Below are 144,179 nucleotides of genomic sequence, written 5' to 3' on the forward strand. Positions count from 1 at the left end.
TATTTTGTTGAATGCCCATACTTTCCCCTGGAAGTATATAGTTGTTTTGATGGATAGGTGATCCTTGGTTGAAGACCCAGTTCTCTTGCCTTTCTGAATATCATGTCCAGGCCTTGCGGTCCTTTAGTGTGGAAGCTGCCAGGTCTTGTGTGATCCTGATTGATGCTCCTTGGTATCTGAATTGTCTCTTTTTGGCTTCTTGTAGAATTTTCTCCTTAGCTTGAAAGCTCTGGAATTTGGCAATTACATTCCTGGGAGTTGTCTTTTGAGGATTTAGTGTAGAGAGTATTTTATGAATTCTTTCAATGTCTATTTTTCCCCCTTGTTCAAAGACATCAGGGCAGTTTTCTTGAATGATATCTTGTAGTATGATGTGTGAGATTTAAAATGGTTGAGGTCTTAAACTGCAGTGATTAAAATAGTGGAAGATATAAATTGTGATAGATATAAGAGAGGGTGAGTAAATTTGACCGCAGAAATATGTTTCACTACAGTGTCTTGGGTTTAAGTACTTTTCATTGTTCAGAAAAGAGTTTACAACTTTATCTTCCCCTAGGGCAGACCCAAGTAGGTAAAGTAGAATTCTCACATTCCTGCTTTAAGTAGAGTTCACTGCCCAAATGGGGAATGGACTTAATCAAATCTTATAAAGTAGGGTCTGGGAAATTTTAAGGTTTACAGATGTCAAGATTTGTTTATTTCTGGCTTTTCAGGTAGACCAATGATTCTCAAATTGTCTCTCCTTGCTCTGATTTCCTGATCTGTCATTTTGTCAGTGAGATATTTTATGTTTTCTTCTATTGTTCCAGACTTTTGACTTTGACTTTTGACCAGTCTTCCACTTGCATAATGCTGGTCTTTAAAGACTGGTTTTCCTTTACAGTTTGGCCTATCCTGCTTTTTGTGGCTTCCAGCTGTTTCTCCAATTGGGAGTTCTTGTCCTTTAAAATGTTATTTTCTCTTTGAACTATTTCCCACTTTTCTTGCCAGAAGGCTTCCATTTTTTTTTTTGATAAGCTCCAATTTAAATTCTTCAAGATCTTGTGGACAATTTCCATTTTTTTGGGAAGGTTTTGGGTTTATTTGAATTTCCTCCTCTATTTCCCTCTGAGGCCTTGTTTTTCCTCTGTAAAAAAGTTCAAGGGTCAATACCTTTCTGTTTTTCTTGGAGGGAGGTTGTTGCTCCTGGGCACAATTTGCCATAACTGTGGAGGCTTTTCCTTCCCTTTTTAGTCAGAAATCTGCATGAGATGGTTAGGCTCACTGTGTATGGAGTTAAGGAGCAAGGATTTTGCCTGAGACAAGCTCTCGAATCTCTGCAGCTTCTGCTCTTTGCTGCCCTTCTCTGTGTTATCTTCCTGTGATGACCCATGGTCTGCGGTCTCCAGCCTGCTGGGGTTTCAGGTGTAGCTGCCCTCAGGGGTAGGTTTTTGGTGGTATTAGTCAGCTCCCAAGGATCTAGCGGTGCCCCTCACTCACTGGCTGATTCTGGCACATGCCAGCTCTGACTCTGGCTCCTTACGTGGAGTGGGGGAGGGTAGATCAGCTCGTGTTTTGATGGGAGCTTGTTCACCCCTTTACAGTGTGGAAATGCACAAATCCCACATACCTTCAATGCTGAGCCCTACTGTAGAGTCCCTTAGTTCTTATTAATTTGGTTTTTTGGTCTTTTGAGGTCGTCTATATCAGTGGGTGCTGAGGAGAGGAAGAGTCTTGCATCTAGACTGCCACCATGCTTACCCAGAAGTGCCCCTACTCACTATCCTATAGTTCAGTCCTCTTCTTTGTGATCCCATTGGGAATTTTCTTCATAGAGATACATGATTGCAAAAACTACTGAACAAAAAATTCTTCTCCAATAAACAAAATTACCTGTATTTCTGCATGATCTGTTTTCATTATTAACAATTATCAATTAATATAAAAATGGCATTTTACTCAAGGGCATCAGAGCAAGTACTATTAAGAAAACCCCAACCAAAACCAAACTAGTTCCAAGGCAGAAGAAGAGAGGGCTTAGCCAGGCAATGGAGATTAAGTAACTTGAACAGTATCATATAGCTAGAAACTGAGGTCAAATTTGAACCCAGGAACACTCATCTCCAGGCCTGGCTCTCTATCCATTGAGCCACCCAGCTGCCCTGACAAAACTTAAATTATAGTATGCTGATAAGTCATCATTCCCATTTTACATATGGAAACAATTTTCTCAGATGTTAAGTAATTCATTCAAGGCCACTCAGTAAATCAAGAGTAGATTCAATAGATCCCTATTGTCCTAGGTTCCAGGGAAAACATTCATATAATTAACGAAACACAAATGCCAAGAATGATCCCTTCCTGATTCTAGTTTTTGGCTGACTGCCATTACAAGTTTAAAGAATCTTTTATTTTAGGCTCCCACATCCAAGGGGTACAAGAGCAATAAAGTTATTTTATTTTTTTAGCTCAAAGATGACTGTTTCAATAACCTACTTGTGCACCAGGCAAGTACCAATCTACTATAACTAATCAGTTCGATTCTTTAAGCAGTAAGTAGGTGAACTATTTTTGGAGACTTCATTTTAATTGGAGAAACTATAAAACAGGACATATGGTTAAGGCACATAAGAACAAAAAATTACATACTGGTTATATAAAAGTGCCCAATACTCATGCAATGTTTCATTTTTATGTATTATTGTATCACGTTATTTCATTCTACTTCTTAACATTGTAAAAAGTATAGTAGTTTAGAAAATGGATGTACCAGGACCCAAGATAATATTAAAAGTTATGGTGGAGCCTAGGACAAATTAGGCCCACTGAGGAAAAGCAGCCAAAGACATGCTTGTGAGTTTCCCTGAGACTCTTGACAAGGCCAGTTCTTGGCTTATAGCACAGTTGTTCCCTAGGATGTAACTTAGATAAGAAAGGAGTTCTCCCCCTGTACAGTCATCATCAAACCTCAAATCCTTCCTTATTCTGAAGAGCAAAGAAGTCATTGTAATATCATGACTGTAAGAACCAGACCTTCCTTTCCCCAAGTTACACAGAATAGATTCACTGCCACTCTTTCTCAATTTGCTTGCATCTATAGAGGTACCCTAGAAACATTGTTGGATAAAATAATTTCATAAACAATATTCTGTTGGAAAGCAACATCTCCTAATAATAATGTAATGCTAATATTCTACTCTCTATAAAAAGCCTTTCTCTGTCATGATAAAGGGAGATCATGGAGCACATGCATCTTTTCGCCTGACCCTTGCTTTGTTATCTCTAAATCTGTCTCTCCCTTTTCTCTCAATGTTGGAACTCTGGTACTCTACATATAGTGTCCACAACAAAGTGAAAAAAAATTCAAAGCATTTCAAGACTATTAATTATGAGTGATAAGTAACTCAAGTTCTTAAATTACCTTTCATAATTCTATAACCAGTTATCTATTTATCTATATAGAATCTATAACCTCATAGTAGGTACTATGAGCAAAACACAACAAAACTGTGCCTTGAATACAACTAGTAGTTTTTTTCCTATTTCAGATTTTTCAAGATTTTTTTAAGATATTCAGATATTTCAAGTAAAAAAATTATTTTTAGACAGAAGAATGGAGTTTTTTCTAACTCTTAGAAAAAAGGATTTAGGATTGTCCTCTTCTTTTTGAGTTTTTTTAATGTGGTGTTCCAATAATTTTTCTAGTTTATCTTTCCATTGAATTTGGAATATTCTACATGTTAAGGATTTCTTAATATAATTTCCTAATATTAACACATAAATTTATTTTTAAGTAAACATATAGGCCATATAGCCTTTTGGTGTTTCTAATACTATAACTATTATTAATAAACTACTATGTGCTAGGTAGTTTACAATTGTTATTTCACTTGCTTCTCATAACAACCCTGGGAAATAGATGCTCATTCACTTTACAGATAAGGAAACTGAGACAAAAAGGGATTAATTGACCCTCCTAGGATCAAACAGTTATTATGAATCTGAAGTCACATTTGAAGTCAGGTCTTCATGACTCCAACCCCTGATAATCTATTCATTATACTTCTTCCCTTTTATAGGCTTACTAAAGAATTGAATGGTTGGGAAGTAACTTAAGATATGAATTAACTATTTTATTTAAGTTAAAAGAGAAGCAGTATGTAGTAGTAGTCAGCCTTGGATTCAAGCCTTGCCTCTGACAAATTTGAGTGAATGTGGGCAAATCACTTAATTTTTTGGGTTATCCAGTCTACTCTGTATGACATGAATTATATTAATAGTTGCTGACCCATACTGGTGGAGGAAATTTCACATTGGGATTTCCCAATATAGTGAAGTCACTGATTCAGAAAAATGAAAAAAAGTTGTAAGGGGGAAATGGGGTTAATTTTTAAAGGGTTGGACTTGATTATTAAAAGTGTGGTCATCAAGAATTTAATTAATTCCAAAGAGATTTTATTTATAATTTATTTACAAAATAGAGTGAAGCAAGAAATCAGAGAGAGGATAAAGTAAGATATCTAGCCTGAGGACTAAGTAATTTACTCCTGGCCCCTCCGGGTAGGGAGAATTAGTTTCAACCAGCCTCAGCAAGCTGAGGACCTGGGAAGTGTCTCTCAAGATTAGGTCTCTCCTGAGGATAGCTTTTTTCAGAAAACCCAGCAGTTAAGAGTCAGTCTTTTACCCACCACGTGTCAGTTCAGTCAGAGATTCTTTATTCGCCTCACCAGGAAAACAGGGTCTCAGGTCCAGTCACCAGATCCTTCTGCTCTTCTTCACCAGCCTCAACTCGAAAGCATGAAGAATTAAATTCTCACAGAAAACAGCTCCTTTTAAAGACATTTTCTTTTGTGTCACTCCGTGTCTTCCCTTAATTCTACATCTACAGTTGAAGTCCTGCTATAGTACTGCCCAGAAGGCAGTTAGTTGATTCTGATTTGTTACCCAGTATTGCACATGTGGGTCACAAACCTCCCATTTCATGGTTAAGTGGGATATATTTGCACTTTTGTTGATTAGATCTAAATGGGCATAGATCATCATACTTAACTTTTAAGTACTGTGTTTACACTTATGGGGATTAAATCTAAAAATAGACAAGGGTTACAATTTAATCTTCATAATCAGGGGAGAGTTAAGTATTTTCATTGTTATAATCAGGGGCGTGTTAAATTTAATCTTCACAAAGTAAAACTACTTGGAAAGTTTATTAGATCAAAGAAGGAACAGTAAACAGAAACCTGAAAGACAGATTGATAGTTTCAGCAAGATACACAGAGCTCTTAATCTGAAATGTATTGTATCTAATTTTTAAGCAGGGATATTTTAGTTTGCATCTTGAAAACATATATGTTTTGGCAAATGATGATATGGCTAAGTGATGACTATAGGAAATTCCAGGTGAAGAGAATTCATCAGATAAATCTAGGGAAGTGATGGCAAATTGTTCTCTGCCCCCCCCCCCCCCTTACTCCAAACTGGGGAGGAAGTGCTCTCATTGGGCTGCTGGTTAGAGGGGGTGGTGAAGTGAAAACATCCTTTGTGGGAGGTGTCAGAGGGAGAATAAAAGAAGAGAGAAACTTGGGTTTTGGCCCCATTTTTTCCCCTAACCTAGGTAAAGAGCTTTGGTTCCTGCCTAGCTGCCAGAGATCTAACTTTCCCTTCCTAACCCTAAATATAACCTACTTAACCTTCCTTGAAGTCTAGCCTGATTTAATCTGATTCCTAGTCTACCTACAAAGAACCCTGGTCAATTTTCCCTACCATGAAGGGGGGAACCCCCAACTACCTTCCTTCATTTCCTTTTCCTACCTTTCCCTCCTTTTTCCTTACCTTCATTTCTGTATCATGGAATTTTCACTATATCATAGGATTTTTTGGTTGAATACCATACTGTAGGGGTGTATGGGGTGCTCAAGGAGGGGGTAGTATTTCTGGTATGGAGGGCTTGTCATGCCCTCTTAGGGCAGCTCTCCAGCCTCTGAACCTCACTTGACACCCAGCTCTCACTTGTGGCTCCCAGTAGCTGCTAGCATGCAGCAGCGGCCACACCCCGGGCAACGGCTTTGACAGGCTGGTTAAACCTTGTGAGGGTAGCAATCAGTCATAGGTCGTAGACCCCTGGTGAACCAGGGCTTTGCTCACCCAGCATGTGAAGACTGCTTCAGCTGAACAGGCAGAAGAAACCAATAAGAAGGTTCAACGGCTGAGAGGGCGATGCAGCAAAGCACTGTGTAGTGCTTAGGGCGTGTTGGAGCACAAAGGACAACACGGCCATCCAATGCAGCTGAGGAAGTCTCCAGGTGTAACGACTTTTCGTGCCACTGGACCCAGGCTTCTAACGCTGAGAGAGTGGGACTGTCTCTGTGCAACGACTTTTCCACTTAAATCTCCATGCACAAGTGTCTTTGTGCACACTCATCTATACACCATAGATGAAAACGCACAAAGACAATCGTCATCTGCGGTTACCGAGAGACTACTACTATTACTACTACTACTACCATACTGTACATAATGGAAATGCAGTATGCTATTACCACTTTCACAAGTTTGCCAAGGTGAGATTGTACACATCACACTATTGGCTACTGGAATGAAAGGCGACAAACCACAGCTCTGTGTGCTGTATCTTAGGAGGCAATGACTGGCTCAGTGACTATAGCATTAGTCTTTTTGCAATCCCACTACTTCATGGATTTTCACCTATTGCTAGGGCTCTGGAATATAACTCCCAGGATAGGTGAGGGATCACTGTACTACCATCACCTGATTATATAAAATGTTCAAGTTATATAACATTTTAGGGCCTTAGTTTTGCCATCTCTAAAAAAGGGACATGATGACTACCACTGCCTCCTTTGCAGGATTGAAGTAATGCATATAGGTACTATTTAATTGTAAGGGATTTTTGTTTGTTCCCTTTTTACTATTGCAAAATCTATTTAATGTAAAAAGTAACGAAATTCTGAAGGTTAGGAAGGTTGAGTGATCATCTATCCATTCCAGTAACCCTGACCTGGCAAGATCAGATTCTATTTTAATTTTAACATTTTTTCCTATGGTTACATGATTTTTGTTGTCTGTTGACAATATCAATGGGTTATACATATATTATCACTCAAATCCTATTTCCATATTATTCATTTTTGCAATAATCAGTTAAAACCAATACCCCAGATCATATATACATACACCCATATATATGTGTGTATATATATATATACACATATATATGTATATACATATATACCCCATATATACATGATAAATCATGTGTTTTCTTCTGGATTTCTAATCCCAGTTTTTTTCTCTAGATGTAGATAGCATTTTTTCTCATAAGTCCCTGAGAATTGTCCTGGATCATTGCATTGCTTTTAGTAGCAAAGCCAATCACATTTGATGGTTGGCAAGGTCATATTCTAAACGATTAGAAAAGAGGATTTTCTATTATGATTAAATCTTTACTGAGAAGCCTTAATCAGTTCCAACATCTCCAACCCTTACAGTTAATCCCTCAATGTGCTTTCAGCCATATTAATAACATAAAAAGAAAATCTAACTTTATGCTTTATAATTATGTTGGGAAATGAACCATTTCATTCAAGTAAACATTAAAATACATGTGCCATTCCCCGGTATAGAAAACGCTTGCAAACTATTTTTTCTTTTTGGTAGCTTCCCCTTTTCACAAGTTCAAGACATGCTGAGAGATTTTTTTTTTTCCGGGCATTGGCAGATTCATTAAAAAAAGGTTAATAGAACTAATGACCAACACTTCCTTTTAGTTACAGGAGCTCAGGAGTAACTCTCCGTGGCACGTTGGTAATGGTGCAAAAAGACATTTTCCAATGTTTTAAAATAATTTATGGGATTTTAAAATAAAAATTTTTTAAATCCCCTTTCATCTGCCTATTTCCACGCACACGCAGCAGGGACAATGTGTGGGGTTCGTCCCCAGACCCGCCACTTCCCGCCAGCTCGCGGGGGTCAGGGCGGGGTCCCTTCTGTGACCCCCAACCCACCCACTTCTAGGGCAGTCAAGAAACAAAGAGACCTGCAGCTCGGTAGAGGAGGGTGCGGAGCTCTTTTGCCTACAATCTCGCCACCCGCTGGCCTCCCTCGGAAGCGATATATAAAAGTCTTTCCAAGAACCGCTGCCTTCATTTTGGGGCTATGTCCCGGGCGCTGATTGGTCCTGGCGCGGCGCTGCCTTGTGACGCCACTACCCCTTCTCCGCCCCCCCCCCCCGCCCTTTGGGAGGTTTCGGCTGTTTGTTCAGAAGCAGCTGAAACCGGTTTCAGACTAGCCGTTTCCTCCTTCTCCGGGCTGCCCGGGGGCACCCTCGAGCAGCGCTCTCGTGGCAGCAGCTGTGACTGGACCGAATAAGGGCTGAAGTTAACTGCGCCAAGCGGATTCTGTCTTCCTTGGTTCTTTGGTTACGTAGGGGGCTTGGAACCTGACGTTCTACTGCGGCATAGGGAGCGGAGGCAACAGAGGCTGTGCCGGGCGACGCTTGGAATCCGTTGTTGCGAGGTCCCCTCCCTTCTATTCTCGCTCTCATTTCTTCCTGGCTGGCGCCCCTTCCTCTTTCCCCCTTCCCCCTCCCTGACAGGTGAGCTCGCGGAGGCTGGGGATGATGATGGGCAGGGGGAGGGGGTACCCGCGCGGCTAGCCGCAGGTGGGCAGGTGAAGCGTTGGGGAAAGGTGTCGGTTGAGGATTGTCTTGGATGGGGCTTCCGGGGGTCGCGTCCTCGCCTCATTTCCTTGGTCATGGGAGGGGGGAGGAGGACGCGTGATATCGAGCCTTCTGAGGACCTGGGACCCTTTTCCCCCCTACTGTTCTAAGGTAGGGGTACTGCGGAGGAGGGGTGGGTTCCTCACGCAGTCTGGGTAAAAGGGGAGAAGGTTCTCTTTGGGCGAGGTAGTGGTGCCCAGGCTTGAGGTGGGTGGGGGTCGTATGGGACTCTCTGCGGGTTGCCGGCCTGTAAGACATGACTGCTGGTTCCTCGAGGAATTCGAAGTCTGGGAAATCTGGGAGGCTGGGGTTTGGCACCCGATCTGAGGAGAATTAATAGATTCGACTTTTGTTTTGACTTTTCCTAAACGGATAACTGGTTGATGAATCTGCCTAATCACTGTCTCCCACGGGTACTGCTCCATAGCACTGCTTCATCCTGGGCTTTCTAAATAATGCCTGAGTTGCCGGATAATCTGTCAACAAGCAATTTTAAGCGCTCACTAAGTGCTAGGCTTTGGGGAGTATATGCACAAAGAATGAAATAGTTCCTATCAAAAAGCTTTTTTATTCATGAGCTTCTAAAGTTGTTTCCCTTATTCGTAAATGAGCAATCCTCCTCGCCTTTACTATTTATGGTAATGTTTGTCCTTTTAAACAAAAATATAATTTATCTGTAAAGCCCTGTATCTCAAGTTTTAGTTTGAGTCAGTTCAGCGGACATCAAGTTCCTACAATGTGTACACAGAATCTAGGGCCGGGATTCAGACAAACTCAAATATTCTCATCCCCCAAGGAATTTACATTCTCTTGGAAGGTTAAATGTTCACATTAACCCCCCCCCCCCAACTTTTAAAATCATTTTAATCTTGAAAATTTCTTTTAAAAATTAAGTTTACCTCAGCGAAAGGAACTGGTATAGTACAATTTCCCGTGGTATGATTCTTCAATGTAGATATTAGAAAATATATTCTGGGCTCAGTCATTTGGATACTTTGAGGTAGAATTATTTCCAGATGAGAGGTTTTGCTTCTATGTGTGTTATAAAATATGTTAAACACTCTTCAGTTGGAGTATTTGTTACCTTTCTGTTGATGTTTTCTAATGTATGTTAAATAAAGTGACTTGCCCAGATTATACGCCCAGAGTAAAGCGGAGTTTGAATAGAAGTCTTTCTGACATTTCTCTTCATTCTGAAGCCTTCTTTCATGTTTTGTATAGGCATTTTAGGAAAATTTATCGTGGGATTACGATTTCTCCATTTGTAGAGGATTGTTTATAGAAATATTTGAAAGATTGTGAAGCCAGAAAAATTTACCTGGTAAAAACTTAAAAGAATAAACAATTACACAAGGTAATGACAATTGTCATATTTTGCTGCCAATTTATATGAATTAAAAAAAAATCATGTGGCAAGCTCAAGTGAGTTAAAGAAGGCGTTTCCCTTTCATTTATTTTTTTTCTATTTTAAAAAATACTAATTGGTGGGATACATGTGTAGCCTAAGGTCAACTTTTAATGTAGATCTTAGGAAATTCGGTTAATATAAAAGTTAAAGTAAAAATGAGAACACCAAACATGTCTAATCTTTTAAGGTCTTTTTTTTTGAAAAATTTTCTTGCAGTATATGTAGTTAGCTGACTTTCTAGCATCCCACCTCCCCTACAATTGTGATATTTTCTTGAAAGGAAAACCAGGGAGGCTTTATAAAATAATGCCAGAAATTTTTTTTGTACTAGCAGTACAGGTCATTTTGGGTGAGAAAACTATGCAGTTAAATCCTGCACCAGAATTTTGGCTTATATCCATGGTTATGAGTATAGTGCAGTACTGGGGAGTGGCTTATGTTTAGAAATATAGGTAGAGAGTTTGGGGATGAGATATAAACTAAAACTTTGTTCTTGGAATCTACAATGGAAAGCCAAATAGAATTTATAATTTATATTTGTTTATTTTTAAAACTCTTACCCTGTCTTGAAGTATTGTTTCCAAGCAGAAGAGCAACATTTAGGGTTGAGTGATTTGCCCAGGGCCATGTAGGCAGATTTGAACCCAGGTTCTCTGAAGTCCAGTTTTGGCATTCTACTCACTGAACCACCTTGCTGCTCCTAGAATTACTATTTAGAGAAGCAGTAAAATATACTGGAAAGACTATTTTTGAGACAGAGTACTTGGATTTAAGTCATAGCTCTAATATTCACTGGCACTAATAGAAAAAAATCATTTCACTTTTGTGAACCATAATTTCTTAATTTGTAAAATATATCAATTATCTCAAAGGGTAGCTATGTAGAAAGCACTAGTTCTTTGCACAACATTATAGAAATGTAAGCTCAGGAGGCTATTCCAATTATCCAAATATTATTTTAAATGAATTTCTCAAATCATTTTTGTTTAAGGAATTATGTCTCCATTCAACAATCTTCTGTTGTTTTTTTTTTGTTTTGTTTTGTTTAATTTTTCTAGTAGGCTTTTTACTGGGATGAGTTTGCACTGTTGTAGGCAGTTCTGACATAAACTTTCCCATTCATATTGTATATAAATACTTCAAAAGATCCATGGTTTTATTCCTGTGAGAGAAGGAAAAAGTTAATCTATCTATAGCCCCTTCATACTTTAAAAACAGTTTCATAAGTTTGTTGTGGCTACCTTTTTGGAAAATAGATCTCTCTGAACTTTAACTGTGGACGTACATAAGTAACTGGGTGCACATTCTAAGCTTTTCCTTTGGTACTGTGTCTTAGAATAGCCTTTGAAAGCCTAGGATTATCTCCATGCCATAATGAGGTATTAAAGGTCTTGAATAAAGGTACTTATTATAAATTAATTAATTTATATTTTTGGTTTTTATTAGTATGACTCATTTCCATAGAGTTAGTTGTCTCTAGGAGGACTGATAATTTGAGATCTTTTACTAAAGAGGGCGGGCCTATAAGTCTTTCTTTAGTCCTTTAGACTTGACACTGACACTTAAGGTGACTCTGCTAGAAGTGCTGCCACTAAAAATATAACTTTTGTAGCTATTATTTTAGCTGATACTAGCTAGTGTTAGATATATCAACACCTACTACGAAATGTAGATCTAGCTTATGAGACTGTTTCATGCAGAGGATCTCAGGAATATAGATCTAGAGTGGAAACGGAACTCAAAAAGTCATCTTATTATTTGTCTATTGAAGAAACTTGTTATGTGCATTCAGTACATAGTGTTTACTCTTAGAAATAAGACATTAATAGCACCGTTTAATTCATTTTGGAATGAACTTTATTATCTAATTTTTCCTCCAAATAATTCATTCTTTTTTCTAATTAAGACTGGAATCGAAATGAAATTCTGAAAGTAGGGTAATAATAGCCCATGGGCCTATAAAACTTTTAAGTTTTGCAAAGCACTTTGTTTATAACAGTCCAGTGTATTAGTGCCAAGTGTTATTTAGACTTTTAGAGATGTTAAGGAATTTTCTACATTCACATGGTATTATGAGGTTGCCAAGCTAACTTGAGAGTCTTCTTGTTCATTGTATATTTATGTTTTTTTATAGATATTCATAGCTTATATAGACAAATTTTGTCTAGTTTTATTGGTATACAGTTGGATATAGTTACTATTTAATGAGAATTTGTTACAACAGTGCATCTAGTAGGGATAGCTGGGTGACTGAGTGGATAGAAAGCCAGGCCTGGAGAAGGGAGGTCCTAGGTTAATGTGGCCAAAGATAATTCTTAGCTGTTAACTGGGCAAGTCACTTAATCCTCATTGCCTGACCCTTACTGTTTTGCTTTGGAACCGATACTTATCGATTCCAAGATGGAAGGTAAGGATTTTAAAACAAAAACCAAAAAGTGCATGTGTTGTGTGTAGGAAAGCATATAACAGCATCTATACTTGGGAAATTGAAAATAATTGTCTAAAAAGAAAATAAATCAGGGCATTAGAATGCAGTCTGGATATATTGATGGAGAAGATAGAGAAGAGCAATCACACTTTTGGAATACTAGTCAAAGTGGTTTTTCTAGTGGAATTAATACAAAACATTCTATTAAAATTTATAACTAGTAAAGAGGAGTAGGTGGGATATCTTAGGTGGAGGAATATGAGATATACTCATTATGTTGTTTTAAGTATTCTTAGTTTGAAATTTCTCTTTTATTTGAAATTATTGGCAGATTGAAATAGCATAATTCATTTTTTATCTTAAAATTTTTTTTCTCTAAAAGTTCCTAGAGCATGATTGTAATACTAAACTTTAGAGCAGGGGTCCCCAAACTTTTTACACAGGGGCCCAGTTCACTGTCCCTCAGACTGTTGGAGGGCCGGACTATAAAAAAACTTATGAACAAATCTGTATACCTCTGAAAGTGGAGGCTGCAGCGCTGGCTGTGATGGGCCTGTCACACCTTGCACAGGCCCATCACTGCCACCACTATACCAGGCAGCAGTATTCACAGTGTGGAATCCCCTCCCCCAGATTGCTACTCACCATGCTGACCTCTTCCATTGTGCAGCCACATCATCCTTTGTGCAGTGCCTTGTCCTCTTTTAAGTTACTCTCAGAACAAGGCACCACACAAAGGATTATGTCACTAGAAGTACTGTTACATGAGCGGTGCTTCTCTCACTGACCACCAATGAAAGAGGTACCCCTTCTGGAAGTGGGTGGGGGCTGGATAAATGGCCTCAGGGGGCTGCAGTTTGGGGACGCCTGCTTTAGAGCAATGAGAGACCTTACTTAGATTTAGATCATCTAGTATATTCTAAACTTGAGGCATATGAACTTTTAAAAAATGTATCTTATGGATAACTATTTCACTTTATTTGTTTTCTTTTCTAAGAGTATTTTGAAAAGGGGGTCCATAGGCTTCGTAGTCAAAAGGAATCCAAGTCAGAAAAGGACTGGTCTAGTACAACTAAAAACCCTTAAGCATTTTAATATAGTTGGAGTAGAGTTGCATTAAGAAAAGTTAGTAAATTAGTAAATTACCTGCAAAGCTATAGTTAAAATTTTTTAAGAATTGGTAGATCAGATAAATAGTGGGTTGCCAACTACTTACTCCCTAAAGTGACATACTGTAATCCTGGGAAGTTGTAGTGACCTCTATATTGTCCTGCCCTTAGTTTTCTTGTCACTTTCAAGAAATAGTATGCCAAAGTTCTGAAGTTTAGGGGAATGTCAAGGTATCAGTGAAGATATGTTAATAGATTCTGAATCTCCAGGTGTTAGAACATATCCCCACCAAAAGACTCATGATGGAGAGACCCCTTATGTAGTGGCTAGAGGATAAGAGCAGGAACCAACGTGTTATGTCAGAATTTGTTTTTCATATTCTATATTAATTCCTTACATGAGGACTCTGGATTAGAGAGGTCCCAAGCCCTATGTATTAAGAAAGAATTATTACACCAGGGTTTTGAATCACAGGCACTGTCCAATCTACTGCCTTTTATATTTTCTTTGTCCTTAGGAATCCCAAATTCCTCTTTAACAGAATTTAATTAGTAGAAAAGGATTCTTTTCTTGCCTACTGGACCCCCATCACATGGGGGATTGAGGAGGGAAAGATAATGTGATGGATACATTCTAATTAGCAATATATTTTCCACTTCAAGATGTCTTGGGATATGGGGGACTGAACAATGAACTCCTAAAACTCTATAGATTTGCCTAAGGGGCATTTGGAGTCTTTAGTCATTTGAATGACCTATCACTTTATTGGTTATAATGCCAGCCTAATCAGTAAAATTAAATTCTTATCCCAAATCAGTCTTTTAAATAATTTTAATTGCAAGTTGAGAATATTTGAAGTCAGAAATAGGGATTAATTTTTAGAATTCTCCATAATTACTTAGTGATACAATTAGATTGAATTTATCTAGAGAGTATCTCAGAACCAGACTGTCAGCATTTGGACATTCATTTGGCAATTGTATGGTTTAGAGGGAAAGAGGGGTGTGTGTGGTGTATGGTGTGTGTGGTGTGTGTGGTGTGTGTGGTGTATGGTGTATGTGGTGTGTGTGGTGTATGTGTGTGGAGAGAGAGAGAGAGAGAGAGAGAGAGAGAGAGAGAGAGAGAGAGAGAGAGAGAGAGAGAGAGAGAGAGAGAGAGAGACTAGTTTTGGAATCTCAATAGTAAGTAGAAAAAAACAGTAAAATACCTCAGAGGATACTTTTTCCAGTGCAAAGGCTATATTAAAAACTGAGTTTTATTAATATTTTTGTTAGTTGTGCATAAAATGGTAGAAAGGACATTGGGGACAGAGAGGTTAGATCATAGTGCTCTAGACAAAGTTCTAAGAGATGGATATGGGAATGATTACTATATAAAAATAAAAGGGAAGATGTGGATAATAGAAAAATTGCATAGAAGTATTGTGTAATAGATGTAGATAGCTAGGAAAGAAAGAATAGAAAAATGATTCTCTCTTTATAGCCCAGTGGGAATTGAATAATATTGATAGCACAATTTGCAAAGAGGAAATTGGAAAAAGTGACCTGGGATAGAAGTGTTGAGTACTGACTGTATTATGTCTTAAAAACTGAATGTCACTTTGCCAAGTTTGATTTGTTAAACTTAGAGCATTATGAAAATAATTTTTTTTATCTCTTGCCCTTTTGCTAGATCAGAAACATCTTTTTTTCCCTTTAGTTCTTTATAGTAAGATTCAAAGTTGTTTCAGAAAGATAAAGTAGTGTTGTCAGAACAATTATCTAACAAAGGAGAACATATGTGACAGAATCATTACACTTTCATTATTATTTATAAACATATCCGTAAAGGAAAGCTAGGAATTTTAATAGTGTAAAACTTGAGATTTCCATTCAGTATTTTAAAAAATTCCTCCTCCTGAATAGTTCAGGACATTATAGGCCTTGAAATTAACTACTTGAGCAAAAAATTGGTGTTCAATAATAGTTCATCTCTCTAATGAATTTTAAAAGCTGATTATAAATATCTAATATGATATCTATAGCTAACTTAACTATACTTAGCATTTTCTTGTATTTTATAATTTTTTCTAGTTCAACATCATAAATAAATCTGCCAAGATGACGCTTTCTCAAGTTACCTTTGAATTAAGAGGAGGAACTCTATTTCCAGGTATTGAGAAATTTTACTTGTTCAATTTTTACAAGCATTAACATCTTCATTCTGAAGTATTTTAAACTATAGAATTACTAAATAAAAGAATGAAATTGAGGGTGATATGTATTTCAAATATTCTGCAGATTTTTTCTACTTTATTCTTTGAAAATGTTTTCAATTACTGAAAGAGGGAAGGGAGAATAAGTATTTATGTAGAACCTATGTTTTAGGCACTATCAACTGCTTTTTGCAGTTAGTTATCATTACTAGTAGTAGAAATAGTGATAATAACATTGATACAGTACTTGCTATGTGGCAGGCATTGTATTAAATGCTTTTTAATTATTAGCTCATTTTGTCCTCATAATAATTTTGGGATGTAGGTGCTATTATTATCCCCATTTTGCAGATGAGAGTACTGAGACACATAGAGTTAAGTGACTTGTCCAGGATCATAGAGCTGATAAATGTCGGTGGGTGGTTTTGAACTCAATTCTTACTGACTTGACTCCAGGCCCATTTCTCTATCCACTGGGGTTGTGGGTCTGTGTATACATATTCCTGAGGATAAGGATTATAGATTGATTAGCCCTTATGCCTAATTTATCTTGAACACTTAAAAAAATTCATAGGCACTGGCCATAACTAGTGCCAGTAAGATCATAAAGACTGGAATTGATTTAATAGGAAAATACACATCTCTGAGTTACCTGTCTTTGCATAGTTATATCTTCAACTCAGTGAATTTCTGCATTGGTAATAAACAAGAAAGAATAGTTATAAGAAAAAGAAGGTAAAAGAAGGCACAAAACTATGATTTAACCCATACTTATTTAAGAAAGCTATTTAAGCAGCTGGAAGGCTCAGTGGATTGAGAGCCAGGCTAGAGACAGGAAGTCCTGAGTTCAAATGTGGCTTCAGGTATTTCCTAGCTGTGTGATCCTGAGCAAGTCACTTAATCCCCTATTGCCTACCCCATACCACTCTTCTGCCTTAGAACCAATACACAGTATTGATTCTAAGACAAAAGGTAAGGGTTTGGAAAAAAAAAGGTAATGAAAATTTTAAAAGGGAAATGAAAAGTAAAAATTACATTAACACTAATTTTAATTTCATTAATAAGTTAAATCAATCTAAATTAATTGCTACATCCAGGAAACCAAGAGGCCAGAAAATACCTTAGGTAGCATACATTTGATTTTCTTGCCGAAGAGAGATGACTGTCAAAGGCAACAGTGAGTTAATGGAATCTTTGGACAATCTTCTGAAAAATATCATGGATGATTATGAAACAGCACTATCCCAAAACAAAGAAGTAATGAGGGGAATAAAATCAGTCTTAAGAATACTTGGCAAGATACCCAACTAAGCAAAACCATTTTAACAGACTGGTTTTTTTTTCATTCAAGGTTCCTAATCCTTGAGTTGATTATGCAAGGTATAGAAATTTTTTCTGAAGAGAACAAAAATTAGAAAAGCAGCCAGATTGGATCAAATATATTCAGAGAAGATTTGTACCTTTGTAATGGTATTGAGAGACCAGCATTTAAGTTTAGCTGAGAGGGAAGGTCAAGTATTACATGCTTACTATATGCCAGGAGCTCTGTAGATGAAGAAAAAACACTTGTCAGAACAAAGTGACAACTTCAGGTATTTTGTTATAAAAGTGTTTCCCATCAGTTGTATCATTCAGGATTTCTTAGAAAATATAGCAACAGCAATAATCATGTTTAGAAACCACCTGATAAATAATAGTATAAAACAGGAATGTATGTTTGCCAAAAGTATGGCAATTGTGATTGTAGGTAATCACCTACAATGCAGAGTCCAGGTCGAGGAGAGAAATCCCTGTGGATGAAGAAGTTTTTCAGGTTTCTATTTATGATGATTTGTGTTGATTGCATTAAACTCCAGAATATTTCAGGGCTTTCTGGAAGATATTTGTAACTATGCAAAGGGATTCAGCCTGTATATCCACATAATAAAGATCAAACTGATGAAGAATATTCTTTGCCCAGATTTTAACATGCATTTGAATGGCTTATCTATTTAGAATTTATTCAGTAGTTTGTGTCTGGATTGAACAAAATAAACAAAAATAAAAATTGAAAAAGATGAGAATGGGCCAGATTGCTTTTAGCAAATTGCAGAGCACTTTTCCTGACCCCAAATTATTTATAAAAACAAGGACCATGTTTTCAAAACAAATTCCATAAATATGGTTGTATGACAGCAAGACCTAAAAAGATACCTGCTCTGAAGAACCAAAGATGAGTCTCACATGGAAGGTAATGAAATGATGCATATTGGGTTTGAGCACTTGGCCAAGCATAACCTATGAGGAACTCCAAAGAAGAAGAGAAAAGGGTGTCATTAAGGAACTTTTTGCCAGGCCGGGGAAGATGAGTGGTTATATGGCAAGGATCAAAGGACAACAGGTGGACAGCAAGAATATACATCATTGTTTCTTTCATTCTCTTGAGAGGTTAGGAAAGGCTTTAGCACTTTGGGTATAGAATCTCTTCCCTGACCATTCAGGAAGAGTGACATGTGAATGGATTATGATCTTCATTTTCAAATTGATGAGATCACAGATCCAGAACCTAGCACAGTGCCAGCCACATAGTATGTAAATGTTGAATGATCTCACATCTCACATCAATCTGTTTTTTCTTTTATAAAGAGAAAAGAGAGAATTGGACTAAGTAATCTCAAAGGTCTTTTTAAACTCCAATTGTTACTACTCCAATTGTTATTTCATAACTATCTCTTTCCTTCAGTTATGTTGTTGACTATTGTCAAGACACCTAAGATCATTTATGAGTATTAGAGGCTTATTGTATAGCATAGGGGGAAATGGCCACTTTCCCTGTTTTTCTTTGCTTCTTATTGATGATCTTTTTTAAAGAAAATTCTGTGATGATAATATGGGGGAAAAAAGACCCCAGTCTTAATAATTGTAGTATAGGAAGTCTTCACTTTTATAGCAATTTATATTACTGGAAATGGTATTTTAAGTTGAAATAAAATTAAGTCAAATCTGATTTTCCTAGGAATAGGGCTTGCTTTCAAATTTGAGGACCTGGTGACTCTTTAATTTTTAGAAATAATCACATGTTTATTGTACTGCCCTTTCTCATTAGATTTTACTATTAAATGCCTAGAAGAATAGATATTTAAGATCAGATTGTTGATTATCTTTCTAACTTCAAAGTCAGAATAAACGGCTTGGGAAAAGAGGATTTTGTTAACCTAACTGAAATTGACTACTCTTTAACTTTCATAAACTAAAAATTGAGGTCACACCTGTAATTTAAATTAAGTAGTTATTTATAATACTCTCTTCTAGGGGAAATTTTTGCAATATGTGGAGATTGTGACACTTTGGGAAACTGGAATCCTCAATTTGGTATGGCTCTTCATCCTGAAGAGAAGCCAAATAATAGGTAAGTATGAGAGAATATTTAATATACTACAGTAACTTTTTATTCATATTTTTAAACTGTTGAAAATATATTTTGTTCTGAATTGTTCTGAGCAATCACATGAACAATCAGCTCAGTTTTCATCTTAATTTTTATGACCTTTTTTCTTGGAGATTTCAAAGGGAGGTACATGCTTTCATGATATGCTTCTATGGATGGGCTGTATGCCTATTATCAACAAATCAGTCTTAAATAAAAGCTAATTGTTATGATAATAGTTTTTTGTTTTTTTTTTTAAACCCTTACCTTCCGTCTTGGAGTCAATACCATGTATTGGCTCCAAGGCAGAAGAGTGGTAAGGGTAGGCAATGGGGGTCAAGTGACTTGCCCAGGGTCACACAGCTGGGAAGTGTCTGAGGCCAGATTTGAACATAGAACCTCCCGTCTCTAGGACTGGCTCTCAATCCACTGAGCTACCCAGCTGCCCCCTATGATAATAGTTTTAAATAAAAGCTAATTGTTATGATAATACATAATAAAAATTGCTTATTCTCTCAGAGGGGGGAGAAGAGAGGGGAGGGAAGGAGACAATTTGAATCTTAAAATTTCAGAAAATGTATGTTGAAAATTGTTCTTACTTGTGATTGGGAAAATAAAATGTCTTTAAAAGAAAATGCTCATTTCTAGCTGCAGAGTGATGAATTGTTTTGGTCATAGAAATTCTGGAAGATTTTTTTTTTGCCACTTTATTAGAGTAGGTGACATTTACATCAATGAAAGGAATGATCATGCCAAATATGTCATTGAAGTATGGAAGTATTTCCTTTGGTCCTAGAATACAAGAACTAAAAGAAACTCAAGAGTTGGATTTTGAGATATGAATTTAGGATTATAAATACCATGTTTTAGTAGTTGTATGCTTATACTCCATAAATAAAGTTTCATTCTTTAAAATTTAAAGAGAGCTTGATTTGTTTGTAGCCTGATTTTTCAGAATTAGATTAAATGAAGACCCTGTTAGAATATTTTCTTTTTACATATGCTCTAATATTGCAATATCTTCTATCTAATATCCATTTTGCACATTTATCTTCCATTCATTTTTCAAAAAATCCTTATCTTCAGTCTTGTTATCAATACTATGTATTGGTTCCAAAACAGAAAAGTGGTAAGGGATAGGCAGTGGGGGTTGGTCAGGGCCACATAACTGGGAACTGCCTGAGGCCACTTTTGAACCCAGGATCTCCCATCTCTAGGCCTGGCTCTCAAACAACTGAGCCACCTAGTTGCCCCCCCTCTTATTCTTTAGCTGTATGTTATCAATGACAATTAAAAAGAGACATTAACATCATCTTTGCTGTTGTGCCTGAAGAACCATGGTATTTTTCCATTTGAATTTCAACTGAACTTTATGTCTTGTCTCCCTCATTAGAATGTAAGCTCCTTGAGAGCAGGGATTGCCTTCCTTAATTTGTATTCCTAGCACCAAAAGTAATGCTTTGCTTATAATACAGCAATAATTTAATAAGTACTTCATTCATTCATGCAGAAGGTGCACATTGTGATTCATGCCCCTCATTATTTTAAAGAACTAGAATTAGGTGGAAGGTAGACACCACAAAAAGTATTCAGCAAATTTTGAAGAGCCTACCTACCTACCATTAGCTAGGCATTGTGCTGAGCATTGGGGAATATAAAGTCAAAAGTACAATTTCATACACACAAGGAGCTTACGTTCTTTTGGAGAAAAACAACATGCACATAGTTAAGACAAAATATGTACAGAATAAAGTAAGCTAAAAAGTTTCAGAATTAAGAATAGGACATGAAATAAGAAGTGTAGAAGAGTAGTAATCCTTTATAATGGTAAGGAAGCATGATGATTCTGTTGTGTTTGAGTGGTTAGCATAAGCTCTTAAGGGGCTTATTATTTCTTTCTCTGAACAATGTCTTTTAAACTGTTTAATGCAGTCATACAAATTGGTGTTGCTTGTTAGAAAAATATAACCAGTATAGTGGTTTAAGTTTGGTCTTGAGGCTGGAAAGGCCAGATTCTCCAGGAAAATACCATACCAGTTTTTTGTAAATGTGTGTACATATTTTAAATAAAACATGAAAAAATTGATTTCTTATCAAATGTAAGTAAAACATATAGAATAATGTAAAATGAAGTCAAAGTAATGTCTCTTTGTATTTTGTCAACATTCTTAGTTTAGTGTCTTATTTTTTAATAAGCTGAATCCTAGTGATAATTCAATATTGATAATATTTTATTTCTCATTTTTATTAAGAACCGTAATATTTCAAGTCCATCTAATCTTGGCAGCTAGTACCTTTTGATTTCTTTTAAAAATATAAATAATTATCATAATTATTGATTGCTACTATTAATAATAGCTAATCATTTTAATATCAGATTTTCAGAGGATTGAAAAACATATTGTGTACCCTATCTCATCCTGTAGGACATTAAATTATTCTAGTTCTGGGGAAGAAGACAAGTTCCTTCTGGAATTCAGTCTAATAAGAAGATAATGGTATATATGTAAAAGTCTAGTAAGAGGATATAATACATATCCAAATAAGTTTAATGCAGATAAGCAATTTCTGGAATCATATAAAATAACCTACTAGTGAAGTAAAACCTTCTGGATTAAAAGTTACCCCTGTGTTCTCTCAAAGCTTTTTAAAATTGAGACATTCAGGAATCTGGAAGACAGATTTATTAAGTGGCAGGGGGAAGTAGGGGCAAAGGAATCCACATTTGTTTATCATCTACTGTGTGTCAGATCCTGTTCTCTGATCTTTTTAGAAAGTGTATCATTTGATCCTCACAACATTCCTAGAAGGAGGATCTATTATTACTCCCATTTTACAGTTGAACTGAGGCAAGCAAGCAAAGTGATTTACTTGATATCATAGAAGCTAGTAGGTTCTAAGGCTGGATTTCAGGTCTTCCTGATTCCAGTCCCAGTGTTCCACACCCAGAGCTCTCAGTTCACCTACTGTCATTAAGAAGCGTAGTAGTAGATCTAGGCTAGTTGAGTACTTGGGAATTAAACTTATCAAGAACTAGTTTAAAGTACGAATAAGGCACCTTCCACTTACCCACACAAAATAACTCCACACAAACTCTGATTTGAGGTATTTGCAGGAGGAGACCTCAAGGATAATCATAAACCATTTTCTTAGGATCTACTAGGAAAACAAGTGAATGGGTTGAGTTGACTATCAAGTTAAATTTGTAGGGATAAAATAAGGATATGTCCTGACTTATAATTATAAAAATAGAAAAATAATGCCAGAAAAGTTATGGAATAACCTATAATGTCCATTTTCATATAAATTGAAACATTATTGACCAAAATTTAAAAGCTTTTTAAAACCAATTCTTGTTTTCAAAGAAAGTTTTATTCAGTATTAAAACTTGACAAGAAACCTACAGTGTTTTTCTTTTACATTTTTTCCCAATACTCTTTTCCTCCCAAACTTCACAGTGTTGTATGGAAAACAACTCTTGCACTCAATAGAGGAGTACCAGTTCATTATCGTTACTTTTGTGGATACTTTTTAGAACCAAAGGTATGTATTTTTTAATCTAATTTTCAGTTCTATAGCAGTTTTCTTAATTTATTCCCAAAATTGCTAATGTAATTTAAATGAAAATGCCTTTAAACTAAACTAGAAACCATTTGTGAAATGCTTTTCTTATAATGACCAAAAGTAATTTTGCTTTTTGGTGCTAAAATGTTAAACAAATGGCTTTTGGTTCATGGACAATTTGTCTGCAATGGAATTGAGCTTAATTGTAAGTATATGCATTAAAATTATTCTTGATCATGAAGTTGTACCCATACTTAAAATAAAAACCCATTTTTACAAATGTGATTTTTTTTAATTGGAAAAGTTATTATGTATTTATAATCTTTAAAAGTATTCTTTTCCTCTTAGTTGCAATAATATGGGAGTATCTAGATAGGTTTTTTTTTTTCAAAGCAACTGTCATGTAATGACCACACTTGGATTGCATTACAAATATTCAAAGTAGCAGTTAATTAAACTGATTCCTCTTAATTTTCATAAAACAAGGGTAGCACTGATAATTAAGGCCAGATCTATTTAAAAGGCCATGAAAAGATGTTAAAGTTTATTGTACACATTGATTTGTAATGAGATAGGATTTAGTAATTTTCTCTTATTTGTAGTGGAAAGAATTAGAGAGTTGAGTTGTTTTCTTTTTCAAAAAAGAAGAGTTTCATTTCATTGAAATGGATGAATTTTCTTAAAAATGGGGGGATGCATGTGTAGTTTTAGGCAAGAGAAATGCTACATGGAAGTAAATAAGCTAAGCCCAGGGGAACTGACATTTCTTTTTAAAAAATAGATTATCTTTCTTTCAGAAAAATTTTTTTATTACTTTTGAAGTAAATCAAGCCATCTTTCTTGCTTCATTCTTTTAGCCACCAATATAAGAAAATTAAAATCTTCCTCAGCTGCATTCTGTACCTATTACATTCATTATTTCAAGAACATATTATAAATATTCAGTAATCACATAATATTGGTTGGTAGAATTGAATATTGCCTTGCCTTGACAGTAATCTTACTTTTATTTTAAAATGGCATTTGAATATTCCTTTTGTTATGAGGGCAAGGTCAGAAAAGTTATGGAGCTTGAGGAAAATGTTATTATATGTGTGTCATATTGAATATATTTGCTGTTGTGAGTTCACATTACTGATAGCCATTGTGCTGTTTTTAATTTATAAAATTGTAAGACTAGCCAATTTCTACTTGTGATAACAAATTTTTGACAAAGAAAAAATCTCTTTACTCTTTTTTAGCAAAGATCTTTCAAAAAGTAACACTATTATCAGCACAGTTCAAATTAAGCCAATCTATAGTATTTTCTTTTAAAATGTGAAGATTAGCCCAAAATTCCTTTTCAAACAATTAGCAATAAATTTTCTTGTAGTAAAAACAGCAACAAAAGCTTTCCCCCCTCCCCACCTTGTAATATCTGCAAAAGTTTATAGTATATGTTGGTGAGTGTGTTTCTTTAAGTAGGTACTCTGTATCGTTTACACATGTACCGTGTGATGCAGGGACTGCCGTGGTAAGTATATTTTTTGTGGAATAGAGTAAATAGCTACATAATATCCCAAATTTGGATAATGTTTAACCTCCCTACATACAAGTTCAAATTCTATTCCTTTTTTCTGACACTTGGTGGCATTTTTTAAATGGGATAGATTTTAATTTTTATTATTTTATTTTTTGTGGGGTAGATTTTTAGTTAGAAACATTCTGAAAATTTGCATTGTCTGTGGATGGATAGTGCTGTGCAAAGATATATATATTATATTTTTTTAAATGAAAGTAAGTGAAAGAAAATTAAAAGGGTATTAGAGGCAATTTTCTTTGATTACCGTTTTCAGGATACTCTCCCAAGAAATAAATGCAAAGGGGTTTAAATCTCATTTCATACTATTCATATTTTTGCCATGTTATGTTTGGCTTTATAGAATGTTTTTTTTTTTAGAATTTAAGGGACAAAGGAATGTGATTTCTCTTTTCTACTTTTAAGAGTGGAATATATTTCTTTATACTTCAAATAATTATGAAAAGGCTCTAGAAATGAGTTTGAACCGTAATTTAATAATAATAGTTTACAGTAATTGTAAAGTTAACAAGTAGGATCACATTTAATATATAAAGAGTAGAGTTTAGATATTAAAAAAAAACAAACCTCAGACCAGTAATAACTACTAAACTGAAATGTATGTTTAATTGTCTAATACCATACCATGTCCCTTTAAATTGTTTCTATTTGAGCACATGTATTCTTAATCCATTTCTTAATCATTCTTAATATTTAGACATTTAAAGTTTTCAAAATTAAGGTTTTTTTTTTTATGAGTTCCAAGCTTATCCTTTCCTATTAAAAAATAATTTTCCTAGTAACTGATTTGTAGTTGATTTGGTCTGAATCAGTTTGTGAGTTTTCCTTAGAACAACTGTGAAAAAAGTAGTTTAAAGAAGAAATTATCCAAATACCATGATATGTATTTCTGTAATATAAAAGAGTAGAAGACTCCAAAAAATAGCTTATATTCAGTTTTGATAGTTTAAAAAGGTATGAAGATCCAATAATGCCTATTGGAGAAATTTAGTTTCTATCCTTGAAAAACCCTATGTCAGAGATTATTAAGATCCTATCTCTGTTTTGAACCAACTTATTTTTTCCATGTTGACATTAATTTGCATGATTAGATAAGAATAAATTCAGCTTTTTCTACTTCCCTTCCAGTGGATTAGTTCTAAAGAAATGTTTTGTTTTGGACTGGTATTGGTGCTGTTTTCTTTTTGTTTTCCTCAATTTCTTTAAAAAAATTTCCTCTTATATTATTCAAGTCATTGTATTTAGCATATTAAAAGTATCTCAAAGTTCAGTACCATTGCTATTATATTGGTATTTCCCATGTTTATTTTTGTTAATTTTTGAAATATGAGTTACAAACTGAGATTTTGTAGCAAAAGCTTGTGCAAATGCCATATAGAGCTGCCAAATTTAGCATGTTTCAAAGTTGGCCCATATACTATTGCTAGAGTTTGATAGCATAGTTTTTTGTGGATGAGCCAAAATAGATTTGGAGATGGCAAAGATTGTAAGTTCTCTGGATTCATATGTAAATATGCTATTGTTGAATGTCTCATATTTATGTAGTAAAATTTCATTACAGCATAAATTTGATGTTAAAGTGTTTATACCCTATGAGAAATATTTATTCTTCATACCTATTCTTTTATTTCTTTATAATTTATATATATATATAATAAATATAAATATAAATATAATATATATTTCTTTATAAATAAGTTTGAATTTTTATTTTATAAATTTGAGTACTTACATTTTTTCCAAAATGAATTTCTTTACAAAGTTTTAGCAACTTCATTAAAATTTCCAAAAAAGTAGGCCCATATCCATATTCAAAGAGTGAAAGGATCAAATTGCTTTTTATTTCTGGAGTTATAAGTTCCTTTTAGACTCCTAATTAAATCCACCATCTTGTTTATGGCAAAGGGTTTCATTTCATTAGCTAAAATTTAAAATTTACTTCAGCAATGTGTACAATTCCAAAATTGAGGTCTAAACTCGTTAGGAATAATTTATTTTTGTATAATTTTCTACCTTTGAGGATCATTCTGATTTTTAAAGTTATTTTTAAAGAGAGAATAATTTTAGCAAAAAAGGGAAACACTAGCAAGATTGCTGAGACTGCGAATTTATAAAATTTTATGAGTTATATGAAATGAAATTTTTCTTATTTTGGTAAGGACAGTTTTTTCGTTGGAGACAAGTATTTGGCTATCATTTTACCCTTTTGTAGGCAGACAAATAGACAAATAACATAAACATTCCTTTCAGTCTTCTAGCACAATTTACTTCAAGTAGCATTATTGACTTGAGTGTTGGCTCTTCAAAAGCATTGGTAGGGCAGCACTGGATAGAGTGCCACAGTCAGGAAGACCTGGCTTCCGATGTGACCTCAAATACATCCTAACTTTGTGCCTCTGGGCAAGTCACTTAACCCCACTTACCTAGCCCTTCTCTTTTGCTTTGGAATCAATACTAGTAGGTTAGGGTTTTAATAACTAAAAACAAAATGAAAATTGGCATTGTTTTGGATGGGGGAAAAACTCTCACCATTAAAACCTTTATCCGCAAAATTTGGGCATTTCTTATTACTTTGTCAATTTAAATTATTTTCATACACTAGTCAGAATGCATATAATTGATTCATTATGTATTTTTATATCACTGCCATTTTGACATTTTGTTGATTATTTTAATAATAAAATATAAAAAGAGAACACTTAAAATTTAGATAGTGATATTTGTTTATTTTGACATAATTACATTGTTTAACACAACAGGAGTTTTGAAGTGGTATGAAAGCTTCATTAGCTGTTTAGCAACCAAACATTAAGTTTTCTACTGTGAGCAGCAACCTATCATGACAGGAGTTAAGACAGATAAAATGATAAATAAAACACAGTTCTTGTTCTCAATGAACTTAGCATATTAGCAGTAATATTGAAATGAAATCTAGATTTCACACCTTAGATTAAGTTGTAGATTTGAATTTGAAGGAACCATATAAGTCAACTAATCCAATTTCCTCATTTTACAAATGAAGAAACTGAGACCAGAGGGAATAAACATCTCATTTATGATAAGTAAGAGCCATCATAGAAAGTATTTTAAGTCCAAAGCAGTATTCTATCTATTGTACTATACTGTCTCTGCTTAATTAGATTTTGTTTCATTTAGCTGGATTTTGAAAATTGTAAAGTTGTATTCCTCCTCATCTTTGTTAGACAATTCAATGAGTAGGTACTATGATTCTTATTTTTAAAAAACCTGTCAAAGAGCAAGAGATACTTTAAGCCTGCAAGAATATTAACAACATTGAATAAGCAACAAAAAAAGTAATGGTTCTTGCTCTCAAGGAGATATTCTTAGAGGAAATATATACACCAAATAGTATATACTAAACGTTTTGCAAGTTTCCTATAACAATTTTACAATTGTATGAGTATATAGTGATTTGACTTTTTGAATCAATATTTTTTTTTATCTGTATGCAGTTCTGTGATGTAGATTGAGGAATTAGGTGTTTTTGGAAAAGAGAAGTAATTCATTTTTTGTTACTTAGAGCCTTTAAAAACATATAAATTGCTGCAAAAATTAATGAAGCACCCATAAAGTACATATATTTAATAAGAGGACAGTTCATTTTTTGGTAAAGCATATTTTCTATTGATTTTTTGGTTGGTTATTAATAATTTTCATAACATCCCATATACCCAATAACATTTTCTATACGAACAAAGTTTGTGTGTATGGTTTTTTTACTAGTACAGCTTAACTGATTTATTAAATTACTAAACTTCACCAGTTTGAATCTTTGCTTTAACCAAAATTACCATATGCACTAAAGAATATTCATTAGAAGACTTAAGAAATACTAATTCATATTTTTCCATCACAAATTCTGTTTCTCATTACCAAATATAAGCTATTCCTTAATGGTCAAAATCAGTCTATCTTCCTATTTTAAAAATAGGTATAAATGGTTTCTCTAGGTGAAGCAAATTTGGAAATTTTTTTTCCTCCAAATATCTTTCTAGTTAATGGAATAGAGTAGAGAATATAGATGTTAGAGAAAGCATTCTAGAGCTGGAATGCAAAAATTTCATGTTCATTTGACATTACATATGTATTTTTAATCAAAATTAGTTTTCTGGGAAAAATACTAATGTTTTACTCTGTTTAATGTAGTTCAGAGATAATATTCAAGACCCATATTTAAGAGCCAGATGTTAAAAAAGCAATTTAATATGTCAGCTAATTTCTTTCTTTTTACTGTTTCACCTCCATTTTCTTTTGTTAGTTTATAGCATTGATAGAGTAAGCAAAATGAAGCTCTTGGTTTCATATTTAATATAAAACTTTCCCCATAAACATCTAATGGTATCATCGGTAGAAAACAAGATATGAGAAATTATTGCAGACAAATTTAACTTTTAAATTGCAGACTATCGGTGGTCCTTGCCAAGTCATAGTAAACAAGTGGGAGACTCATCTACAACCACGATCAATAACCCCTTTAGGTATGGGCATTAACTGCATCTGTTTGAGGCATATACATAAAGTTACTAATATGTTGTAAAGTGGCTTAGTGAAATTTGACAAATTTTCTTAGCAAGTTGAGAACTTAATGCATTGCCAGTTTCGCAAATTTCACTTAGCACATCATGGGGCTTACTCTCAAAAATAAATGATTCTTAATTTGCCTCAACCTCTTAGTAAGTACTGTGGGAAAATGCTTTCTTTCTTGACTATATTCTCATATTTTTGGTGGATTTTTGTATCAAAGTATATTTAGATTATTCTCAATTGGAGCCACAAAAGATTTCTTCTGAACTAATTTCCTTGTTTTTGAGATTAAGCATCCATGGCTTTATTATATTACTTTAATTAGTTCAGGCTTTAAAAAATGAAACTTAAAGAAAAAACATGATCTAAGCCATAAGACTTACCTTGGTTAACTTTATTTTTTAGTTATATATTCCAAAGAATAATAAAAATTTAAGTTATGATTATTTTTTGACTGATAAATATTTGAATTCAGCTTGTATGGATAAACTGAAACCATACTTGTTAGATATATATTTTTCTAATTTATAATTCTTTTAAAAAGCAACCCTGCTTGAATGTGTTATGGTTTGAGATAGTTATCTTTTTGTCATTAAATTCTCTTGAAACAAGATATTTCTCATAAGCATTTACATTTTTTGTTCATATTGAATTACTGTATATGCCATATTGAAGTTCATTTTTACATACTTTAATTTATCTACCTCTCTTTACCTGTTAGTTGGCTGATTGCTAGGAAGAAATCTTAAATTTGTGGATGTTAGAATTTATAGGTAATAAATGACTCAGATTTGGAAGCAATAAATATTTCTTCTTGGTAGTAGAGATTACATTTTTCCTTTTTCTCCTATCACCTTCCATCCTCTATTGGATTTTTTTATTTTCTGAATGTTAAACATCTTGAGAAATACTTTAATATCTACATTTAGAACTCTAGTAATCCCATATTGAGGCTGGAAAAAATTAACACACATATTAAACATTTAAGCAAGAGTTCAAGTACTGACATGAATTATGTGTTTCAAAATAGTCTTATGGTAAATGAAAATTTGTTTTTAGTCATGTTTAAATAAATTTAACTTTTAAATTCTGGTAAACTTAGATATTTAAATTTGAAAGCCATGTGAAAATATTCTAGATAATCTTTTTGGAAAAGATATATTTGATTTTTAACTATGTTTTCTAAACTATAGCATACACATTTTTACAGAGAAAAAAAATCTGCAATAGTTAGCTCCTTCCTCCCCCCAGAAAACCCCACAATTGATTGATGGTGTCATCAAAATGTAATATGAAATTATTTTTTCCAGAAGTTGGACTTTTGCAATCTTTCTTATCTAATTACTATTTCTGGTAGGAAAAGGGCTATTGTAGGACAAAATTTGAGTTTCTTCTTAAATGCAGTTTTTTCTCACAGCTCTATTGAGTGTACAGGTAAGTTTGTACTATTTCTAAAAAAAATTTTTTGAAACTATAGTTAGATAGAGAGTAGCTAGAATTGCAGTGGAAAAGGGTTTTTTAGATAGGATTTTTGTCATAAATAAGAATAAGCATTTTAATTGTGCCAAATCTTTCTCTAGAAAAATCCTAAAAATTAAAAAATACTTTGTGTACACATTGGCCTTTAAAAGCCAATCACAAAGAGGCAGTGTAGTAAAAAGGCACTCTTTTTATTCAGGCTATTTTTGTTACCTATTAAAGAAGAAGTGTTGTATTCAATGAACCAGTTTATTTTTAGGTTTAACTCTGATTCTCTAATATTACAAGTATAGAATATTGTTATTCTAGGAAACATTGCCTCTTTTTTTTTTTCTTGGTAATTTTGTATGCCACCACAAGAATTTGGAATGACTAGAATCTTTAAGAGAAAAAGAATCTTCCCAAAGGCATAAATAAATATGCTTATTCAGTAGATAAACTCTTTAGAAATAAGATGGATAGTATCATAGTTGTTCATTCTCCATAATGACTTTTAATTATATTTTCTCTACTTATTTTTCCTTCACTTTAGAAAATGAAAGCATTATTGATGATGGACAGTTTGGAATCCACAGTAAGTGAGACTTATTTAGATTTATGAGGCTTATTTAGATTTAATGTGTTCTTAAGGGTTATGTAAAAGCTTAAATTTCATCATAAGTACAGGGTTTAAATGATACATTTTATAAAAGCATAACTATTTTTGGAAATAATGGTATAGAAATGTCTACTATTTTGCATTGTTAATTTTAGTTTTTTTAAAAGCTACCTAATCTTGGCATTTGTGCAACTCAGTTTCAAGAAGTTAACCAGTAGGTAATTTGTAATTTTGCATTTTGCTCTAAGTACATTGTATTTCATTGTAATTCTATAATATTTATTGCTCATGTTTACACATTTATATTATTATGCCTTGAAAATGCTAAAGTGAATTTTTACATGCACATATGTAAACATACTCAATAACATCTGTTAATGATAAAACCTATGCTATTGGGGAATAATGGATGTACTTTCCCCCTTAAATTGGCAGGTAAACAAAAGATGTCCTTTTGTCTTAGACATTGTTTGCATGTTTTGCTCAGATATCTTATTATTTTCTATCTTAATTTGTATTCTACTGTAATACTTGATTTTTAAAAAATATTTTGTAATGCCTTAGGTTCATTATGATGAATATCACTTATAATACTCTATTGTGAATGTAGAAGTTGTAGGACATTGCCTTGAATGAGTTTCATCTTTAGTCCATCCCCTAGAAATCCATCCCCTAGAAATAGTATATATTTTAAAAATATGTTTTAAAATAAAATACACAATATTTAATTTTAAAATTCTGATTAAATTTAAATTACTTTTGTTTTTAGCATCCAATATAATATCTGATTGAAGAATTCAGTTTAATTGAGATTTTACTTTACATGTGTATGTGTTTATATGCATATATAGGAGGAATATGTAGCATTTGAATTGAATAATTTGAAGTAATGAAAATTTAGTTTCTCATATTAAAAACGTCTTTTACACCAGAATTTTGGTCTTATTTAAAATGTTTGTGTTATAGTCTAACTTTGAATTATTTGCAAGTTAATCATTTTATATAAAATATAAAGATTTTTGGTGGAGATATTTAATTGATTATACAGCTTTTCTGTTTACTCCAAATGTAGTTCATATGACATTATTACATTTTTGTTGTAATATTACATTTTAATTTTAAGTGGATGACTTTGCCACTTTGTTTTCTATTGTCAAAGCTTTGAATTACCTCTTGGGAACTATTGGTTTATTTCCTCTTGTTCCATTTCTGAAACAAAGTTTAAAAGAATTAATTTTAATTTTAAATTAACAATCTAATTTATTTTAAATTTTGATTTGGAAATGCCTTAAACAGTCTTTAAAATCTTTAACAAGAAAACTTTTTTGAACTTCAGACTTTGGTGAAAAAATCTTCTAAAGCACTTGATTTTTTATTTCAAAAGAACTTGCTGAATTTGCTAAATTTTTAAAACTTTTGTCATTTCAGATTAAATTTATGTGAGAATTAAAAATCAAAACAATGCTTTCTTAATGTAGTCTTGCCACTTGAACATGCTAACTGTATGAAGTTGTGGAAAAATTATACAATTCACTAATGATTTACATATTTATATTTATAATACTTTATATTTGAAAGGAGTGTTTTGAAAAGTGTGAGGGGGTAGGTATTTTGTGGAAGAATTGCCAGACCTACTACTATCTTAGAACATAGAATCTTTCTTAAGTTTGGCAAGTTATAATCTATTTAAGTTGCTGGATCTCAGGTTGTGGTATAGAGCACTGAATTGGAAGTCAGGATATTTGGTAGTGTTGAATGTCATCAACTAGCCATATGATATAGCTTAGGGAAGTAATTTTCACTTGCCAGGGCCTTATTCCAACTGTAACTGTTCGGGTTGTATTCCAGTTTAAAGGATCTAAGGATTCAGTTAAATGAATATATTAACACATCTTCATACAATGTAAAAGTTGAATTAATGACGAATTCTAGACTATTCTTTCATGAACATATTAGAATCCAATTGCATTTAGTGTAAATTTAAAAATTTTTCCCATTTAAAATGATTAGAATCATTCAAATATAGAATGAGACAAATTGCTTTCCCTTTGGCTCTTATACTTTATAATGGACTCCATAATGTAAAATAGAAATAATTATAATTATGTAATTATTTGAGTGAAGTAATCATATAGTTGTTTATCTATTCAATCTCAGTTGTCTTTAGTTTTTAGTGTGTAGTTGGTTAACTAGTAACTTTACATGTTTATTAAATGTCCTTGGGTATCTTTTTTGGTGCAAAATGCCATACTTAGAGCATTATCCTCTATTTTAAATTGATAACTTATGTTATTACAACTGTCAATGCTTGTATTTTATTAGGTTTTTAAAAAAATATAACAATTACTACTCTTCATCATATTTACTTTGTCAGATGGTGTTGAAAATCTGGATTCTGGATGGCTGACGTGTCAGACTGAAATAAGATTACGCCTACATTTTTCTGAAAAACCACCTGTCGTGATAAACAAGAAAAAATTTAAAAAATCTAGGTTTAGGTATGACCATATATTTGTCTTAGGGTATGAGAATTTTAATCTCTAATTCTTGTTTAGACCCAAATGGTTTTTGTTGTTGTTGGTAGTTGGTAAATCAAAAGAGTAATACTCATAGGTAGTGTCATGTATTTCTGTTATCTGATAACATCCTAAGCTCTTTTAGCTCAGAGAAGTTACTTGTTTGATCTTCCTCTTACTCACACATTGCTGCCATCATATTCTACTTAAATACTTCTTTGAACTAGAAATTGTGGGAACTATAAATATTGTGTGTGCCTATTTGTGCACATACATGTTCAGTCTCTAATATTTATCTTAACCTCCTTTAGGAGAGCAATTTTGTGCTTTTTTATAATCTTGGCACACTTAAAAATATTGTAGTGAAGTAGTTTAAAAGTTGGTCCAAAGAGAGACAGCATAGTGTTATGAAAAGGTAATTGGTATGGAGTCAAATGATTTAGTTTCTAGTCCTGTTCAGGACTCTTAACTACATGACCTAAGGTTAAGCTTCTTGAATTCTATCAGCTTCCTTTTTCTAATCTGTAAAATGAGCTTTTGACCAGATAATCTTTAAAAATACTTTTTCAATTATTAAATACTTGAGGTGGTTGCATGAACAAATTTTATAAGATCATTTGCTATCTACATTTTATAACACAATGTAAATGAGTTATCTCCTTCTAAAGGATTTTTGATTTGAGAGGTTCCAAGTTAGGACAGAAAATAAGGTAAGACCTTGTTTGACCTATAAACTTAGAATATTTTCCTGTCCCGAAATATAGAAGGCATACACTTATTAGCATGTAATATCATGTGGGCTTAGAAGTAACTTCTGATTTTTTCTAGGCTATGCTAATGATGGCAAGTTCTTCCCAGTTCATGGCTGGGCATAGACACCATTGTCATTCAAGACTGAGGCTGGTTAAATTTGGAGAGGCTAAAAAAATTGGTTACTAGATTATTTCTTTTTCTGTAATAGCAATTTAGGAATATTGTCTATTAAAGGGAAGAAGGTTTATGATCTACTTTGGTAGAAACCAGGGTTTCTGAGGGGTATATACTTTACTATTAAAATCAGTAATATAGCTAGGCTTCAGATATACTGAGGTTATATATAAACTTGGGCTAAAATGGATTAGAAAATTTTCTGAAAGTTTTGGTTATTTGTCCATGCAGTAGTAAGAGAAACTATTTTATTTTCATCCTCTGAAAGAGATTAGATTACATAGGAGCATAGAGAACTTGGAAATATGATTTTGGCATGGCCATTTTCCATATTGGTCTGATTGTGGTATTATAGCTCTAGAACAAGATCTCTCTGGAAAGAAAAAGATTGATATATAGGATGTGCATTTAATGTAAAAACATTTGCTTGTATTTCAGGTCAGGTCAATAAATCAATAGTCATTAAACATTAATACCTCCATGCTATTCATTATGCTAAAATTCAGTGGATCAAGTAGTCTCCACTTCCAAGATCTATTAGTTTTTTTTTCCCCCCATAATTGTGGTCCGTTTTATTGTTTTCTTATTTTGAATATAGTTATAGACTGACCCCAGGTTTGACACAAGCCAGATTTGGGGATGAAACAGAGTGCCCAGACAGTATGATAAAAGTTTTAGAGAACAACTTAAGAATTTAAAATAAAATTCTAAACCCCGAAAGTCCTTATTTTGTCAGGATATTAGGGTATCAGAGTATTTGGTACAAATAAATAGAATCTGTATACTAAGGTACTTTTCTATAAATAGTATTTAAAAATATTCTTCTCAAATTTGTTTTCCTGGGGTTGGGTTTTTAAAGTTAACTTTATGAAGTGTAGACATTTATCTATTACTTTGTAGCCATTGCATCTTTGAATTATTGCCATTTTAAGTGGATTCTGTTATCATAGAAGAACTTCCATATATTCTAGCTACATTGCAAGTATCACCATTTTCTCAAAAATTTTTATGAGAATCCTTTTTCTGAGAAGTCGGTTTTCTTATACTAGGTGAGAATAAAAATGCTACTTAAGATTTCAGGCAGGAATTCATAATGTCATACTTCTAAAGTACCTCCAAACTTTGATAGCTATAGAGGAGTATGTTAACATTTATTGAAATTGAGTGAGTGTTATAATTCTATTGTTACTTTTCTCTGGGGTTTTTTAAATGCCATGAGTTCAGTTATATGAATCAGTTCATTGAAATTACTCAGTTTGTAAGCAGTTGGTGGTGGTTTAAAAAATTGAATTAATCAATACTAAGTATCTGTTCTAAGGTGGAAGAGCAGCAAGGGCTAGGCAATTGTGGGGGAAGGTTTAAGTGATTTACTCAGTCATCTAGCAAAGACTTGACTTTGGCCAGATTTGAATACAAGCCCTCCTGACTCTACAGGTGTTCTCTCCACTCTGCTACTTAGACTGTCCCCTATGCAACTGGTTCTTAAATGGTTTATTACTGCCATATACTTAGTAAATTATGCTTCAATGTCAAATATACATTGTATACTAATGAATTTTTTTTAAAAAAGCCAGGAATTGTAATTGAATACTTTTGTATTGTTCCAAATACTGTATGTAGAAAATTGGTGTAGAGAACAGTATAACTAATTGAAGTCAGATCTGATCATGTAATGCTTTTTTTGTTAGTTTTAATGAGCCCATAATTATATATTCTTGATATGCTATTTTTGATTTTTACAGATTTTTTAAATCACAATATCATTTTTGAGATGACTACATCCAGAAAGTACCAGTTGTAAAAATAAAACTTAATTTTAGTCCTTCAGACCCTTGCTATTTGTTTTAAATTATTGATACTCACTTTAGTCACCTAATCCTGTCTCATCTGTTGTTGAAATACTTGATATCCACAAATGGGTTTTAGGGTTGCATATATGTACATAGACAATCAAATGTATGAAATTCTAAAAAAGTGATTGTTTTTTTCCTAGATTGACTTCACTATCTAGACAACGAGCAGAACCAAAGTTAGCATCATTATACCTTAATTAATTTAGAAAAAAGGCAGAACAAAACCATTATTGTTTTAGATATTCTTTAATTGTATGTGTGAAAACAAGATGGTATGCTATAAAACTAGTGCCTCAGTCTCATTTGAGTTATTCTTCATATAAGAAAAGTAATATGTCACTTTTACTTTTCCTGAAGATATAATTAAACATATTTTGTTGCCATTTTCACATCAGATATTTTAGGGCTTTTGATTTTAAACTCCAGACTTAAAGAATTTTTGTATAGATTTTTTTCTTTTGTATTTAAAAATTTTTTTTTACTTTTTTTTTCATGGTTTATAGGGTAAAGGTGACATTAGAAGGCCCAGAAGATGATGAAGGTACCCCATCTCCAATTATCCAACACAAAATGGCAAATGTTTTAGAGATATCCTTAGTAAGTGATAATGAATTCCAAAGTCGGCATTCTCAACCAGATTGTGGTTATGCATTGCAACCTGATCGGTGGACAGAATATAGCATACAGACGATGGAACCAGATAATTTGGAATTACTCTTTGACTTTTTTGAAGTGAGTATGTTTAAGTATACCTGTCCAGTAGTGAGAACTTAGTATTATATGTTGGGATATGTGTTTTCAGAGTGGGTTTAAAAAAATACTTGACTTTATACAACTGTGAAAAGATCAAAATCATATAAATTCTCAGAAGCAAGGTGCTATATATTACATTTAACTACATCGTATTTTTTACATAGATATATGATTGCTTTCCTCATAGAATATAAGATCCTTAAGAGTAAGTATTGTTACATTTTTTATATTTCTACCTCTTTAGTTTACTATAGTGCCTGATAATATAGGAGACACTTAGTAAATGCTTATTGACGAGTAATTTTTATTTGAATTGAAGTGAATTACAATGATCCCAGCCCTTGCCAGATGGATATCTACCCATGTAGAAAATGTTTATATTAACTAAATCCAAGTGTGGTTTCCATACAGTATGTGTGTATAAATATAAATATAAATATAAATATATTTATATATATATGGAATACAGATTTTCAGATAATAATTAAACACATGAGATATAAATTATAATGAATATAATGTAATTGGAGAGGTCTGGCAAAGAAGATTCTCAAAGCAAATATTTATTAAAACAAGGAATTAAAAAGTTAGGAAAGTCATACAGATTTATTTAAAAGTGTTGAACAAGAAGAAATTAAATTCAGCTCAAATGAATGGTTTTACCTAGAGTCCACTTCTGAGTCTCTGAGTTGCAGTGAGCCAAGATACATACATGTTGGGGGTGCTGACTTTTCCCTGCAATTGTAGATCCCTCTTAGTTGGTCACCTTGTCTATTTTCTGTCTCTGCTTACTCTGCTTCTTTTTTTGACAATAAAGAGTTGTATCTCCCTTAGCATACACAATAACTAGTTTCACATGGCTGCCCTTCAAGAGATTACACATGATTCCTTGGGTAGAGAGGGTACTATAATTATAAAATTTTTCTTTAGTTTTGTATGTCATGAATTTTTTTAGTAGGATTTGATGGTTATCTACTGAATATAACTTACAGAATTAAGTGTTTGTAATTAGAAGTTAAAAGAACCTGAAATAAATTAAAAGTAACATGTAAATCACTTAAAAGTAAATAGCCTATTTAATTTTAATCTAAGCTATCTTTATAAATCCATCTAACTGGGGGCAGCTGGGTGGTTTAGTGGATTGAGAGTCAGGCCTAGATACGGGAGGTCCTAGGTTCAAATCTGGCCTCAGACACTTCCCAGTTGTGTGACCCTGGGCAAGTCACTTAACCCCCATTGCCTAGGCCTTTCCACTTTTCTGCCTTGGGACCAATACACAACATTGACTCCAAGAAGGAAGAAAAGGGCCTAAAAATAAATAAATAAACAAATCCATCTAAGTGATCAATTTATATAGGACTGCTTTTTTTGTCTTAAAATATTCAGGCACTCAGCAATTGATATTGAATACTGCCAAATTATAAAAAGTTTATATATAAACTAATTACTTTTTCTAATATTTAATTTTTTAGGAAGATCTAAGTGAAACAATCGTTCAGGGAGATGCACATCCAGGACATGTTGGTATTGCATGTCTGTTGTCATCTACCATTGCTGAAAGTGGAAAAAGTGCAGGAATTCTCACTCTTCCTATCATGAGCAGGAATTCAAGAAAAACACTTGGCAAAGTTAGAGGTATATCTGATGACAAATCAGAGGTTATATGAAGTTTTGTTATGTAAAAGTTATCTGTATTATATCTAAAGTTATTGTCCTAAATTATAATTTTAATTGTTTTTAAATAACAGCAATGGAAGGAAGGATGGAATGACATAATTGTGTAGTGTTAGCATTTATAGAGCATGTCTCCTAAGTTTTTTACATTTAATTATACATTTGATAGGGGCAATGTAGTATAGTGGAGAAAAGTATGGTGGGCTTGGAGTCAGGAAGACATGGTTTGAGATCCCTATTTTGGCTCTTCTTTGCTATGTGACCTTGGTGTGCCTTAATTTTCCTCATCTATAGAATGAAGCTAATGATAACATTCACCTCAACCAACATGCTAGAAAACTTCCTCATGATGGATAATGTGTACTATATAAATGTTAATGGTAATTGATCATTTACATCAACTAAGGCATAAAACAGAAATTTGCTCTTGCTAAAGATTTTTTTCACTAATCCAGGAGATTTAGAACAGATTCCAAGTTAATAATGGGCTCCTTATGGGTGGTGAGATTCTCTAGATGTTTTTGTTTGCTTGTCATATGAGTTCTGAGAACAGTGCAGAACCTTCTGGAAAAGATCCATAACCTTTCCAAGGAGTTTGGCCTTGTCATCCACACAGAAAAGACCCAAGTGGCTGAAAAATATTTATTGCATAATGATAGACTTTCAGAAAACCTGTAGGACTTGTCCATCAGTACTTATCTATGAGACACACAGTCCAAATGAACAAATTAGGCCAAGAATGAAATGAGAAATTACAAGATTCCTTTTGATAAGCTCAAACTTTGCTTAGAATCAAGGGTCCCAGTTTTATATATGTGGTCTTATATACTTATGTGACTAAGAAGACAACAATCTCTCAAGATTGAAGGCAATGGAGAGGTATGGTATTTATGAGTAGTGTGCAAATAAAAGCAATGAAGAATTTTTAAAAAAGAAAAAATAATGGGGAAAATGCATGGTAGAAAAACAGATGAGAGACAGCTAGTTTGCTTAGTGGAGAGTCAGTTCTGGAGTTAGGAGGACTTGGGTTCAAACCTTCACTCATACTTCCTAGCTGTGTGACTCTTGGAAAATCACTTACCCCAATTGCATAGCCCTTACTCCTCGTCTGCCTTGGAATTAGCATTGTTTCTCAGAAAGTACTGTTGTTTTTTTTTTTTTAAGAAGGGGAAAAAAAGAGGATATTGGTTTTATGCTGAGGTAAGTGATTATAGAATAGCATCCCTGTGCTCCATTGTTATCCTTTCAAAGTTAGGAGAAAGTAAGGAATTTTTTCAGCATAGTGAATGGTATTCCTTTGCTGAGCTTAAGAGGACAACATAGACAAAAGAACCACATTGAAGGAGCAAGTGTGAATGGTTTGCATTCTTAATTGTTGGATAGAACATCAAAATCAGTGAGATCATATTTCTATGAGTACCCTTTGAGTCACATAAAATTTTTTGTCATTATTAAATGAATTTAATAAATGTTATGTTATGTTTTGAAAAGAATAATTTCCTTTTCTCTCTTCCCCCCCTAAAAGTTGATTATATAGTTATTAAGCCATTACCAGAATACAACTGTAATATGAAGTGTTCATTTTCAAAGTACTGGAATCCAAGATCAACTCTAGATGTTGGACATCGCGGTGCAGGAAACTCTACAACCACCACCAAGTAAGTTTTGTGTGAATTTGTAGTTATGAAGCAAAAAAGTAGCTTAATATTTTATGAAAAATTGAATTTCTTTGGATATACACCAAATTTCGTTATTTAATATTTGTCTTTACATAATGGTCACAGACTTTGGAAGGGCAAGTAGATTTTTAAAAAGATTCATCTTAAAAATGTAAAGTATTTTAATTCTTATGAGTTTCATTCTAAAGCACTTTAAGTACCTTTTTCCTTTTATATGGTATGCTCCTAAGGATTTTAAATTTTGGTTACTTAAGCAAAAATTTTAGGAGCTGCTGTCTAGTTCTCTTAATATTCTGTCTGAGTCTGGATTGATAAAGAAAAGATAGAAAAAAAGACTGAGCAGTAGAGTAGTGAAATGGGTGTGAGGACATCAGTGGAATTTTTTTCACTTTTATCTATAGACATCTGGCATTTGGTTCTAAGCTGGCAACATGTTGACACTTGTCTTTGACTTGTGAATCAGGTTGATTCTGTTGTTTACAGCAGGTGCAAAATCTTTTCATAATTCTTTTCCTCTCCCAATAATATACTTTTTAGACTCCAGATTATAGTGAAAGAATATTTGAGTATATCTTAGTAAGCCTAGGTTTTTGTCCTTTATCTACAACAGAATTGTTTGATTCTAGAACAACTCTTTTAATTCTTTTTGGCTCTTTTATCTCTAAAATCAGAAAGTTAGACTAATGATCTTTCAGGACCTCTAACTTAAATCTTTTGCATATAGGAAATTGAAGGAGAAAGGTGATCTAATAGTTAGATCCTCTCTTCCTGAGTTCAGATCTGTCCTCACACACTTACTAGCTGTGTGAACCTGGGCAAGTCACTTAACTAAGTGTTTGTTATAGTTTCCTCATCTGTAAAATGAGTTGTAAAAGGAAATGGCGAACCACTTCAGCAAAAACCACAAATTGGGATCTTTAAGAGATAGACACTGTAGAACAATGGAGAATTATTGAACCAGATAGTTGGAAGCACATTTGGGGAGTCTCACTCAGACACAGAAACCAACACACATACATCTTGTTTTTGCTGAGATTTTTGCAAATTGTTCCCAGGCAGGATCTTGTTCTGCTTGCCCCAGTTCCCTTAAGTTTAGGGGAGAGAGAGAGAGAGAGAGTCATGATCACCAAGTATGATATCTGTAGATAGAAGGCAAAGAGAAGGCCTCAAATAGTCTTGTTGGAGGGGATACACTAACAACAGTGGCTTTGACCTGGATTAAGGACCACTAAAGGAGACTGAGGAATTGAAGTTACATAAGCAGTAAGAAAGTCAGAAAACCTTAGAGAGCAGAGAGTATCCAGGAAGAAAGGATAATCATTTAAAATCCAGGAGTAGAATTTGAAATAATTGTCATTAAAGATTAATGAGTTTAAAAAACACACCAACTATTAAGAATGCAGGAACCTGGAGCTACAAGAAAACCACTGGCTTTGGAATTAATAAGCCATTCAAGTAGAAATCAAATATTCCTTCTTTCCATTTCTAAATTCTCTTCCTACTCGGCCACTTCCATTTGCAGAAGTTTTTGAGGATTTTCAGCCACATGCAAGCCTCTGTGATTTTATACTTTAAAAAATTTTTTATTATGAACTAGAAAATCAAGACAAAGATTTCCACCTACAATGAAGGTCAAACAAGATTATATATTAAATCTATGAATCTTTACATATAGCTTGGTTTTTTTTTTAATGTATATTAAATTTAGTGTAGTAGTACCAACCTTGTCCTGTAGGACTGGACATCCGTTTACATGCTTTTTGTATCTTATTCAGGATATTTCTTTGATGCTTTTTTTGTGTGTCATCACTGTTCTCCAGTTTTCTCTGCAATAAAAGCCCTTGCTTGTAACAAGCAGTCAAACAAAAACAAACTTACATTTTATTGCTGATATGAACTTATTCCCCACCCAGAAAGTGTGAGAGACATGTTTCTTTATTGTTTTTCTGGAGTAGCAGTTGGTCAGAAGTCTTAAGCTTTCCAAAATGATTTTCCTTTGCAAGTGCTATGGGCATTATATAAATCTCCTGTTCATGTCACTGTATCATTTCATAAAAAGTCTTCCTTAGTTTTTCTGAACCCATCCCTTTTTTCCATTTTTTTAAGAGGTGCCTCCTTGGTTTCTAATGCTACTTTATTTTTTTTTGGAATAAATGGATCTTTTCCTTGTCTTCAATCTTTTTGATATATTGGTCTAGTAAAGACATTGTTTAGTGAAAAGATATATACATCTTAATGACTTTTGTAGGGGTATGGTTTCAAATTATTTTCAATAATGTCTGTTCTAATTAATAGATCCATCAATAATAGTTCATTAATATGTCTGTCCTTCCACAACTCCTATAACCATTGTGGAACTTACTTTTATAATTTCTTGCTATAACAAGGGATTAGAATCTTGACAAGGATATCTTCTCTTCATGATATCTTACATCTCCTGGCAAAAGAAAATGTTTTATTAAGGTGGTCACATTTCGATTTTAGGGTTGCTAAAGTTAACATCAATTTAAATAAATACATCATTGCTAAAAATACTATTAAACTGTTTACTTTTTAAAAATGGTCTGTTGATGATTTTTTCCCTCTATTTCAGGCTTGCTAAAGTACAAGAAAATACAATTGCTTCTTTAAGAAGTGCAGCTAATCATGTATGTAAATTTTTTTCCCGTTAAACAATTGTTAGTTTCGGATAGAAAAAAATTGTGCAAATTTTTCAATAATCTTAGGATTCAAGAAGAAATAGGCAGCAATTGATTTGTCAGCCAGCTTATTATCATCTTGATATATTTATTAAAATGTATATATTCTGAAAATTTTGGGCAAATTATCACTTAATTTGTTTCTTCTTCTGTAAAATTAGTGTAAGTGGCAGCTGGGTAGGTCAGTGCATTGAAAGCCAGACTAAAGACCTAGATTTAAATGTGACCTCAGACACTTACCAGCTGTGTGACCCTGGGCACATCACTTAGCCCCCATTGCCTAGCCCTTTTGCTCTTCTGCCTTGGAACCAATACACAGTATTTATTCCAAGATGGAAGGTTAAGGGTTTAAAAAAAATAATATAATAATAATAATTACATCATTAACCTGTAGGATTGTTTTGAAGAAAGCTCTTTACACACTTTTGATGTGCTTTGGCGATTGAGTAGTTTTTGTTACTCATCAAGTTAAGAACATTTAGAAATGAATTTCTTATTTCACCTTTAAGAATTTGCCACTTTGTTTTTGCTTATACTCAAATGAAGCATCTCGAGAATTCCATTGTTTTTGAACATTTTCATTTTGTTAAGCATGCCAGAAATAATTTGAAATTTTACAAATGCTGGGACTTTTTCTAGGTTTTACTGAGGCATTATGCTAAAATATATGATTTGCCACTTGAATTATTGATGTAACTCATTCCTTGTTTTAGAGTCCAGTAGTACATATAAATGATTCTGTATACCTCTCCATAATTTCCAAACTATATGTCCTTATTGATTTGTATACTATCAACATTTTCTAATTTTCAACTTTTTTCTAAATACAAATTATAGTCTTCATTTTACTTTTAAGTTAATGTTTTAGATATAAAAAGTTATCTTTGTATAGTATTCATTATATGATCAAATGAGTTAAAAGAACAATCAAATGAAAAATTTGTCTTACTAAATTTACTTTAGTGTCTATATTAGAAGTAGTTTTGTTTTTATAATTTTTATTAATTACCTCTTGATCAAGACATCTCTTGGAGCTCTTACGACATTAGTGATACAGCCATGATTTTTCCCCTCAAAAAATAAAACCAGTACTACTCATAATATTTCAGAAGTAAGTAGAATCTAGCCACTGTATTGTCCTGTTTCTGTAGAAATTCTTCTTTTACACATAATAGTCTTTGAAGGAACTAGTAATCTCTGGTTGAAGATTACTTAAAATCATATCTTCCATCTGGTTTTTTTTTTTTTTTTGTAATGCATTTTGAGGAACTTTAATGAAGAATATTGAAAAGCCCAAATTTTATTTGGCTATATTTATCTATCATTATTATTGGTTTTCCTTTATTGACAATCCTTCATAACTGAGTTAATAGAATATACTCATTAACTACCTAATAAAATGTTTAAACTAGTCTATTAAAAAATGAGAATTGGAGCTTTTTCAAATATGAGTTAGCTAGTATGGTTGAATAAAAGGAGAAGAAAAACTTTGAAGAAGATGAGTCTCTACCCTCACTTTTCACCTTCAGAGGTTAAAGTAAACTTTTACTTATAATGATTTTTCTCCCAAGTATAATATCTTTAGTTTTTTTGCCTATGGTTAGAATCAGTCTTGACCATTATAGGGAAGACAATAATTTTCATAAATTAAAATTTTTTCATTCCTTTTAATGTTTATCTGTCATCATTATAACATTACCTATAATGGTAAAAACCGTTTTGTTTCTCAATCATTGATTAGATGAAGTTATTATAATGTGTGAGGAGTGAGACAGTGGTGAGGGGAAAGACTTAGAATATTAGTAGTAACTTCTTAAAAATTTTTTAAAATTAATTAATTTAGAATATTTTCCCCATGGTTACATGATTCATATTCTTTCCTTCAACCTTCCTCCCTCATAGCTGGTGGCAACTTTTGCAGACAAGCACTCGAGCACTCTCTTTTTACTTTTTGAAATGTAGAATATAATTCTTGGTGCTAGTCTTGCTTAAACCAAGACATCACTTTTCATTTTGTGTCCTCTTGTACAATCTGTGCCACTTTCTAGGCACTGAAATGTGATTATCCTACACTAAATGTGTTGTCACCCTGTACCTGTCGAGGGCACATCCACACTTGAGATCTTGATTTTATCAGTGTCAAAATAGTATTGGATTGGGAATTACTTTAAGACATTCTTGAACCAAGAGAAATATTCTTGACTAGTGAATATGTTGACTTGATAAATTTTGTTGTATATTGGCATCTTCTAAATTTGTCACATGCTTTCCTAAATTAAGAAAGGTAATATCTACAGGAGAGTAAGTATGATGTTTGATAGATAAGATTGCATTTGAACAAAATTTAATATAAAATAGGTACTCTTTATAATTACAAAAAGTAAAACCAAGAAAAAAATTGATTTGACCAGAGAATAAAACTTTTAGGAGCTTTGCTCATTTTTAGGTTCATTACTTGCTCCTTTTATAAATATATGTTTGCTTTAGTAAGCATTATTATAAGATCCTAAAGGTTATATCTTTTGCTTGAATTCTTGACTGTTTACAGTTGAATTTCCTATAAACCAATACAAAGAAACAATAATTTGCAGGAATCCCATCAGTATATTCTGCACAATTTTTTAATTTGGTCATTATTTTTGTGTGTGGGTGATGGAGCCCTATGATTTCTTCAGTGTAGAGAAACTCATATAGAAATTCATTCCACTGATTTAAATTAGCAATCTGTCTAAAATTTATTTATAGACTTTGAGAGATTTATGAGTATTGAGTATTTATTTTGAAGACAGTATGTGAAACTTTTGTGGTCTTTACTCCTTCACATTATGCCTTGTCTATTACCTATTTAGGAAAACCATTTTTATTATATAACATGTTTTTTTTTAAAGATTATTATAGCTCTCAAGTTTTAGTAAGAAAATTTTAGGTTTGCTTAATAGAACTGTCAATAATAATAACAATTCTGGATGCTAGTATCTATTCAGGCCTTCTTCTAAAACTAGACAACAACTTCATAAATATTAACTAAATTATATCCTAATTTTTCTTCTATCTTTTGCATAATTTTTTTCAGGTTTCTTATTGCCATGTAAGATTTGCCTTAATTCTTAGTCACTTGTTTTCTTTAGGGTGCAGCTTTTGTAGAATTTGATGTTCAGCTTTCAAAGGATTTTGTACCTGTTGTATATCATGATCTCACTTGTTGCATGACTATGAAAAAGGTATGCTAAGAATGTTATAGTTTTATTAAAGTAATTAAGAACCAGTGAATTCTTTCCTGATAATTTACTTTTCAAAAAAATCTGGAGAATTTGCTCAAGAATTGTGACTATTTAAAAATCTCTTATTTTTATTTTATTCTTTGAATATTTTATGTTGAAAGGAAACGCTGATACTAATACCAATCAGTACAATGAAACAGAAAGAAGAACATGTAGGAGAAAAAAAAAAGATAGAATTATTTTGCCTTCCTTTTGTGCCATGTCTCCTTCCTTCCTTTCCCTTTAGGTTCAAATCCTGAGTCCAAGTTTCTTCCAACATATATTGGCTGTGTGAACCTGGACAAAAACAAGTAATCTCTCTTAGTGTTCTGGAAAAGTTTCAGTGAAGATGCTGACCTTTATTGATAAGAGTTTTCTCACTCAGAAATTTCCTGAAGCAATGAAATCATAGGACTAGTTCTTACCACTGTATTAAAGAAACAACTTGTCATAATAGAGGGCTGACCTCTAGAAGTGTAGAAGACCTAGGTATTCTTATATACACACTAAATACAAGGCTGTGAGCAAGCTATTTAACCAGTGCATTTTCTTTATTTGTAAAATGATGGCTTTGAACTAGATAATTTGTAAACTCCCTTCCATCTCTAAGTTGATAGGATTTGAGAGGAACAGAGAATATATATTTGGTATGATCAGGATTATTGAATTAGACTGACCAATTTGGAAAGATCACAAAAGAAATTAACTAGGGATTAGAACAAAAGTTTCTTGGATATTGGTTATATTGGTAGAGTCCAATACTGTTTTAGTGCCTTTCCTGCCAAGAAAACAGCAGACCCCAAAATAAGGCCCTCTCCCACAAAAAGATAAATAGGGACCCAAGAAAATAAATTTGTTTTTGGAGAGGAGTGGGTGTTCAATCAGCTAGAATTTATTAACCTCCACCTGATTATGCTAGGAGCACTGGTACAGTGGGATATAATCCTGGTTCCAGTTCATTGTTTATCTATTTTTCTTTGTTTGAGATTTTGCTGATGGATTGGATTTAAATAATACTTATTTAGCTACATAATAAGAATTATTCAACAACTTTGTTTTTCCTGTACATTTGATTAGACCAACCAAACTCTTTAGTAATTAGGAATCTGATATAAGGGCTGTTGTATTCTGTAATTTGACATATTCAATCCATTGTCATCTATAAAGGAACTGGAAGACAGTACTATTAATCTGGGGAATCTTCCTCTGCTCTGTCTTCCATGACAGTGGAAAATATCTTTGATAAGCACTTACAAGTCTGATTTGTTCATGATAATAATTATACATGTTAATTATATTTTAATCAAATCATTAAATAATTATTTCTACATGTTAATAAAATTAATAAGAGAGGATGTTTTGAGTAAAGTTCTCATTACAGGGAAGTTTGTTTGATTTTTGACTTGGGAGATACATATTTTAATTCAGTTCAGCAATGCTTAGCATTGTGCAAGGCACTGAGCATACAGGTAAAGGAAAAAGATAGTCTTCCTACCCAAGATGCTCACATTCTAATGAGGGAAATAATTCAAACCACCAAGTACAAAGAATAAATAGGGTGTGGTCTTTTAGGAATTCATTAATATTAAAGAGGGCTGGGAAAGATTTCTCTCAGAAGGTGGGATTTTAGCTAAGACTTGAGGAAAGCCAAAGAAGCTCCATAGAAGGTGAGAAAGGAGAAAATTGCAAGCTTTTAAGGAAAGCCAGTGAAAATGAAAGGAATTAAGAGATAGGAGTGTCTTCTGCCAGAAGCATCAACAAAGTCAGAGTCAAAGTATGTGCTAGGGAGTAAGGTAAAACTAATATTGGAATAATATAAAGGGCTTGGTTGCAAAGGGCTTTAAAAGTCAAACAGAAGATTTTATATGTAATTCTAGAAGCAACAGAGAGCTGCTGGAGTTTATTGAATTAGGACAGTGACATTATCAGACTTGCCCTTTAGGCAGAAAGAAAGGAATGAAGGAAGGAAAGATTTATTAAGAATGTTCTTCAAGGACTTATAGATATCTCATTTGATCCTCAACAACAACCCTGAGAAGTAAGTTGCTATTATCTTTATTTCAGTTGAGGACATTGAGATAGAGTTTATGTGACTTAAGGAGTCATATAGCTTTTGTCTTGAAACTAAATTTGAATTTAAGTCTTTCTGAATTGGGTTCTATAATTTGTAGACATTGTACCACCTCACTGCCTCCAAAATCACTTTGATTGCTGAGCAAAAGATGGACTAGATAGACTGGGAAGAAATGTGAGGTAGAGATCAACCAGCAGGTAAATAGCATGTAGTCCTACTCATGAGGTGATGAAGGGATAGTGGCAGTGTCAGAGGAAAGAAGTTCAAATATATAAGAAACTGGATTGGGGGCTACAGAGATGAGAATGAGGAGTGAAGGGTGACTCTTATGTTATAAGTCTAGGTAACTGAGAGGATGATGATACCCTTTACAGAAACAGGGAAGATAGGAAGAAGCAGAGGAATTGGAGAAAAGAAATAATATGATCAGTTTTTGACATGTTGAGTTTAAATATCATCTGATATATCCTGTTCAGATGAATAATCAGCATTTGGATACTGGAAGTCAGAAAAGTGCTTAGGGCTGTATAATAAGGACTGAGAATCTTATCTGCACAGACCTATGATAACTAAATCAATGGGAGCTTTTGAGATCACTAATAGAATTGGGTAAAGGGAGAAGAGAAAGCACCAGACAGAGTTGTGGAGAATATATAGATTTTCTGGACATTGACCTAGATGAAAATCCAACAAGAGACTGAAAAAATGAGTTGTCAGATAAATAGGAGAACCAGCAGAAAATAATATCACAGAAGTTTAGAAGAGTATCAAGGTGAAGAGGTGATCAACAATTTCAAATGGTCAGGAAGGATGAGGTCAAAAGGTCAAAAAGGGAAAAAAGACCAATTAGGTTTAGAAATTCAGAGAGCTCTGGTAAATTGAAGAAAACAGTTTTGATTGAATGATGAGCAGAGAGTTTTAAGAAAAGGAAGTTAACTGTAGATAACCTTCCCAAGAAGTTTGGCCATGAAAAGGAAATAAGATAATAGCTAACATGGGACAGATAGATCAAGTAAGGGTATTTTGATGGCAGGAGTGATACATGAGTATTTGTCAGTTGGAAAAGTAGCAAGTTACATATAAATTGGAGATTAGTGAGTGTGTGGGAATGTTAGAGGTGGGCAGCAAATGGCTAGAGAAGATAGGATGGAACAGGATCTCTTGTGTTGTCAGAAGTTTTTGCCTTAGCATAGAAGGCTCTCTCTTAATGTTAGATAGGGTTGAAGGAAGAAGGTATCTGATGTAAAATGAAAAGGCAGAAGAAGAAGCTCTTGGTGGATAACCTCAATTTTTTCAGTGAAATATTAGTCAGGGAATCTCAGGTGAGAGTATGAATTAGGGGACATCATGAGAAATTTGAAGGAGGATAAGAAGGTTTGGAAAAACCACTGTGGTGAGTGGTATAGTGAGTTAATGTGGGAAGTGTAAAAGAATAGCTTTGCTACTTTGAGGGCCCAGCTGAGAGTATGTAACACAAATTTTGTAGTAGACCTAGTTAGAATATTTTCATGTCCCCCCCCTCTCCCCCATTCAGCAACATGTAAATAGGAAAGAAAGTAAGAGGGTGGTGTGTGTGTAATCAAAGGCTGACCATGGCAGGTTATAATGGGCAATAAAATAAAGGGGCAAGGAACTGGATAGAAGGAATAGTATAGATTTGAGCTGATTCACTTAAGGATCTGAATAGGGAAGGGGTAGGGAATATAGCTAATGTAAGCATGGTGCCTGAGAAAGACCTGAGGGGTGAAAGGATTGGAGCTCTTAGTAAAAACAGAACAAGGTTAGAATTTGTAAGATATAGATGATAAGGGGGAATGACAAAAGATTATGTTTACAGATCTAGTAATGAATGATATGTGTTATAAAATTTAGAAAGCTTTGAAGATCATTATTGTAGTTATTAAGAAGTGATAAACAAGAAGAGCCCTCTACACCATTTTTTTCTATTTTCAATATAGCCTAATGACCTCAAAGTATTTTTTAGGGTTTTTTTTTAAGTGAAACACTGGGAACAATAGAAATTATTCACAACTTGGAATACATTTGGTACAGCTTGGTTATCTTTCTATTTTTTTTTAAGAAATTTGATGCCGAGCCATTAGAACTGTTTGAAATTCCAGTGAAAGAATTAACTTATGACCAGCTTCAACTGTTAAAGGTAATTAGAATTTTCATTGTTCGTTAACTTTAGAAGTTCTTTTATATTTCATTTCTACATTTGAGGAATCCAGTTAACCTATCAAACATTAGTAAATGTGTTTTCATGTTTTTGTTACTGGGGATAAATTTCATAGAATTCAGAATTTAAAATGAAAGGGCCCCAGGGGCCATTGAATCAAACTATAGGAAAATAATCCTTTTAAAGATATCCCTGACAAGTGATAAATTTTGTTTTAATTCTTCCAGGGAGGAAGAGTCCACTACTTTCCAAAGGGGCTCATTCAAATTCTAATAAATAAAAAATCTTTTCTTAAAATAAGTTTACTTTCCTCTGTACAACTTTCATTTATTGCTTCTAATTCTATTCTTTGTGTTAAATAGGGCAAGCCCAATTCTTTATTCTATGTGACATCTCTTTAAATACTTGAAAACAGTATTGGAGTCCTCATACAGCATTATCTTGAAAACCTTCTACCATTTTGGTTTGGTGGTCCACTGGATTCTCTATTTTATAATTTTTTCTCCTAACATTAGTTACATGGAAAAGGAATATAATTTTTTGTATATGGTCTAACTAGGCAGTGTGACTTTCAGTTTGCTAGTTCTGGAACACTGCCTCTCAATGCTCTTTTAAGATTTCATTAGCTCTTTTAAGATTTCATTAGCATTTTTGGCCGCTATATCTTTGTTGATTCTGTATGTATTTAGGAAAAGCCTATATATAGAGTTACCTATTCACATCTTGAGAATGTGAAGTAAGTTTCTTGAACCGAGGTAACAAAAATTACATTTAATACTTTTAAATGTCATTTCATCAGATTCAACCCATATTTAAAATCCTTCAGATTTTAACTTCCATTTTAATATCCTTTCTCAGTTTGATAACCATGTCATATGCCTTTATCCAAGTCATTGAAAAAAGATAACAGCATAATTTAGGGCTAAGAATAAATATCTGGGTAACTCTATTGGAGATCTTTTTATTGTCCAAAAACCATTTCTGAATCCATCTGACTGAGCTATTGTCAAAGGCCGTATCACTCCATCTTTCCCATAGGAAGAGCATCAAACTTTTTCAATTGCTTTGTTAAGTTAAAATCTACTTAGACTATATCTATTATATTTCCTTTATTGATCAATCTAGCATCCCTCTTAATTGGGTTATTTTTTAATTGACTTGCTATTGGCGAGGTCATTTGCTACTTTTTGATAACCTCTTATTTTTCCACATAAAATCTAACTATCTCTTTTAAGTAAAAAGGCAGCAGAGTGTTATGAGATAGGAGCCTGGATGAGTTGGCTCCTACTCTTCCTCACTCCTTCTAGATGATGCCTTTAGGGGTGCTTCACTGGAAATAGGGGATCCCTGTCATGTGAGGGTGATAAGAAGTTAAAAGAAGATCTCCCTTATCAGATGAAATAGTAGATATCCCCAAATGCCCAGATCAGGGAGGCAAACCTCCCCTGAGTCCCTTGACTCAACGAGGGAGGGGTCTGAATTAACTTACTCTGCTAAGACTTATCTATAGCTTCAGTGAATTTCTTTCCCTCAGCTCCAGATAATAAACCAAAGAAAGATCTGATTGCAATTAAGAAGGGTTTAATAGGCAATGGCTATAATTATGGTCATAGGGGAGTTGGAAAGAGGGAGATGGAATCCCTACAAGATCTTTTACTCAGACAGCTGTCAAGCCAAAATTTGACTTGCACCTTCCCAAACCCAGCTAAATTCCCTCACTCCTTATTTTTATACTATCTGGCTGAGGAATATTCAGAACAGGTGCAAAAGGGCAAAGGGAGAAAGCTGGGCTCTTGGGCAAAGAGTCCACAACCCTCTTGAGTCTGAAGAGTCTTAACACTACTGAGATGGTCCTCCAGGTATCAGATTGATGAAATGACTTGGCAGAAGTAATTTCTTAGCAATATACAGATGATTCCTTTTATGGCTCTTGGTGAGGTCCCCAGCAAGGAAATACTTCCTGCCAGTTTGAGGTCTCCGCTCAAAAGCCCAGAATTCTCCATCTTTGCCTAGTCTGTCTTCTCTCCCAGCATCCTCTGCTCCTTAATGGTCTTTGCTGTCACCCACTCTTCTTTTTTCCTTTTTGAATTCTCGTTTTTGTTTTTTGTGCAACTTTCCAAAAGTTGCACTGGGATTAATTTATGGGGGATTACTAAAGTCTAAACCTAACTAATGTGTCTACCCCCAAATAACAAGTCCTTAATTCTATCTAACCCTTCCTATGCTATGCTAAACTAAAGCTACCTCTAAGGAGGGTGTGTGGAAAGTTTTGGGAATGGAAAATTGTTTGGATTACATAAAATTTCAAAGTTGAAAACAGATTTGGTATATGTTTCACGTAACAGTATTTGTATGACTAATATAACCAATGTAATAATTTTTCTGCCTTAAAGGCAGTTGTTTAAACAGTATCAACTATTTAACTAGTAACACAATTTTATTTTATAGTTAATCCATTTTATTCTGACACTTATCTATCTAGCTAATACAGTTTTGTTGTATTACTTAATTATACTTATGCTGTTCCTATTTTTTATTGACAAACTTAAGTCCTTGATCTATTCTTTCCCTATTTCTACATCTATCCTAATTAATCTACATTATATAACCTTATCTCTAACCCCATAGTTATGTTTCAATTATTTTACATGGCTTATATACTCTGAACAACATTTACACATATACATTTTATACAGTTTATACATAGTCCTTACATTGGTGTTAAGAGATGAGATTAAGAATTAAGAATAAACTGGACAAATATACAAGTAAGATCATAACATCATTGATAACCACTATGGTGTGGTTACACCAAGTATTCTGGAGAATGAAGTCAAGTTATTCTACTTATTAAGTTGGGAAGCATTGCTAACAATGAAACTAGTGGAAATAATGGAATTCCAGTTCAACTGTTCAGAATCCTAAAAGATGCTGTTGTAGTGCTGCATATGATATGCTAGCAAATTTAGAAACCATAACAATGGCCACTGGATTGGAAAAGGCCAGATTATATCCCAGTCCTAAAGAAGGGCAATGACAAAGAATGTTCAAGCCAGAAGAGAATGATTGTAAAACATCTATAAACAAAGCTTCAAATTAAAACACAACTCTGGCATTAACTCCTGGAAGAGATGGAACAGTTAAAACTTTTTGTCAGTGAAATGAGAGTGTGTATTTATATGGATATATGGAAATTAATGTTATAAAAAGATATACAATTCATAATTATGTATATACATATGCATTTTCACATCTTAATGTTGACTGCTGAGTTCCTCTTTAAATTATTCTCAGTTTCTTATTCATCAGAATTATTCTGTTTCCTCAGAATTTTTTTAATAGCTTCCCATGTCCTTCAGATAATCCTCTACTGAATTTCAGCTTATGAAATCCTAATTGTTCTTTTTCTGAACCTTTTTGAAACCTGTACTCTTCAAATTTAGGGGTATGTAATAGATATCGGGGTGGTTTCTTATTTATCACAATCTCTAGGAGGGAGGAGCAACAATGTTCTTGCATCATTTCTACTTAGTTCTCTGATAGTCAGAATTGTATCTGGTTAAAATTCCTCTTATTTGTTTTACTCTTACTTTGTGATCAATGAAAAGGGCATTTTTAGACAAGTCATGTTATTAACTATACTGCTTTTGACATGACTTCAGTAAATGTCTGGGTAATTAAAATTTTCCCTTAAACGCTATGTGATGCTTTTGATATATTTCCTGAATTCATATTTTTCTCTGTCCAGATATAGCATATCCTGGTGCTATAACAAAATAGTTTCAAAATTTTCCCAATTTATCCCATTTAATTTTTTGCTCAATTCTCCTAGTATCTAATGTTTGTTTGTGAAAGGGAAAAATTGAATCATAAGCCTTGTAACAAAGTGAAGCTAACAGCACATAAAGAATTTGTCCACATAACTTTAAATTTATAAATATGGACCTCCAACTAAATAAGCTAAAATGTGACTGTTTCTATTTTATTATTTTTCCCTTCTTTGGGCTTAATTATCATATCTTTAACTTATTCAGAGAACTTTACTAACATACATTCATACCATGAAAATATGCTTTGTTAGTGCGTGGCATAATTTTGTAGTATATTCTTTCCAAATTACATTTCTGAAAGATCTAATGCTCTAAATCTTTTCACATATTAGACTGATGGTGATTCAATACTATCTTGCACTAACATTTGTAATTAAGGCACAGAATCTGTGTTTCTGGTTTTTGATCATATCATTTCTTAATATTATGGAATGTGATTTATTAGAACTATCTTTAAATTGGTTATGTTAAATGTTATACATTAGATTATGCTAAATTTTGTAAGATATCTATAACTTTTTTACTTCCTTTTCTTATTTCTGTATTTCATCTTCTAATCATATAGCATTATTGCATAGCTTGAGACTTTTAAAAATGACTAATTTTTCTTTTGTATTTTCCAGCTGTCTCATGTAACTGCACTAAAAAGAGATTCCTTAGACGGTATGTAGCAACATTGAAAAATGATTTATTTCAAATGAACATTTATATTTTATTTATTCAGTGTTTGAATTTGTATATTTTAAACTTCATTTTTCAACATGGAATTTTATGTTTTTTTTAAAATTTCAATTAACATGTTACTGGAAAGCACAGGCATACATTTAATGAAGGACAATTTAATTGTTTCACAGAATCATAGAATATTAGAGTTTTAGAACACGGTTCTCTCCTGGTTTTCCTGCTACACATCTAACTGTTCTTCTCAGTCTCCTTTGCTAGATCTTCATCCAAGATTCTGTCTACTAACCCTAGATATTCTGCAGGACTGTGTCCTGGACCCTCTTCTTTTCCTTCTCTGTACTATTTTGCTTGGTGATCTCATCAGCTCCCATGGATTCAGCTATTATCTTTGTGCTGGTGATTTTCAGATCTTCTCATCTAGTCCTAATTTTTTTGCTGGCTCCCATTTTTCCCATCTTCAAATTGAACTCATTGTCTTCTACCTCCCAGCCTTTCCCATTTCCTATTACTTTGTGAGTACTGCCATCTTCCTAGTTACCTAGGCTTTGAACCTGTGTATTACCCTTGACTCTTTTACCACCCTTTCTGATATCTAGTTAGTTGCTAAGACCTGCCAATTTTACTGTTGTAACATCTCTCAGAAAAACCTTCTCTGATATTGCTGTCATCCTGGAGTAGGCCTTATCCTTACAAGTACAGTATTGCCATAACCATTTGGTTGGTCTACCTGTTACAAGTCTCCTGACTTGATTTCATCCAGTCAACTGTCAAGATGATCTTCCTAAAGTGCCAGTTTGACCACATCTCCCCCTACTTAGTAAACTACAGTGAATGTACATAAATGCCTCTGGCTTTCATGATGAAATATAAAATACTTTATTTGACATTCAAAGCCCTTCATAATCTAATCCCTCCCAAGCTCCTAACCACCTTTGTGCCTTCCCCTTCCCCACCATAATATTCTCTGATCCAGAGGCACTGATTTTGCTGTTCCTTAAAAAAAAATCATTCTTTTCCCCAATTTCAGATATTTTCATTGGCCAGGCCTTGGGCTTGAAATACTCCCTTCTCCTTAACTCTACCTCCTGGTTTTCTTGGCTTCCTCTAAATCCCAGTGAAAATTACTCCTTCTACATAAAGTCTATGCCAGTCCTCATCTCCTTAATAGACTTCCCACTGTTGTTTCTAATTCATCCTGTAGCTTATTTGTACATAGCAATTTGCATGTCTTTCCCACTCGGTTCGGGGTTTATTTGAGAATAGGGACTCTTTTTCATATCCCATGTAGTTTGCACAATGCTTGTGACTTAGCATATACTTATAAATGTATATTGATTCCTCTTAAAAATATATTGAGAGAGAGTGAGTGAGTGAGTGTGTGTGTGTGTGTGTGTGTGTGTGTGTGTGTGTGTGTGTGTGTGTGTGTGTAGGTGGGGAGTGCAGCCAGATGACTTAGTGGATATAGAGAGCCAGGCCTGGAGGTGGGTGGTCCTGAGTTCAAATCTATCCTCATACACTTTCGAACTTTGTGCCTGGGAAAATTACTTTTATCTCCATTATCTAGCTCTTGTAGTTCTTCTGCCTTAGAACCAATACATAGTAATAATTCTAAGATGGAAGGGAAGAATTTAACTATATATATAACTATTGAATTTGTTTTAAAAAGAACTAAACAAGTTATGTCATAGAAAATACAAATTAGTCATTGAGTTACAATATTAGTCTCAGTGTAATAATTTTATCTAGATTTCCTCATTTGACAGGTGAGGAATCTAAAGTTCAAGTGTCTTGTCCTATACCTATTCTGAGGTGACTTGGTGAAGAGGTAGGGTAGTGATAGAGATGGGGCTAGAATCCAGGTTTCTTCGCTTTTAGGCCAATATTCATTTTTTATGACATTACACTGCCTTTTTATATACTGTTGGATATTTGTTAGATATTAGAATCTATTTTCCATAAATATTTTAGAAAATAAATATGGGGTGGGTGGCTTGTAGTTTTTAAAGAACCTTGAGGAAATATGTTTGTGAATGAAACTTAGTGTGTTATCTTAAGAGTACTTTGACCTTTTTTTTTTAATATAGAAAAAGGACTCAGATATGAAGTATAATTATTCACTGATGGATTTATAAATTCAATTTTCAGAACCAGTCATGGAGGAAAGTTTATCTGAACATCAGCCATTCCCTTCTCTCCAGATGGTAAGTACCTGTACTTTTCAAAGCCTATGTTTATAAAAAGAATAGCCTTAAAATTTTGTTGAATAATTCTTTGGTTGATATAAAGACAACTTTTATACTATTTTATTTTAAAATATATGCTTCTGACTCTTAATCATATTGAAGTAAATAAATTTAAGAAATAAGCAAGTTCTATTTTTTTTTAAAACCCTTACCTTCTGTCTTAGAATCAATACTGTGTATTGGTTCCAAGGCAGAAAAGATGTAAGGGCTAGGCAATGGGGGTCAAGTGACTTGCCCAGGGTCACACAGCTGGGAAGTGTCTGAGGCCAGGTTTGAGCCTAAGACCTTCCATCTCTAGGCCTGACTCTCAATTCACTAAGCCACCCAGCTTCCCCCAAGAAATAACTAAGTTCTTAAGGGAAGAGACCTTGTTTAATTTTATAATCTTCAATGTGAGGTACTCAGCCCACTCTAGCTAATTTAGAAATGTTTCTGAAATTATTGTTTAAAAGTTTGATTTTTTAAGTGTCATTTTATAGTTGAAAAGAAGCAGCTTTGACATTCAGCAGAAATCCATACTCTTTACACATGAATCATATATCTCTTTATCTAGCCTTAGTCTTTCTCCTCATTATGACCCAACTGCTGACTTTTGTTAAAGGGACAGGGTGTCCCTTTAAGGACATCTCAAACTCAACATGTCTGTAACAAAATTATCATTTTCCATTAGACCATGAGTTCCTTGACAGTAGGGCTTCTTTTTGCTTTTCCTTATATGCCTACTGCTTAAGCACAGTGCCTGCACATATAGTAAGTGACTAATGAACAGAAATAAATTTTCCTTTAAAACTCCTATCCTCCAAGTTTCCTTATTATCCAGGGCACCAATGTCCCAGGCATGAAACATTGGTACCATCCCCAATTCTTTACTCACTCAGTTCCCATAACCAGTCTGTTGCCAGATCTTATCTTTTCTACATTCACACACAATCCCTGCTCTACTTAGCTGTGCTTATTGGTTCCTTTGGTTCATGTTACCCTTCACTTTAGTCCATCCAAAACTTAGCTGTCAGTCTTTTTTCAGAAACATAGGTTGGGCTACTTGAAAATTTCCACCCTCCTTCCCATTAAACTTGAGAAGTTCCCTGTTTTTCCGTACCAACTATACAAATTTCTCTCTTTTAACATTTAAAGTTCTTCACAAACTAGGTCCTTAACCTTTCAGCATCCTTATTCTTTACTCCTGTCTGTGCCATCTACAGCTTCATTGGCTCAGTTACTCTCCCTTGCACATAATATAACATATAACATGTCTGCTATTGCTGTGCTTTTTATACTGTCCATCTCCCTTGTCTGGGATGGTCTCATTCTTCACTTCTGCTTTTTAGTTTCTTTAGCTTTTTTCAAGACTAAGCTCGGCTCCCAACTTTTCCCAGGAGGTGGGTGCTTAATTCCTAGTGCCTTGCACTTAAGATTGCTTCCATCTATTAGGTAGAGATATTGTTTGTATCTACTTATTTGCATGTTATCTCTCCCATTTGTATGTGAATTTATTGAAGGCAGAGACTTTTTTTGCATTTCTTTGTAAAGACCTGCACCTAGTATATGTGCAGCATATAGTGTTTAATAAATGCCTTTTGACTTAGATTTGTTTCAACCATGTACTATTCCTTAAGAATTATAATTCTTATATTTCTTGATAAAATTTTGAATTATATTTATACATATCCATATGTTTCCTTATGGATCAAGTGAAATAATATGCAGAATGTTTTGAACAACCCTAATTCCTCCTCATTATGACAACCTCTTTAATTATTGTTATTACATTAACATCTGCATTTTAGTCAGTCCCTATTCCCCCCAGTCCTCATTTAACTTCATATGGCATGTTTTTAAGGATCATTGACCATTATAGAAGATAAACATGAGAGCTAGTTTTCTATTTCGAAAGCTAAAAAATTCAGTCATCAAATTCTTTTTAATGCGTATTTTTACACACTTTTAATCAAATAGATTTGTATTAACAATAGTTAGGCAGAATTAAAAAATATTGCTATTGTAATAAAAATAAAGGGCAATTGATAGATAAATGAAATGAATTGACAATAAGACTCAGGTGTTGGTGGTATAGAGGGTCTAATTGGATTAGTGGGTACTAACATTCCTGAATTATTAGAGGAGGGAATACAAGGCAGTTATAAATAATTGTGGTTTCTAGTACCTGAGCTCTGTCTACTTAAATGATAACAAAATGTGTTTGTGAATATTTTTTGTAGAGGTTGTGGTTGATTGTAAGTTTCTTCAACTATAAAATGAGGATAATAGCAGCTATGCCTTCCAGTGTCGTAGTAAGGATCAGATGAGTTAATATTTGTAAATTATTTACAGTGCCTGGTACATAGAGTGTATTTGGTCAAGATTTATTCCTTTCTCTTCCCCACCCTCATCTCCTCACCTTCTTCCTTTTTCCTTAATATAACACGGGTAGTTATATACCAAATAATTTCAAGAGGGAGACAACTAACATAGGACAGTACAGAAAAATCACATTAAAGAGGTTGCACCTGAGCTATATTTTGAACTGAGATTGTAAGAGGTGGAGATGTGTGGGGAACATATTCTGCATAAAAGTACTTGGTTCTTTGATGAGACATAAGGGGAAAGACATGCCACAGAAAAATATGAGTAGAAATGAGAAGGGTTTGAATAGTTTCTGTGGAGAATATGTGGAAAAGTCTGTTAAGGAGAACTGCCAAATAGTACTAAGGGCACAAGTGATGTTAGAATCTGAATTTATAATTGATCTAAGCAGGGTTATGACTTTACTCACTAGCACTTAGTAGTAGGTTCTGAAAGTAAGATAGATATTGAGAATCACTCAGGATTTGAATTTGGCACAGTGTGAGTGGTGATTGGTTAAGAATGCAAGGGTTTATGAGTCTATGCTAGTAAGAATAATTTATTACCAGGCACAGTGGTAGTGTGTAGAACTTGGTAGTCAGGGAGATCTGAATTCAAAACCAGCCTTGGATAACTACAAACTATGTGTCAATGGGCAAATCACTTAGCATCTGCCTGCTTCTGTTTTGTCATCTGTAAAATAGAAATCATAGCATCTATATCTTAGGACTGTTCTGAGGATAGAATGAATTATTTATATTGTTCTTTGCAAACATTAAAGGCTTCCAGCTAAAATGATGCAAACCTATTAAAAATTATCCTTCCTGAAGCACAAAACTTAAAATAATGCTTTATATTTCTGGTTATTCTTTCTTATAAGATTGCTTTTGATGATAATCATTTTCTATTTTCTTTATCTTATACTCCTACTTTAAAAAAAATCCTTTTAGGTTTTGGAAGATTTGCCAGAGCATGTTGGGTTTAATATTGAAATAAAATGGATTTGTCAACAAAGGGTAAGTAATTTTTATGTCTAGCATGTTTTTCATACCTTGGGCAGTCATTTAGTTACTTAGTTTTAAATTGCTAATTGTACAAGTAGAGTTAAAGTTTCATTTATTTTAGCATGCATAAAACTTAATGAACCTTTTTATTAATGCACACATTCCTATGTTGGTATTTTAATGACTGTACTTAAAATATGACGAATATGGCATTATAGCATAATATGATAGTAATGTTTACATCAGAGATATATCTAAGCAAGATTTATGTTCATTACCCCTTCAGTTATTTCATCACTGTTTGACCAAAGCCAGATAATGCCTTATCTAAACCTTCCTACTTTAATTCTAATAGAAATTTACCTCTCCTGTTTTCTTTGAGCCTTCCTTTTATAAAAGGTTGTAGAGCTTGGCAATTAATCACTAACAAATAAAAATTCACTTCCATATTACAAAATACTTTCACCCATCTAACGTTTGTAGAACACCAGATATCATGATATCCCAAGGGAAAAATAAACAGGGAGATCTTTTGCTCAATTTAGCTTCTTGGGAAACTTCAAGCATCAATTGATTATATGATCACTATATGTATAGGCTGACAAATGTTTATCTTAATGGGTCCTCAATATGTCTGGAGTGATTGATTTTTTTTCAGGCCTTTTTATGTCATATTCTTGAAAGATGATGACATTTAGCAAAATTCAGTGTTTTCTAGATTTCTGAAAATGTGTTCAGTATTTCAGATTATTTTTTGATAATATTGTGTAAGAAGTTGATATGTATTAGAGTAAGGTGACTTAAATATTAAATATTTAAAGTGGGTATTTTGTATTAATGCATTACCAAAAATGATCAGAGCCATTCAGCTTTAAATTTTTTTAATTCTTTAATAACGTTACAAATATAGCTTGTCATTAATTAAAAAATCATTTAAAAAATTTTTTATTTCTTAAGTGAAAATGAATGTATTACTCCAAAATGTGAATTATTCTAATTTAATTGAATATACTTTTTTACATAGGATGGAATATGGGATGGCAACTTGTCAGCATTTTTTGACATGAACCAGTCCTTGGATGTCATTTTAAAGATTGCTTTAGAAAAGTCTGGAAATAGAAGAATTATATTTTCTTCATTTGATGCAGATGTCTGCACAATGTGAGTAACAATTCCTTTAATATAATTTTAACCACAATTTGTTTTGGGAGTGGGGGAGGCTAAATTTTTTTTTCACATTATCTTAAATCTTGCTTTGGGAAAGCAAAAGTAAATGGAAACGAATGGGAGGAGAAATGGAGAGAGGATGGAAAGTGTCTCTACAAGATTTTGAATTTACATAGAAATGGATAAGTGGAATTAAAACCACAAAAAGGACATTATAGTTTTTTATTTCTTAGCCTCTTTATCAGTATTGATCCAAATATAGGCTATGTTTGCCACCTGCCTCTCACCTTTCTTTCCTCTTGAGCAAAACCTGAGTGTTTCTTTCTTTTTTTTTTTTTTAAACACTTACCTTCCATCTTGGCGTCAATGGAGTCACTGAAGAGGCACATCATCTCTCTGATGTTTATTTTTAAATTATTATTATTTTTTAAATTTAAATCCTTACCTTCTGTCTTGGAGCCAATACTGTGTATTGGCTCCAAGGCAGAAGAGTGGTAAGGGCTACTAGGCAGTGGGGATCAAGTAACTTGCCCAAGGTCACACAGCTGGGAAGTGTCTGAGGCCATATTTGAACGTAGGACCTCCAGTCTCTTGGACTGGCTCTTAATCCACTGAGCTACCTAGCTGCCCCCAAAAACCTGAGTGTTTTCTACTAGTACTAGATATCTTAAATATGTCCCCTTTTAAAAGAGATTTCATTTTGGAATATGACTGTAGCAAGGATAGTAGATTAGAATGTCTGAAGGTCACACTGAAGAAAAGAGTAAGTTTAGGAGGAATGAGGCAAGGAGTAGGAGATACATAAGACAAAACATGATCAGAATAGGGAATTTCAACATTCAAGATCATGGAAATGGCATAGTTATTGTTGATAAAAAGATATGACCACTTTAGGGGGTGGCTGGTAAAAATATATTTCTGAGATCTGAGTGTTCAAGGGGACATTAGAATATATATTGAAATGTTCAGGAAAGGATAGGGATAGAAAGGAAAACTGAACCACTTCTTAAACTCCTTAAGAAAGGAAAGAGAGAAAGTGATTTTTAAGCCAGCATATTAACAGAGCAAAGAATTCAATAATTTTAAATGGATATTTAGAAATTAATTAAAAGTAGGAAGTTCATTTTTAAAATATTGAATGAAGTCATTCTCAAATTGACCTGTGAAAATAAAATCTTGGTTTATTTTTTTCCTGCAATGAAATTAACTTCCTTTTTCAGTTTTAAACTCAGATATATCCCCCTGTGATCATAACATGCTGCCTATAATGTACTGTCTTTCATTTTGCCTTTCTCTTCCTACCACTACTTCAATCTTCATTTTCTATATCCTTTCCTGTTTTTCTCAAACTAGGAGACTTCAACATACATATTTTTAAAAATTTCATTTAGAATATTTTTATATGAACATCTTTATTGCTACAACTAGTGATTGTTTTTTTTTTAAATTTAGATAATTAATTTAGAATATTTTTCCATGGTTACATGATTTGTATTCTTTCCCTTCCCTCCTTCCCTCTTCCCTGCTCAATCCTGTAGTCAGTGAGCAATTCCACTGGGTTTTACATGTATTAATGATTAAGACCTATTTCCATATTATTAATATTTGCAATAGAGTAAATCTTTGAGAGTCTACATCCCCAATCATATCTCCAGCAAACCATGAGTTCTTGTTCCACAGTTCTTTCTCTGGATGTGGATAGCGTTCATTCTCATAAGTCCCTCAGAATTGCCCTGGATCATTGCATTGCTGCTAGTATAGAAGTCCATTACATTTGATTATGCTACATTGTATCAGTCTCTGTGTACAATGTTCTTCTGGTTCTGCTCCTTTCACTCTGAATCACTTCCTGGACGTCATTCCAGTTCACATGGAATTCCTCCAGTTCATTATTCCTTTGAGCACAATAGTATTCTATCACCAACAAATACCACAATTTGTTTAGCCATTCCCCAATCTAAGGGCATCCCCATATTTTCTAATTTTTTTGCCACCACAAAGAGCACAGCTACAAATATTTTTTAAAGTACAAGTAATTTTTCCTATTATCTTTGGGGTACAAACCTAGCAGTGGTATGGCTGGATCAAAATGCACAGTCTTTTAGTGCCCTTTTTCGTGCCCTTTGGCATAGTTCCAAATTGTTTTCCAGAATGGTCGGATCAATTCACAACTCCACCAGCAATGCAGTAATGTCCCGACCTTGCCACATCCCTCCAAAATTTATAATTTTCTTTTGCTGTCATATTGGCCAATCTGCTAGTTGTGAGGTGGTAACTTTGCATTTCTCTAATCAGGAGGGATTTAGAACACTTTTTCATGTGGTTGATAGTTTTTATTTCTTCTGAAAACTGCTTATTCATATCCCTTGACCATTTGTCAATTGGGGAATGACTTGAAATCAACATACGTAATTAACACCATAACCTCTCTCTTCCTCAGATTACTCACTTTCCATGAAATATTCCTCCACTACACTTCAGTTCCAGATATGCAAAAAGATGGTCATACCTGTAAAGGATAATTTAGCGTTGTGACCTAAATTATGTTAATTATTTGGTCACCATGGATATCCCAAATATATAAAAAAATTTAACCAAGTCAGCTGGAAATTTATGGTGATTTAATCGCTATAGTGGAAAGAAATTAAGAAGAAGGAAGAAGGAAAAATGTGTAGGATTCCTCTCGCCTGGCTAGTACCAGTAGGAAGACCAGAGGCTCTAGGAAGATAATGTTTTTTTTTTTTTAACCCTTACTTTCTGTCTTGGAGTCAATACTGTGTATTGGCTCCAAGGCAGAAGAGTGGTAAGGGCTGGGCAGTGGGGGTCAAGTGACTTGCCCAGCGTCACACAGCTAGAAAGTGTCTGAGGTCATATTTGTACCTAGGACCTCCCGTCTCTAGGCCTGGCTCTCAATCCACTGAGCTACCCAGCTGCCCCTAAGGAAGATAAGGTTTTTGAAAAGTAAGGAGGAAGGAATCAGCCTGAACTCTAAAGGGCTCAGCCAAGATGCCTGAACCTGAATCAACTCAAGGGCAAACTCACCGCCAAACCCAAGACAATAGCTGCCACCACACCAAAATGTCGGAACACTTAGCATGCTGCCAGCCAGAGTTGCCTCTCCCGGGAAAGAGGGAGAGAGAGCAAGTGACATGCCTTATATAGACGGTTTTATGTTACTTTCCTGCGTCTCATCTGTACCAATGATAGTTTAGCTTGACTTAGGACAGCTCAGGGGTCTGTCTGCTTTTTCTGCACATGTCTGTTGAAGGCCATTTCCTCAGATAATTAAATCTTTGAATATGTTGCAGGCATCCTGACCTTGTTAAACTGAGTAGGGTGGAGAAATGTATAGTTTCCAAGGCTTGATTCTGTTAAACCAAATATCTCCATTATTACTAATCAGGAAATAGCTAAATCGGATCTTCTAAAGTAGGCCTGAGTAGATTGGAGTAGTTTTAAAATTCACATACCCTTGATCTTGCCATCACTCACAAATGTACCACCTCTTTGTTAAGGAATACTGAAACCCTCAGAAAAAATCTGGAAAAACATACAAGAATTGATGCAAAATGAAATGAGTAAAACCAGAACATCATACATGGTGACAACAAAACTTCTTGATGGACAACTATGAGTGACCTAATTCTCAGCAATGCAATGATCCAAGACAATCCCAGAGACTCATAGTAAAAAAATGCCATCTGTGTTCCAAGAAAGAACCAGAAAGATCACGCTTGATCCAAACAGACATAATATATTTTCTTTCTTTTGTTTTTTATTTGGAATCTTTTCCACAAAATTAATGATCTTGGAAAAACCCTCACTTGATCCTTGTAACTCCACTTAAGCAACCTATTTCTCTTTTGCCTTTTGAAACTGAACTCTTTGAACAGGCCATCCAAAATAGGTGCCTTCAGTCTTCTCACTCTCAACCCCATATAATCTGGCTTCTAACTTTATCATTCCATGTTTTACGTGATTACACATGTAAAATCTATATCAAATTGTTTACTGTCTCAGTGAGGAGGGAGGAGAGGAGAGGAGAGAGGGAGAGTCAGAAGAAGGGAGAGAATTTAGAACTCAAAACTAAGCAAAAGAACGCTAAAAAATTGTTTTCACATTGAAAATATGGGAAAAAAATCTTAAATCCTTTTATCTGACCATGTCCTTTTGGATTATCACCCGTCTTGCTTTCCTTTATAAAACCTCACTCTTTATCTGTATCATGACCTCCAATCCCCTGACCCCTTAGTTTTCTCTCCCAGGCCATTTCCCCTGTATTAGCCACTCTCTTCTTCCCTTGATCTCTCTTAGTGTGCTAGTTCAACTCTACCCTGCCTTCTTTTGAATTTCTAGCCCTGTTATATCATCAGTTACACTCAGACTTGGATCATTTCCACTGTTCCTACATACATATTATTGAATAAAAATGGACAAAATCTTGCAGCTATTCTAACTAGATCCACTACAGATTTGCTATACAACATCACCTAGACCTTCATGATTGCTAGACAATTCTATATCTACCTTCTTTATCAACTTACTATCCTACTCTCTACCTTGGCACTTACAAGTTTCTTCCTTTACAAACCTTCCATGACTTCTCTTCTGCCTATTTCTTACCTGGGATCCTTCTCTTATATTTAAAAAAAAAATTGAGATCATTTGCTATAAGCTCCTTCTCCCCTTTTCCCTAACTCCTATGACTCAGGTGTCTTCTCCTACTTTCTGTTCTTCACCCCTGTCTTAACATGATAAAGTGACCTTATTCTCCTTACCAAGGTCATCCTTTCTTCTTTCCTACAATAGATTGTTACCTCCCTGAATCCCTCTCTTTCACTTATTTCAATCTTTCCTTTTCCACTGGTTCATTTTCTATTGTCCACAAACATACCTATGTCACCCCATCTTGAAAAAACCCGAATTTGATCCTTCCAACCTCACTTAACCAACCAGTTTGTGTTCTGCCTTTTGAAGTTGAACTCTTTGAACAAGCCATCAATAGTAAGTGCCTTTATTCTTTTCTCTCTTGCCTTTTACTCTGACACTCTAGCCTTTTACTCTGGCACTCTACTGAAACTGTGCTCTCCAAAGTTAATAATGATATCTTAGTTTACAAATTCAATCCTTTTCTGAATCCTCATTCTCCATGACCATTCTGAAGCCTTTGACACTGTTGATTACTTTCTTCTTCTTGATACTTTCTTCTCATGATGATCTCCTAGAAGCTTTCTATTTGTTAGGTTTATGGGATACCATTTTCTCCTGGTTTTTCTCTCTGACTGTTCCTTATATGTCTCCTTTGTAGGATTCCCATTCATATTACACCCTCTAACCATAGGAGTTCCTCTCTTTTCTTTTGGGCCCTCCTCTCTTCTTTCTCTGTACTACTTCACTTAGTGGTTTATCCCTTCAGCTCTCATGGATTTAATTACCTCTCTGTTGAGGATTCTGAAATCTACTTATGCTGTAATCTTTTGCTGGCTTCCAATCTCACATCTCCTAGCCTTTCAGATATCTCAAATTGGATCTTTAGCGGACATCTTTATCTTCCCTGTTACTGCAGAGGCCAACACCATCTCCCTGGTCCCTTAGGTTTATAACCTAGAAGTCGTCCTCAACTTCTCACTTTCTCTTACACCCTATAGCCAAAATGTTGCTGAGGCCTGTTAATTTTACGTTTGCAACATCTCTCAAAGAGACAACCTTTTTTATTGTAACGTTGCCACTGTTATAGTGGCTTGGATTATTGCAGTGAACCTGTTGATGGGTCTGCCTGCCTCAGTCTTCTCCCCACTGCAATCCATTCACATACTAAATTTATTTTCCTAAAGTACAGGTCTGGCCATATTCCCCCTACTTAATAAACTCCCAGAGTTTTTGTTCCTTATTTCCTTTAAGATCAGATTAAAAATGCTCTGCATATTAAAACCTTTCATAAGTTAGCTCATTCTACTTTTCAAGTCTTCTTACATTTTGCTTCCCATTATAGACTTTTCAGTCTAGTGTCACTGATCTAGCTGTTCCACAAACAAGGCATTCCATCTCTTGGCTTTGGGCAATTTCTCTGGCTGTTCCCTATTTTTGGAACACTCTCCCTTCTCTGCTCCTGAACTGTTCTATATATAGGTTGCTTTGTATGTTTGCATGTTGTCTATCTAAATTGTAAGCTCCTTGAGGTCTTTTATCTCTTTTTGTGTCTCCAGTACTTAATATAATATAGTCTGTTACATAAGTGATTTAATAAATGTTGATTAATTGTATGTTTTCTTATCCTATCACTTTGTGCCATGCCAATTCCCATATCATCAAAAGGTTAGAAGATTTCCTCGATTCTTGACATTAAGTGCATACCACAATCAAAATTTTGGAGATGATCTAGTGGATTTATTGGAGAGTGGAGATACTAAAAGAAGGTTGACAATTAAAATAGTTTAGGCGAGAGAGAACATGAAGGGTTCAAATTAATGTCTGAGCAGAAAGAGTAACCAATGCAGAAGATGTTCCCCTTTAGATTAGAGATATAGTCATGTACTTTGTTTTTTTCATTTACCAATCGTTATGTCTTACTACTTGAAAAATATCTATTACAGGATTCGAAACAAGCAAAACAAGTTTCCCGTTTTGTTTTTGACTCAAGGAAAATCTGAAATTTATCCTGAACTAATGGATCTAAGATCTCGGACAACTTCCATTGCAATGAGTTTTGCACAGTTTGAAAATTTGCTGGTGAGTTATAATTTATTTTTAGGGAATGAAAATAGAAAAAATATGTTAAAATAATCATGATTTAATTTGCCTCTGACTGGAAAGTAGTTGAATGCTATAAAATTCAAGTTTGACCCATAGGGATTTGAAAAGTATAGTGTATGTTATATTTGATTTTTCTTTTTTTTTGTTAACCAAGAATTTTCTCTTTAGGGAATATGTGCACATACTGAAGACCTTCTTAAGAATCTGTCACATATTGATGAGGCGAAATCTAAGGGTTTAGTAATATTCTGTTGGGGTGATGATAACAATGAGCATGAAAACAGAAAGAAGCTGAGGGATTATGGTGTTCATGGTCTAATCTATGACAGGTATTGTGTGTTTTATGAAAATTTTCCCACCAAGGAATACTTAGTTTTGTTTATTAAAGAGATGTTTAAAAAATATAATTAAGTATATCTTGCCATAAGATTTATTTCAATGTCTTTTGTAGTCATTCTGCAATGGCTAGAATAAAATATTTTACATATGAAGACAAAGAATTGTCTAAATTAAATGAAGTCTCAATATAAATTGAGAAAATTGTTTAATCTGCTTTTAATTGTTTTTTATATGTATATATATATGTATAAATTTAGATTCTACTGATTTAAACTTCAGAACTTTTTCTATTACTCCAGCAAAATAATGAAAATTAGAAGACTAAAAAGTTTTAATAAATTAGTGGGAAGTCATATTTGAGTTACCAAGAAGGATAGTTGGGAAGAATAAGGTTATTAGTGACTTGAAACTTTTCAAGAATATAACTATTTACAGAAACTTCTTCCCTCTATTCATATTACTTTCAAGTTTCCTAATATAACAAATATTATGAATAGTTTCTAAGAAATTAATAAATATTGGTAAAGTTTAGAATCTCGGTTATAGTATAGAATTTTACATTATTCTTTTACTAATTGCCATGGAGTATATTTTAATTTAAATTTGTTAAAGGAACCATAAGTGTCCTAAATTTTTGGAATTAATAGACATTCTTTTTCTCTAAGAAAATGTTTTTTTAAGTTTCTAGAAATATTTTTCTTATAATTGAGTTTTAAATGAAATAGTTAAATCATACAAGTTCTGTGAAAATCATGAAATCATAATAATTTTATTTATATATTTTTTTACTTTCATAGGATATATGATTCGATGCCTGAACAGCCAAATATATTTCAGGTAGAGCAACTGGAGCGTCTAAAGAAAGAATTACCAGAACTCAAGAGTTGCACATGTCCCACTGTTCGCCATTTTTCTCTTTCATCAGCTTCGTGTGTATGTCATAAAAATAGTTTAACAAACAGGGTAGATAATGTACAGAATGCTTAATTTTTTATTGCTCGGAGGTCTTGAAGGGTTGGATATTGCTATTTGGGATATATCGTTTTCTTCATTCAGCACTGCTTATCAATTCCTTTTGGCTTTTCTCAGTCCAAATGAAGCAATAACTAAGTATTTTACTATTCCACTAGTTTTTGCTAGAATTTAAAATTCTTTTGATCAGGTATAATTTTCTTAAAGATTCCCCACCTATGGGGGGAAAAATTAAGAAAACAGACATTCAAATAACTTTAAGCATTTTTAAATTAAAAGAGTAGCATTTTGGAATCTTTAAAAATAATACATAATATTGACATACTTGTTATTTATCTTTTTCTTTGAGGAGATCTAAATTCATAAATACTTGAGGAAAATGACTATGCATAAAATTATACCTGACCATGAATAAAAAAAGTACCTCAAATGCATGCATTTGCACTGGTGGTTCCAACAGCACAAATATTTGTGCCATCTGTGTATGTTTCTTATGTGGATTGTCAAGAACATAAAATGTTTTTATTAGATATAAACCTTTAGGCTGCTGCCATTTTCCTACCTTGCCATATATTTGCTTATGTAAAAAAAAAAAAAAAGTGAATTTGTATAACACCTCCAAAAATTGTTTTGCATCAACTTATCAACTTTTAAATGCAGCAGATAATTTAATCTCTAAAATATAAATCAGTTATTGAAGACATTTCTGCAACTTAAAAAAAATTATTGTACATATCCTAAGTGAAACAGATCACATGATGTATAAATTCTGCCAAATGCATGCTTGAGGTTTTAAGCATGAAATATTATACATGTTTACCATTAAGTCCTTGCATCCTGTGGTGCTGGGTAAATGTAAGAAGGTGATAAGGACTAAAAAATGTTTTGTTGCTGAAAAATTGCCTATTTTTAGGCAATTTAAATATGCTCACCATTTTAAGTCTTACTAATATAGACAGTTCTCGCTTTATGTAAATTTGCAACAGCTCCCTAGCAGGCAGTCTGCAGGGAAGGGAGGAGGTAGGCTCCTGAAGAGGCAGGTGTTGAGGCAACTATAGGTGGGTGATAGCAGTTGCTGTTTTCTTGTGCCAGGGATCCCCCTCTCTAGGCACTGAAGCCCATTAGGCTGTGGGGCCTAGGCGCTGGGTCTTATGAAAGCTTTATTGGGGATGGGGATGGGAAGGTCTGAGAAATGGTCCACTTCTGTCAATTGAGAACTGGCTGTATTTATTATATGCCATCCTCTATGTATGTGTGCGCCTCTGTGCTTGTGTGCCACCTGCACATGTGTGTACACATGTATGTGTACACACATGTGTACATTCCTATGTCTTTGTGTGCTAATTGTTTTCAAATGAAATCTGAAATCTCAGTTCTGTTTTCATTGGCTTATATATATATATATATATCATGTTTATAATTTATTTATAAATATCATGTATAAGCTCTTGCTAAATATATATGCATGTCCTTAGATTAATACTTGTAAGGTTTTTTCATTGGTAGGAGATTGTTAAGACACAAATGTAACTTATAAATATGATAAATGATAGATTTATTTTATTATAAAATATATCATGAAGATGTTTTCATAGATTCTGTTTCATGGAATTTCTGTGAAAGCAAATTGAAAATATGAGACGCTATCTCTGAAAGGCATGGCTTATCTTGCATCTAGTTTATTTTCTGCATATTATTTGATGTCCAGGGTTTATGCATTCATCAGTGTATATTGACTGCAATTCAGATTTCAAATTAAATACTATTAATAAAATTAAAATAAATTAAAATTTAGAAAAATCTAAAACGAAACTATAAAAGAACAATCATTTTCTTTACAAAACCTAAACATTTGTTTATTTTTATTTATTGATATTTTATAGACAATTCCATTTTCTATAAAGGGATTGGCACTAGGCAGCATTTTTAAAGTTAACTCTCATTTAGGGACAATTTTAGAAACTTTTAGGTTCCTAGTCAGGAAAGAATTATATGTGCTTCATTTGTCACTTTTTTTTTTAATGTCACATACAATTCCTATGCCATAATTTAACTTTGGTTTGTGGGTAGATGGTAAAATTCCCAAACATGGAGTTCACGTTCTGATGGGAGAAGACAAGAACACAAATAATTGAATACAGAAAATATTTTCAATGTAAAAATGAAAGGTAATTTCAGAGAAAGGGTTCTGCCAACTGTGGAGACTAGCTGCAAAGATTTACTTAAAAAGATGGAATTTGAAGTCCTGAAATAATTTAGGAGGTAGAGGTGAGGAAGGAGATCATTCTAGGTACAGTGGACAATCTGGGATCAGGCAATGGAATGGTGTATGAGAGAAATAGCAAGAAAACAAAGGTAGTTGGATCATAGACTATGTGGAAGATGGGAATAAGCATCTATATAACACAAATTTAGGTCACTTGATACTCATAAAAATCCTACAAGTTAGGTGCTAGTTACTCCATTTTGCTGTGGAGGATACTGAGACAAACAGGTTAAGTGAAAATGCCAGGGTCATAGCTAATAATATGTTTGAAGCCAAATTTGAACTTAGATCTTTCTGCCTTCTGGCTCTCTTGTTTTGGGACCTGGCTCTTCATCCACTTGAGCCACTCTAGCTGCCCCCTAAACATCATTTTAATACTTTATTTTGAGGAAACAAGGATCTCTTGGAGTTTGAGTTAGGGAGTGACAAACCAGCACTTCAGGAAAATTACTTCAATTGAGTTGATAGATTGTGGTGAGGAGAGACTTGAACCATAGAGACTGACCAGAAAGCTGCAATACCATAGTGCAGGCATAGGAGAATGGAGTCTGAGACTAGGGCAGTAGTTGTGTCAGTGGACAGGAGGGGCTCTTTATATATAGGAAATGTGTCTGTAGAAACAAGACCTGGCAAAGCATTAGATAAGTGTGGTGGGAATGAGGAATTAAGGATAGCACTAAGGTATCAACCCTGAGAGTGGGGTGGGGGGAAAGTAATAGTTAGATAAAGTGGAGAACTTGGAGAAAAGCAGAGTTCTTTTGTGGCTATGTTGACTTTGTAACTTGTGTGAGCCATGTATTCCACCATGAATCTTGGGATCCTATGGAAACGTAGGTGGGAAGGAAAGAAATTTACATTTGGAGTAAATTAAGGAAAGAATGCAGTTTGAAGAGTAATTTTGCATTTATTTAGAGTTGTGTGAGTAGAATTTAAATCACTGCATCAAATTTTTTAAGTAACAGTGCCTCTTTATGTCTTCAAATTCATGATGTTCTATGGTACATATTCATTTGTACCTTTCCTTTCTCTATCAACTAGCATTTATTAAATACCTTGTGTGGTCAGCCACTGTGCTGGAAATACAAAATCAAAAAATGAAAACAATACTTACCTACAATAAGCTTATGTTCCATGGGGCTGGGAGTTGGAGTGGGGGAGAGACAACATCATTAACTTCTACTTTAGACACTTAGCTGATTCGGCCAGAGTAAATCTGGCCTTCAGTTTCCATCTCTAGAAAAAGAGAGAGTTGGACTCAGTTGTTTCTAAGATCCATTTCAGTTCTAAATCTATAGTCCCATGTATATTTACCAGAACATGCAAAATATACAAGCTTACGTTTTTAGGACACAGGCACTAGTTTTGTAGGAGGTGTGGTGTTCACCTTAAAAAGAAGCTGGGGAGGGGGGGGGCAGCTGGGTAGCTCAGTGGATTGAGAGTCAGGCCTAGAGACAGAAGGTTCAAATCTGGCCTCAGACGCTTCCCAGCTGTGTGACTGGGCAAGTCACTTGACCCCCATTGCCTAGCCCTTACCACTCTTCTGCTTTGGAGCCAATACACAGTATTGACTCCAAGACGGAAGGTAAGGGTTTATTTAAAAAAAAAAAAAAGAAGCCTGGAATCTGTAGGGGAAGGGAAGCATTCCAGGTTTTGAGATAGTCATTGAAAAGGCACAGACTTTAGAGATGAGTGGTCAGGTATGAGGACCTGCAACAGGACCTTTTTGCCTGAATTATAGACTACATTAAAAAAAAAAAAAGAGTAATTTGATTTAGACTAGCAGGATAAGGTGGGAGGTTGGGAAGAGCAGTTGAATGCCAAGTAGTAGTTTACATTTGATTCTTTTCATTCATTTGATAAACATTAAGTGCCTACTGTGTGCTAGGCACCATGTTGAGCACTGGGGAAACAAAAAGAGCCAAAAGATAGTCTCCACCCTCAAGAAGCTGAGACTACATGCTAACAAATATAAACAGAACAAGCTATAGACAGGATAAATGGGAAATAAAAGAAGGAATACATCGAAATTGCAGGGTTATGAACGAAAGTGGGATTTAATTGAGACTTAAGTAAACCAAGGGAGGTCAGCGTGGAAGAGGGGGAGTATTCCAGGCAAGAAGGACAAACAGTGCTGAGAGAGGGGGGGTGTTCCCATTTGTGGAACAGTCAATAAATCAATGCCATTTAATTGAAGAGTACATGTTAGGAAGAATGATGTAGAAAGAGACCAAGTTATGAATGCCAAATAGAGCATTTTATATTCTTGGAGGCAATAGGGAGCCAATGGAGTTTTAAGGGGATGGTATGATCAGACCTGCATTTTGGGGAAAAAAGCTTTTAGTACCTGAATGGAGAATGGACAGGAACAGGGAAAGACTTTACAAGCTAACCCAGCAGCCAGCTATTATAACAGTCCAGACCTGAGGTGATGTGATAGGCCTTAGCTTAAGCATTAGGAAAATCACTTTGGATAATGATACAGAGAATGGAATAGAATAGAGAGGAACTTGAAAGGAGGGAGACTAATTAGATTATTGCAATGATTGATGTGAAAGGTAATGAGAATTTGTCCTGAGTAGATGGGCATGTGGTTCTGTTTATAAAGGCAATGTATAAGAGATGTTGTGAAGATAGAAATAGCAAGATTTATTAATTGAATGGCTAAGTGGAGCAATTGTGAGGTCTAGATGCCACAAAATCTATGAACTCAAGTTACTAGAAGCATAGTTATGCCATTAGTAATAATTGAGAATTTTGGAAGGTAATTGAACTTTCAGAGGGAGGATAAACTCCATACCAATATCAATGACAACCCTTCCCTACCTAAGTAAATAATCCTTATTAGTTGCTGTGTTTGAACAATTTCATCACCTGTTTGTGGACCCACTTTTTAGGGACAAACCCTCTTTAAACTTTTATAGGTTAGCCCTCAGATGAGAGAGTTATTGCTGAGTTCGTAAGGGAATTTTTTCAACATTGTAGGGCTTGTAAGTATCAAGACATGAGAGCAATTCTACCATGAAGAAGCATCAAAATGGAACTTTAGGGATGAAGTCCAGAGCAAATAACCTCCTCAATATTGAAATTTAATTTTGTCTATTTTGAAAGTTGTTTGAATGTTTAGCTTTTGAATATTTTGCTATTTCTTTAAACTTTAATTTGAAATGGAAAGTTTTCAGTTAAGAAATGAGGTTTTTCTTATTGGAGTGAAATATAATAAGTCTCTTCAGCTATGAAATTTTGCTACTGCCTTATCCACACTTCTTACCATATCTCCTCACCCTCTTCCACAAATCTTCCACAATCAAAACCCTACCCACCTTCCTAAACAGATTTTCTAATGCTTTGCTATAGAATTTTTACATTACAGGGAGCTTATCTTCTAATTCTAATAAGAACTTCTAAGTGCCTTCTTATCTTGTTTTCCCCTCTGCTTCTAATATTGTCTGCTGTGTTCTTCCGAATTAGAGGAGGAAGATGGTAATGGAAACTGTCAGGTGGCTTGATTCATCCTGGTACGTTGATAAGTCAAGTTTTATGTTGGAACAAAATGAGGCAGTCCTTTGTCATTCAGCAGTTAATGAAAGGACCTTTACTTAGTTGTAGCAAAGAAAGGATGTTCCAGGATTTTTTAACACTCAAATTAACTTAGCATAAACCCTTTTATTATTTAGCTAGCAGAGCAAGATGTGGTGACTGACAGTGATTTGTGATACCCAACCAGCTCTTAGTTGGCTCAAATCCCAAAAGACAATTCTTTTTTAATGTTCTTAGAGGAGCAAAAATTCATGTTGATATGTCAGAAGCTACAAGGAAGCTGCATTTGGCCTAGCTTTAACTTTTGCCTGGTGCCAATTAAGCTTCAGGGAGAACTTTGTCACTTTTCAATGAAAGAGTTCTGTAACTTATATCATGGAAGAAAATGGGAACTCTTGTAGATAGTGATTCTATCATATTTCATCCCATGTTGAAGTTCTAAGATCTTCCAGAGGAATTTCCATTTAAATTGTTTTAGGGCTTTAGCTGAACCAAAAATTTAAAACAAGAATAAAACTAAAATCTTCTTTCAAGCTTCCTCGAAGGTGCCACTATAAAAAGAAAAAAGAAAAAGATATTTAAGGATAAAGGAAATGCTAGGCTTTCCCTCCTTTTTGCAGAGTAGTCTGTCTAAAAGATCTGGTCTATATGGTGAGTTATACCACGTTTCTGTGGTTCGCAGTGTGTTGCTCTAGGAATAGGGCTGTGAAGCTCAGGAACAGACCAAACAACATTAGGTCCACAGATGATAACTCCAGTATAGTCAACAATCCTGTGTGAGGGTCAAGTCAACAAGCACTTAAAAATTTCTATGTGCCTAGTCACTGTGCTAAAGCTGGGAATATAAGGAAATGCAAAAATAGTCCTGGTTCCCAACATAGTGCATATAGTGCAACAGCATGCAAACTAACCACAAAGATTATAATTTTAAATTGGAGTTAATTACAGTGGGGAAGGCATTAACACTAAGGGGGATTAGGAAAAGCCACTTTGCAGAAAGTGGGATTTTAGTTGAAACTTGAAAACAGGAAGTAGAGATAAAGAGGAACATTCTAAGCATGAGTGAGAGCCAGTGAAAATTCCAGAGCGTCTTGTTCAAGGCAAGTATCACTGGATCATAGAGTACATATATGGAAGTAAAGTGTAAGAAAAATAGAAAGGTAGGAAGAAACCGGATAATGAATTTTTAAAAAGCCAGATAAGGATTTTATATTTCATCCTGGAGGAGATATGAAGGAATCACTGGCATTAATGAATGGGGATAAGGAAAGTGGGAGGGGGATTACTTGGTTAGGCCAGTGCTTTAGGGAGAACATTTTGATCGCTAAATGGAAGAGGATGGACTAGAGGGGAAAGGAGGCTATCCAGGAATGCTAGTCTGGGTTTAAGATGTTAAAAGCATACTCCAGAATGGTGGTAGTGTCAGGAGGGAAAGGGAAATATATGAGAGGTGAAGCTAGAAATGATAGGACTTGGCAACTAATATATATTAAGCAGTGAGAGAATGAAGTCAAGGATAACACCTAAGTTTGTGAATCTGAGTGACTGAGAATGTGGTAAATGCCTTCAAGAGTAGACGAGGGGAAAGTTTTTTGGGGAACATAAATGATGACGTCCCAACAGGTAGTGAAGATGTGATACTAGATGTTAGGAGATAGGTTGGGACTAGGTAAGTAGATCTTAGAACCAGAGCTGATGAGATTAAGTAAATACCATAGAGTACAGACAGAGCCTTGGAAGGATATCCATGGTTAACAGTTTTGACTTGGAAAGGAGAATGAGGAGGGAGACCAGAAGAAAAATGTCTCTAAAATATGGAGAGTAGATTCTAAGGAAAATTGGGGGATTGGTAGGACAAAAAGCTGGAGGGAAGTCAGCAAGGATTGAGGATTGGGGATAAGGTCATTAGATTTGGCATTTCAGAGATTATGGTTAACTTTGGAGAGAGCTATTTCAGTTAAAGATTGAGATAGAAAGTTAGACTATAGAGAGTTGAGGGGAAAGGAATGGAGGTAGTGATTATAGTTGGCCTCAAGCTTAGCCATAAAAGGGAGGGGATGGGTGGATTAAATGAGATTTTTTTTTTGTTTTTCTTTTAATGGGTAGGAGACATGATATATTTGTAAGCATTAGGGAAATAGCCAGTACGCAGTGAGTGTTGGAGATAGTAAGAATGTAGATGATGAAGTGGGATGGTGGAATAGCATCACTTGTGAATGTAGAAGGGCTCACCCTGGAAAGAAAGATGATGGTTATAGTAGGGGAAGGCATCTGAATAATTTAAGATGAGGAAGAGAGAGGGAGGGAGCCTTGTGAATAGCCTAAATTATTTTTGGTGAAATATGTAAGAATTTCAGTTGAGAAGGTGGCAGAATGGGGTCCCTTGAGGTACTTTATGGAAAATGAGTAAGTTGAGGAACTGAGCATAGTGTATTTGAAAGAATATAAAAATTCATGTTGGAGTCCCCTAGTATAAAGGCAAGAACTGGAGATGTGATAAAAACTGTGAGATAGGCTCTGAAGGAGTGTTCCTGGAGATTGGCAAATAATTATTATCATGATCTTGATTGGATGATATATATTGGTTATTGTCAATAGTAAAATGCCACACCCTTTTCCAGGATCTAAGTTGGTACTAAGGCATTTCTAATACTATAAACCATTCAGGATTCCCTCACTGACCTAAACCTCCTCCTCTTTTTCAGAAAACTCATCCCTATTCTTTTACTAGTCTTCCCTATAACTTACAAATACAAAGATGTCTCTCCCATCCTCAAAAGATCCTCTAACGTTTTTCCTTTTATGACTAAAATTGTGAAGACACAATAAATACCTTTGCAGCATTTTTTTCCCGACATTTTTATAAAACCTCTCTATAATCTGGCTTTGGACCTCAATATTCAACCAATAATGTTCATTAAAAATAATCAGTATTCTAAACATTTTATTTGTAATAAAAATTATTATTTTTTTGTTTTCAGCTCCAAATTCTCTCTCGCCACTCCTCCCTAACTCATTGAGAGGGCAAATACAGTTCCCAGTATACATACGAAGCATGCAAAACATTTAAAAAATATTTAAAAATATGTCCTTCAATCTGCACTAGGAATCTATCAGTTCTATCCCCCTAAGGTGGATAGCATTTTTCATCCTATCAGTTCTATCCCCCTAAGGTGGATAGCATTTTTCATCATGAGACCTTTGGAAAGTCTTAGATCATTGGTCTAACAGCCAAACTTAATAATTGATTATTATTACAATGTTGCTATTTCTGTCTACAATGTTCTAACAGTTTTGCTTACTTTACTTTATATTAGGTTATATAAGGCTTCCCAGGTTTTTTATGAAACTATTTCCTTCATCATTTCTTAATATCACAATAGTGTTTCCATAAAAATATCCCACAAGGATGCTCTTTCCAAAGATAAGAGTGATATCTGATTTCTAAGTTCAGTGGCCCTTTCTCAATCCTTTTTTTTTTTTACCTCACTGCAGTTTAACACTGCCAATAACCTTTCTTTCTTTCAATAACCTAACCTTCTCCTTTCTTTCTCGGTTCCTTCCTGGCTGTCCTGCCTATCTGATTGCTTCTCCTCAGTCTCCTTTATTGGATCTTCTTCTAGATCATATCTAATAATGTTGTAGTTAAAATTGGTTTCTCTGCTAAAAGTATTTTTATGAGGTTTATTAAAGATTAAGAACTTAATAAAATACAAGTAAGAAAGCACGTGCCTAGGAGGGCCGAGAGGCCCATTCAATTTCACTTACATCATGAGAGACACGTCTGCTTGGAAGTGGAAGTAGGAAGAGAGAGCAGTAGGCTTTTACAGCCAATTAAATAGACATTTTGATCTCGCGCAGGTGGGAACTCAGGTGAGACTAGAGGGCATCCTGGGAACTAGAGCAAGGACTTCTGGGGATTGAAGTCCTGGGTTCAAATCTCCATTTTTACAATAACGATATACTTCAGGGTTCTTTTTTTCTTTTCCTTATATTCTATTTCACTTCATGATCTCATTAGTTACCATGGATTAAATTATCATTATGTTGATGTTGCTCAGATCTATTTATCTAGCCCCAAGTGCAATTAGTATAGCTCCATTTTACAGATGAGGAAAATAAGGTAAATGGATTAAGTGAATTGACTAGGGTCACTCAGTTGCTAAGTGTGGTAAGAGGATAGATAGATTTGGATTCAAGGATTCCTGACTTCAGGCCCAGTGCCACCTAGAAGTTCTAACAAAATGAGAAAATATTTGTAAAGCTCTTTATAAATCTTAAAACACTATATAAATGCTAGGTATTATAGCTTCTGCAGGGGGCCTTTCTACTTCTCCCCATTAGCTCCTAATGCCTCTTCTTTATTTACTGTGTATTATGAATTTATGAAGATATATGTATGTATGTATTTATATATGTTGTTGTTTAGTTGTGACTGACTTCATGGGGCAAAGATATGGGAATTGTTTCACAGCTAGTAAGTGTCCCAGATTGGATTTGTACCTGGGTCTTCCTGCCTCCAGGCCTAGATATGTATGTATATATGTTTTTATAGTCACCTATTGTGTGTACATATGTATATACATATATTTAAGAATTGAGTAACAGTAAATGAGGGTGTAGATCTTTACTATGTAAGTTTCTCAAAAGACTGTTTTTGCTTTTTCTTTGTATTTCTAGCACTTAACAGTGCTTGAGAAATAGTAAGTTTTTATTCAATGCTTTTTGATTTTTTTTTTTTAAATTTTAAACCCTTACCTTCTGTCTTGGATTCAATACGGTGTATTGGTTCCAAGGCAGAAGAGTGGTAAGGGCTAGGCAATGGGGGTTAAGTAAGTGATTTGAACCTCGGATCTCTTGTCTCTTGGCCTGACTCTCAATCCAGCTGCCCCCTTGATTACTTTTTTTTTTGATTATTCAATCCATCTTTTCAGGTGGACTCATGAAATGGTCACTTTGTAACTCTTTGTTTACTTGTTTCAGCTCTATCTGACTCTTCAGGATCCTTTTTGGGGTTTTCTTGGCAAAGATACTGGAGTGGTTTGTCATTTTCTTTTCCAGCTTATTTGGCAGATAGAAAACTGAGGCAAATAGTGTTAAGTGACTTGTTCAGGGTCAGATAGCGAGGAAGAACCCGAGGTCAGATCTGAATATCACAGAGATGAGTCTTCCTATCTAGTAAGTGGCTGAGATCAAATTTGAACTCACAGGATAAATCTTTTGATTCTAAGCCCAGTGCTCTATCCACACTACTACTTGGTTGCCCTAGTGATAATCCTACAAATGCCTGTGGAATTACAAATGGAAATAAAACTACTAGAAAGGATTCAAAATCTCAAAGGTACCTTAAAGACCATTGTAGGGTATGCCACTGTTCTGTTCAAAGTCACCATTTTATCCTTCACAGTTCCACCTATAAAGATCAGACACAGTTGACCAGGGAAACAACTTGAGATATAAGTGAAACATTTCATTAAGAGTCCCTAAAAGAGCTAAAGTGAGGAATCAAAATCCACAAACTCTACATTGAGAACAGGGATGTTATCAGAAACCATAGAAGGAAATTCTTTCATTCAAATGTTTATTCATGCATGATGAATAAGGTGAGCTATTTGAACTTTTTGAGTAAGGTATTCTTTTCTCTCCTGCCAGAAAAGGCATAGGATATTAGATAGTCAGAGACAGAGGGGACTGTCTGAAGCAACAGGATGGTGAATTCTTAAATAGAAAAATATAGTCTGGAAGATTCCATATCCCAATCATGGCATAGGAACCTCGTGCTTCTAGTTTTGCTATATACAGAATGTAGTATTAGTGTTACTGTATGAGAGAAAAGCATGTTATTGTTCAATGGAAAGAGTGCTAGCATACCGAACATAACTGAGCCAAGAAGCCTTTTCTGTGGGAGAAAGCCTGGAGTTAGTTCTGAGCCCAGTTGTTTCGCCATCTTTGATCATTGGTCTTCACAGCAGATTTGAGGAAACCCATAGGGGCAGAGGTATGATTGGTGGGCAGGGAAAAGACACACTGGAAGGAAAGAGTTGGGAACAGGAACTTGTCCACACGATAATGGGGATAAGCCAAGAGGCAGTAATAATTTGCATTGTTCAAAACCCTTCATCATCTGACCCACAAACCACTAGAGCTTTGGGTTAGTTATAAAGATAGGAATTAACAATGTAATTTCTAGCTATTCACTCTTCTCAGAAATTGACTTTCTCTTTCCTCTCAATAGCTAATATTTATACAACACTAAGTTTTACAAAATACTTAACAAATATTTTAGCACCGCAGAAACAATTATCTCTTACAAATGAGGAAGCAAACAGTTCTCTTGGATCACACAGCTAGTATGTAAGAGTATATTTGAATTGTCTTCCTTTTCTCCATAATCATTTGTACTTCTATCCATGGCATTTAATTGCTAAAGCACACATGCACACACACACACATATATCAATATATCACTAATGACTATGAGGTTTAAAAATGGGTTTCTTTTAAAGTAAGTAGCAAAGTCTTTTTTAAAAAAGATCTTACCAGTTTCACATAATTATTATCTATATAAGTTTGCTGAATTTATAAGATCCAAATTGTCTCTCTCCCTCTTCCCAGGGATGGCAAACAATTTGATCTGGATTTGTTTTACTTGATTCTCTTTTCTCTTGATTTTGTGACTTTTAAAAAAATGTAATCATGGTAAGTATTATTCTTATTCTCTTTTCATCTCTTATATTTTCCTTTTCTTTATATTTCCAATATTTTTCATCTCTAATAATACAATCTGTTACAAATATCACAATCTATTCAGCCATTTCCCCCAATACATTACATTTGTGTTATTTCCAGTTATTTTGTCTTTACAAACAAAGCTTCCCTGAATATTTTCATACTTGGCCAAATTTTTATCCTCTCAATAATGCCCTTTGGGCCTAATTCTAGTAATGAAACCTGCCTAGGTTAATGATAATGAACAGTTTTTAAACTCTTAATGTTTATTTCCATCTCATTTTCTAAAAAGCAATTCATAGCTACTCTGTTTTTTTTTTTTTAAACCCTTACCTTCCATCTTGGAGTCAATACTGTGTATTGGTTTCAAGGCAGAAGAGTGGTAAGGGCTAGGCAGTGGGGGTCAAGTGACTTGCCCAGGGTCACACAGCTGGGAAGTGTCTGAGACCAGATTTGAACCTAGGACATCCCGACTCTAGGCCTGGCTCTCAATCCACTGAGCTACCCAGCTGTCCCCCATAGCTACTCTAGTAATGAAATATTAGGCCTATTTCTCCATGTTCCTGTCAACATTTAATTTGATCAACTTAACCTATCTGGTTCTCAGATAACATACATTGCTAGGACTATATTTAGTTTGATTGTGCCTTATTCAGCAGACAACATTTGTTGTCAGGACCATATTCTTTCCAAAACCAAGCCTTTCCAGCTTAGTCATACCATTCATTCTGTTTCTCCTGTTTGTCCCCTTCTTCCTAATCCCCTCACATTTACTCCCTTACCTCTTGATATGTTCTCTCCTCTAGGTATCCCTACCTTTTCTTATCTCTTTGTCCTCCTTTCTCTTAACCCACTTTTCTTAGTTACTAAGGCCCCCCATGGGGACTTCTAGTGCTCTTATCTTACCTACCTTCCCTCCTGCTTCTACATTTGTTAATAAGATTTTAACCCTTCTAGTCATATGTATATTCTCTTTTTCCAGATCTGATTAGATTAGGGTTCTAGTACTACCAGCCCTCCATTATCTCTCCTCCTCTTCACTGCAGTATTATTTCCTCCACTCATTCCTCTTCCATATGAGATAGTTATTGCACCCTATCTTCTTACCTTTGTATATTTCTTATACATCAGATTTTCTACTGAGTTTGGGGTTTTCCCCTAAGAATAGTTGAAAGTCCTTAAATTAAAGTTAAAAAATTAAGTTAATTAAATATCCATTTTTTCTAAACTTTGTATAATTATGCTTAGCTTTGCTGGGAAAGTTATTCTTGGTTGCAAACCCTTTTGCCCCATGATATATTATGTTCCATGCCCTGTGTTCTTTTAATGTTGTGGTTGCTAAGACTTATATTATTCTAATTATTACTCCACAGTATTTAAAATTTTTTTTTCTTGTTGCTTGTAGTATTTTCTCCTTAACTTGGGAGCTATGGAATTTAGAAATGATGTTCTGGTACATTTTCATGTTTGGATCTCTTTGAAGTGGTCATTGGTAGATTCTTTCAATTTCTATTTTATCCTCCTGTTCTAGAATTTCTGGATTGTTTTCCCTGATGATTTTCTAACAGGGTGGTGTTTAAACTTTTTTTTAAATTATAACTTTCTAGGAGTTTGACTATGCTTATATTGTCTCTTTGGATCTATTTTCCATCTCATTTGTATTTGTGATGTTCCTTATTTCATTCTTATTTCATTCTTTTTTCTTTTTTCATTCTTTTCACTCTGCTTTATTTCTTGTTGTCTTAGGAAGTCATTAGCTTCCCCTTGTCCAATTCTAGTTGTTAAAAAATTATTTTCTTCAATGAATTTCTGCATATCTTTTCCCATTTGGGTGATCTTTCATAATTTTCTTGATTTTCTTTCATTGCTTTTTCCCCCTAATTTTTCCCTTAATTTATTTCATTTGAAGTCTTTTTAAAGCTCTTCCAAAAAGCTTTTTTGAGGTTGTGGCTATTTTTTGCTGTTTTTGAAGTAGGTATTCTTACTTCACTGTCCTCTTGAGTTTGAACCAAGGTCTTCTCTGCCCTCAGATTAGCTGTTAGTAATTGGGTTCTTTCTCCTTTGCTTGCTCATTAAAAAAAAAAACGAGTGGCCAGGACAATACACTTAATTATTGGCCTTTTGCTAGAGCCCACAGTTCTGAGGTATGTTACCTAAGGTTTCAGGATTCCTTTTATGTTTGTTTTTCTTAGACCCTGTTTAGTTCTTCCAGTTTCCATTATCCACGGTCTGAAGTAATCCTAATCCCCCACTCAAGCCTCAGACCATGATTGACCTCAAGTGCTCCAAGAGTCCCTGGGCAGTTCTGCCAAGCAGATAACTAGAAGAACTCCCTGTAGCAGTAACCCTGGACTCTAATCTCTTGGGAGTGACCATAGTTGATGTGGACCGTACTCACTAGTGTGCTCCTTTTTCTCCTCTTCTGATGCCACAGCCTGGGATGAGAGCAGATCTAGTCTGAGTTTTTCAGGCCCCCAAAGTCCTTCACTGTACAGTAGTGAGGATAGAGGTACTGCCCTCAGGGCCTGGTGCCTATAGACTGTGGTGTCCACTCTTTCAACTTCCAGCTATGGGTGAATGGGGGTTCTTAGAACCTGAGGCCACAGCTGACAAACAGCTGCTCCTAGACCCCTTATTGACCCTGGACCACAGGATTGTGGTATCCTCCTGGGATGCAAGCTCCTAGATTCTGCAGGTAAGGGGCTCTCTTGTTAATTTCACATTCTGTGATGTTTTTTCAGGGGTGTCTATTACCTGTGATACTGAGGCCTGGGAGGTCAGAGACCTTCCTCCCTTGTTTTCCCTGGCCTCACAGCTTTACTTAAGACTTTGTTTTGGCCACTTTTAGCATTGATTCTGTGGAATTGTTTTTAATTGTGGGAGGGTAGAAGCAGGATGAAGAAGCTTCATGACCTACTTTGCCATCTTCCCATAATCCCCCAATTAATTTTTAATCTATGCTTCTAAAACCCTTTATTGAATGAAATTTTTTATTGCATATTAACAGAGTGATTTACTATTTTTGCTTTTCTGCATTTGCTTGTGAGGTTTTTAGACCTTGAATATATGGTCAGTATTTGTGAATGTGCCCATTCACAAGAAAAAGGTATATTCTTAACTATTATTCAGTTTTCTCCAGAGGTCTGTCATATTGTAACTTTTCAAAAATTTTTTTCTTCTTAATTTTGTTGTAATTTTATTTCTAGTTCTGAGTGGAGAAATTTGAAGTCTCCTTTTATTATTAATTTTAATGCCTTGTTTCCATCTGTAAACTTTTCCTTTAATATTTTGTAGATACCATTTTATATTATGATATTACTTTATTATCTATTATACCTAGAATGTAATTTACCTGATCATCACTTTTAATTAGTCATCACTTTTAATTAGATCTAGTTTTACTTTTCCTTTGTCTGAGATCATGATTGCTACCCCTAGCATTTTTTACTTCATCTGAATAACTCATCAGTGAATTCTCTGAGAGAACATCCCAAGAACCAGCAGTATTCACAAATGAATTCTACCAGACATTTAAAGAATAATCTCAATACTATATATTTAAACTATTTAGGAAAATAGGCAAAGAAGAAATTCTACCAAATTCCTTTTATGATATAAATATGGTGCTGATATCTAAACCACAAAAAACAAAAACAGAAGAAAATTATAGACCAATTTCCCTAATGAATGTTGATGTGAAAATTTTAGATAAAAGACTAGCAAGGACATTACAATGTTCATTATGATCAGATGGGACTTATACCAGGAATGCAAGGCTGGTTCAGTATTAGGAAAACTTATTAGCATAATTGATCATATGTATCAAAAAATGACAGAAATCATGATTTTCTCAATAGCTGTAGAAAAAGCTTTTTGACAAAATGCAACATCCTCTTAAAAAAAATATAGAGGTCATAGGAATAAATGGAGATTTCCTTAAAATGGTAAGTAGTATCTATCAAAAATCATCAGTAGATGAGAGCAAGACCTAGAGATGGAAAGTCCTAGGTTCAATTTTGTCCTCAGATACTTCCTAGCTATAGGACCCTGGGCAAGTCACTTAACTCCCCCATTGCTCAGCCCTTACTGTTCTTCTGCCTTGGAACCAACACCTAGTACTCATTCTAAGACAAAAGGCAAGGATTAAAAAAAAATCAAAACCCATCAGCAAGCATTGTCTGTAATGAGGACAAAATAGAGGCCTTCCGAAGAAGATCAGCTATGAAGCAAGAATGCCCATTATCACCGTATTATTCAATATTGTACTAGAAATAGTAACTATAGCAATGACACAAGAAAAAGGAATTTAAGGAATTCGAATAAGCAGATCTTATGATTATTTCTTTAGAGAATTATAGACAATCAAAAAATTGACAACACCAGACCTGGAGTTAGGATGACTGGATTTCAAACCTGTCCTGAAGACACTTCTTAAGTGTCGTACTCTGGGCAGTTCCATTAACCTAGATTGCCTAGTCCTTGCAGCTCTTCTATCTTAGAACTTATACTAAGATAGAAGATAAGAGTTTCAAACAAACAAATAAATGTAGATGATTTACATATTTTGGAGTCAAATAAAAAAATATTTGGGAGTCTGCCTTCTAAGACAAACCCAGGAAAGGAACTATGAATACAATTGTGAAAATAAAGTGGGAATCAGTTTTTAAAATGGGCAAGAAAGTAGCCTCAATACCAAACTATATTACAAAGCAGTAATTATTGAAACAGTCTGTCTGTTACTGGCTAAGAAATAGAATGACAATCAGTGGAATAGACTAGGTACACAGAAACTAGTAATAAACGACCACAGTAACTTAGTTTGATAAAAGATCCAAGGCAACAAGAACTCACTATATGTCAAAAACTTGGGAAAACTGGAAAATAGTATGGAAGAAATTGGAAAAAACCAACATCTCACACTACATAAGGGCAACAGGAATACATGATTTAGACACAAAGGCTGATATCTTAAGCAAATTACGGAACCATGGAATAGTTTACCTTTTAGTTCTATAAGGGAAGAATTCATGACCAAAGAAGAGATAGCTTTGTAGGATATAAAACATATAATTGTAATTATTTTTTTAAAGGGTTTTGTATAAACAAAAACCAAAGTAACTGAGAAGGAAAGGTGGAAGCTAGGAAATTTTTTTTTTTACAGCAGTATCTGATAGAGGTCTCATTCTGAAATATATAGAGAACTGAGCTGAATTTATAAAAATATATTTCTCCAACTGATACAGCTAAAGATACAGACAGACAGTTTCCAGATAAGGAAATCAAAACTACAGTCATTTGAAAAAAATAGTCATTATTACTCTTGAGAAATGCATATTAAAAAAACTCCAAGACACCACCTCACACCTATCAGAGTAGCCAATTGGATAGAAAAGGAAAATGACAAATGAAGGGGATGTTTGAAAATCAGGACGCCAGTGCATTATTGGTAGAGTTGTGATCTGATGCAATTGCTGGAGAACAATTCAGAACTATAGTCAAAAGGCTCTAAAACTGCATGTGGGGGGAGATTTTAAAAAGGGGTGTAAGGAACCTATTTGTAAGAAAAATACTAATAGGAGCTCTTGTGGTAGCAAAGAATTGAGATATTCATCTATTGGTATAGCTGAGCAAGTTATGGTATGTGGTTGTAAGGTAGTACTGCTGCTACATAAGAAATAATGAGCAGGATGATTTCTGAAAAATCTAGAAAGACTTACCATGAACTGTGGAGAAAGCAGAACCAGGAGAATGTTGAGTACAGTAGCAGCAATATTGCTTGACGAAAAAGTGTGAATGACCCAGCTAAAAAATACACTTGTCCAACACAATCCCTGAGACTCGTGGTGATGCCATCTACCTCCAGAGAAAGAACTGATGGATGGGGAGCAGCTGGGTGGCTTAATGGATTGAGAGCCAGGCCTAGAGATGGGAGGTCCTGGGGTCAAATCTGGCCTCAGGCACTTCCCAGCTTTGTGCAAGTCACTTAACCCCCATTGCCTAGCCCTTGCACTTCTTCTGCCTTGTTACCAATACTTTGTAATGGATCTAAGGCAGAGGATAAGGTAAGGGTTTAAAAAAAATAAAAAGAACTGATGGATAACTATACTAACCATCTAGGGAGAATTGAACAAGAATAGAAAGGAATATATCTTTTTCTCAGTGTCACATGGTACCTTTACAAAAATTGATCATTTTTTTAAGGCATAAAAACTATAAATGCAAGAAAAGCAGAAAGATTATATACATTCTTTTAAAATCATAATGCAATAAAATTATATTAAAGGACCATGGAAATAGAATAAAAATTATTTGGAGACTAGATTGAGTGGGTTAAATTTTATTAAAGAAAATTATAATGAGACAACATACCAAAACCTATGTGATACAGCAAAGCAGTAATTATAGGGAAAAAATATATATCTAAATGCTTTGGTCCATAAAATAGAGAAACAATAGATTGATGAATTGAATATACACTTAAAAACAGAGAACAAGTTAAACATCCCCAATTAAATACCAAATTGGAAATCCTAAAAACTAAAGGTGAGATTAACAAAATTGAATGTAAGAAAATTAATAAATAAAACTGAGTTGGTTTTGTTAAAAAACCAACAAAATAGACAAGCTATTGGTTAATATGATTTTAAAAGAGAAAAGAAAACCCATTTATCTAAAATCGAAAGAGTAAATTTAAGAGAAGATGAAATTAAAGCAATTACTAGGAATTATTTTGCCCAATTATATGCCAAGAAATTTAACAATTTAAGTGGAATGGAAGCACATATTTACAAAAATATAACAGAAAAGGAAATGGAATATATTAAGCCTATTTTAGAAAAACGAAATTGAATAGGCCATAAACTAGGAAAATGCTGCATCACAATAAGATGGTTATATAAGTAAATTTTACAAAACATTTATAAGATGATCTAATTCCAATATCAAATTATTTTGAACAGTTGCCAAAGGAGTTTTATAAAACAAATATGGTGCTGATACCTAAACCAGAAAGAGCAAAATCAGAAAGAAAACTATAGGCCAATTTCATTAATGAATATAGATGCAAAAATCCTAAATAAGATATTATCCAGGAGACTACAACCAAAAGCATATCAAACAGGATTTGTACCAGATAAGCAGGTATGGCATAATATATGGAAAATTATTAATCTAATTGTTTATGTCAGCAACAAAGGGTTACAAGAATCATAGGATTATAGAAAAATCTTTTTACAAAATAACACTCATTAAAAAAACAACACTTGAAAGCATAGGTTTAAATGAATTTTCCTAAGAATAAGTATATACCTAAAATTAGCATCAGCAAACATCTATAATGGAGATAAATTAGAATCTTTCTCTTATAAGATCAGGAGTTAAGGGCACAGCTGGGTTGCTCAGTGGATTGAGAGCCAGGCCTAGAGACAGGAGGTCCTAGGTTCAAATCTGGCCTCAGACACTTCCCAGCTATGTGACCCTGGGCAAGTCACTTAACTACCACTGCCTAGCTCTTACCACTCTTTTGCCTTGGAACCAACATACAGTATCGATTCCAAGATGGAAGGTAAGGGTTTAAAAAAAAAATCGGGAGTTAAACTAGGATTTCAAGTACTACCAATATAATTTAATATTGTATTAGAAATGCTAAAAATAGCAATAAAATTAGAGAAGTAATTATAATGGTCTATATAGAAAATCCTAGCCACTCAACTAAAAATTAGTTGAAAATATAAATTTTAATGAAGAATATGAAATAAACTTTATATAAATTGTCAGCATTTATATATCACCAAAAAAGTCCCAAGAGATAGTAAGAGAGAACCCATTTTTTAAAACCCTCAACTATATTCAGAATAAATTTGCTGGAAATATACCTGCCAAGATAAATTTAGGAACTATGCAAACATAATTATAAAATACTTTTTATGTAAATAAAGCCAGATTTAAATAATTGAAAAAATATTGTATGTGGGTATAGAGAGCCATTATAATTAAAAAGGCAATTCTATCTAAACTAATCATTCAATGCCATTCCAATTAAATTACAAAAATTATTCTTTTGAATAAGAAAAATAATAAAATTCATGTTAGAACAAAAGGTCAAGCATATCCAAGGAATTAGTGACATCATAATAAAGTTTTTAAAATCCAAGGAAATGACATACAGCAGTGCCAGATTGTAATTATCAAAACTGGTGCCATCTAAGAAATAGTAAAGTAAAGCAGTGGAAGAGAACAGATTTATGACAAACATTAATGTAAAATTGTAGTAACTTTGTGTTTGACAAAGTAATGACACAAGCTTTTGGGATAAGAATTTACTATTTCATTAAAATTGTTGGGAAAACTGGAAAGCAGTCTGGCAAAAATTAAATATAGACCAATATATTACACCCTTTATCAACATAAGATCAAAACTTGATGCATGGTAATCTAGGCATAAAGGGAGATATAAATTAGAGGAACAGGGAAAATATCAAGATTTATGGATGAGATTTTTAAATTACAAGACAAAGCATTATGAGATGTAAAATGGATAATTTTAAGTACATTAAATTTAAGATTATTGAACAAATAAAACTAATGTTGCCAGGATTAGAAGAAAAGCAAAAAATTTTTGTGGAAAAATTTATGGACAGTTTCTCAGACGTCTCATATTTAAAATATATAGAGAAATTTGTGGAATTTATAAAATTATGAGCTATTCCCCAGTTGATAAGTGGTTTTTGGTTGAAGAAATCAAAGCTATCTATATATAAATATATGAAAAATACTGTATATTTTTTAATGATTAGAGAAATGTAAAAATATCTCTTGAGAATATCTCACATCAAATTATCTAAAATGACAAAAGAACAATAACAAGAATTGGAGGGGATGCCAGAAAAATGGGACCAATCATATACACTGTTATTTTGAGAAGCAATCTGAAATTATGCCTAAAGAGTTATAAAATTGCATATACATTTTGACAACAGCAATACCACTATTTTGTTTATTTCCTAAGATGATTGGAAAAAGGAAAAGAACCTAAATATTCTAAAATTTAATTTATAGCTTCTCTCTTTGTGGCAGCAAAGAACTGGAATTTGAGGGAATGCCCTCAATTGGGGAATGGCTAAACAAGTTGTGCAATATGATTGTGATGGCACACTGTTGAGCCATAAGAAATGATCAGTTCAATTTTTTTAAAGTCTTGGAAAGATTTATATGAATATAAAGAGTGAGACAAGCAGAACATTATATATAGCACCAGAAATATTGTTTGAAGAATGGCTTGAGTATATCTCCAGAGAAAGACTTCATTTTAGTTTACATATCTTTTTTGTTAAATAATACCTTCTCTAGTTAGTGTGGGGAGGGAAGGGAGGATGGGAGATAACCTGGTAATTTTAATAAAACAAAGATTATTTTGTTAAAAAGAAAATATCTGATAAGAGTCTGAATGCAGGCCAAAGCATACTAAATGTCACTTTTTTTCCCTAAGAGCCTCCCATGGAATGCCTATTCTGGAAAAAAAAAGGTAGCCAGGAAAAATGAAATGATTGATGAAAAAAAGATTCGATCTGAGCATTGGTCAATATGTGGCCAATTTTCAATTAAGATATATGAGTATGAAAAAACATCATTTTTAGAATCTGATAACATTTCTAATTATAATAACTTAGGTCTTGGTTTAAGGCTCTCTAAATAGCAGGCATTCAGTGATCCTGTTTCCCAGCCATGCAGGACTAGTTCAAACTACACAATATTCTCACAAGACAGAATTTGGAATAGGGCTATAATGGAATAGAAGGGGAACTAAGCTAGCTGCAGAATTGAGTTACAATATGCCATTTATTCTAATCCCCTCAATTCCCTTATAAAATATTTTACATGATTGAATATATAAAATCTAGACCGGATGGCTTACCATTTCAGGGAAGAGAAAGAACTAGACAGGGAGAGAATTTGGAACTAAAGAGAAAATGAATGTTAAAAAAAATTTTTTTTCTCAATTTATAAAAAAAAAAAAAAGAATTGTTTCTGACCATTGACAACCCATAATTCGTTCTCTCTCTTTCTCTCCTCACTTTTCTCTTAAATGCCTATACATATTCTTTCTTAACCAATTCACATGACAATGAGGCCCAAGCATTGTGCCAACCTTTTCTTTTTCTTCCTCCACTCTTAAAAGCTCTTTATGCACCTCTTTTTTGTGAGGTAATTCCCCCATTCTTCTAGTATATCCTTTCATGTTTTTTATTAATAGAATATATTTATAGGTGTCACAACCTCTTTAGGCAGCCAAGTTCCAGACTCCTATTATCAACTTATAGGACATTTCAAATTGGTTGTCTGATAGAGGAATCAGAAAACAAAAATACCCATCCCCTCAAGAATTTCCCTGAAAGAATTATAATTTTCCTCCCACCTCAATCTTTCTTTCTTTCCAGATTCCCGCTTTCTATGATTAATTCCACCATCCTTCTAGTTATACAAGCATTCCCTGGGAAACAGCCTCAACTTTCCCCTTTTCCTTAACCCTTGGTTGACAGTTATCAAATCTTGTTAATTCTAGTTTCATAATTAATTCATCTCTTCCCTTCTCTACATGGACATAGCTAGCACACTAATTCAGGTCTTGCCTATGCTGTTTCGATTACTAATTCATTTACTTGCTTCAAATCTTTTCAGTCCATCCTCCAGACAGATGCTGAATTGATATTCTTTTATTCTTTTTTTATTTTCTAATTTAATTAATTTAGAATATTTCCCCAAGGTTACATGATTACATGTTCTCTCCCTCCCCTCTTCCCTCTTCCCTCCCCACTCCCCTAGCCAATGAGCAATTCGACTGGGTTTTATGTATATCATTGTTCAAAACCTATTTCCATATTAACATCCCCAATTATATCCCCAGCTAACCACATGATCAAGCAGTTGTTTTCCTTCTTTGTTTCTATTCCCACAGTTCTTCTCTGGATGTGGATAGTGTTCTTTCTCATAAGTCCCTCAGAATTGTTCTGGATCATTGCATTGCTACTAGTAGAGAAGTCCATTACTTTTGATTGTACCACAGTGTATCAGTTGTGTATCAGTCTCTGTGTACATTTTTCTCCTGTTTCTGCTCCTTTCACTCTACATCAGTTCGTGGAGGTTGTTCCAGTTCACATGGAATTCCTCCACTTTATTATTCCTTTGAGCACAATAGGATTCCATCACCATCAGATACCACAATTTGTTCAGCCATTCCCCAATCGATGGACACCTCTCATTTTCCAATTTTCTGCCACCTCAAAGAGCAAGGCTTTAAGTATTTTTGTCCAAGTCTTTTTTCCCTATTATCTCTTTGGGATATAAACCCAGCAGTGGTATGGCTGGATTAAAGGGCAGGCAGCCCTTTGGGCATCGTTCCAAATTATCTTCCAGAATAGTTGGATCATGAATTGATATTCTTAAAGCACAAATCAAACTATGTTACTCCCTCGGCCAAGGAACTCAAGGATCTTTCTGTTGCCTGTAGCATAAAATAAAAGTTCTTTATTTGTCTTTTAATAAAACTTGAATTTTTTCTTTCTATATTTCTTACACATTATTCTCCATGTGTTCATTGTAGTCAAATTGATCCACTTGCTATTCCCCATATGTGGCACTCCATCTACCTACTATTTCTTTGCCTTTGTATAGAACTGACTCCCATACCTGGGATACACTCCTTCCTCACCTCCATCTCTTAAAATCTTTTAGTATTAATTCATCTTATTACATGTAGGACAGGGTGCTGGGGACACAAAGACAAAAAAGGAAAAAGTCCCTGTCCACAGAGACCTTAGTCTATAAGAAGGATAAAACAGATGCCTATAGATAAATATAAGACAATTTGAAGAGAATGAGAGCAATAATAATTAGAGGGAGGATTAAGGAAAGGTTTCATTTAAGAATTGCACCCAAACTGAAAATTAAAGGAAGCTAGGGATTCTAAGAGGTGGAATAGAACTTAGAGTAATTTCAAGGCTTGGGTATAACGCTCTATGAGGGCATAGAGATAGCATGTCAAGTTCAGGAATAGCCATTATAATATTTTATAAGACAAAAGATAAGAATAGTGCTTTATAATGAGTGAAGGGGACTTAAACAAAATAAGTCTGAAATGATATCACTGCTTATGTTTTTTAAAAATAATTTTTATTGATGTTTTCTGTTATCACCATAGTATTCTATGTATTCCCCTCCTTCCCTTGTCCTGAGAGCCATCCGAAATGGCAAATAGTGTTTTTGCTTTGTTTTGTTTTGCAGAAAGGGGGGAAAAAACACCGCTTTACGGCATACTGAGAAGGTTCAAAAAATGTTCATTGTGTAATACCTTTGGCTGTATTACCTCCACCAATGGGTAGGCTGGGGGTATTTTCTCATATTGTTGTGGGAGAGCTTTGAGGTGAAACCCCAGGTTTGGGACAGGTACCCTTTTGCAAGAATGCCAGACTCCAAAATAAATGAGAGAAATTTATTTATTTGGGAGTAATAATGAATGGCTGGAAGACAGTGTGCAGCTGGAATATTGCCTCCCCAAGGAGATGGGGTCTAGAATTTTTATACTCTTTTGACAACAGGGGTTACAGGATAAGGGAGGTGGAATGAGGTGAATCAGAAATGAGGTAATACATTGGGTTGTGGGTTTTTGAACTGGGATACTTCTGGAGTTTGGGGTGTTCAGAAGGAAATCCTGGGTCCCATGCCAACTCTCCCCTCTCCAATTTTTCTAAGGAGAATGGGTGGTCTGTCTTCTATAGCTTCTAGAGCTGTTCATGCCCTTTTCCAGCCAAAGAGGTTGTAGGAGTTGCAGTGGCATCTCGGTGGTTCCCATGAAGTCTTTTACTCTAGAACAGTGGTTCTCAACCTTTCTAATGCCATGACCCCACAATACAGTTCCTCATGTTGCAGTGACCCCAAACCAAAAAATTATTTTGGTGGCTACTTCAAAACTAATTTTGCTACAGTTATGATTCGGAATGTAAATACCTGATATGAGTTATGTTATTCTCATTGCTACAAATTGAGAGGTTGAGAACTGCTGCTCTAGAAGCAACTAGAGAAGTCACAGCATTTCAAATGAGATTAGTTAAAACAGTCTCATGGTCTAGGTATCCAATCATGGGAATGAATAGTGCTGCAACCTTGGGAATCCACCATGGGAAATTGTCCCTCAAACCCCTCTTTACCCTGTGCCCTTCTTCTGAAGGATAAGTGTTTGGGTTAAGGGTTGAGGAATTCCGATATACCTAAAAGATTCTTCAGGTTACCATCCTGGGGCATCACCACCTGTTTCTCATCTTTAGTGAGCTTTAGGGCTCCAGTGGTCAGCTCGATTTTGGGGCAGAAGTTCTTGCTAAAATCCTTGCAAAGCACAGATTAATAACATACTTTTACAGATCGTTTTCTCTACTCCAGATTCTAGAGGAAATATAGCTACAGGGCTGATCACTTGCCCACTCTAAAGATTTCTTAAAGCCTTTTAAGTTTACATTTACAATCCCCCCCCCCTAATTTTCCTGTATAGTAAATACCCATTCTATAGTAATATTTTTTTTTTCCACAGACTCTAATTACTTTACAATTTAACTGAAAAAATTTTATCTCAAGCTGCTACAGTTCATTTACTTTTCTGAGAGTGATCAGGGTCTTAGGCCCTCTTCTCCTTCCTAAAAGTTCTTCTTGTATTGAGGAAAAGAGATTCATGTACCTTACAGCAAATATGATCCAATGCCTAGATATTCAGATTTAAACTGTAATACACTTTGTCCCTTTCCTTAAGTCAGGAGAAGGGTTAATGACTCTGAAAACAGTTTTGACTTTATATCTCAGCTGTCTGCAGTACTCAGAAATGAGGAAAATGATCTTTACTTCAATTGCTATCAATTGCTAATCAATAACACAGAAGAATCCTGATTTAAAGGATTGTACCATTTAAACACTATATTTTAGCACACTGCTTATCCAGCTCATGTGAAACATTAATTTTAGGCCATAGTACAAATTGGTAAACTGAGGTATTGAACAGAATCTATGGTACAGGGGGTTGCACTAAGCCTGTGGTCACATTCAAATGATGAAATCATTCTTATCTTAAAAATACACATTTTAGTAGCAATTCATATAACACAGCCATTCTTCATAACATGTTTAGTAGTACATGTTCTCATTTAGATTTACAGATCTGAAACTTTTTCTTTCGATTCTCAATTTTTATATACTAATGAAAAACCCTTCATGATAAGTTTAAATACTTAAAACTCATAAATGGTTGAAATGGGTTTCATTCACTTTAGACCTCTAAGTTGAAGATATGCTTTACACTAATAGATGAGAACCTAATGAAATGCAACCTCCCTGAGGCTGTGTCACTTAAAAAAACCAAACCAAAACACCTTTTTGCAATACTGAATCATGACTTTTTCATACAGACTGAAATTTCATTGAGTCCAACAAGCATAGTTTAAAAGTTAGGATGTCATTTTTCAAAACCACATGCATACAGACTCTAACTTTGAAATAAACACCAATAAAGAAATCTAATTGAGAGATGCAAAAGTGTTCCTTTCTTTAGCCAGAAGAGAGGGAAGGGGTATTTGAACTGGACTCCTTATTTGCTTCTCTTTATCCCTAAACCAAGGAGAAATGACTGTCTTGGAGCTTGAGAATAGGTTGTTGTAAAAAGACTTAATGCTCAGTGTTTAAAAGTGAGCCATTTAAAACTCCACCAGATCCAAGGGGTTTCTCATCAACTCCAGTTGTCTACCTCCATAATGGAAGATAAGGCTGGGATAGGCCCTTCTAGGACATCTATTACTTTGGGTTTTGGAGCTCCATCCTAGTGGGACAGCTGTGTTTCCAATGCCCATGTAGCCAGGCACAAAGTGAGGGGCTGCTGTTTCTTCAAACGACATTGCCTCGACCAGTGCCCACTCCTGCAGGTATAGCAAGAGCCATTCATGGGCTTCTGCCTTTGGTGTAGAGCGGTGAGGGTGGCTGGAAGCAGCTTGTATCCCGTAAGAGTCTTTCGCCGCTGTTTGCCTTTCAGCATGTCCCTAGCATAAAAAGACCTTGCAGTGGAAAGCAGGAGTTCAGAGATTAAGATCTAGCTTTTCCTCTTATGTTGGGGTAGACTGACTAATTACATGGGAATGTAGGACAATGGCTCCTTGTTCACTCTGTGGGTTTAAATTGGTAAATTTCCTGCCCCATGTCTCATCCTAGTCTGGGCCCAGGCAAAGGAAAGGATTCAGAGAGCTGGAAATATAGGGAGAAGGGCAGGGAAGCAGGCAAGAGATGTCTTCATGAGTCACCTACAGCTGGAGTACTGTAGCTTAGGTTCTGGCTTAGGGGTATTAAAAAGCTAAAATGTAAGGAGCTTCTGGCCATATGCTCTCTTCCCTGCCAAATACATCTGATTGCCACATGGTAGAATTTTGGGTGCCATCAAAAAGCTGTCTCCTGAGGTCTTTGGTAATTTCTGTCTTTTTCTCTTTCTTTTAATCTGTCATTTACTTTATGACTCTTCCTTTGAATATGGTTTCCCTGGAGGCTAGCTCTCAAAGTCTCCATCCATACTGGGCAATTTACAGTTCACCAGGCTCTGCTCCCTCTCCTCTGCTCCCAAGTGACTTTTAAGGGAAAAGAATTGGGCCCGACTGAATGCTAGACTCTTCCCCCAGACACATTTATCTCCTGTTCCATTTCCTTTTTACTTCAGTTCTTTGGCTAATCTCTCTCATCCCATAAAGTGCTGTCACAGCTTGAGTAAGCTTCTGTCTTTTGGATTTCTGTAGCACTGGGAGGAGGGAAATATGGAGAGTTGAAATCTGTTCCAAGACTGTGCATCTCCTGCTACAGGGCCATGGTGGTGGGGAATGAGGTACGGAATTAGGGCTTAGCTGACCTTTGCTGTCAGTTGGTTAAATTGTTACCTCATTTAGGTTCTTGCTGTCCTAATCTTCAATTCAGCAGAAATTGATTTATCTCTTAAACTACTAGAGGTGGAAAGAGATGTCCCAAACTGTTTTAAGAAAAGAGGGGAGTGAGCTTAAAGGTTAATGTATTTTTTCCTCTACTTTGCATGCTGGGATATTTCAATAGTGCTTGGGTAAACAGAGGTTAATTTTATTGCCTAAGATCACTTAATACAATTGGTAAAATTAGAAAGATTCCTAGAGAAAGGCTGTGAAATCTTAGTTGACCATTATATAACTGACCTTGGCTTGGCTATGGAGTGGGAGCTGGGAAGCTGCCTTCAGGCCAAGAGCTTATCCAACATTGCATGGGATTCAGCTGTTCTTTGGTAGCTTGACCTTGGAGAACAATGAAGCCTACAAAGAATGCAGAAGGAAAACCAGTGGAATGTCAGAAAAAAGCCATTGGAGGTAGAAAAGTAACCCATAGAATTTAGGAACTGATGCTGAGAGAGAAGCTGTGAGGGCCTGCCAGAGTGTGAAATGATTCTGTGCAGCAGTTTCCCTAGTGATAGTGGCAGCAACAGGAATCCATAGCTCCAGTGCAGTGAGGCCCTGCCAGTCAGAACGCTGATACATTGACCTTTGGTACCAGATCCTGTTCTAGTTAATTTATTCTTTACTTGTTTCTTTCTATTTAGCTTATGAGAAAAACAAGTCCAGAAGAGCAACAAGTCAAGTGAAGAACAGGTATGGTGAGCCCATAAGCAAATGGAGCAACATACCCACAGAGACCCTTGACAGCAAGGAGAACTCATAGTGAAAGCAGTGAAATGATATCACCAGAAGATATGAGTGAGAACGGCTCAATGACATGATCAGGAAAACATTAGCAGTTCACTAGAAAATATCACAGGCCATGAAGCATCAGAGGTGTGAGTTGCCCCGCATGAATGATTTCTATTCATGATCCTCCCACTGGTGATATGTGTATCCTGTGACTATGAGGTGTGTGGCAATATTCTATTGAAAATCTTACTATGATATTTCATTAAATTTCTTTGAACTGATTGAATTATCTGATTGACTAGGGAAAATTTCATGATAGGGTCCTGTGAGCTAGCTAGCATCTTTTGAGTGGATGTGGGCATAAAGAATAAAGAGTTTGTTGAATCTGGGGTACATAGTATAGGGACTCCCCATTTGAGAGGGGATATGCCACAGGTACTATTTATAATTTAAAGAGAAGTTACTAAATTCTGGCTTTAAGCAAATATAAGAAGGCCAAAGTACTTCTTGTGCCTTCCATCTGTGGCCGGGAACTGTGTGTTCCCTGAGGGAAGGTAGCAAGGGGTTGAGCTAGGTATTTTTCTTTTGCCCCACAGGATTTTTCCCCTGCTCCAAAGCAGTGATTTCCATCAGTAACAGTACAAGGCAGATTCTAGTTCCTCTGCCAGCACAGTGTCTCATTTAGGATGTGGAGAATCTCCAGTGCTAAGAGGAGTAACATATCCTTTGACTTCCATTTCTAGGTGCACCTATCTTTTGAGGAAAGATGGATAGGAAAGTTGATTGGGAACAGGACTTCATTTTTCCTATTGTGAAGGTTCCATCTCCTATTGTATGTTTTTAAAGTGTAATCTTCAGCCTCCATTGGGAAGAGTGGCACCTCTACTCAGTGATTGAACATTTTCATATTTGGTTAAACCCTCCACATCCCAGTGGTTCTGAACTCCTGTAGGTTATCATCTAAACCCCTTTCCAAATCCCCTTTTGGGGGTTTTGACATTTTATTCCCTCTCCTTCTAAACCCTCTACTCAAAAGTTTTTAAATACTACCCACTATGCCTTTTCCATAGACAACAAACTTCCCTTTAAACTAAATTTTTTCTTCTCTTCTTCTGTCAACTAGCTTTATCTGATAACCCTCCCAGATTATACAGCCTTCCTGGCAACCCTTTCTATGGTAGCATTGCACATTGTACCTTCATGAATTTTCAGTTCACTGATCATGGCAGGGAAATAGAAATATTCTTTACTCCTTATTTCTAGGTCCCCTCTCCTGTCTCTTGTTATTTAACAATTCTCTTCCTTTGAGGTTCATGTTATTCATGTCTCCCTGCAATCAAAATCCTAGTATCTATTGTCTACAGTGCCTATGTCACTCCCTTTTCTTTATGAGTTTGGTACATGACTCACAATTTTTCTCTCCTTCCCAATACCTGCCCTCATACTAGGAGGCTTCAACATACATATTGACTCTTTCAAACACCTTAACCACTTAGTTCTTCAATGTATTCACTTTCCCTTAACTATTCCTCCACCCCACTTCAGATACACACACACACACACACACACACACACACACACACACACACACACACACACACACGAACAAATATGGCCATGCCCCTTATCTACAGTACTACTTCCATATTCAAGAATTCTGAAATCACCCTATCTGACCATTATCTATTCACCTTTCCCTTTGCTTTCTCTAATCTCTTGACTCCTCTGGTTTCTCCCAGGCCATCTGCCCTTCATAAGTCATTTTCTCATTTTTTCCCCCCAACTTAACTCCTTGGTGAACTAATTCAACTCTAAACCATCCTCTCTTGAATTCTCAGACCTTTTATTTATTGTATAGTTAAGTCTCAGTTTTGGATTACTTCCACATTCACTGCCTTTACTACTACAAACATACTGCTGAATGAAAGTGGAAAAAAATCATACTTCTGTTCCAATTGGATTCACTCTAAATTTAAATTATACAATGTGTGTTAGACTTTCACTGCTGCTAGACAATTCTAGCATACCTCCCTTTTCAAGTCATTCTCCCAATTCTCCATAGTGCCTTTTCTAAACTTTTTCATTTTTCCTCAGATCTTCCTTGATCCCTTAGCTGAGAATCCTCCATCATGTTTTCTAGAAAAAAAAATTAAGGTCATTCACTGTGATCTTCTATCATTCACATGCTTTCTACCACTATCTTCCTTCACTCCTGTCACGTAATATAGTGGTCTTACTCCTTACCAAGACTAGCAACCCAAGATTACCAAACTAATTCACATTGATACAAACATGTAAGGCTTTCCTCATCACAGTCTTGTGAGATAAGTAATGCATTATTATTTCCATTTTATAGATGAGGAAACAGATTCAGAAAGCTGAAATAATTTGTTGAAAGTCACAAAGCTAGCAATATAAGATCACCTGTGTCAGAAGGTCTCATGTGCCCTCTACTATTTTTCAGTACATCATGTTGAATCTTAGAGGCAAACTTTATTGCAGACCCAGATCTTTTGCCTCTGGACTAGTTTTCTCCTTTTATTTGACACTTGCTTTCTACCATTTATTTGACACCTGTTTGCTAAAGGGAGACTATAGATGAGAGATTAGCAATGTTCTGAGAGTATCTTTTGGGCTACAAAGTCCCACACTTGGTTATATAACTCCTATTGAATTTAACTGTGCTTCCTTTACAATGGGCATTGTTCCTAAGAAGTCATTTGCTCTCTTTCCAGACTCTCACTCCCTTTGACCTTCTATAAGTGAAGCTGACCAGAAATCTAATAGTTAGTCTGCAAATACCAACTAGCACTGTAAGAAGACACTCTAATAGAAAAATCAAAGTGCAGTTTACATTGATATTTCCTGTGGAAAGGCTTTGCTCCTTAGGAACTAGTCTTTCTAGTCACACTTAGACAATTATTACCTTGAATATACCCTCATTTTTGTGTTTTATATTCATAGGAGTGTATCCTGTTTGCATTGTGTTTGTCTAGTTGTTTAGGTGGAGGTGCTTTCTTAATATGATGACTTTCAAACTTTTTCATCTGTAGAGCACAAGACCTTAGGGACAGCTGTCCATCTATTATTTCAAAAGATTACTGCCCTAGTGACAATAAATGCCTTTAACTTTACTAATAACCTTTGTCACTTAATTCTTAAAGGTAGGGATTTTGTGTCATGGACCCTTTTCAGTCTGGTGAAATCTACTCCTTAGAATCATTACTGTAAAATTGAAAATCTGTTACCCTAAAAAAGAACTACATTTCCCAGGAGCCCACTGACTTCCTATTGTTACATACCTCTTGTAGGCAGGGATGTGGAAGGTCCCACCCTCTTTCTTTGGCTTGCAGAGAGCATGGTGGCAGTGGTAAGCTAAGTGGTGGGATTTTAAATGGGCTAATCAGCCATGGGCACATGGTCTCTTTATTTTGTATCATCTTTATTTCTTTATTTTTCATGATCATTAATAAATCCCTTAAAATATATTTTTATTATTGAGATATAATTTTAAATTTTATATTACATATCTTCATTACTGAAAGAGTATGCTACCTTTCAGTTAGAGGTTGGGGAAATTGAAAAAAAAATTTTTTTCCCCTTGTACACATTCACAGACAATTTGTTTTTAAGAGAAAGAAATTATTGACTGAGGTTGGGAGTTGGGCTAGTGAGAGGAGAAATGAGATAAGAATGTAGATTTACAAAATCTCTTTTTTTTTTGTAGACACCTAGGATCAAGTTCAGGTTATCAGGGACAGAGAAGATGGGAAAACTCAGTTTAATACTCTCAGCCTGCATAGTGAAAAGGCCAATAGATTGGGGCGGGGGGGTGTCAAGATCTGGTTTCACTCCTAGACTTTGTCCCTTATTGGTCCTGAATCAGTAACATAATCTTTCGGAGTCTCCATATCTACAAAATGAGTGGATCTCCAGGCTTCTTTCCCACTGAAAATCCTGATAACTTGGGTTATCCCGATACATTTACATAATACTCTCCTCATTGGTGGAGAAAAAATGGTTACTCAAAGCTTCATGGGTATTTGCTTGAGAGAAGTGGCAAAAGCTTGTAAGAGGAGGGACTTTCTTTTTCCTTCCAGTTTAATGGGAGGACATATAAGAATGTGCCAATTCTTTCTGACATTTAGGCTTATAGCTTCTAGAAATTCTCTTCACTGATGAGGCATCTTATGTAAATTCACTAGTCTAGCACCCTAGATTATATTAGTAATAAATATACAGACCTATAATTTCATTGGTGGGGAGAACTCCTATTATGTAAACTTCCTTTGTAGGCACCTCCTGGGAACTTATCTTTACTTTTTGCCTTAGAGAGTTGTCTAGAATATTGAAAAAATAAGTGACTTAGACCAATATGGGAGGACTTGGAAATCAAGTCTTCCTGATTCCAAGTAATGCTCTTTTACTTGACTCTTTTTCTTAGGAGCATATATAATTTAGAAGGAAAAAAGAAATCCTCTTTGCTCCTTCTTTTCTTCCAGTGCTGGCTAGAAACCTTACCTCAATGGGAATTCAGGCCACTCTTGTATTTTCAGCTAGTTGTGGATCAAATGAAAAGACAAATTGTTAAAAAGTCTGTCTTAATCAATGCTTTTAGCTGAAGAAAATTATGGAGAGGACTAGGAATTTCATTTGGAAGATATATGTGATTTATTTTTTACAGTGTGATCAGCTGCTTCCAGGGATCTACACTGAAGATGAGTTGTTAGGGAGACTGTTTCATTGGCTTAAAGTTATATTTAGAAATTTCCCAGTTTTTGTCACTAGTCTATCAGCTATAAATAGCTCCAAGTTCTAAGCATCAAGATGAAGCAGGTGTTTCCAGGAGAAGGGAGAGGAATGTGGGCAAATAGGCAGCCTTTCTAAGACAGGGATAACTAAATGTGGTACAGTGGTGGGGTGGGAAACCAATACCGTATTTATGTATCTGATAGCTAAAATCTGCCCCCTGACTATACCTGGTGCTAAGCTCTCAGAATGTCCTTGTTGTGGAATCATTAATTCTTATTATTTTAAATATAGTACTCATGGAGTCAATCTGGCCCTTTGGTAAGTACTTTTTTTCTCTTTGGTTAGTCTTATGTTCACCAAACAATCTTTGGATTGCCCTGATTCCTATTAGAAAGAGAGCTTGCAGTATAATGCAGATCGAAACACCTGTCAGCACTGGGAGGGGGAAGGAAAGAGGGAAGGGAGGGAGGGAAATAAGTTCAATCATATAATTAGGAAAGACTTGTATGGAAATTTATTATTACATGTAATTGGTAAAAATAAAAAAAAAGAGGGCATGCAGATCAACCAGCATAAGTAGCCCTTTACTTGATAGATTTCTCAATACAAATTAATAAATTGGCATCCTGACTCTTCATTCAGTCTATTATGAATCAGGGAGTCAGGCTAGTGTGAATTAGTTGATCAAAGCTTGCTTACCTAATAAAATTTAGTTCCAGAACTAGCAAAACTAGACTTAAAATCTTCCCGACAAAGTTTAGAATCCTCACTCCCCTTGTGGTCTACCTGAAACTACTTATTGATTCTGTTAAAAATATCCAACTGACTTAATATCTTTACAGCAGAAATATGTCTGCTAAAATTCACGAAATCAGGGAAGGAATAAAGGGTTGACAATCACAATAATTTGTAAGTGTTCTTCCCTGGCTGCAGTGTCTACATTTTTTTTTAAAGGCTAAGATTTACTGAGACTTTACTTTTGCATAAATGGGGATTTTCAGTTTTGGGGAGATATTTAATTAATCACTTATTAAATCTAGAGATGAATAGGCAGGCTAAGGATAACATGTAAACCTGAAAAAAAAGCCCCAACACTTTCCAAAGTTGGGGATCTTTAATCATGGTTGAAGATTGCAATCTGGGTTTCCCAATATCACCATGCTGTGGGAGTTTCTAGTGAGATATAGAGGAAGAGATTAGTTTTTTGGAAAGAGTGAAAGCAACAGAATCTTGGACAAGATGGCATTGGCGAGAAGCTAGGGTAGCTGGGAGTGTGCTTCTTGTTCTTTAGATTTGATTGTTTTTAGAATTCAGTCCTCAGACAAAGTGGGTTAGTTAATTTCTGGGAAAGAGGCAAGACCAATTCATAGTTTATTCAGTCTTTATTGGTCAGAAGATTCTCTAAGACATTGATGGTGAACCTTTTAGACACTGTGTGCTATGTCCTGCCGCTCCCCCCACCAAGACTGAGTGCTGCCCTCCCTACCCGCCCCCCCCCACCTTATCCCAGATAGGGGTGGGAGAAAGGAAGGGAGTGGCTAAGGTACTCTGTTTAGTGGGGAGGAATAAGCACTTCCACTTGGCTGCTGGGCAGAGGGGTGGGCATTGGTGGTGGATAGGGAGAAGGGAGAAGCTACCGACAAATCCCTCTGCCTTTCTGGTAACTAACTCTGGCACATGTGCCCACAGAGAGGTCTCTGCATTCCATCTTTGGCACATGTGCCTTAACTTCGCCATCACAGCTCTAGAACATTTCCCTTCCTTGGTCAAAGATGATTCAATCAATGACCAAAAAAGAGATGACAAAGAATAAAGTGCACTATTGGACCAATTTAGTCACTTTAGTTCAAGTTTTGCTGAATAAGCAGGGAATAAAGGGCAATATCCAGGAGGGTCTGAGGTACTGATCCAAGAATGGAAGTCTAAGCCATCAGGGAGATGCTATCTGTTCATCAACAGTGGGAAGGAGACAAGGAACTGGTGGGGGCAGTCCCCTTTGGCAAGTATGCTTTACAGAGGACAATGACACATAGGGGAATAGTGAAAATAGAAGGCATCACCCATTTCCATAATCTGTTTAATCAGTCCATCATATCTTATGGATCTAAGGTAGACTATAGTGATCTGGGCCTTCTGGAAATTTCCTCTGCAAGAAATACCTTCTTTCCTGAAAAGAGTTCACAAGAAGTCTACAATCAAATTCTCAAAAGGACCAGATGACTCTCGGCTTTTGCACACACACATATATATGTATTTATATATAAAGATATATATATCAATGACTGGTTCATGCAGCATTCTGAGCTGATTGAAATGTTCTCATGGCTCTTAAATCATTTGTTATTGATACTTAGAAGAGAGAGCAGTGAAAGTTAACTTCATTAGTCACCTTTTTATATTTTGTTATATTTTCATTAGAACTTGTAGCAAGTATACAACCATGATTTAATACAAGTATATATGCCATACTTGCTATAAAAATGTAGTTTGAATGAAAATACCATAAGTGACAGTTTAAACAACATTTATAGAGTATATAACTAGTATATAAACTAGTATAAAACTAGTATATAAAAACACAAAGGCTAGGTTATCAAAGTACACAAACTCTGACAATGAAATATTGTACTATTAATGGAAGAAAAAAATAAATTATCAGGTAAAATTAAATAAAATTCTAGTTGGAATATCCTATTATAAAACAAAACAACTTAAAATGCTTACTTAAGAACCTATCAAATAAGTATCACAGAACCAACATACTGTTTGAATTCTAGGAACACAAAACTCTCAGAACTCTTATAAAAAATTTTCAAGTTCAAAATTCTCATTTCTCCATGAGGAGAATGAGAAAAGTTAAGGATCTAATAATATCCTTTTTTAAAAAAAAAATCACATATGTGAATTTACTCAAAAGAGGCTTATTTTAAACAAAAGACTGTGGTGGAAGCTCTGATTAGAGTAGATATCATTTCAGTTGAGTTGTCTGTAACCATACTCAAATGAACTGGATATTTCACCCACATGGACCCTTATTTTCAAAACTTTTTCTTATCCCCTTTAAACTCTAGTGCAATCTGTGCTCTGTAAGATAAGTAACTGAATGCTTCTTTGAGGTAACAAGATAGACCATAAGAAACTTTTCTTATAACTAATGTAACCTTTCTAACCGTACTTCATTTCACAAACTACAGCAACATTGTCTCATTACTCCTATAATTCTCTTAGATGTTTGTAGGACCTTATCTTACATATAAATTTATAACTACTTAACCTTTACTGTTTTTCTGCCTTGAAACCAATACACAGTATTGATTCTAAGATGGAAGGTAAGGGTTTAAAAAAAAAAAGAAATGCCATACTGAAGTACTGTTGGGGGGAGGGGGGACCTCTTTCTATGCCAAAAGTTATATCCCCAGCTTTTTTCCTGAGACAGAACTCAACCCACAGTTCACAGATGTTATCCTCATAGGGTTGCTGGCACTATGAATCATTGGCTTGAAAACTCTTCTTGATCCTACCTAGAATCAGACTGACAAGATTTAACTGTAAATAGTAAATCTCCCTAATCATGTTTAGGCTTAGATATAAAAACTTTCCTCATATTTATAGCTTTATCAATTTGAAAATTATCAGGCTCTAATATTCTTTTCCTAAAATCCAAGATTATTTTGGTGTGGACTTCTAACATCAGATTAAGAAAACAATTGCCCCCCACATACTATTACTCTTAATAGTATCACAGTAATGATTTCCATGCTTTGTAACTCATAATTTTTAGTTCTCACTAAAAATAAAAGCAGAATTAATTCATTTGCACTTGGATTCATATTCCCTTATGGGATCATAAAGAATCTCAGTTATTCAGCCTTATGCTTAAAAAAACAAAAACACTTAACTTCCTCTGTCTTGGAATTGATACTTAGTATAGGTTCCAAAACAGAAGAGCAAAAAAGGGCAAGTGATTTGCCCAATTCACATAACTAGAAAGTGTTTGAAGCCAGATTTGAACCCTGGTTTTTCTGACTCTATCCCTGGCACTCTAACTACTCTGTGACCTAATTGCCCTTCAGGATTAGTCTTTACAAGGCCCCATTATTTCATGTACTTCTTAAGGGTCTACAGTTTTCAGTTATTTAAAGGGATAAAAACACCCTTGTTTTCAAGCTCCAACCTATCACAATTTTACTAAATGAGGGATCTCCTTGAAAATACATCTTGATTAAAATTTAAGATATATTTCAACCAAATCAAATCCAGGTTTTAGAACTACTGATATCACTATGTAAAATCATTTAACTCAATTTTAAAAGACAACTGGTGACACATTTAGTTCCCTATAATTTTTTTTCTATATTCCTTTAACTTTGAATCCTTCCTTTTCACTTCAAGGTGGGAGGTGTGTTGTGTGTTCCAGGAGGACTGGAAACTCTGGTGTGAGGGCCTGTTGAGTCTTTTTCAGGGCTGTTCATCCACTTTTTTGTCTACTTTAAATCTACCTTCACCTGTGGCTTCAAGAAAAAAGCATGTGGAGCACCAATACCCTTAACTTCTCTTATCCCATTCTGAAATGGCAAATCCTCAGGTAGAAGGAGCTTACAAAAAGAGGAACCTGGTCTGCTTAATTAACACTTCAGGACCCAAAACATTGGACAGCAATCAACTGTGAATGACAACTATTATCAGCAATGCAAGTGTTCAGGACAACCCCAAGCAACTCATGAGGAAAAAGGCTGTCCATTGTCATAGAAGGAACTGACAGAGTCTGAATGCAGATGGAAGCATACCATTCTTCAATTTATTTCTTTCATGATTTTTCTCTAGTGTAAGCAATATGTCTTTTTTTCACAGTATGATGAACTTGGAAATCTATATTGTATGATAATACATGTACTGTTACCTGCTCTCCTGGGGAAAGGGGAGGGATGGGAAGGAGAGAGAGAACTTGGAGAATGAATTGCAAGTCTGAAAATAAGTATTAAAAATCATATCAACATGCAATCTGGAAAAAATTAAAATTTAAGAAACCACTCAGGGTCTTCTATGTCATTCACAAAGCATTTTTTTTCATTAAACCATACTTCTACTTTACTGTTTGCTTCACTATTTACCTTTTTGGAATGGAGAGAACTAAAAGGGTTGTGCTTTCCAATTCTAAATACCATTGAGTACAATTTAAACATTAGTGGATAACCTTCTAAACTGATAACACTTAATGCCACTATGGAGAAACCTATATTTAAGTATATTTTAGAGGGGGCAGTTGGATGCCTCAGTGGATTGAGAGCTAGGCCTAGAGACAGCAGGTCCTGGGTTCAAATATGGCCTCAGACACTTTCTAGCTGTGTGACCCTGGGCAAGTCACTTAACTGCCCCCCACCCCCCCCACCCCTATTGCCTAGCCCTTACTGCTCTTCTGCCTTGGAACCAATACACAGTATTGATTCTGAAATAGTAGGTAAGGGTTTTTTTTTTAAAGTATATTTTAGAGAAATAATATGGGCAGTGCCCAGAAGTTAATTTCTCAAGTTTTCTATAAGCAGAAGCTTTTTATATATCATTATCACAATGTACTTCATATTATGGGGGGCATTCCTCTGTTCTAATTGATCTAAATAGTTTCATAGACATAAATTATGCATAATTAAAAATTTACGGTTCAGCCTAACCAGAATTTATAATCTTAAAATTAATTCCCATTTAAAGTTACTCAAACTGATTCTTTCTCACTGTTACCTTTAACTTACATTACAGTCCCACATCCTCTACTCCCCCATTGCTTGTAGTGCAAGGAGGAAAAGAGAAAAGAAAAAGCTTACCTTAGCCATGAACACATACACTTAAAGACATACATACAAATACACATATATTGTCTCACTACAAAACAAAACTAACTCAAACACAAAACATATTGACTGGCAGCAACCCTTTGAGGTGAAAGGCTCTGTCAGAATGGCCTCACATGCTCTACTAGAAAACCAAGGATGGTGAGGCACCCACAACTGCCCAGGCTTGGGATAGCTAGGGGCCTGATCCTCTCCTCTTCTGTGGAGGTAGAAGCTTAGAGAGATCCAGCTGAATCTGGATTAGAAGTGAACTAAAGACCCAGCATTAGAAGAGCTAGACACTTAGAAGGAATAGGAACCTCAAGGATTGGAGATGAGGGAAATTGGGGGCAATTACCAGATCCTCCACCATTAGAAAACAGCCATCTCTCCAGCAGGAATCCCCTGTTGGGAAGGACCAGAAATTGCCCATGGGTCTTAATTGAAACTGTCAAAGAACCAAAGAAGAACTCAAGTCAAAAAGAGACGAGCTTGGACACTAGAGAGTTCACCTACTCTGATCTGCTGAGTCAAATCTAGACTGTACTGTAATGAGTTATTGCTGGAACCAAACACCCTGGGTCAATAGGCAGTTGGTGGGGGACTTCTATTCTCAGTGGGGCTTCCAAATAGGTAAATCTTTAAAAAAGGGTATTTAATCATGGTCAAAGATTGCTATCTAGGTGCTCCCATAGTACCATGTTGGAGATACAGAAGAAATTAAATAGATTTTTGGAAGGGAGGGGGAGCAACAGAAACTTGCATAGGATAGTATTAATCAGAGGCCAGAGTGGGCTTATTTTTTAGATTTGATTATAAAGTCTTCAGGCAAAGGGGTTTCTGGGAAAGAGGCAAAACCAATTCTCAAGAAACTTATTGGAATCTGAGAATCTGGTTTAGAGGAAAGAATATTTCTCTTAGCCCTGAGAGTGATTTGCAATTTTGAGGTTGAAATTGGAACTGAGTCATACTCAGGAGTTCTAAAAGGAATACACCAGTAGAGTAGACTTTGAAGAGCTAAGGAATAGATTTGTGGGAAAAGTGTCCTCACCCTGCTCAAGACATAAAAAGCAGAGTCAAAAAGAATTGGTGACACACAAAGAACATCAGATAAAAAAGCTGAAAAGAAAACTTGAAAGGAGAACATGAAGAAAGGACTGAACCTACAGTAAGAAAGGAAGCTTCAGTCAAGGAGGTCTATCAGTCCCCTAGAAAGATTTAAAAATAGAAGATTTGATCAGATTTCTGTGAGTGGAGCCAAGGTGGCTGAGTAGAGCAGAGAAGCCCCAAGTCATGAGAATCTTCTCCAACTAAGATAAAAATAACAAAACAAAATGAATACAGGAGTGAGCCAACAAAGAGACAAAATGAAACAACTTTCAAGAAAAGAAAAACCTAAAAGATAGGTAGAGAACATTTTTTAACTGGGTTGAGAAGGCAGCAGAGTCAATAAGATGCTATAGCAAGGAATGAAGAGCAAGGCAGGCTCAAACCACCCCAACCCCCCACTCCACATCTTCTATCCCACATTAGGAACCTAAGGCCAAGCCAACATTCAGATCCTGAGATCCTGCCTAGGGAAATAGTGGTTTAAGTGAACCCACACCCCATGAAATTTGAAACCTATGAAGAATTCCAGAGTTGTAGCCCAGGGCAGTCTGTGCTGAAGTAGCTTATCTGTATGGGCTTGGAGGAAGTCAGGAGTCCCAGTCTGGGCCTGTGGTGAGGACATGGATCCCAGTTTGGGGTGACTGATAGTACAAAGGGGGGGGGGCCTGGATATTTTTACCTAAAGCTCAGGGCAGAGCTCTAGGACAGGGCAATCAATGGTGTGCCTGATTAGAACAAATTCACAGTAAGCCCAAAAACTTACACCTAAGCCTGAGGCTACAATTTGAGTAGTTCCTGACTAGATCAAGAACAAAGTAAGACCAAAATCTTACAACCACGCCTAAGGCAAGTTTTTGAGGTATCAGAACCTACCTCAAGAGTTAATTGAATAAGCAGGGGGAAGTGGCTCTCAGAGCTCTCAGCCCTCAGGCCATCACACCATCTGCAAAGAACTGAAACTGGTTAAAACCCAGAAAATACACTGAAAATAGCATCAAGGAAGGACTGAAGTTCAAGAGGGTACCCTAACCTTTCAGAAAACAGAGCCTATCTATAAATAGGAAAAATTAGCAAACAAAAAAATGCCTAACTCTAAAAGATTTTTATGGGGATGGAGCAAGGTACAGACAGAAAGGTATAGTGAAAACAAAGCAAATATGTGCAAAATTCAAAAGAAAAAGATGGACACAGATTCTGGAAGAGTTTAACAAAGACTTCAAAAACAAAGGCAGATAAAAACTAGGGAATAAAAATGAAAGCAATGGAAGAAGAAATGTCCCAATTGAAAAAGAACCCAAAACAGAGGAAAATCAGGCCTTGAAAATCAGAATTGTGCAACTAGAAATTAATGATTTCATGAGAAATCAAAAAACAAAACAAAGGAATGAAAAAAAAAAACAAAAACATGAAATATCTTTTTTGAGAAAACAACTGGCCTAGAAAATAGATTTAGGAGAGACAATTTGAGAATTATTAGACTACCTGAAAGCCGTGATCAAGAAAAAAACCTTGGATATCATACAAGAAAATGTCAAGGAAAACTGCTAAAATTGTTAATTATTTCCACTAGTCTTTTAGTTGATTTTCTGGGGTTCTTAAATAGCACCATCATATCATCTGCAAAGAGTAATTTTGGTTGTGAGATCACCCTTTCCATCTTTGATTCTCCTCTTTCTTTTATTAGATTAACTAGTACTTTATTTTATTTGAGTTTTCAAAGTACTAGCTCCTAGTGTTATTCATTAGTTCAATAGTTCTTTTACATTCAATTTTTATTTCTCCTTTATATTTTAGGATTTCCAATTTAGTTTTTATCTGGGGATTTTTATTTTGATCTTTTTCTAAAATTTTTAAGTTGCAAGCCTAATTCATTGATCTTCTTCCTTTCTATTTTGTTAGTATAGACCCTCAGAGATAAAAAATTTCCCCCGAGTACTGCTTTGGCTGTATCCCTTAGGTTTTGATATGATGTCTCTTCATTGTCATTCTCTTTAATGAAGTCTGTAATTATTTCTATGATTTTTTCTTTGAACCATCAGTCTTTTTTTTTTAACCTTTACCTTCTGTCTTAGAATCAATACTGTGTATTGGTTCTAAGGAAGAAGAGTGGTAAGGGCTAGGCAATGGAGGTGTGAAGTGACTTGCTCAGGGGCACATAGCTAGGAAGTGACTGAGTCCAGACTTGAACCCAGGACCTCCTATCTCTGGGTATGGTTCTCAATCCACTGAGCCACCCAGCTGCCCCTGACCCACCAGTCTTGAAGGATTAGATTATTTAGTTTCTAATTAATTTTAAATTTACCTTTCCATGGATCCTTGTTATTTATAATTTTTACTGCATTATAATCTGAAAAGTGGAATTTATTATTTCTGCTTTTCTGCATTTGTTTGCAACATTTCTATGCCCTAGTACATGGTCAGTCTTCTTATATGTACCATGTACTGCTGAGAAGAAGATATATTCCTTTTTATTCTGGTTCAGTTTTCTCCAGATATCTATTAACTCTAATTTTTCTAGCATTTCATTTCCTTCCCTTATTTCTTATTTTTTTTGTTCAATTTATCTAGTTCTGAAAGGAGAAGGTTGAGATCCCCCTCTGGTATCTAACTATCCCCCACTTACTATCTATTTCTTCCTTGAGCTCCTTCAGTTTTTCTGTTAGAAATCTAGATGCTATGCCATTTGGTACATTATGTTTAGTAATGATATTATTTCATTGTTTATAGTACCTTTTAGTAAAATGTAATTTCCTCATCTCTTTTAATCAGATCAGTTTCTACTTTCGCTTTATCTGGTATCATGATTTCTACTCCTGCTTTTTTATCTTTAGATGATGTATAATAAAATCTGCGCCAGCCTTTTACCTTGAATCTGTGTGTGTCACTCTGCCTCAAATGTGTTTCTTGTAAACAACATATAGAATGATTTTGATGTTTAATCCACTCTGCTATCTGTTTCCTTTTAATGGGTGAGTTCATCCCATTCCCATTCAGAGTTATGATTACTAACTGTGCCCCCCATCATATTATCCCTTTTAGATCCTGCTCTATTCCCTTTCACTCTGTTCATTCTTACCAGTATTTTGCTTTTTTTCACCCCTCCATCCAGGTTCCCTGCTTCCCTTCCCTTTTCCCCTTCTACTTATCTGTAGGGTGATAGAATTCTTTATCCCACTGAGTATACTGGTTTTTCTCTATCTGAGCTAGTTACAATGAGAGTAAAGTTTAAGCATTGCTTGTCACCACCCTTATCCTCCCCTCTCGGAATTGATTTTTCTCACCTCTTAATGTTATAAAATTTACCCCATCCTCTCTCTCCCTTCTATTTTCTCTCGGTGCAACCCTCTCTTTCAGTCCTTGATTGATTTTTACATGCCATTCATATGCATATATATCATACATACATATTCCATATCATCACATTTACATATACATCATCATATCTTCATATATCATCATATACATATTATATCAGCTTACTTCACCCTCTTTCTGAGTAAATCCTATCTTATCTACTAATAAGAGTAATTTTTGAGAATTACAGAAATACTCTTTCCATGTAGACATATAAACATTTTCTTATTTACCTTTCTGGGATTCTCTTAAGTCTCATATTTGGCCTTCAGATTTTCTGTTTAGGTCTGGCTGATTCCCCAGGAATACTTGGAAATCTTCTATCTTATTGAGTGACCTTTTTTTCCCCCCTGAAAGAATATACCAGTTTTGCTGGATAGGTGACTTTGGCTTGTAAACCCAAATATTTTGCCTCCCTGAATATCATATTCCATGCCTTATGATCCTTTAATGTAGAAGCCACTAGATCTGAAATCATACTGACTGTAGCTTCATGGTATTTGAATGGTTTCTTTCTGACTATCTGATGAATTTTTTCCTTGGCTTGGTGGCACTTGAATTTAGCTATTACATTCCTGGAAGCTGTCATTTGAGGATTTCTTTCTGGAGGTGATCTGTGTCGTTCATTCAATTTCAATTTTATTTTCTTGTTCGAGGATCTCTGGGCAGTTATCTTTGATAATTTCTTGTAATATAATATCCAAGGTTTTTTTCTTCATTATTGATTTCTTCAATAATTCAATAATTTTCAAATTGCCTCTCCTAGATCTATTTTCTAGGTCAGTTTTTTTCACTAAGATATTTCATGTTTTCCTCTGTTTTATTTTTTTTTCTTCATTCCTTTGATTCTACTTTATGGTTTCTTGATTTCTCATGAAATCATTAGTTTTTAGATAGTCAATTCTGATTTTTAAGACCTGATTTTCCTCTGTCAGTTTTTGATTCTCTTTTTTTTCATTGGCCCATTTCTTCTTGCATCACTTTCATTTCTTCTTGCATTACTTTCCTTTCTTCTTGCATCACTTTCATTTCTCTTCCCCAGTCTTTTTTGAGCTCTCCCAGACTCTGTGTCCAATCCATATTTTTCTTTTGGGCTTTGGGTGTGTTTCTTTTGCTTTCACTGTCCCCTTCTGTGTCTGTACATTGCTCTTTGTTTCCATAAAAATTCTTTAGATTTAGGAGCTTTTTTGTTGTTTGCTCATTTTTCCTCTCTAATTATAGGTAGACTCTGTTTTCTGGGAAGTTGGGATACCCTCTTAAGCTTCAGTCCTTCCTTGATGCTATTTTTGGCTTATTTTCTGGGTTGTTACTAGTTTACCAGATGGTCTGAAGGCCGAGAGCTTTGAGAAGCCTCCCCCTGCTGATTCAATTGACCCTTTAAATGCTGATAGCTTCTTTAGGCTTAGTTGTAAGCTTTTGATCTCAGTCTAAACTTGATCAGGTCAGGAGCTGATCAAATTCTAGTCTCAGACTTAGGCTCATGGTTTTGGTCTAAAGGTGTTCTTGATTCAATCAAGCAAACCCTTGATTAATTTTGGGCAAAAAGATCCTGGGGAGGCTCCCCCTGAGAACTCTGTCCTCACCCCAAACTGTGGATTATGTCCTCATCCCAAGCTCAGACTAGGATTCCTGGCTTCCCTCTAGGCCCACCCAGATCAGCCCCCTTCAGCTCAGCTTGTTCTGGGCTGGGATTCTGGATTTCTCCACAGGTTTGAAATTTCAAGGATTGTGGATTGGCTTGAGCCACTATTTGTCTTTGTAGGATCTCTGGGTCTGACTGTTAGTTAGTTCAGAACATGTGAGAGCCAATGTGAGGTGTGGTTTACTCTTTACTCATTGCTATGCCTCTTGTTAGCTCTGCTCCACTCTTACCTCAGTTCCCCAGATGGTCTATGCCTACCTTTGGGGTTTTTCTTTTTCTTTTTTAAGGTTGTCCTTGTTAGTTCCTTCACTCCTGTATTCATTTTTTGGTTATATTTTAATCTTGGTCAGAGTAAATTTTTGTGGTGAAATGCAGTGCTATTCTAGATACTCCTCCATCTTGGATCCACCCCTGGAAGGACTCTTCCCCAGTGGATTTTTGAATAAACACTGGAAGTGGGTCAAAGAACATTGAAAAAAATGTGTTTTATAAAGAATTTCATAATATTAATTTAGCTTTAGTCTACTATGAACAAGAAGTTAGTAGCAGTCATTCAATAGGTTATAATCTAAAGTGTGAATATTAATATTTGTATTTCAATAATTTCAGAAGTAATACACAAAGATGTTCAAGATACTTGAGTTATGATGAGGGTGAAAAAGAGGAAATATGATGAATATATTTCTTTTCTGGATATAATGAATACCTATGACTTGCAAATCTCTTTTTTTGCAAACCATCTTTTTCCCCCTCAGTATTTATAATTTAAACATGAAAATTTTGTTAAATTGTTTTTAAGAGGAAAAAACAAGATTTTAAAACTTTCAATACTAACTTATTTCTGTCAAAGTAAAAACAATGGAAACTTCTTATTTAGCAGGTTATTAAACTGCAAAAAATAGAGGAAGCTCATACAATTATATAAAAAAATAATTCTTCCATGTACCAAAGAAATAGTAGACTTTGTTTCAAAATAATTCCTTTAAGAAGGTAGAGATGATACCTGTCCTATGATATTGAATTAGTTATGGTCAAAAAAGTTAAGAGGTAACATTCTTTAAAATTAGATTAGACAACATGTTTGTATCTTATTTTGATTGTTTCTGTAAGATGATGATAAAGTAGTGAAGAATATCCTATTTTGTCATCTGTTAACAGGGCCTTCAACTGTGAGAGACATTTTAAATCTAATTCATATTTTGAAGGAAACATCATTTTTCTTTTGGAATTTACACAGACGGAGCAGAATTAATGACTTCCAAACTTGGGTTCATTGTTTTGTATATTAAAAAATTAATGGAGATGTAATATTGGACCCTGCAGTATACACAAACAAATTTTACCATTAAAGAAAATGCCACAACTTAAAAGATGATGCTGTCAAAATTACTAATTTTATAAAATTGAGATCCATGAACTCTCAATTGTCGGCATTTTATTTCAAGATGAACAGCAAGCATATTATATTTTTAACACCCAATGATAGTAGTTTTCCCTTGGAAGAGTTATTTGTAAACTATTTGAATTCAAATAAAGATTTAGATGTCTTCACTGACCATTCTTTTCACCTGAATGAGTGTACAAGTGATATGGCTACAAAGTGATTTGACTTCAAAGATTAGCATACTTAGCATTATATAAATTAAAATTAAATCTTAATCATAAAATATATTTTAAGGGGTTTATTAATGATCATTAGAAATAAAGGAATAAAAGGGATACAAAATAAAGACCATGTGCCTATGGCTAATCAGCCATTTCAAAATGCCCATCTTACCACCACCACGCTCACTGCAAGCCCAAAGTGGTAGTATCCTCCACGTCCCCACCTAATATCCCCTGTCTATAGGAAGTAAGTTAATGACAGGAAGTCAGTGAGCTCCTAGGAAATGTATTTCTTTTTTTTTAGGGTAATAGATTTTCAATTATTCATCCGCCCCCGAGATCTGTGGAAGACTAGTCTCGCCAATGGATCTTGTAAACATAATCAACTTTGAAATTACAATAATTTGGAGATAAAAGGAAAAGAGAACAAAACCAATGATTGCTAGGCTCATTGACAAAAAGCCAGTTAGGGGGCAGTCCCCCTCGGCACAAGAGTATACATACAAAAAACAAATGCATTTAACCCTACACAGTTCAAACCACCACATCCCAAAGTTCACTCTGGATCTTCTGGTGCAGCATGTTGTTTGTGTTGGCATCTTTGTGGTAGTTTCTCCAGAACAGTTAATTTTCTAGATTCGGAGAGGTAGCATGTTTCTTATCCTAAAATTACTCTCAAAAAGAATTTAAACTTTGCAATTTATAATAATAATAATACCCCCCCCCCCAAGAGGTTGTTGAAAAACACAGGGATCACTTAGGAATGCATGGTTGAGTTATTATCAGAAAAAAACCCCAAAAATGTTAAAATTAAGATTAATAGAAGAAAAATTAAACTTTGGGAGAAATAAAAATTCAAAATCAGAATAAAAATATCCATAACTATATATATAAAATTTCTGAATAAAACAAGAACAAATTTATAATAGGCTCTTGTATTAGGATCTAATTAAAGTAAATTTCTATAATTATTCACTTTCCCAATCTGCAGCCAAGACTATAGAAAGTTTTGCCACACAATGAAAGAATAGGGATTACATTATAGCAGCCAAATTTGAGATACTTGGTAGAATGTGGGACAAGGAAGACCTACCTTTGACATATGTCAAAACAGCTGCAACCCTGAACCCCCAAACAAGTTGAAGTCCTCTTGTCTTGGCTCAAAATTTCATCAATCCCATTGGTTGGTCTCTTTGACCTTGTGCTTGATTGGCACTATGCAGTTTAGCTTTGTGCTTCTTTGGCACTGTGCAATGGACCTGGGCCTAGGGCCTGAGCAGGAGGAGGATTGATTGGGATCAAGAAGATCAGGATCAGGATGGCTAGGACAACCCATGAGGCAGGATCAGCAGCTGTAGCAGGGAGCAGGAGAAACAAGCTGCTGGGATTTAGCAGCCAGAGCAAGTGGAATCAGGAGCAGCAATGCCAGAGGCAGTAGTGAGGAACTGATGAACATGGGCTCAAGCAGATGGGCAAGGTCTTATCTCTTCTTTGCCAAGTCCTCTGGCTAAAAATAGCCTGGCCAGTAGGAAGAGCAACCAGACAAAAAGTAAGGAAAGAAAAAGGCAGCAGCTCCAAAGAGAGTTCAGAGTTTGTGAGGGTAGGTGGCTGGGTGGGTGAAAAGCCTTGGCAGGAGAAATGTGGCTTAAAAAATTTATCTAGGCTATCTTAAAAAGATTGAAAATTCCTTCTCCAAGTGGTTGCCATCAATGTAAAAATTAAAATTAATCTTAAATAGTAAAAATTATATTTTAAGAGATTTATTAATGATCATTTAATATAAAGGAATAAAGAGAATACAAAATAAAGAACATGTGCCCATGGCTGATCAGCCTGTTGAAAATCCCACTCACCACTACCGAGCCAAGATGCCAAAGAGGCGGGATCCTTCACGTCCCTTTCTAATATCCTCTGACTATAGGAAGTATGTAATCACAGGAAGTCAATAGGCTCCCAGGAAATGTAGTTGTTTTTTTGGTTAATAGATTTTCAATTATACAGCAGATATCTTTTAAAAAAATGAATTAACTCAACATACCATTTAGGGTACAAGTACAAATATATTCAATATTTAAAACAAAGAAAAAATGATAAAATAAAAATTTGTAACCACACAGTTGAGAACAGTAGTAAATACTTTGTAACCTTAAGTAATTTCTCATTAGAAAAGAGATTAACTGCTTTTGGAAAAGTCTGTTAAGAAAGACAGTTTCCATTGCTGGCGAAACTATTAACTTATACAACCATTCTGGAGAACAATATGGAACCACATCAAAGGACCATAAAATTATGCATGTGCTTTGATCTAACAATAACATTACTGGGCCTGAATACCAAAGATATTAGAGATAGGGAGAAAGGACCTATTATTACAGAAATATTTTTAGCAGCTCTTTTTGAAGTAGCAAAGAATTAGAAACTGAGGGGATGTCCATCAATTGGGGAATGGCTAAATAAGTTGTAGCATATGGCTGTAATGAATACTATTGTGCCATAAGAAATGAACAGGATGAGTTTAAAAAAACCTGGAAAGACATATCAGCTGATGCAAAGTGAAGTGATAAGAACCAGGAGAACAGAGTATACAATAATAGAAATATTGTGCAATAATTAACTGTGAAGGACTTAGGACTTAGCTGTTATCAACAAAACAAGGCCACAAGATAAACCCAAGAAACTTATATAATAAAAAATGTTATCCACAGCTAAAAAAGGAGGTATTAAAATCTGATTGCATATGAAAGCATGCCAACTTATTTCCTTCATGTTTTTTTGGGGGGGGGGTATGCTGTATGTGATATGGGTCTTCTGTCACAGCATAGTTAATATGGAAATATATATTGCATGAAAGCACTAGTATAACCTATATCAAACTATTTACCACCTAGGGGATGTGGTGGAAGGAGGGAGGGAGAGAATAAGAACTGCAAAATGTCTGAGAACAATTGTCAAAAATTGTTTCTATGTCTGATTGAAAAATAAGAGGAAAAAGAAAAAAAATTCAGAACTGCATTTCAGTGTTTTTTTTTCCAGAATCTTTAATAAATGAAATTGGATTCATAACACATTTTATATCTTTTATGTGTCCAGTTGATGAACTGACATATGGATATAAAAGAATTTAATTGATGTATAAATGAATTTTAAACTACATTCAAAAATGATAATTTTATCAAAAATACTAAAAAAAGAATTTCATCTCAGCAAAGCTTGTGTGAGTGTACTTTTTCACTTTATTCTTGTTTTTAATTAAAATACAGGAGAAAGCTTTTAGTACGGAACCATATTTAATACTCTTTGGTGTTGAACTGAATATTTCAAACCTCTGTTTAAATGAAGATCAACACTGAAATTAGGTATATATATGTATATATATACATATATATAATTATCATACTATGTTAAACACCTTTCAAATTGCAATTTATTTCATAAATGCTATTTATACTAAATGAAAAATTATGAAATAAAGAGATTTAGCATAAAATCTTAGAGATAATTATAAGCAAATGAGGTCTTACTGGATTGTCTTTTAATTATTATAGAAAGTCCTATGTAAAGATTAATAATTATTTTAGTTTTATAATTTTATACTTTAAATTTTTCAAAATTATACTTAGGATAAAATTTAAACTTTTTAACAATGTGATATAGATGTTAATTTGGAGCTTTTGGGGGGACAAAAGTTATAATTATTGTAAGTACTTAATGAATATATCTAAAATAATGTCAAATATTAAATTTCCCTGGGGCTTCACAACATGTAATTGCTATTTTAAGTATTTGCTGGAACAAAAACTACTGGGAACCAATGCCTATAAAGTGGAGAATACACATGAAGATATTATATCATTTATTATGCTCTTGACCTAAAATAGATCAACTCCTGAGGCAAATATAACCTAGGTAGGACGAGACTTATATAGCGTTTCATAGGGGAATGGGGGAATTTTACCTTTTTTCCCAGGTATTACTATTACATATTATACTCACTCCCAGTCTATGAGAACTTCCTAGTACCATTATTTATTACAAAAAAACTTCTTTTGTAAGAGGAGAAGCTCTACTCTATATACTACATTTATTTAATAATAGTAATATTAAACAAAATCTTATTTAATAATTTTATATATTATTGATTTTGTTATAAAATATAATGACTAGGTTATTTAATTAGCTCATTTATATTGCTTAATAAATATTGATTATTTATTTAATATTAAATTTATCACATTTAATAAAAATCTGATTTAAAATTAGTTATAAATATGTTATGCCCTCTAGTAGAATATGAACTTCTTAAGAGTAAAGAAGCATATTCCTTTTGTATTTCCATTCATCTATAATATAGTGGCTAGTATATTGGAAGTACTTCATAAGTATTTGTGGATTATTAATTGATTAAAATTCTTCCCTTCTATCTCATGCACATTCATATTCATCTTCTAGTCACTAGGAGATTACTGCCTGTGAATCCTGGTGAAGTAGCTCTTTGGAGAATTAGGTGAAAGATGCAACAGAGAAGAAAGATCTCCTTTAACTTTCACTGAGCTATAAGTTCATTGTAGATAAAATACACTTGTTTCCTCTAAAATTTTGTTCCATAGAGGAAAAAAATTGAAATTACATCTAAATCAACCAGGCAAGGGAAAGGTTAGGACTGAGAAATTCTCATGGAAGTAGTTAATTAGCTCTGACTAATCTCTAAAAAGTCTTGAGCATTTAATTTTTATATTTAGTTATACCAGCTAGTGTAGTGGTAGATCTCTGCAATGGAGGTTAAGAGAACTGGGACCTTCATGTAGCAAGATTAAAAGCAACTGGGGAGGCATTCTTAACAGGAGGGTAGTTTGGGGATCCAGTGATTAGAGTGCCAGGAGTCAAATCAGAAAGAGACTTCCCGAGTTCAAACCTGGCCACAGATGCTAGTTTTGCGTCCTTGAATGACTCACTTAAACCTGTTTGCCTGTTTCCTCATATGTAAAATGAGCCAGAAAAGAAATGGCAAAATCATTTGAGTATCTCTGCTAAGAACTTCCCCTCCCCCGCCAAAAAAAATGGAGACATCCTAGGAATTAATATGGCAGAATAAAAGATGCCCTGACCCCTGAAGCCACCCCCCTCCAAATCACTTCAAAAGAAAGAAGGTGTAATATGTGTCATAGGGGTAAGAAGAGAGAGTGTCCCAGGCAGCATAGCATTTACAGGGAGCAACAGAACTCAGACTAATTCAATACATTGCTCCTCTACCAGAGGCAGGGAAGTTGCAGAATGGCAACAGGCTCAATCTGAGCCACTCAACACAGGTATAGAAGATTGAGAGGGAAGAGTACGGAACTGGCCCAACCTGAGCCACTCAGCATGGGTAACAAAGGCAGAGAACAGGGATCTATGTACTCCCACATGGCAACAGAGCATCAGAGGTGACAGAGTAGAGACAAGCCCAGCTTAAGCCTCTTAGCACAGGAAGCAAAGTCAGAGAGGGCAGAGAACCTATAAACATGTGGCAGAAAGAAGGCAGAACAAAGCACTTCCAGATGGCCTAAGGCAGTGAAAGAATCAGGGTGCCTGAGGCAGGAGAGCGGAGAACGGGACCTGCCCAGTCCAAGCCACTCAGCAGCCTAGTCTGCCAAATAATAGGGAAACTGGTAATATGGAGAGTTGAATCTAGCTGGACAAAACAACTGCAAGCCTTCCTAAAATGAGTCATCAGGGCCACCCCTTCAACAGACACATGGGAAATGAAGGCAGCTCAACTTACCCCATCTGCCAGAGAAGAGTACTCTACAAGCTTTGAACAGTGCTCCCTCTACTCCAAGATCAGATAAGAAGTTTAACAGATAGTTAAGGTAACAGGGAGGGAAGCCCCACCTCCCTCCAGAAAAATGAGCAATAGAAAAAAAAACAACTCCAAAACCTGACCTTGGAAAGTTGCTTTAGTGACAAGGAAGATCAAAGTATGAACTCGGAACAGAACAATGCCAAAAAGGAAACATGTAAAGCCCCAAAGGAGAGTATGATGTCAGTCCCCAAAAGAATCCCTGGGAGAGAAAAAAAATTAAAATCAAATAAGAGAATTGATAAACAACTGAGAAAAATTCATTGAAGAAATCAACTCCCTAAAAACTATAAGAGGTCAAAAGAAAATGGAGGCATAAAAATACACTGATGAAAACAAATCCCTAAGGAATTAAATTGACCAAATGGAAATGTGGGCAAATCACTGAAGAAAACTAGGAAACATGAAGAATGGATGTGAATAAAATGACTAAAAAGAATAATAAATATTTGTTACAGATGATAATCATCTCTTTTAGAAGGAAAGCAGTAACTTAGGGAGAAAATTATAGAAAGTTTCCCAGAGGTCTCAGAACTTTGTCAAATAAAGAATGAGCCATTACTCAATAAATGGACAAAATATACGAAGTGACAGTTTTTGGATGAAGAAATCAAAGCTACATATAAATATATGAAAAATGTTCTAAAACTATTGATTAGAGAAATGCAGATCAGAACAACTGAGATACCTCAAACCTATCAAATTGGTTAACATGATAAAAGAGCAAAATGACATGTTGGAGAGAATATGGAAAAAAGAGGACACCACATGCTCAAAGAGTTATAAAACTGTTTACCTTTGACCCAGAAATACCACTATTGAGTTTATTTCCTAAGGTGATCAGGGGAAAAAGGAAAAGAACTAATATGTTCTTAAAAAGTTATAGTAGATCTCTGTAGTGGGAAAGAACTGGAAATTGAAGGAATGTCCATCATTTGGGGAATGTTTACAGTTGTGACATATCAGATGGAATATTACTGCACTGTAAGAAATGAAAAACAGGTTAATTTTGGAAAAGCATGGAAAGTTCTACATGAAATTAGGGAGAATGAAATGAGCAAAAACAAGAACACTATATACAGACATAGAAATATTGTTTGAAGAATAACTCTCGAGAAAGAATGGAAAAATAGAAATAAGCAAGACAGTTTTATATAAACATTTTTTGTCAATATTTTCTAATGGAGGGAGGAAATTGATGGAGAGTACTGGATATTTTAATGTAATAAATTTAAGTAAGACAATTTAAATGTGCTACTTTTAAAATATGCTAATGTACCGTTAACAGATTTCTGATCTGAGATAGGCAAACCTGAACCAATGACTTGGGAAAGTATTTCTTCCTGAACAACACTGTTAGTTGTTCAGTTGGAGAAAAGGCATGATATAAAAATATTTCTCTCCTTGTGAGTCCTTTCACTTACTTAGATATGTTCTAGCTTAGATTATGTATGTTATATATAGATTATATTCTATGCTTCTTTTGAGTATCAAATTTGATCACTGAATTTTCTTTTTAGCTCTGGCTATTTTGTCAGGAATTCTTGGAATTCCTCTATTTCATTAAATATCCATTTCTTCCTCCAGAATATTATGCTCAGTTTCACTGGGTAGATGATTTTTGATTGTGGGTCTAAATTGTTTGCCTTGAGTAATTTCATATTCTACACTTTGCAGACCTTTAGTGTAGAAGTTTCCAGGTCCTGTGTAATCCTGATTGTGGTTCCCCAATATTTGAATTTTTTTTCCCTTCTGAATGCTTATATAATTTCTCTTTTAAATAGGGTTTCTAGAATTTGTCTCTAATAGTCCTGGGATTTTTAAATTTGGGATTTATTTCAGGAGGTAATCAGTGGATTCTTTCACTTTTAATTTTCACCTTTTCTTCAAGAATATTAGGGCAACTTCCTCATATAATTTCTTTCCAGGTTCTTTTTTACTTATGGTTTTCAGGCAATCCAATGATTCTTTTTTTTTTTAACTTACCTTCTGTATTGGAATCAATACTGTGTATTGGTTCCAAGGCAGAAGAGTAGTAAGGGCTAGGCAATGGGGGTTAAGTGACCTGCCCAGGGTCATACAGCTAGGAAGTGTCTAGGGCCAGATTTGAACACAGGATCTCCCGTCTCTGGGCCTGACTCTCAATTCCCTGATCTACTTAGCTGCCTCTCCAATGTTTCTTAAATAATGTCTCCTGGATTTATTTTCCAGGTTAATTGTTTTCCCAGTGAGGAATTTTTTTTTAAATTCTTTTGAATTTGTTTTATTGTATCTTGTTAGGTCATTGGCTTCTATTTCTCCAATTCTAATTTTTAGGGAGCTGTCTTCTTTGAGTTATTTTCTTAAAGAAGAGAGTCTGAGAGGTTGTAATTAATATAGAAAATGATGATCTGGAAAGAGTTCAGGTAAATAAAAAGTGATACAATTTCAGGTGAGCTGTGTCATCTTCACAAAAGTCCAAGAACACTGATTCATATTAAAACCAGAAAGAAATGAGACATCTGAAGGGAAATCTGAATTTCTGTGCCTCAGGTCCAAAAATTCATCATAGATGACAACATTAGTGGCAGCCACTGTAATGGCAGAGCAAATCGGACCAAGATGGTGGACTAAGAAACACCTGAAGTCTATCAACATCATCCACATGACAAGGTGACAAAAATGTCTCAAAACTAATACTGGAGGAGAAGAACCAACACAAAAAAGGGTGGAGCAATGCTTCATCCCAGACCAATGTTGAGAAACAAAAGGGAGGACTCATCTCCACTGGGGTACAAGGAGGGAGTGCTGAACAAGACTTGGTGATTCAACAGAGTGCAAGCAAGAGAAGAGTGGAAACTAACAATACAGAACAAGCAGCCACATTAGGAAAGAATCCCTGCATAATCCAGATGAAAAAGAAGCTGGTTTGACCTCAATCTGGCAATAGTGGGAGGAATTCTGTCCAACAAATCCAGCCTCAGGGAGAATGGACAGAGATCAACTCCAAGCAATTGAATTGAACAGCTACAAACCTCCACAGAGTCAGGCAACTGGGCCACCACTGCAGAGTACTCAATCTGAGACTGAGACAGTTGAGCAGACCCCATGCACAGTACAAGAGCTAGGCAATACTTTCTACACCCCAGGAACAGAGGTAAGATTCAGCATATAGACAAAATCATGGGAAAAAAAAACCAAAAGAATGAAAAGAGAAGCCCAATTCTAGAAAAATATTTCAATAAGAGAGATGACCAAAATACAAGCTTTGAAGAAGACAGAAATATAAAAATGAAAATGTGTGAAGTCTCAAAGGAAAATGTGAAGGTATGTGAATCCCAAATTGAACTACTGGAAGAGCACCAAAAAGGGATAACAAAAACCAGTAAGAAACTTTGGAGAAAAATTAGAAAAAAAAAGATAAAAAAATAAATAGCTAGAATAAATGCTTACTGAAGAAAACAGTTCCTCTATTTGTCCCTCTGGATTATATCTCTTTGTTTCTCTTTGGTTTTGTTTGATCATTTAAACCTAGAATCAAATTGCTTTCCCAGTCTACCATAGACTTTCCAGACTTTCTCTCCTGAATATAGTTGGCTTCATAAATCATAAGTAGCTATGTATCCTTGGTTCTCAGTTGCCCTTTGGTGCCCATTTGTAGTACTACTTTCACTTGACCTTAGGGTGGTCCCATTATAGGGTTTAGAGCAGAAAGAGACCTCAAACATTTTCAAGTTCAACTTTTCTAATTCCTCTTTTTATCTAATTTATCCCCTCTTTCCAGAGGTGGGAGCTATGTTTCATTATTAGTCTTGCATGCTTTTTCCAGAGATCTGTGATTTTTTAGAATTCTTTTCACATTATTATTTCACATTATATCATTATTCACATATCACACAATATCACATAATTATTGTGATCATTGGGTAAATTATTAACATTCAGGTCACCAATCTTCATTTTCTACAAATTTCATATTACTCCAAATCAATCATACTTGTAACTTTTTATGCTAAAGAACATATAATTCTCTTATATTTGAATGATTTATTCAGGTATTCCTCAATATATGGAAGCCTACTTTGTTTCCAGTATTTTACTATGCCAAAACGGAACTACTATAATTTTTTTTTACATAAGTATCTTTTGCCCCTCATCATTGAACTCCGAAAGATACAAGCCCAAGAGCATCACTGTATCAATGGGTATATTCAGTTTAGTGATTTTTGGTTATAGTTCCAAATTGTTTTCCAGAATGATGAAGTGAATTCATATTTTCCCAAATAATTAATATACCTGTTCTTTTAAAACCTCTATATTTTTTCCCCTTCTTTTATCAAAGCTAATCTGACAGGTATGGGATAGAATCACCAAGTTGTTTTGCTTTCTATTCGTTGTATTTGTGATGTGGACTATATTTTAGTAGGAATCTTGAACATTTGCATTTATTCTTTTGAAAACATCCTATTCATATCTTTTGACCACTTATCTATTGTTAAATGGCTCTTGTTCTTATTTGTATCAATTCCCTATATATCTTTGATGTTATATCTTTATAGGAGAATTTTTTTCTGTGAAGATTGGCACCAATTGTTTCCTTTTTGATTCAAACTACATTTACTTTTCTAGTACAGAAGCTTTTATATTTTATTTAAATGTAGTTATTCATTTTGTCTTTTAGTATTTTTATTCCATATTTAGGTATTGAAGCAAGGTCAAAATAAGCACTCCAAACCCCAATAAACCCAGATATATTTATTAGGTGAGAAAACATCTTGTTCATTAAGTGTGAGAAGGCATGGCACCTCTTTGGGGGAGACTGGGCGTCTATTTGCATTAGTCATAGTATTTGATTTTTATATAGAAGACCAATATATAATTATTGAGATAGTTGGAATTAGAGCTCTGAGGCCTTGAAAGAGTTACAACCAAACTGTGAAAAGAAATCATTTGGAGGAAGAGGTGAACACTTTAAAATCTTCCCATCACACCTTGACCAGAAGAGTTCCAGAGAATCGTGTATTTCTCATCTTTCCACCAGAATCCTAGCACTATTAATGAAATAGTTGATGCCTTTGGCTACATCAGGAACCAAAGAAAAACTGTATAAGATTAGAAAAGCCAATTTAATGCTTTATAAAAAGCTTAGAAAAAATTAATTATGCTATAGCTTAAGAACATCTTGAGGACTTCAGCAAAAGGATTATTGGGGCTCTGAATTACTGCCTGCCCCCTCCACACACACCCTTTTGCCTCACATGAGCCCAGTTTCACCTAGATTCTATTTTAGTGAGAAAGTACATCAGACTTTTGTGGTGGGGAGCATTCTGTACCATCTATATGAGACAACTTTAGTGAATAGCCCATTCTAAAAGCTAATTAAATCTGACTGACATATCAATGGACAGTAATGAAGGTAAGTATACTAATGTAGGTTTATTTGTGTTAACCTTTAAAAAAAATACACTCACTCAATCCCTCAAGGCTTCCCTTAGATTCTGAGAGGACAAATAACATCTTGAAGGCTTAATTTGATTTGGGAGTTGAAGTTTGGATAGTAGTTCCAGAGCTTATTATGTGCTACATTGGTAATAATTCTTCTCCTAGTCAGTTTCTTTTGTCCTACTTTTTTTTAAAATATGGCCTTTAGTATTCAGTAAATATATGTTCATTGGGAGTATCTTGTGATAGGAGTTGGTTTGCAAATCAAAGTCAATATGCCAAATTTGGCCTACAGTCTACTTTTATTCATGCAAGAGATAGTAGGGTTTTTTTTTACATTTAAAAATATTTTATTTAAAAATCTAAAACAATTTTTAATTCTTTAGTGTTGCAAAAATAGAAGTCAATTTGACTCTTCAGCCTTAGTTGGCCAACCCCTGCTTTACAGTAGAAGATATTGGTCCAGACCTGATTTATGCCAGACTACTTTAAAGCTTTCCAAATTGTTTTTGTGAAATAGAGACTCTGTATTCCAGTAATTGATGCAGCCTTCTCATATAGCTTATGAGAAAACTCAGATTTACAGAGGTAAAGTGACACCTTTATTTAAGACCTATAGGTCTACAAGAAAGATCTACATGAACTGAATGGAAAGAACTATATGAACTACTGCAAAGTGAAGTGAGCAGAACCAGGAGAACACTGTACACAGTAACAGCAATATAGGATAAAATATTCATGAATTCCTAGCAATACACCAAGAAAATCCTCCAGGACTTATGATGAAAAATGCCATCTACCTTTAGAAAAAGAACTGATGAAATCTGAATACTTTAATTTGTTAAAGTTCTCTTTCATAAAAGGACTAATATGGAAAGATACATTACATTAATACACGTGCAAAATCCATATCAAATTGCTTATAGTACTGGGGAGAGAGAGGACATGAAGCGGGGGAGTGGGAGAATTTGGCTCAAATTTAAAGAAAATGAAGGTTAATGACCTGTAGGTCCATCAGTAGAATATAACTTTATTGAGGGAAGGAACTAGGATGTTTTTGTTTCTGTTCCCAGCACAGAACACAGTACCTGCCCCTTACATGCCTAAATAGTAATCATTGTTTAGTGTTTTTAACAAGAATGCACAAATGTTTTAAAATGTATAAAACAATAAGTATTTCTAGCTTCATTGTACATTATTTCATTTCCCACCCCAGCTCTGATCCAGCTACACATATCTCTGTGCTCCTTTCCCATTATATTCTACCTCCCATTTCCATTTTCACCATGCTGGAACTGCTCTCCCTCCATACCTCCACCTCAAAGAAATACTTTTAAGATGTAACTCATCATTTTTTACATGAAGTATTTTGTCCTCACCCCCAATGGCTAATATTCTCAAATTACCTTGCATTTAACTATTGTGTAGTCGTATTTATATGTATATTTTATTTTCATATTTGCTTTATATATATATATATATTTATAAAGGTGCTTGTTGTCCCTCCTCCCTAATTAGAATGTAAACCCCTTGATGCCCTACGATTGGGGAATGGCTGAACAAATTGTGGTATCTGATGGTGATGGAATACTACTGTGCTGAAAGGAATGTTGAACTGGAGGAATTCCATGTGAACTGGAACGATCTCCAGGAATTGATGCAGAGTGAAAGGATCAGAACCAGGAGAACATTGTACACAGAGACGGATACACTGTGGCACAATTGAATGTAATGGACTTCTCTACTAGCAGAAATGCAATGATCCAGGACAATTCTGAGGGACTTATGAGAAAGAACACTATCCACATTCAGAGGAAGAACTGTGGGAGTAGAAACAGAAGGAAAACAGCTGCTTGATCACATGGATTGATGAAGATATGATTGGGGATATAGGCTATAAATGATCACCCTCATGCAAATATCAATAATATGGAAATAGGTCTTGATCAGTGACACATGTAAAACCCAGTGGAATTGCGCGTTGGCTATGGGAAGGGTTGGGGAAGAGGGGAGAGAAAGAACATGAATCATGTAACCTAAGAGAAATATTCTAATTAAATAAAAATTTTCAAAAGTAAAAAAAAGAATATAAACCCCTTAAAAGCAGGAATTTTCCCATTCTAATTTATATCCTTAGTTCTTAGCAATGTTTGAGATAAGCTTAATACTTGTTGAAGAATAAAAGAAAAATCAAGTCATTGACTATCATTTATTAAACACTTACTATGGGGCAAGAGCTATACTAAATATAGGGAATACAAATAGAAGTAGAAAGACAATCCCTGCCCTCATATCTGAATCAAGGGAGACAATACGTAAAAGGAATCTAAGAAGTTAAAGGCATTGTAGAGAAAGGCTGGAGAGTCAGGAGTATAGACTGGAGAGGAATGACACAGCTTCACAATGAAGCTTCTCTCCCAACCGTTTATAGGGAAACCCACATGAGTAGAGGGAGATCCCAATGTCCAGGAGTTAAGTGAGCTTCCAGCAGGGAAATGTTTCTGTGACTTTGTGAAGAAGTCTGGTCAGGATGGGGTCAGGATTGAGATTTGGAGATCTTGGAGAGAAAACAGGATTATAGAAGTCAGGTAACTTACCTAAGGCTATCTATGTAGGAAATAACAGAACCAATAATTAGTTTTGGGTTATTTGACTCCAGAAACTAGGGTTTAAATGCTATGCTACTTCTTTGAATGCTGAAATTAGCTATCAGAATATGATGATATGCTAACTTATGGCTTGGTGCCAAGCAAACTAGGTTTCTAAGGACTGGGCTTGATATTGAAACTATCCTGAAAGACCATAATTCATTTGATTTACTATGTCCTTGACAAGACTTTATTCTGGGAGACTTCTAAATATAGTTTATGTTAAACTAATTTCTAGGCTCTCTTAAGTGTTGGACATTGGATCCTTGGCTCTTTTACAGGTATTCAAAGACATGACTGCATCCTGGGCACAAGAGTTTCTTTAATACAGAAGATACAGGCCTCACAGAAATGTATAAAAATTCAGAAAACATATAAGAGAATTCTTTTTTTAAATTTTAATTACATATAGAATTACATATTAATTACATATAGAGTACTTCTATATGTAAGCTAACTCAATTTCCCTCTCTGCTGATCTTAAAGAACTCCTGAATCAATTTTACCCTTTAGTTTGACTGTACTTTTTGGAATACTCCACTACTGTTGCTGATTGTTGCCATTTTTTGGTTCAGGGGAAGTCATATATTGGTTTCTGGTTTCAGGCTCAGTCTCAAAAAGGGAAAAGGCACATAGGAACATGTCTTTTGTGCTGAAGAAATGAAGACCCGCAGCTCCCATGTATTTAACACCTTTTAGGAAATGGGCAAGAAATCCTTTCCATAAGACCTGCTGTACCCAAGGGACCTTCCCCTCTAAAAAATAGAAGGATAAATTGAAAAGCCAAAAAGATTGAGCAGCTATGTCAGCTCACTTTGATGGTTCAACAAAAAGGATGGCTTCTCACAAAGTTCAATACTAACTCATTTAACTTGTCAGCAGTTCCATTCACTGAAATCTCTTCCATAGGATATACCAAAAGGGTAGCTTCAAACTAAATTCAGTTAGGATAGTACAAATCTCTCAGATTAATCAGGAGTTTTGCTTTGTGCTGTTAGTCTACATTCTATAGGGAAATGCATTTTCAAAAATCCTAGTCTCATCACCATCTAACCTCCTTGAGTAGGTTGGGGTGTTTTCCCTGATCAGTTCCTGACAGTAATAATGATCTTTTTAACCACTGAGCTGGTCAGTAGATTTTGCCCTGTAATGTACAGCTCTAGTGGGATAAAAAGATACCAAAATGATGGTGTGGCATAAAATGGTCCTAGTCCCTCAGGCTCACAATCTTTCTTACCCCTCAAATCCAATATGTTGTCAAGGCATAAAAATCTCACCTCGCAACATCTCTCAAATATATTCTTTTCACTGTTACTGTCGCCATTCTAGAGCCAGCCATCCCCACATCACACCTAGGCTACTGCAATAGCCTGCTGGTGGGTGAGCTTGTGTCAAGCCTCTTCCTATTCCTATTCATCCTCCATTTACCCAGGAAAGTCTAATCATGCCACTCCTGATTGGCTTCCTTTTGCCTCCAAGATTAAATACAAAATGCTTTGTATGACATTCAATGCCAAAGTCCCCTCTTACCTTTGCAATCTTTTTTCACTTTGATCTCCTTGAGGAGGCTAGCATTGCTAGATCACAGAGGAAAAAAGGACTTCTAGTAAAAGTATATCTAGGAACTCTGTTACTTCCTTTGGCATATATGCATTAAATTTGAGTCCATTCTCCTCTAGAATCTACATACTTATGGGAGAGTCTACTCTGGGTTTGGAGAGATGCCTTTAAAAAATTATTATACCACATTAGTAGATATTCATTTTTTAAAAGCTAATTATGGAGACTTCCAGGTAAGCATGGTGGCAATCTAGATGCAAGATGCTTCCTCTCCCCAGCACCCAACAAAATAGACTACCTCAAAAGAACATAAAAACCATCTTCAGAAGAATGGAGGGACTCGACAGTAGGGCGCAGCATTGAAGGTATGTGGGGTTTGAGCATTTCCACACTATAAGAGGGAGAAAAAAGCTTCCACCCAAACATGAGCCGATCTACCCTCCACTACCCCATCTATGGAGCCAGACGCAGAGTCAGTGCACACTAGAAACAGCGAGTGAGCGAGAGACACCTCTAGAATGAGCAAGGGGCACCTGTAGGTCCTTGGGAGCTGACTAGGACTGCTGGGGATCTACCCCTGAGAGCAGTTACACCAGAAACCTCTGTGCACTGGGTAGCACAGACCACGGGTGCTCTAGCAAACAGTGGAGGCTGCGGAGATTCGAGAACTGGCCTCAGGCAAAAGCCTTGCTCCTTAACTCCATAATCAAAGAAATCTCACTCAGATTTCTGACTAAAAAGGGAAGGAAAAACCACCATAGGGATGGCTAATTGTGCCCAGGACCAACAAAAACCCTCCAAGAAAAACAGGAAGAAGACATTGACTCCTGAAAATTTTTATGGAGGGGAAAACCCAGGCTACAGAGGAAAAAGAGGATGAAATTCAAACAAAATCAAAACCTTCCAAAAAATGGAAATTGTCCACAAGCTCTGGAAGAATTAAAATTGGAGCTTATCCAAAAGATGGAAGCCTTCTGGCAAGAAAAATGGGAAATAATTCAAAGAGAGAACAACAGTCTGAGGGCCAAGAACTCCCAATTGGAGAAACAGCTGGAAGCCACAAAAAGCAGGGAAGACCAACCTGAAAAGGAAAGCCAGTCTTTAAAGACCAGAATTAGGCAACTGGAAGATAATGATCTTGCAAAACAGTAAGAATTAATAAAGCAAAGTCAAAAGACTGACGAATTAGAAGAAAACATAAAATATCTCACTAGCAAGGTGACAGATCAGGAAAACACAGGAAGAAGAGACAATTTGAGAATCATTGGTCTACCTGAAAAGCCAGAAATAAACAGAAATCTTGACATCATAATACAAGAAATCATCCAATAAAACTGCCCTGATGTTCTTGAACAAGGGGGAAAAATAGACATTGAAAGAGTTCATAGAACATCCTCTACACTAAATCCCCCAAAGACAACTCCCAAGAATGTAATTGCCAAATTCCAAAGCTTTAAAGCTAAGGAGAAAATTCTACAAGAATCCCCAAAGAGACAATTCAGATACCAAGGAGCACCAATCATGATCACACAAGACCTGGTAGCTTCCACACTAAAGGACCGCAAGGCCTGGAACACAATATTCAGAAAGGCAAGAGAACTGGTTCTTCAACCAAGAATCACCTATCTATCAAAACTGACTATATACTTCCAGCGGAAAGTATAGGCATTCAACAAAATAGAAGATTTTCAAGTATTTGTAAATAAAAGACCAGAACTCAGTGGAAAGTTTGATATCCAAACACAAAGATCAAGAGAAACATGAAAAGGTAAATATGAAAGAAAGGGAAAAGGAGAAAAATGTTTTTTTTTTATTTAAACTCTCTTCTATAAGGGCTACAATTAGATCAAATTATATATATTAATATGTGGAGAAAATGTTATTTGTAATTCTCAAAAATTATATTCATTATTATAGTAATTAGGAGAATCACTCATAGGGAAAGATTGGGGCATTAAGGGCTATAAGATGATATGCAAAAAAAAAAAGAAAAAGGGTGGGGAAAAATCGATGATGGTACCAAGAGATACTTGAAGAAATAGAAACAAAATAAATAGAATAATCTTTTTTCACACAAAGATACACATGGGAAGGGGAGGGGAAGAATACTCTTATAAGAAGGAGAGGAAGAGAGTGATAATAGGTAATACTTAAACCTTACTCTCAGTGAAATCAACTCTGAGAGGGAAGAGTATCTAGATCCATTGGGATCTTGAATTCTATCTTATCCAACAGAGAAAGGGAGAAGGTAAAACTAAGGGGGTGGGGGAAAGGGAGTACAAAAAGTGAGGGAAGGAAAGGGGGGGAGGGAACTTAACAGACTCAAAAAAAAAGAAGGAAAAAAAGGGAGGGACCAGAAAGAGAAGCATATCAAAGGAAGGGATTAGGAGAATTGATTAAAAGTAAACCACTGGTTCAAAAGGATATAGTAAAAGAAGAAAGGACAGAACTAGGAGAGGATATCAAAATGCTAGGGAATTCACAAGGAACACTCATAACTTTGAACACTAATGGGATGAGCTCACCCATAAAACGTAGATGAATAGGAGAGTGGATTAGAATCCAAAATCCTACCATATGTTGTCTATAAGAAACACACCTGAGGTGGGCAGATATTCACAAGGTCAGAATTAAAGGTTGGAGCAAGACCTATTGGGCCTCAAATGATAGAAAGAAGGCAGGAGTTGCAATTATGATACCTGACAAAGCAAAAATAAAAATAAATCTGATTAAAAGGGATAGGAAAGGTAAATACATCCTGATAAAAGGGAGTATAGAAAATGAGGAAATATCACTAATCAACATATATACAACAAATGGTATAGCACCCAAATTTCTAATGGAGAAACTAGGAGAAATGAAGGAGGAAATAAATAGTAAAACTATACTAATGGGAGACCTGAACGTACCACTACCAAATTTAGATAAATCAAATAAAAAAAATCAATAAGAAAGAGGTAAGAGTTGTGAATGAAATCTTAGAAAAATTAAAGTTAATAGATATATGGAGAAAAATAAATAGGGACAAAAAGGAATACACCTTTTCAGCAGCACATGGTACATCACAAAAATTGACCATATACTAGGTTATAAAAACATGGCATACAAATGCAGAAAAGCAGAAATAATAAAAATAACCATTTCAGATCATAAGGCAATAAAAATAATGATCAGTAAGGGTACATGGAGAGGTAAATCAAAAAATAATTGGAAATTAAATAAGATGATTCTCCAAAATCAGTTAGTTAGAGAACAAATCATAGAAACAATAATTTCATTGAAAAAAATAACAATGATGAGACATCCTTTCAAACCTTATGGGATATAGCCAAAGCAGTACTAAGGGGAAAATTTATATCCTTGAGTTCATATATTAATAAATTAGGGAGGGCAGAGATCAATGAATTGGACATGCAAATCAAAAAACTTGAAAGGAACAATTTACCCCCCCCCCCCCCAGAAGGTAACCAAATTAGAGATCTTAAAAATTAAGGGAGAAATTAATTAAATCAAAAGTGATAGAACTATTGAACTAATAAATAAGACTAGAAGCTGGTATTTTGAAAAAACAAATAAAATAGACAAAGTACTGGTCAATCTAAGTTAAAAAAGGAAAGAAGAAAACCAAATTAAAAGTATCATAGACGAAAAGCGGGACCTCACCTCCAATGAAGAGGAAATTAAGGCAATCATTAAAAACTGTTTTGCCCAATTATATGGAAATAAACATGCCAATCTAGGCAATATGGATGAATATTTACAAAAATATAAATTGCCTAGATTAACAGAAGAAGAAATAGAATTCTTAAATAATCCCATATCAGAAAAAGAAATCGAACAGGTCATCAAAGAACTCCCTAAGAAAAAATCCCCTGGGTCTGATGGATTCATAAGTGAATTCTATCAAACATTCAAAGAACAGCTAATCCCAATACTATACAAACTATTTGACATAATAAGCAAAGAGGGAGTTCTACCAAATTCCTTTTATGACACAAATATGGTACTGACTCCAAAGCCAGGCATGTCAAAAACAGAGAAAGAAAACTACAGACCAATCTCCTTAATGAACATAGCTGCAAAAATGTTAAATAGGATACCAGCAAAAAGACTCCAGCAAGTGATCATGAGGATTATTCACTATGATTAGGTAGGATTTATACCAGGAATGCAAGGATGGTTCAATATTAGGAAAACCATCCATATAATTGACCATATCAACAAACAAACCAACAAAAATCACGATTATCTCAATAGATGCAGCAAAAGTCTTTGGCAAAATACAATACCCATTCCTATTGAAAACACTAAAAAGTATAGGATTAGAAGGGACTTTCCTAAAAATAATAAACAGTATCTATCTAAAACCATCAGCCAACATCATCTGCAATGGGGATAAACTAGATACATTCCCAATAAGGTCAGGAGTGAAACAAGGATGCCCATTATCACCTCTATTATTTAACATTGTTCTGGAAACACTAGCAGTAGCAATTATAGAAGAAAAAGAAATTGAAGGTATTAAAACTGGCAATGAGGAGACCAAGCTATCACTCTTTGCGGATGATATGATGGTCTACTTAAAGAATCCTAGAGAATCAACTAAAAAGCTCATCAAAATAATCAACAACTTTAGCAAAGTGGCAGGATACAAAATAAACCCACATAAGTCATCAGCATTTCTATATATCTCCAACACATTGCAGGTACAGGAATTAGAAAGAGAAATACCATTCAAAATCACTTTAGACAATATAAAATACCTAGGAATCTATCTCCCGAGACAAACACAGGAATTATACGAACATAACTACAAAACACTCTCCACACAACTAAAACTAAATCTGAGCAATTGAATAAAAATTAACTGCTCATGGGTAGGACAAGCTAACATAATAAAAATGATCATCCTACCTAAATTTATCATTTTATTTAGTGTCATACCCATTGAACTACCAAAAAACTTTTTTACTGAATTAGAAAAAACCATAACAAAGTTCATTTGGAAGAACAAAAGATCAAGGATAACTAGGGAAATAATGAAAAAAAAAATGCAAAGGAAGGTGACCTTGCAGTCCCATATCTCAAATTATACTATAAAGCAGTGGTCATCAAAACAATTTGGTACTGGATAAGAGACAGAAAGGAGGATCAGTGCAATAGACTTGGGGTAAGGGACCTCAGCAAAATAGTCTATGACAAACCCAAAGATCCCAGCTTTTGGGACAAAAATCCACTATTTGACAAAAACTGCTGGGAAAATTGGAATACAGTGTGGGAGAGATTAAAGTTTTTGTACAAACAAAAACAATGTAACCAAAACCAGAAGGGAAATAACAAACTGGGAAACAATCTTCATAACAAAAACCTCTGACAAAGGTTTAATTACTCAAATTTACAAAGAGCTAAATCAATTGTACAAAAAAATCAAGCCATTCTCCAATTGATAAATAGGCAAGGGACATGAATAGGCAATTCTCAAAGAAATCAAAACCATTAATAAGCACATGAAAAAGTTCAAAATCTCTGATAATCAGAGAGATGCAAATCAAAGCAACTCTGAGGTATCACCTTACACCTAGCAGATTGGCTAAAATGACAGCTATAGAAAGTAATGAATGCCAGAGGGGATGTGGCAAAGTAGGGACATTAATGCATTGCTGGTGGAGTTGTGAATTGATCCAACCATTCTGGAGGGCAATTTGGAACTATGCCCAAAGGGAGACAAAAGAATATCTACCCTTTGATCCAGCCATAGCACTGCTGGGTTTGTACCCTAAAGAAATAAAAGGAAAACAACATGTACAAGAATATTCATAGCTGCACTTTTTGTAATGGCAAAAAATTGGAAAATGAGGGGATGCTCTTCAATTAAGGAATAGCTGAAAAAATTGTGGTATATGTTAGTGATGGAATACTATTGTGCTTAAGGGAATAATAAAGTCAAGGAATTCCATGTGAACTGGAATGACCTCCAAGAAGTGATGCAGAGTGAAAGGAGCAGAACCAGGAGAACAATGTACACAGAGACTGATGCACTGTGGTACAATTGAATGTAATGGACTCCTCCATTAGCGGCAATGTAGTGATCCAGGATGATTCTGAGGAATTTACGAGAAAGAAGACTATCCATATTCAGAGGAAAACTGTGGGAGTAAAAACACTAAAGAAAAACAACTGCTTGATTAAAGGGGTGGAGGATATATGATTGGGGGTATAGACTCTAAATGAACATCCTAGTGCAAATACCAACAACATGGAAATGCGTTCTGATCAAGAACACATGTAATACCCAGTGGAATTGCGTGTCGGCTATGGGAGGTGTGGGGTGAGAGTAGGGAGGAATAGAAAATGATTTTTGTAACCAAGGAATAATGTTTGAAATTGACCAAATAAAAAAAAACAATGTAAAAAAACTGACTTCAATAAAAGCTGGAAATTACAAAAAAAAAAAAAAAAGCTAATTAAGCATGTCTGATGAACAGATATCAACTAATAGCCAAATAGGGGAAGAATGTCAATAGGGACTTATAAGCTATAGCATTAGAAAGACATTTCTAATTTCTCAGGGTTTAACCTTATAATTCTAAGGGGAGATGAGAGAAACTCCTTCTGGGGATTTGTATTATTATTTCCGTGGGAAATAGGAAGTTACTCCAGAGCCTGTACTAAACACGAATTTAAATAATTTACATAATTTTTATTCACTTTATTGTTGTGTTTATTATATATATTTGTTCCTCTCATTGGAACATATATTCCTTCCTTTCTCCCTCCCTCCCTCCCTCCCTCCCTCCCTCCCTCCCTCCCTCCCTTCCTCCCTCCCTCCCTTCCTCCCTTCCTCCCTTCCTCCCTTCCTCCCTTCCTTCCTTCCTTCCTTCCTTCCTTCCTTCCTTCCTTCCTTCCTTCCTTCCTTCCTTCCTTCCTTCCTTCCTTCCTTCCTTCCTTCCTTCCTTCCTTCCTTCCTTCCTTCCTTCCTTCCTTCCTTCCTTCCTTCCTTCCTTCCTTCCTTCCTTCCTTCCTTCCTTCCTTCCTTCTTTTTAGCAGAACACACCCTAGAGTTAGCAAATTGCCTGTAATCTTAGGGTAGCAGGGTAAGAGAAGGATAGGAAATGAAGGTACAATGTGAGATCTAAGAATTTTGTAGCAAAAACATTTATCTCCTTTCAATGAATGTATGAGGCTCATTTTTATGAGGCACGATGCTAGATAATGACAGATACAAAAAGAAATACTTAATTAGACATGAAATATGAATATGTTCTTGAAACAAATTGCAGAGTAGACATGAAATGGAGTCTGTTGTTACGCCTCTATTCTGATTTTACATGGCATAACAATGACACCCAATGGCCTTAATGATGAATTACAACTCAGAAATTCATAGTTTTAAATTCTATTGTAAGGAGCACCATACTTATACATAGTCCTTGACTGAAATCTGGAAGGAAGAAGATGTCATATATTTTATACTGCCCTCCCTATTGCCCATAGACTAGAAAATTATAGGCCAGAGCAGGGAAATGACTTGGCCAAAGTGACAGGTAGATAAGTAGAAAAGTTCAGATTCGAAGGGAGATCTGACTCAAAAGCCAGTGCTCTTTCTTCCATGATCTGTTTATTTCTGAGCATGAAAGTATTATTGTTATAGGCTATTCTATGACAAAAAAGCAAAATGAGGAAACAGGTTTTATTTAGGGCTGTTTTCCAGGGGGAGATAGAATGGAAATGTCACAGGTATAAGGCATATGTGTGGTCAACTGCCATAGCCTTGAATCAGAACCCCTTCTCTTAAGAATGAATAAGTCCATTTAAGCAAAGGCTTAGGGATCAGTTTAAGTCCAGAGGCAGAATCACAAGAAAAAAATAGTTTTAGAAGAGAATTCAAAGGTAGTCTGAATCTGTGCTTATTGTTATATTTAAAATTTTTATTTATTTCTTTGTTACATTTAAGTTCCCAGGTACCTGTCTCCCCTCGTTCCCTCCCCACACCAGAGAATGACTCACTTGACAAAAAAAAGTATATAGAATACTATTTCTTGCTTGTATCTGTTTATCTGATCTTTCTCTTTTATTCTTCAAGCTATATTTCTGTTAGTCTACATAATGTTCTCTTGGTTCTATTTGTTTTGCTCTTTATAATCTTCAGGGTTTTGCTGGAAGGCACTGGATCAACTACAAAATGCTCTGTAGCATTGAAAGTCCCTCACAGCCTGGTCTCTTCCTATATTTTCTGTCTTCTTATATTCACTCTTCCCCACAAACTCTGTGATCCAGCTTTACTGACCTCTTTGCTGCTCATTGCACACAACACTCCATATTCTGGCAATGCTTCTTCTACAAGGCTCTCTTTACTCCCTTCCTCACCTCTCAGGTTTCCATAAAATCTTCTCAGCACAAATCCCATCTTCTGCAGAAGGTCTTTCTTTACCTCCTTTTCACCTGCTTCTCCTTTCTCTCCAAGACACTGCATTTACTATATATCAATATATCTTTTATGTTCATAGTTATTTTTGTGTTGTCTTCCCCATTAGAATGGAAGCTTCTTAAGAGTAGGGATCACCTTTCTTTTTGCATTTTGGACTTTTTTTTAGCTTAAAAAGATCTTTTATTTGTTCATTATTTTTGCTTTGTAAAGATATTTTATTTTTACCAATTACATGTAAAAACAAATTTTCACATAAATTTTCTGAAGTTATGTGTTCCAAATGGCCTCTCTTCCTTTCCTTCTCCCTTCCAGAGCTGGCAAGCAATTTAATCTGGGTTATACATGTATTATCATGCAAACCATATTTCATTTTGTTCATTTTTTTCCATTTGAATAAATAAGTTTATTTAGTCACTTTAGAACATTATTCCTTGGTTACAATAATCACATTATTTCCCTCCCTCCCCTCCACCCACTCTTCCCACAGTCAAGGCCCAATTTCATTGGGTATTATTTGTGTCCTTGATCAGAACCTATTTCCATGTTGTTGTTTACACTAGGATGTTCATTTAGAGTCTACATCCCCAACCATATCCCTTCGACCCATGTATTCAAGCAGTTGTTTTTCTTTGGTGTTTTTACTCCTGCAGTGTTTCCTCTGGATAGTGTTTTTTCTTGTAGGTTCCTCCGAGTTGTTCAGGGTCATTGCATTGTCACTAATGGAGAAATCTGTTACATTTGATTGTACCACAGTGTATCAGTCTCTGTGTACAATGTTTTTCTGGTTCTGCTCCTCTCACTCTGCATCAATTCCTGGAGGTTGTTCCAGTCCCCATGGAATTCCTCCACTTTATTATTCCTTTGAGCACAATAGTATTCCATCACCAACATATACCACAATTTGTTCAGCCATTCTCCAATTGAAGGGCATCCCCTCATTTTCCAATTTTTGGCCACCACAAAGAGCACATATATGAATATTCTTGTACAAGTCTTTTTGTCCGTTATCTCTTTGGGGTACAAGCCCAGCAGTGCTATGGCTGGATCAAAGGGCAGACAGTCTTTTATCGCCCTTTAGGCATAGTTCCAAATTGCCCTCCAGAATGGTTGGATCAGTTCACAACTCCACCAGCAATGAATTAATGTCCCCACTTTGCCACATCCCCTCCAGCATTCATTACTTTGCATAGCTGTCATGTTAGCCAATCTGCTAGGTGTGAGGTGATACCTCAGAGTTGTTTTGATTTGTTCTTTAACTAACTGGTTTTGGAGAATTGTATTGTTTAATTTCCAATTAATTTTAGATTTACCTCTCCAAGTACCCTTACTAATTATTATTTTCATTGCATTGTGATCTGAGAAAGTTGCATTTATTATTTCTGCTCTTTTGCACTTGTTTGCAATGTTTTTATGTCCTAATACATGGTCAATTTTTGTGAATGTACCATGTGCTGCTGAAAAGAAGGTATATTCTTTTTTGTCCCTATTTATTTTTCTCCACATGTCTACTAACTCTAATTTTTCTAAGATTTCATTCACTTCTCTTATGTATTTCTTATTCATTTTTTGATTTGATTTATCTAGTTCAGTTAGAGGAAGGTTCAGGTCTCCCACTAGTATAGTTTTTCTATCTATTTCATCCTTGAGTTCTACTAGTTTCTCCTTTAGAAATTTGCATGCTTTGCCATTTGGTGCATACGTGTTGAGTACGGATATTTCCTCATTGTCTATGCTGCCTTTTATCAGGATGTAATTACCTTCCCTATCTCTTTTAACTAGATTTATTTTTACTTTGGTTTTGTCAGATATCATGATTGCGACTCCTGCCTTCTTTTTATCAGTTGATGCCCAATAGATTTGGCTCCATCCTCTTACTTTCACCCTATGCATATCTACCTTCCTCATGTGTGTTCCTTGTAGACAGCATATGGTAGGGTTTTGGATTCTAATCCACTCTGCTATTCGCTTGCATTTTATGGGTGAGTTCATTCCATTCACATTCAGAGTTATGATTACTAGCTGTGCATTTCCTAGCATTTTGATTTCTACTCCTGATCCTGTCTTTTCTTCTTTCACTATTTCCTTCTACACCAATGTTTATTTTTAATTAGTCCCCCTAGTTCCCTGCCTTCTTATTCCCCCTTTTATTTTCCCTGTAGTCTTTCTAAAATTACCCCCCCACCCTCTCCCTCCCTTGTACTGCTTCCCTCCCCACTAATCCATTTATTACCCTTCTACTCCCCTATAGGGAGAAAATCTATTCTCTGCCCTAATGGATTGGATTGTTCTTCCCTCTTTGAGTCAATTTCAAAGCATATAAGAGTTGAATATTTCCTATCTTCAACCTCTTTACCCTTCTAGTGTATTGATGTTCTCCCCCCTCCCCCCATGAGCTTCTTTGTGACATATGAATTTACCCCCATTTGTTTCTTTTCCCATTTCTTTTAGTATTAACCTCTCTTTTTTAGCTCTAGTTGTATATATATATATATTCTTCTATTGTGTTGAATGACCATACTTTCCCCTGTAAGAATATAGTCAGTTTTGATGGGTATTTGATTCTTGGTTGTAGACCTAGTCCCCTTGCTTTCTGAAATATCATATTCCATGCCTTTCAGTCCTTCAGTGTGGATGCAGCCAGATCCTGTGTTATCCTCACTGTGTTTCCGTGGTATCTGAATGGCTTCTTCTTGGAAGCTTGTAATATCTTTTCTTTGGTCTGATAGTTTTTGAATTTGGTTATAATATTCCTGGGTGTTGTCAGTTGGG

The 144,179-nt window shown here is 34.9% G+C and overlaps 1 protein-coding gene across 8 annotated transcripts; it reads left to right on the plus strand.

The window, feature by feature from the left end:
* The first annotated feature begins 8,284 nt into the window (after nt 1-8,284).
* GPCPD1 (glycerophosphocholine phosphodiesterase 1) lies at nt 8,285-117,456 on the plus strand. Of its 8 annotated transcripts, none has more exons than XR_008917633.1 (21): nt 15,735-15,813; nt 19,148-19,244; nt 22,721-22,805; nt 28,829-28,904; nt 30,962-31,003; nt 33,402-33,525; nt 36,827-37,055; nt 38,549-38,711; nt 40,276-40,408; nt 43,023-43,077; nt 46,257-46,349; nt 50,543-50,620; nt 55,095-55,134; nt 57,301-57,356; nt 60,692-60,757; nt 61,770-61,906; nt 68,506-68,641; nt 68,834-68,994; nt 69,802-69,937; nt 99,139-99,445; nt 117,068-117,456. XR_008917633.1 is itself a non-coding variant. In XM_056823515.1 (20 exons), the coding sequence occupies exons 2-20, from the start codon at nt 15,762-15,764 to the stop codon at nt 69,989-69,991; spliced, it is 2,013 nt and encodes a 670-aa protein (XP_056679493.1). In that variant the 5' UTR covers nt 8,285-8,593; nt 15,735-15,761; the 3' UTR covers nt 69,992-71,788. The 8 variants fall into 8 exon arrangements, 5 of the variants coding, with proteins under 5 accessions (XP_056679493.1, XP_056679496.1, XP_056679486.1 ...); XR_008917634.1 differs by lacking the exon at nt 117,068-117,456 and adding an exon at nt 94,788-94,881 and having other exon boundaries at nt 99,139-99,507; XR_008917638.1 differs by lacking the exon at nt 117,068-117,456 and adding an exon at nt 94,788-94,881 and having other exon boundaries at nt 69,802-69,841; nt 99,139-99,507.
* Nucleotides 117,457-144,179: the final 26,723 nt, after the last annotated feature.

Source organism: Monodelphis domestica, chromosome 1, assembly GCF_027887165.1.
Source record: "Monodelphis domestica isolate mMonDom1 chromosome 1, mMonDom1.pri, whole genome shotgun sequence".
NCBI classification, from domain to species: domain Eukaryota; kingdom Metazoa; phylum Chordata; class Mammalia; order Didelphimorphia; family Didelphidae; genus Monodelphis; species Monodelphis domestica.

Bases quoted from the DNA above. Each gene is read 5' to 3' on its own strand.
- GPCPD1 (XM_056823515.1), top strand. From the start codon at position 15,762: ATGACGCTTTCTCAAGTTACCTTTGAATTAAGAGGAGGAACTCTATTT. The intron at 22,806-28,828 runs GTATGTATTTTT...TTTAAATTGCAG, and splicing joins GATACTTTTTAGAACCAAAG to ACTATCGGTGGTCCTTGCCA. The intron at 46,350-50,542 runs GTATGCTAAGAA...TTTTTTTTTAAG, and splicing joins GTTGCATGACTATGAAAAAG to AAATTTGATGCCGAGCCATT.